This window comes from Perca flavescens, chromosome 16, assembly GCF_004354835.1.
Source record: "Perca flavescens isolate YP-PL-M2 chromosome 16, PFLA_1.0, whole genome shotgun sequence".
In the NCBI taxonomy this organism is placed as follows: domain Eukaryota; kingdom Metazoa; phylum Chordata; class Actinopteri; order Perciformes; family Percidae; genus Perca; species Perca flavescens.
The window spans coordinates 27578540-27692515 of NC_041346.1; the positions used below are offsets into that span (position 1 = coordinate 27578540).

The window sequence follows — 113976 nt, forward strand, 5'->3', positions numbered from 1 at the left end:
ATCAGGCCTCTTACGTAGGCTACGGCGAAAGCTTAAACAACCCATTTAATGAAAACTGTCTCCACTTCTATGAACATGTGTAAAGTTTAATCCTAAAGCTATGACCAAATAATTAGATTTAAAAAAAAAAAAATGTTCCAGCTTCGTCTTGATGAACATTTGTACATCCAATCAAATAAGAAGCAGCTCAATCATGTGTAAAACTGTTGTTTTGGGTACAGAGCCTAATGCTACCGTTTCCCCCTCATTTTCAGGCTTTATGCTAAGCTAAGCTAACTCATCAACCCCGAAGTGGCTTTGAATTTAACCGGCAGATATGAGGGTGGTGTTGCTCTTCTCCTCTAACGCTCTGCAAGAAACGGAGGATGTGTTTCCCAAAACGTCGAGCTCTTCCTTTTAAACACTAACGACAACAACGCCAGGTTAAAGTGTCCGCTGGGAATTTGTCAAACATTTTATGTTGTATGCACACACAACACCAGCCTCTCCAACGCGTCTACCACGTCTGTGGTGAACAGTGGCACTCCTGTATATTTAAGATCTTTGCAGGTTTTCTACACATCTGTTCCTTTCGCTCACTAAAAATCGTTCATTTTCTTCCATGTGAAATGTTTGACAGCTGAACCGCAAACGGGTCATTCTTTTACTTTATTTAAGAAGCTTTATTGAAGTGTTTTTTTTTCTCATGAATTGTAGCCAGAAAGTCAAATATAACTCCAAATAATTCTCCCTTTTTATATTATTCTGATTTGCCCTCATCGAGAAAATGACTAAAATGACCAAATTATTATTCTTTTAGCTAATTAGTTACAAGTATATTCCGTATTTTTATTTTTTAAAGAGGAGTTCCACTTTTGTGCATTAAGATACTTCTTTTTCCCGATCCAAACACATAAATCAAAGTGGCACCCAATATATCTAATTTAGAATACAGTATTGTAATAATAATCACATTACTTTTGGTCAAGTCACTTAATTACATTCATTATAAATTCATGTACCACAGAAAAAAGGGCACGTGCAGTGCAACAGTTGTGATTTTGAACATTGGACAGCTAACAAGTGAATTTGTCACCTGAAAGTGTTCAAATTAGAATAATAAATCCGTTTTAAAGCATTAAGCGTGGCGATATTCTACATTTTTGGAACAGTCGTCAAATCCCATGAAAAGACTCAAACCAACAATGCGTCTCTTTAAAGTCCGTGATTTGTAGGGCCGGGTACGGATACCGTTAACTCCATACCGGTTCCTGGTCGATTCCTGAACATTATACATTATGGGAAATATTTTCTATTTTCAAACATTGTTTTTATTTTTATATAAAATAAAACAGAATGTTAACTCAACAAAAACAGCTTCTTAGTCTGTATAGTAATCTGCAGATTTTCATTCTGGATCAGCTGAAAACTGTTACATAAAAACAAAAAATCTGCAGATTCCACTTGGTTCCGTTAATCACTTTTCATAGCATTGTAACAATTTTTTTATTTTATTGTACAGCACTTTCTCTTATATGTTACATTTGTATTATTGCTCTTAAATTACAATAGATTTTATTTTTTTTTATTAGGAGTTTGGTATTTTGGGGCTTTGACTTTGGGGAATTATGCCTACTTGTCGAGAAGACGAGACCACTCGTATATTTCTGTTAAATTTGAACAGCTGCTACAAGATGCTTAGCTTAGCATAACTACTGTAAACCGCTAGCCTGGCTCTGCCCAAATGTAACAAAAATCACCACTCACTAATTAACGTGTCATATCTCGTGTTAAATACTGAGCAAATAATGTCTTTTTCTAATTACAGGGTTCATACGCATTTTAACCAATACTTTTCGGCAAATTTCCATGACTGTGTTCCTGAAAATGTCAGTCGACATTATACAATAAGAATACAAATCTGTGTTAAAGTTTACCCTCAGAGGTTTAACTATAAAATGAATGACTATTCATAATATCGCTCCCCGAATAGAACGGTGATGTTAAGACGACGTCAAAATACATATTATTAATCACATTATTATGCTGTGTTTAAAAAAAATTCCATGACTTTTCCAAAACTTTCTGGGTCTTTTTATGTTTCCAAAACCTTTCCAGGCCTGGAATTTGCATTTTTCAAATTCCATAACTTTTCCAGTTTTTTTCAAAACGTATGAACCCTGTAATCACCTCCCCGATGTAGCTTTGAATTTAACCGACAGATGTGAGAGTGGTGTCGGTCTTCTCATCTGACGCTCTGCAAGAAAGGGAGGCTGTGGGTTTCCCAAAATGTCGAACAATCAAACTTATTTTAAAACAATGTACCGAGTATAATACATCACAATACATCTCTGTGGCGGTTTAGTTTGTACAGATTTTCCATTAAAAGTGTTCACAAATCATGAAAAATCTTAACTTTTCCAAAATATTCAGTATATTATTGAATGAATCCGTCATTGCCGGTTTTAATGTTATACAAATACGAAGAAAAGCATCATCTGTGTTTATATAAATGCTGTGTAATATATCTACATGTGCGATGAAGTAAAACCCAGTTACATTTTGACCTTTCTAACAGTAGCATTGTGTTACATGTGTGACATGTTTTCATGTGAGCCTTTTTCTTAACATTTCTGAATTATTCCTTTCTTGTTTTTACTGTAAATGTAGAACTAATGGAATAATACCAGAAGGGGCAAAAACTGACCTGTTGGCCATTTTGGGACATAATAGATCTTTGCTGTTGTAGCGTTGAATAAATCTTAATGCTGGGGAGTAGACATCGATGAATAAAGATGTCATATGCAAGAAACAAGCGTTGCAGTCTGATTTCTTTTTTTTGTGCGTGTTAAAAGACATTTTAAGGTCCCGGATACCTCAGTTGGTAGAGCAGGCACCCATATATAGAGGTTGACCCTCGACGCAGCGGGCCTGGGTTCGACTCCGACCTGCAGCCCTTTGCTGCATGTCATTCCCCCCTCTCTCCCCCCTTTCATTTGCTGTCCTGTCAATACAGGCCTAAAAACACCCACAACATTTTTTTTTCAAAAAAAAGTTTAAAATGTATTTTATTGAGTACTCTCGGTTCCGTTAGTCCTACTCAGTGAGTGAGCAAGAGAAAGATAACTTCATTCATGTTTTTGCACTAGAACGTTACCGTTACAGCACCCACATTAAAGTCAGCCCACCGCACACATTTCAAATAGCAGCCAACAGGCTGGGTTTATACCTCATCATCATCATCATCATCATCATCGCTGGGGCCGGGGCCAGAAATTGTCAACGTTTGGGGGCTCAGACCAAAACTAAACCAAACCGCTTCAGACGGATTATCAGCAGATGCATCGGGGTAATATGAACTGTATATGAAAGACCAGTTTACACAAATGTGAAGTTGGTGAATTAAACTGAATAATCAGATTTTCAGTCCGAGTTGAATATTTTACAGGTCTAACAAAGGATGAGTGATAAGCAGAAATAGTTTTCATTTTATTGAATTACTGAATGTGGAAATGAACCGGAGTAAACCCAAACATATCCGTGATGACGTGGCCCTGAGAGCTGGAAGGCCAGAGGCCAGAGGAGGAGATGTTGTTGAATCAGCGTTTTATATTCACTGAATGTGGGAGAAACACACTGAGAACACCTTTAAACAGTAAACACGCCACATTTCACTTACTCATCCTCACCCTGTCTACATCTGAAGATAACGGAGGATAATCTGCAGATGGTGCTGGAACGCAGCGTCTCTCGGTTACTAATGATTTTACAGTTCACCGCTGTAAACACGTCCATCCCAGGGACCCTGTGGTTCACATCATCAGCCACAGCCAGAGAGGAAGATACCGACTTAAAGCCACAGGTCACCGTCGCTTTATCATTTCCGACAATGGTGATTTTCTCCTTTGCTGCGCCTTTGATACTTATTTGGAGTTCACCAAGATTGCTGATCGTTAAAACTGTTTTGTTATATTATATATATTGAGTGGCCCGAGCCAGTATCCAGATCTAGGCCACAGTTTAGAGAGTCCCCAGAAGCAGTGTTTGTTTGCACACTGAGTGATACAAATCTAGGAACACATCCCAGAGTTGGTCCAAGAGGCCTGCAGATACAGTATCGGCAAATGGCCCAGACCTTTGCTCGAAATTGATCCAAATAAATGGGTCTTGATACTTCCCATTCCAACGCCCTGAAGAAATCTATCCCCAAAATAAACAGGTTTCGGTTTGTTTGTATAACCTCAAAGGACACTGGCACAGACCTTTGGCCACAGCGTGGAATGCCTTGTAACTCACCTAAAGTCCATACTTGACTACTTGCCACATGTGTTTACTGTTGACTGGGGGCCAGTGAGTGCTATTTCAGGAAAGGGCGTCCTATAAAAATAAAAGACTCTCAAATTGGTGAAATTCGGGCGCCAGTATCGACCAAAAAGTAACACTGTATCAATCGGGAATCCCTTTTTATATTGACCTTACAATATAACTTTTAGCTGTTCTTTAGTTTCTCTTGAAGCCGACTGCTAATTCGCACTTCTAACAACTTTGTCTTGGGCTTTCCTTTTATTCCCCCATGGGGGATTATTATATTTAATAATCCTATTTTTCTCCTGTTCCAACTGGACCGATTTGGGGATTATTAAGTTCCTCTGGCCACAGTTCCTGTAACTCTTTCAGCTCCTACTTCAGGGCAGGGTCTTTTTCATTTTCCCTTTTCCGCATAGTGGTGGTTAGATGGCTGTGATTATAATAACAAAAGGTCAGTTCCTATGGCCACTGAATGCAAATGGCAAAACCGGTTTTGGGGAAGAGTAGTTACTGGAACTGTTTAGAAGTGGACTGTTCCTATAACCAAGTTCCTGTAACAACTTGGTCGGAAAGAGGCTCATATAGACGGGTTGAAATTCATAACCACTCCCAGGAAGAACTAAATATTGATGAATATGTGGAGCAGGTCGACTCTGATAACCGCTGTTCTTCTTCTTCAGTTAACATCAGTGGAAGCAGAATCTCCAGAGAAGGTCTCATCAGCTAAAGTTACAGCTGTCCATGAAAGGATCAGTAAGGAGGTGACTAAGCATCTTGTGGTATATGGTATGTGGTCGAGGTTCTGCAGTACGCACAGCAGTGCGAGGGCAGAAGTTGGGCATTTATACAACCTCTGTACTAATCATGGAGTTTGAGTTCTCCGTAGTACTGCTACATTGGACTACGCCAACTCCAAGAACTTCAGCCAAAGTTTTAGAGAGTGCGTCGCCCAGACTGGACTTAACACACTCCTCGGACAACTCCACATCTACGCTCCTAAGAGTTGAGATCCAGGTTTTTGACAACGACAGTATAATGTCCATAATCATGTCACCCACTAGAGTATCGGTGGCAGAATCAGGGTTGTCAGATTGCAAAAAAAAAAAAATCTCTCCACTGTTCTATTGTCAATCTTTTAAAAAAAAGGATTCAATTAATGGGCGAACAGTATCTCCTGTTAAGTCCGGTATCTTGTCTGTCTGCTGTTCTGATGAGACAGGTGTAACTGGTGACGAACAGCGGTATTCAGAGTCGGCCTGCTCCACATATCCACCAATATTTAGTTCTTCCTGGGAGCGTCTCTGGCTTGTTTTCTGCCCTGTACTCCTGTCTTCTTCTCTGGCATCTCTTCTGTCGGTGGTGTTTCTCCAGACATGACTGTGCTGTATTATATGTTTAGCAGCTATAACTAACTACCTGCAAGCTTGAATTGTAACCTTTTTCTGTTAAATAAGCCCATTGGCCGATACTTCTTGATGCTTGCCAAACATTTGAATCTGCCTCCTTGACGTAAGATGGCAGATGGCGTGTAGAAGTTCAATTCTGTGTGCCAAATCTACAATCTGATGTCGTAGATGAAAGTCGTACACAGATCAAAGCTGCATGGATCAAAAACACCCACAGAGCAGCTCAGTTTACCAGCTGTTGCTGGGCAACGGTAAACCCCTTTGGATTCCCCATGGATGGATGTTTAATATTCCGAGATCCGGTAAGATCAGCGCTCGGCTTTCAAGTCCAGTTCCGACCAGTGACCATAAAAAAGAAGACCAAAGATGCGCGATGAGACGAGGTTGAAACTTGCAGCTACTTGCAACGAGCCGGTCTGCAACGTCCTGAAAGCTGCCAGTAACGTGACGAGACGAGAACTCGTAATTCCGTTCTAACTTCCCGACTTTTCAGGCTTTTTTTGTAGCTGAATATCGTTTGTTGTAGCCTATTATATGTCTATGGTTTGTAGCGTCTTAAAATATTAAAGCAAACTAGGTAACTTTTCCTGCCTCGGTCCCCCTACAGGTTGGAAGTGGAATTGTCCGTAACATTACATTACATTATACAGTTTGCCAGATTGGGTAGCGGATCTGTAGTTCGAATGAACTGGACAATGTAATGTGATGGACAATTCCGGACAATGCTGTTCAGTTTAGTTTACTAGTACAGAGCCCGTTGAAAATGTGCCTGTTTGGTGGCCGGTTAGCTCAGTTGGTAGACCGGGCGCACATATGCAGAGGTTTATTCGTCGACGCAGAAGGTCCAGGGTTTGAGTCCGATCTGTGATGGTTATCCTGCATGTCTTCCCCCCTCTCTCTCCTCTTTTACATCTCAGCTTTCCTATCCAATAAAGGCAAAAATGTCCAAAAATTTATAAAAAAAGAAGAAAATGTGCCTGTTTGGAACGGGCCGATTGCTTGGCCTGTGGTATTGCTGCTTGTAGAATTCTTCAAAACCAAATTATAACCCAAAACTACTTACAGAAGGACCCCAAACCACTTCACATGCAACTCCACTGTATAGCCGACTACTGACTTACAGTGTAGGCTACGTCTGCATCAGAGGAAGACATTGTACCACTATATACAAAGCCGATTTTTTTGAATAAAAGTCAGCTCATTTAATAAAGCACTGATCCATTCATTAAATCTTTGAAATATCCACTTTAATCAGGGAAACACACATGGGGAAGGTGATCAACACGGACTTAAATAATGAGCTGCAGAACCCGAGTGTTTGGACACGTTGACCAGATTTCCCTTTTAATGTATTCATGTCTAAATAGTGCAGATCCCTTTGACTTTTCGATCTAATCTAGAATATGATACTGTCTCATCATTACCACGCGGTGAACAATGTAAAACAGGGGAAGCTGCTTTGATACCCATTATAGCGTTCCTGTCATTTTACATTCATTTAGGGTGGAAGACATCTCTCAGTGTTAAGTGTGAAGGTAAGTGGTCATAAAGCAGAAGCCTCAACCAGAGGTTAGCATTTTTAACAATAAAAATGGAAAACCACAGTTCAGCTTTATCAACTTTCTGTCATTTCTAAACTTCTCAGCCGACTCCTGAACACAATCTGAGGAAGATTTAAATATTACTTTCTATGTAACTTCATGATTTTACATGGTGCCCTTTTACTTCAACATAGCTTTGACACTGCGTTTCTATTTGAGGCCTTGTATGAATGATGCATAAACGCAGCAAGTCAACATGTACAATCAGTTTTCATCTACATCACTTTCATTTGAAATATTTTCAGAGCTTTACCTTGCTGTCAGACAGCCCGAACGACGGGGAACTAATGCCGCTAGGCTCTCGGTCAAAGCCACCAGACTCCTTTGACAAAAACACTCATTTTACCTAACAGAATATAAGAGTATAAGAGTATAAGAGTTGCCGCTGCCGCGATCATATAGTTAGTTTGTCTTATTGTGTGACTTTGGGGATTCCGAACTAACCCTTTAAAAACACAAAAGTCACACAATAACATTGACTAAATAACAGATGGAGTGTGATTTGTTGGGTAACTCAAAATTAAATTAAGTAAAATTTGAGTTACTATTACTTCAAAATGTGAATAAAAGCATTTGTAAATTTTTTTATGTACACACGTTTTTAAAATTGTGATTCTATGCAACGTTTTGTACACAAAGCCCCAAAAACTCTTTAGATTTGGAGAGCTGCATAGTTTGAATTTGCTGACAGTGCTGGTGATGGACCTACGAGCTGCTCACATGAACAAGGAAAAGACTTTTCAAGTAAATTAAATGGGATACATTGCTTTCGTTTTTTGAGAAAACCGCAGTAAGTGTGCGTTTTCTTTATTCTACGCCGGTCGTAATATATGGTAAAACCCTACATTTTCATGGAATAGCAAACGCTACAACATCTGGAGTCGTGTGATTTTTAGATGGAACTTTGCGGCACGCTTTTATGCCCAGAGATTTCATCTGTGTCGTCATTTTCACCCACTCAACATATCATTCAACAACTTTCTACTTTCAATCCTACAACTTGAGATAACCCTCTCTGCAGATCACGTATAAATCGTGTGTGATTCTGTCAAACCCTTCAGGCACCAACATATTTTCTAACATTTTTAAAGTCTTAGTATATGCCATCGCTCATTGAGATACACTGTTTGTATATTATATAGTATTCTCAGGTGATTAAATAAACTTCTATCCAAGCTGGAGCCTCATTCTAGGTGACTCTCACTTTGTCTGTCTCACCTCAAGAACCAAGATATTTTCAGGCGCAGTGCGAGTCACTGGTAGGGTTTTTTTTGGTGTGCAATCGAAAACACGTCAGGATCCGGAGGAACTCGAGTGATGGACGAGGAGTGTTAAGAGTTTTGGAGTTTGTTTCCAGTCCGGCGGCTCTACAAGTGCTGCAACGCCTCCTGGGCTTGTTCTGTGTACACGTCCTCCTTCCCCGTCCACGAGCCGCCGTCAAACTGCTCACTCCGGTGCAAGTTACGCTGCTTGTCACGAGAGAAGAAACTAAACCTAAAAGACGAGAGGATGGAGAGGATGGAGAGGAGACCGAGGCGTTAATGGGATGTCCAGTGACATCAAAGTGTGCTTTAGTAACATGTATGCAGTGTGTGCAGTGCATATCGGGCATTTGTAAAGCAGTGTTAGTGGAACATATGCCTCTTGTATGTTACATTAAATACACACATTTGAATTATAAGTTTTAATTTTTTTTGTCAGTAATGTTATATTTCATATTTAAAAGGTTCCATAAGTAGGATTGTGAAGATCCAGGACTTAGCCAAAAAATGTGAACATCAACAGCTTCTCAGTTCCTCTCCCCTTTCTGCTAAAGCCCAAAACGGTCTCCTAAGCCCCTCCCCCCACAAGGGAGAATGAATGGTTGGATTTGCAATTGGTGCATCTAAACAGGGAGCGGTTGATTTTTGCAAATCACACTACAGGCTGTAGGTGGAGCCAGAGGAGCTGGGCTTGTATCCCTCAGTGGAGTGTGTGATGGTGATGAAAACGGATAATAAGCTGTGAATATTAATGTATAGCCTACCTCAGAGACAGTAACTACACCCAGAATGATAATCTGTGAGTAAATATTAGGGCTGCAACTAAGGATTCATTTCATTGTCGATTATTTTCTGGATTAATGGATGAGTTGTTTGGTCTCTAAAATGTCAGAAAATGGTGAAAAATGTGGATCAGTGTTTCCCAAAAACCCAAGATGATGTCCTCAAATGTCCACAACTCAAAGACATTCAGTTTACTGTCACAGAAGAGAGAAGAAACTAAAAAATATTCACATTTAACAAGCTGGAACCAGAGAAGTTTTACTTTTTTTTTCTCAATAAAAAATGACTCAAACCGATAAATTATTGCCAACTATTTTGAAAATTGATTAAATAGTTGACAACTAATCGTTTAATCTGTGCAGCTCTATAAGTATCCATCTGTATCTTTCATTGTAATGTTATTTGTAACGGTAAAAGTCTTTGATCCTGGACCGTTGATCCTATTTGTCAGAAAATAGTTGTTGAGCTTGGCTTTTACACAAATAAATAAATAATAAAAACATGATGAGTTAACGGTCTGTTATAAGTTGTTTTAATCACCAAGTAATGCAAAAGAGCTTATAAGCGCTTTAGTTTGGAAATTAAAACAGGATAATTGATATGAGTTTAGAGGTGCAGACATGTTATTACTGTGGTCAGTGAGGGGAAAAGACAATATGTGACGACATGTAAATTCTGACTGGCTGATTTTTATTTTCCACAATCAAACCATTGGACAATGAAAAGACAACCCCACAATCAGCCAATCAGAATACTAAAAAAGGTGGGGGAAAAGCTGGCACATGCAAGGGGAGGGAGGCTGTTAGCTGAGAGAGTGACAGACTCTGAAGTCAACCAAATATAGAGTCATACAAGCGATATGAGACGTCTGATTGGCTGTAAAGTGGGGTCATCTGGGATCAAACCAGCCGCCACCATCGGCATAATGGCTGTGAAGATCCTGTTACACAAAGGTAAAGACACACAAACACAAACAGGAAGAGATATATAGAGAAGAGAGCGGAGGGGAGACAAACAGGGGGGAGGGGGGAGACAGGGACCACATCAACCTTGGTTCCAAACCTCACGTAAAGTTCCTATTGAACCAAAAGAAATCATGCTTTAGCGCGTTCTGCTGTTTTTTTCTTTTGCTGTTTTGCATCATGGTGAGTTGGTGTAAGTTAGGGCTGTACAATTAAATCGAAAAGTTTAATTGTGATTACGATTTCAGCTACTATCACAAAAACTGAATAATTGAGAAAATCTATTATTTTGCACATTCAGTTTGCAAGTAAACTCTTATTTTGTCTTTTGTTCTGAATGAAAAAAATAATGTTCAAAAAGGAAAAAGTGCTCATATTCTGCTTTTTGGCATTTTCCCTTCTCTTTATTGTGTTATATATCTTTTTTCTGTTCACGTTGTAGGTTTACAAAGTGAAAAAGCCCAAAGTCCCCCCCAAAGGGACTTACCATCTCCAACAGAAAACACTGTTCACCAACTGCTCCAAACAGCTCTACTGTAGTCCAGCCTTTACTTCAGAGACCAACGTGGTCACTTTGTAACACACGTTATAATGCTCACCTAGCTGCTAGCATGGTACACCCTCATACTCTGCTTCTGACTGGCTAGTAGTCCTTACCTAGGTACTGTCAGGGCCCTCATACTCTGCTTCTGACTGGCTAGTAGTCCTTACCTAGGTACTGTCAGGGCCCTCATACTCTGCTTCTGACTGGCTAGTAGTCCTTACCTAGGTACTGTCAGGGCACGCCCTCATACTCTGCTTCTGACTGGCTAGTAGTCCTTACCTAGCTACTGAGCATGTGCGACTCCCAACAAAGTTGGAACAGAAGTGAGATGTCTCACTCTGTAGCTAAAACAGAGAGCTCAACACACAGGGTGAACAGAGGAGCTGCAGCAATGTGCAGTACAACACAAATATGGTGTTGTTGTGGCCGGTTAGCTCAGTTGGTAGACCGGGCGCATATATGCAGAGGTTTATTAACATAACCTCCACTCTGTGTCTCCGTAGATGATGAGAGACGAAACAGCTGTATGATAAGACAGTGCTGCTTCAAGCACTGACATGCTGCCAAGGTCATGGAGGAAGTTCCCACGTAACACATTCCCACACACGTAAGAATAAGCTCTACCGTCGAATGGTCAGGCCGACATTGTTTTCTGTCTGTGCTGAGGTAGTCTATATCCACGACGTTCAACTTCCTGGGTTGCTGCCAGAAATTCAGCCAGATGCACGTCTTTTCGGCCGATGTCTGTTACCTTCTTCTTTCTCTGTGTTGGCGTTCTAACCTCCGGTGGATTTGTGAGGACTATGGTTAACTGCTCCTCAGATCTCTGCAGGGTAAATCCAGACAGCTAGCTAGACTATCTGTCCAATCTGAGTTTTCTGTTGCACGACTAAAACAACATTTTGAACGTACACATGTTCCACCAAAACAAGTTCCTTCCTGAGGCTATTTTGCAGAGGCACCGTGGCTCCGTGCGGAGCTTAGCGCCGCCCAAAACGATTGTGATTGGTTTAAAGAAATGCCAATAAACCAGAGCACGTTTTTCTCCCATCCCACTAGCCAGACCCTCTTGTGCAGAGCTTTGGAGGAAGGTCTGGCAATGCGAGACCAGTGCTGAGGTGTTTTGGTTCATGATTTAGGTAAGCATCTGTGTTTACGGCGCCCGCAATATCTTTGTTTACATTAAGGCTTCAGCTAAACTTAACGCCTCCAGCATGAGTAGGACAGGGACTAATCCTAACCGTTATTATTCAATTGTATGACTTCATTCACATTTTATTATTTATAATTTAGCACTACATCTTAACTTGCACTAGTTCATTTTTATTAATTATTAGATTCAGATTTTGCTTTTACTTGTGTGTTTTTAGTTAATAAATGAACATTGTTAGAGGTGCCTGAGGCATAGAGATTTCTATTGCCAACAATGACTTCTGTTATTGTTGTGCACAACCTTGATAGAGCTGACAGACAAAAACAAGCATTTTTGTGTGCAAATGCTGATAGAAATACGTAAAATGATTTCAAACAGAAGAAAAGGCTCGGCACACAAAGACGGTTTTTGAAGCACAACCTTCTAAAGAGTTATTAAAAAAGGAACCGTCTGTTAATGTGATTATTTTGTCACACTTACTGATCCTATTGGTGCTTTCACACCTAACCTGTTTGGTTCATTTGAAACAAACTCAGGTTTGTTTGCCAGGTTAGTGCGGTTCATTTCGGCTGGTGTGACAGCTGTCATTGAACCCTGGTGCGGACCAAACAGCCGAACTGAGACCACTTGAAAAGGTTGGTCTCGGTGCGCTGACATGCAGACTCTTGTGCGGTTTATTTGTTGTGTAAAAGCCACCAAACCAACCGCAGAATTTTATCAACTACTAATAATAAATCCATCAGATGATCATGATTGCTGTTCAGGAAGTGGTCTTATAATTTATTAGTGTAAAGCCATGTACAGTGGTACTCATAAGTATACGAACCCATGCTAAATTTGACTAAAAAGAGCAATAAAATAAAAATAATCTTTTGGAAATTGATCTTAATGCCTTAATTAAAAAAATGAGGAAAAATCCAACCTTTAAGGACATCAGTTTTCTTTGTGAATGAATAATGTATCGTAAATAAATAAATGTTCTTCCTTAAAATACAGGGGGCATAAGTCAGTCCACCCCTATGTTAAATTCCCATAGAGGCAGGCAGAGGTTTATTTTTAGAGGCCAGTTATTTCATGGATCCAGGATACTATGCATCCTGATAAAGTTCCCTTGGTCTTTTGGAATTAAAATAGCCCCCCCCACATCATCACATACCCTTCACCATACCTAGAGATTGGCATGGGATACTTTCCATAAAATCATCTTTCAATGCAAATCAAACCAGCTATTAGGCTAACTGACATAAAACCATGCCAATCTCTAGGTATGGTGAAGGGTATGTGATGATGTGGGGGTATGGTGAAGGGTATGTGATGATGTGGGGGTATGGTGAAGGGTATGTGATGATGTGGGGGGTATGGTGAAGGGTATGTGATGATGTGGGGCTATTTATTTATGAGCACCACTGTGTGTATTTAACCTATTTATGCAAATAATGTGACAACACGTTCAGACATCAGCATTGGTATTTGCACAAAATTCAAATTCATTCAATTCAGTTTTAGCAATTTTAAAAAGAAGTCATCGTGTTTAGTCAGAATTTAAAAAGGACTCCTCTGATCTATGACATGAACCAAAGCAGCACGCTAAAACATGCAGAGTTTAACTGACATTTTAGTCAGCTGCTAGGTTTGTTTTTTCAGGCCAAACAAACGCAGGAAGCGGGGCGTATGTACAGTATGAGCTGTTTCCAGTTATAATCTCTGAAGGTATTTTTGTAAAAAGTAAAAAAAAAAAATGTAATACAGCTAAAACAACTACTCCTGTTGTTATATTTTAAATTTTGGGTTACTGTGTTTACTTTATGGGTGATGACATTTTGTAAAGCTGCTTTCACTTTATTTCTAATGAATGACTCATTATGAAGTCACCTCGTTTAATATCAACCGCAGCGAATTCTCTTAAAATATTATCACAAAGCTAATGTTATCAGCCTGTAATAATCCCAAAAGACTGGCTCTGCTAGTGAATAGACGCTACTTCTCTAATAAAGAACCACCTTGATTTGTTATTTAAATGTTTGAGCATGAAGGGATAATTTGAATGAGCTTTTACTAAACGCATGCAAAAAGTCTGTGAGAGTAGGCGTGTGATACGTGTTTTATGTCATACGAGGAAAACTTACAGGCGTTTGATTCCTGACTCTGGCTGTGCAGAAGAGCGGGAGCGAGTCCTCAGTTCAGGTGAAGGAGACGGGGAAGGAGTAACGATCTCATCTTCGGTCTCATCACTGCAAAACAAAGACGTGGCCATAAGTACGCTATTATGAGACTTTAGGTGCATCCCATAGCCCTTAAATTGTATCCCCGACTCCTCCACTCGCCTCCCTTCGCGAGGAAATCACGGGAGGAGAGAAGCAACGAGCAAATGTGTTTTAGAGGGATGAGACGTCCTTTCCTCTGAAGCGTCACATGAATACGTCAGCTGTTTGGGCGGAGTTAGCAACTCCTTCAGCTGCACGGCTTCAGGGAAGGCTGCTCTCGTGTATCCTCGGCTATGAGACGACTTCCGGCTCTGCCGAGGACCGAGGAGTCGAGGAGCTATCGAATAAGGGACGTGGGATGTACCTACTATCTCCTCAGATTGACACCTACAGTACAGGCCAAAAGTTTGGACACACCTTCTCATTCAATGTGTTTCTTTATTTATATTATGTACTTAACAAAAAAGTGTGAAATAACTGAAAACATGTCTTATATTTTAGATTCTTCAAAGTAGCCACCTCTCAATGAGCTTCATGAGGTAGTCACCTGAAATGGTTTTCACCTCACAGGTGTGCTTTGTCAGGGTTAATTAGTGGATTTTTTTCTCTTATTAAAAAAAAGCAAAGGGTGGCTACTTTGAAGAATCTAAAATATAAGACATGTTTTCAGTTATTTCACACTTTTTTGTTAAGTACATAATTCCATATGTGTTCATTCATAGTTTTGATGCCTTCAGTGAGAGTGAGTATCTAACATGTAAATAGTCATGAAAATAAAAAGGAAACGCATTGAATGAGAAGGTGTGTCCAAACTTTTGGCCTGTACTCCATGTCCCTGTGAGTATACCTTTTGTAGTAGGCCAGCTCCTCCTGCAGCAGGAAGACTTTGGCCTTGAGCTCGTTCCTCTCGTGGAGGACGTCCCTCAGCTCCTGCAGGGTGAACCGGGGGCGGTTGGGGTCCTTTGGGTCCAAGCCTCCTGTCTCCTCCTCGCACATCGCCTCCTGCCCGACGGACAAATGCATCACCAAGAGGAAACAAAACCAGAGAAAAAGGACGGAAGGAAGGAAGGAAGGAACGTAGGCGGGAAGGAACTGAGGATACCTTTGTAAAATATTGGAACACAGCAGGCATGTCCTCATCGCACATCGCCTCCTGGTGGCAAACGTTGAACTCTAAGTCAGACATCGGGCCTTGTTCCGATACATTTGTTCGCCCTTCCCTCCTCCCTTTAAGGTAACACTGTGTTTGTTTTTTAACTCGGCACCCGAGACATTCACTGTCACTCTTAAAAAATCACCTGAAAGATTTTTAACAAGACATGCGGCTGACAGAAGTCACTCATGCACTGAGCAACAAAAACCAACCAGACAACTATTCTTATTAATACGTATTATAAGTCCAACTGGAATCACATTTAGTTTTTGATCCAAAATGAAAAACTTACTCCATATCATCCACGTTGTCATGAAGATTAAATCCAGCAGTGTTATTTGCGCTTGTACTGAGTGATAATTGTTCCATAAACACCTTGGAAAATCCTACTCAAATCTTATATCAATTCGTTCTTAATATGTAATCGGTACGGTCTCACCGTCACATTGTCCGCTACGGAGCGCAGGAGATGGCCCCAACTGCACGGAATACAGGATAGCATTTAAATACCCTAGCATTAGATAACGGCAGAACACAGTGTAAATAACTAAATATCTGTCTTTTATACTGTGCATATATCATCAAATGTCAAAGTCTGGAAATACTCTCGCGTTAAGCTCTCGCGCAATTCCCCTTAATGTCCTCGTTATCGGTCCGAACTTTAATACAGTTTGTGACCGAACCTGCATGAAGAAAAGTGTGTTTACTTATTAGACTTTCGTCTTAAAATTGTATCTCGGGGTGGGGGATACCACTAGTTGATGCTGTGATTTTGGCAAGGTGTTAACAATCACAAATTGTATGTAAACATATAAATACTGCGGTGACCCCCATGCGTAATGCTGCATGATGGCCCTGCAGGAGGACTACGCCAATGGAAGAATCCAGAGAGAAAGAGATTTCAGGGACCATGAATGTGACTGGCTAATATGTCGATTTAAATTCCCTAAATCTGTGCTCTTGGATCTCTGTACGGAATTGGGTCCAGTAGAGAGGGCAACGCACTGGAACCGTGCCATATCCCGGTCCCTGCCACTCTGGGGGCAACCGGCTGTTTCCAGAGGGAAATGGCAGACAGCGAAGTGGTTTTTATAAATATTATCTATAATCTTTATCTTTATCACTAAGGCTTGTTTGGATATAATATTTAGTTCTATCTTATCATATAGGTCTGATATATCGAAGCTGTCCCTGAGTGCCGTAATGCTTGCCATTTTGGAGATATATATATATATATATATGTAGTCTATAGATCAGGTTTCCCTACACTGTGCGAGAACAGGCTTTTTCCCCGCCAATCTTCATGATTCGGCGTAATGAAAGAACAACTGCCAGAGTCATTAACATACGGATCAGCTTTCATAAGGTGCTTTGCATTGATTATTTATGGGGGTACAGAGCGGGATAAGAGGCTGATTCAAGTATGCACACTTGTGGGTAATCTGTGATTTATAAAGGGAACATTGCTTACAGATGTGTGTACGCACGGTTTTATAAATCAGATTTTTTTTTAGATTTTTAGATTTTGTTTTATAAAAGGAGACCCCAGATATGTATGATGTAGTGGGGAAAAAAAACTATTTCATTTCAGTTGGACTTTCAACTACCATTTCTATGTAGTCAGTGTTTCAGGATCATGGTGCATTAAAAGGACAACTTCAAGTGCGGTTAGAAGCCGAGCTTTCGACGTGATCTATATTTAGAAAGGTCATCGGTGCAGTCGTTCAGAAAGTCTCACCCAGTTGGCAGAAGGGCGTCAAATCCTACTGACACACTCCGTTAGTTCTTTAACAACCATGCCAAGCTGTTTCAACACTTCTCACGGGCCATCCAAATGTTAGTCTACTAGCTTTGTGTATTCTTTTTCTAGTTGTATACAGTCAGTGGTTCTTTCTACTGATACGGTTTGTTGCTCTGGGAGTGGGAGTGCAGGGGTGGAGTTAGAGAGCCGGGACAATCACACCACTCTGGTTTGCTAACTAGCACTTCTGCATTACCCAAAGCAATACTGCCTCGTCCTCAGCCTCCTCATTCCCATCCTCTGGGGGTCCCTCTGGGCTGAGGGAACCAGGCAGGGAGGGGTCAAACCCACCCAACATCAGCTCAGAGGGGTCAGGTCTGTCTGACCAGCTCTCAGCCCCCACCACCACCGTAGCAGCTTTACCACGCTGGCGGAGTAAAAGACACTTTGTTATCTGTTTATGTAGCAATTCTAGTTGTTATATGTTTTAGTCAGACTTTTATATGTGCACCTGCAATTTGGGGAAAGATAAATAGCTTTAGTGGACAATTATTGGTTAACATATTACAGATAGAAGTCATTAGCCCTCTTCTAAATGAGAACATTGGACTTCTGACTTCAAGGAACAGTTCAACAATTTTGGAAACCCGCTTACTTGCTTTCTTGTTGAAAGTTGGATTGATACCACAGACCATTAGCTTAGCTTATCTTTGCATAAAGACTGGAAACAGGGGGAAACAGTTAGCCTGGCTCTGTCCAAAGATAGAAAAGTCATCCTAAGAGCACCTCTGAAGCTCACTAATTAACTGTTATATGTAGTTTCTTGTTGTCGTGGTTTTATGGGGGGGTTAGGTGCTGGAACAAGGCAGGTCTCTTTTACCTTTGGACAGAGCCAGGCTAGCCGTTTCCCCCTGTTTCCAGTCTTTATGCTAAGTTAAGCTAACGATCTCCTGGCTGTAGCTTTATATTGAAGGGACAGACACGACAGTGGTATCAATCTTACTCTCAGCAAGTACATTCCCAACATGTCTTGAGTTTTTTTGGCAGTTTTTTAAGATAAGATACAGCAAAGAAAGATTAAGAGCAGGATGCCATTAACGTTTACAAGCAAACACAATGATAGATATATTCAAACACATTTCAATATTAAATTCTGACTACAGCCTCAGATGTAGCTCTTTTACTGGTTTCTTGTGCTGCGTTACCTCTGCAGGTGAGGGGGGCAGAGGTGGGGGTTCCTCTGGGTTCTGGGCAGGCAGGTTTCCTTGAAGTCGTTCTCTTAAGCGTGCAACTTCCTGCCGAAGGGCAGTGACTTCCTGCCCGCGCGCCTGAGCCCCGGCCTCCAGTTCCACCTTCTGTTCAATCAGAGCTTTCCCTTGAGCTTCCACAACGGAGATTTTATGGCGCAGGTCGTGGTTGATTTTCATGAGGCGAGACTGCTGCTGCTGGAGCTGCAGGAACACAGAGAGTTGTGGGTAAATTATAAAAAATACGTCCAGAGTATGAGAGCCAGCGCTTGTCGAAGTGGTGAGTTTGTCGCCTTACTGCTTCTATGTCCTCGTTTTTCAGCGTGAGCTCGCGATCCTTGGCCCGGATCTCGTCTCTCTGCTTGTCCACCACTTCTTTAAGCTTCTTCATCACCTGCCTCTCTCTCTCCGTCATACCTGGTGACCACATAGGGCAGACAGTGAGCCAACAGCACTGTACATGCAAACAAAAACAGGCAGGCAAAAGTAGATTTATATCACAAATAGTTGCTGCAACTATCGATTATTTTCATTGTCGATTAATCTGTTGATTATTTAATTGATGAGTTGTTTGGTCTATAAAATCATTAAATGGTGAAAAATGTGGATCAGTGTTCCCCAAAAGCCCAAGATGACGTCCTCAAATGTCTTGTTTTTTAAGCTTACTGTCACAGAGGAGTGAAGAAACTAGAAAATATTCACATTTAACAAGCTGGAATCATAACAAAGGACTCAAACTAATTGATCGATCATCAAAATAGATTAATTTCATAGTTGACAAACTAATCAATTAATCTTTGCAGCCCTAAAATTATTTATATGTTTTTATTGGGAGAGAAAAGTCATTAAGTTGTGCAGCGGTTACCCACACGTTCCACACGTGTGTGTGTGTGTGTGTGTGTGTCTGTGTGTGTGTGTGTGTAGCAGGTGTGCTTGAACACTGAGCCTGGTCTGTCCACAGTGTGTCAGGGTGACTGTGTCCTCTGTGTGAAACCACGAAAAGAGCCTCTGATGCAGAGACAAGACTGGCTCGCGTTCAGACACAAGAGAAGGCCTCCTTTGTGTGTGTGTGTGTGTGTGTGTGTGTGTGTGTGTGTGTGTGTGTGTGTGTGTTTGTGTGGGTGTGTATATGTATGTATGTAAGTGAGTGAGTGAATGAGTGTGTGAGAGAGAGAGAGAGAGAGCGAGAGCGAGTGACAGTTTCAGCGAGGGTCTCAGTAAAGAGCTGCAGCCAGACATTTTGACGATAATACTTTTAACTTTTACCTCAGTAAAATTAGATGTATGATATTTACATGTAACAGAGTATTACTACTACTACTTTTAATTAAATGAATGACCGGAATACTTTTGTCCCAGAAAGTGACGTCTTCAAATGTCTTGTTTTTTTTTTCAGACCAACAGTACAAAGACCCCAAAGACTTTCAGCTTATAATGTTATAAAACAGAAATAAACAGCAAATCCTCATACAGGAAACATCATGTCTATATTTTTAAATATTTGTAAGGCATCCTCCCCAAAAAAAGGTCTCCACTGTGGCCATAATGTAAAATAAATGATATTGTTCTAACAAACGTGTAAAGCAACTGAGCAACTGATTTGTGATGATGATTTTCAGGATCTAAAGTTAATGGACTCTGCTTTCAGTGTGTGTGTGTGTGTGTGTGTGTGTGTGTGTGTGTGTGTGTGTGTGTGTGTGTTCACCCTCATGCCGCTGCAGGTCCTCCTCACTCATGGGGTCTTTGTTGGACATGTTGGTGAGGAGGGATTTGTTCTCCTCCTGCAGCTGAGCGATCTGGGTCAGGAGGTCCTGAGCTTCTCCTCTCCATACGTCCTCCACCAGCTCCAGGTCCTGCACTCAGACAATCAAAACACACACGCAATATTATATATTAACCATTATTATGATAATAATAACTTGGATTTCTACAGCGCCTTTCACAAAACCCAAGGACACCTGACAGAATTACTGGGGGAATAGAGCTCAGGGAGGTTGTAGGCTGTGGTGAACAGCTGTGTGTGTGTGTGTGTGTGTGTGTGTGTGTGTGTGTGTGTGTGTGTGTGTGTGTGTGTGTGAGGAGTTGGGATGTAACATTGCTATATGGAGTTATAGATTATTGACCATATCTATTACACGTGGCCATATAAAATAACTGTTCACCCTTCTGTTGGTCATGTTCATGCTTCTGCATTTTGTGTGTGACATTCTTTGTGTCTTCACTAATCCATTTTGGGTAAAATCTATTGTTTTTGCTCTGTCTCCCCCCCCCCCCCCCCCGAGTCCCCATGGTGTGAGCTACTGCCTTGTGTACTGAGTACACTTAAGTACTAATTTTAGGTATTTCCATTTTATGCAATGTTATACTTTGTACTCCACTACATTTGTCTGACAGCTTTAGTTACTTTTCAAATGACATGATGTGTTGATGTTGATTGTTTGTCATAATTTGAAGGATGAAGTCTTCCTTTGTGTTGAGGACATTCTCCTACTTCTTAAGCTTAATAAAGTCTTTAAAAAAGCCTTGTGGATCAACTGTGAAATGAAACGCTACAAAACTGAAAGCAGGGCTGTTTTTACGACGCCATGAAAAGTTTTAAAACTTTTTAGAGATACGTGGTTCTCACAGGACAGCGACGCTACAAACATAAGATGATTTTACAGAATACGATGCATTTCTGTAGATTAAATGGATTCAAAGAAACATCAGCATTGGGTAGGTTTTACCCGTTCGTATTTAGAGAAAAGCTACATTGTGTTCTTAAATCGGATTCGGCCTCGATATTACATGCCTGTAGAGCACTGAGCAGAGCTCTAATTATACGCTATGTTTACAATTTACCAGTCGAGAGCAGGAAAAGTGATGAAGCCGAAAAGAGATGAAGCCCACACATTTCTGGTCGGATGTTGAAAACTGCTAAAGTTGAAAGAGTTCTTTTTTTACGTTAAGCTCTCTGGATAAATGTAAAGCTATAGGTTTACTCCTTTTAGCTTGTGTGTGCTGAAAACTGAGAGAAAATGGCAAAAATAAACTTTAATCTTCTTTTTGTTGTTGTTTGTTTAATTGGTTTAATTTTGTATTGTTTGATATGTCATCTGTATTTAGATATGAGGTATTTCTTTGCTTTTTTAATCTGGCCATCTGTTTACAACCCAAAAATATTCAATTTACAATGAAATGATGATATTTTTATATACATAGCCTGCTGAGCTGACTCTGGCTCATGTACAGTTGCTTTGCGGTTGATTAATGAGCATTGTCAAAATAAATAAATAAATGAAGAAAAAAATAACGCAAAAAAAGCTGCAAAATGTCACATTTCAGAAACTGGAACCAAAGAACATTTTGGCGTTTTTGCTTAATAAATGTTAATCATAGTCTGAAATAAACTCTCTCTAAATCAACTAATCGACAAATTTTCTTCATGTAGTGGAAAACGCTGCAAAACCCACCTTCAAACTGGGCAAATACTTAAAGTATTTTAAGACTTTTATTACATCTATTTCAGAGCTGAAACAATTAGTCGATTGACAGAAGATTAATCTGAAGCTAATTTGATAATTGAATAATTGTAATTTTTTTAGGCAAAATTGCCAGACATTCTTTGATTCCAGCTTCCGAACGTGAACACGTGATGCTTTTCTTTGTCAGACATGATAATACAACTGAATATATTTGGGTTTCGGACTGATTGTCTGACAAAAAACAACAAAAAAAGATACCGGAAGACGTCACCTTGGGCTGTGAGGATCTACAGTATGAATAAAGAATCTGCTGATTAAATGGTAATAAAAATAATCATTAGTTGCAGCTCTAGTATATTTATAATTTTTTCATCTATGAATCGTTATTTCTTTTTCTATATCTTATGTTTACTCTACAAAGCCTTTTTAGCTGTGTGTGCACGCTTTGGAGCATGTGACAAATGAAACCTTTAAATATTAAATCAGTAAGTACACAGGAGTACATCTATTTATATTACGTTGATAAAGCCCGGTAAAACTGCAACCCACCATTGAATAAAAATAAAACGTTCCTCTTATTTGTGAAAATAAGCATGTGGTACCTGCTCGACTTGCCTCTACTCGCCTTTTTTGGTTTGCATTACAAAAAAAAAAGTCCCTGGTACCTGCCGACAGGTGTTTTTTTTAGTACCACCTCCGTCGAGGTTCCAAGCGAGGTGAGGCGATACATAAAGGTGACGTGAAAACCTGCAGACTACTGATTGGTTGGAGAGAATCGTCACTAGTCACTGCGTCATCATGCTAGCGACAGACCGGGGTGCCCTGAACAAACTCGCCAGTTTTAAATACAGTAGTTTGTTTTTTTTCCTTTTGAAACTAAATTTGTCTTCTGGCAAACAGCCACATGCCGAGAATCAAAAACACAACACACCTTCGCCGTTCTGTGCGTGTGTCACGTTAGGTCACGGCAGTTTCCTGCGGCGTCGCTATGACAACCAGTCACGCTCGCCTCAGGCATGAGGTGGTGTCACTACCATTGACATATATATATATATACACATACATACATATACATACATACACATATATATATATATATATATATATATATATATATATATATATATATATATATATATATATAAATAATGGACCAATAGACCCCGTTGCTCTGGACGGAGACCAGTGAAGGCTATTAGAAGCACTTTTCCGGTGATCTCTTGCTTTACTGCGCAGCCTCCAACTGACAGCGGCAACGTAGATGTGACGTGAGCAACCTGTCTGAAAGTGTGAAGTCTTCTGGTAGCTGTGCCGAGAGAAATCTCAATCATTCCCAATCTTACAGAGACGGAGAGCGTAGGTATATGTAAGGAGATAACATAGGCACAGGCTAATTATTGATCACTAACATGCTAGTTAACATTAGTAATTAAACCTAAACAGATAATGTAAGTCCAAACTGCCTGTGAGCTTCTCCTGTACTATACGGTAATTCCTCTATTATGTGACAGTAAGTCACGTGGTTATGACACAATCGTTAGCCTATTTTTATAAAAGCGTCTGCTACGGAGCCATAACGTGAGGTACAAGGTAATGGAGCCTTTTATACATTGTCGTGTTTCTTTAGAAATAAACAACGGACAAATAGAGTCTTTAAACGCTTCAGATGTAAAGTTATTCTCTGTCGAGTGACGTAAAAAAAAAAATGGCGGTCAGTGGAATGCTAACAGGAGGGGATACCTTTGTAGCAACAAAATGGCGCCATCGGAAGTTCGAGTTCTGAAGCGAAGCTTACCCCCTTGGTCACTACCCGATGTGAGTAGAGTGCAGATGTGAGTGGCGCATGCTCAGATTTTAACGGTTTGCGACATAACATGTCATCATGAAATTTGTGAAATCCATAAAATAATAAACTTTTCTCTTTACAAACAATAACAGAAGATGGAAATCATTTCAAAAAACGTTGTAGCTCTCTCGGATTGTTTGATTGCTAACGTTAGCTCAAAACGCCGTTCAAGTGACAGCCTTTGTTGTGTCTGATTGCTGACTTGTAGCCAGCAGTGAACGAACTTCGTTATGTAGGTCCATTTTTATTGTATTGACATTACAGAAGTCTCTCGTTAGCATCTTGTAGGCTACTTGTCGCAAAGTGACGCATGCGCGACTCACAGCGGAGTAGTGACAACGGTACTAAATATGCAATGGAAAATGGAGGACGGGCACCGCGGCCGAGTCGAGTCTAGACGAGTAGAGTCGAGCAGGTACCATGTAATGGAAAAACGCCAAAAGAATCAGAATCGAGAATCGATAAGAACCGGAATCAGAATTGGAATCAGAATTGGAATCAGAACCGGAATCAGAATTGGAATCAGAACCGGAATCAGAATTGGAATCAGAATTGTTAAAATCCAAACGATGGCCAACCCTACACGTACAACTGATACTCCAAGTAAAGTCCCCTTACTTCCCCCAACCAAGAACACAGAGATTCTTGGTTCTTCTTTCAGAGATTAGCAGCATGTCATTCTGCTGTAGATGTGAGGTTTTCCGTGTGAAAACCATGTAAGCTGACTCTGACCTCTCAGTCACGGCAGAATCAGCTGTCACCTCCGGAAACTTCACCACTTTATCACTTTACCACACTCATGGGACACAGTTAATCAGTGAACCGGTGACTGCGTTCCCCCGTTGGCTCACTCACTGTCACGACAAACTTGCATGTCCACTTTTTTTTATAGCACTCTGAGCTGTAATCCTGATTTAAAACCACCACCATGTTCCTACAGTGTGTCTGTGATACTCGATAGGGAGTTTAAAGTGATCTCATCAGCTGCTTAAGCACCACTTTCATGTACTTAATCGAGTATTCCCATTTCCATGCTACCTTTTACTTCTAATCCACTACGTCTCAGGGGGGAAATATGGTTTAGGGATGCAAACTAACGATTATTTTCATAGTCAATTAATCTGTTGAATAATGGATGAGTTGTTTGGTCTCTAAAATGTCAGAAAATGGTGAAAAATGTGGATCAGTGTTCCCCAAAAAGCCCAAGATGACATCCTCAAATGTCTTGTTGTGTCCACAACTCAAAGATATTCAGTTTACTGTCACAGAGGAGAGAAGACACTAGATATATTATTCACATGTAACAAGCTGACATCAGAGAATTCTTTACTTTTTATTCATAAAATAATCGTTCAAAACCGATGAATCTATTATCAAAATAGTTGCCGATTAATTTAACAGTTGACAACTAATCGATTAATCTTTGCAGTTGAAATATGGTTCTTTTTACTACTCTCTACACTTGATAAAAATCAGAGCTGTATAGTAACAAAGCTGATTTAGTTTATCTGGATGTTTGACCCTGTGATGTGAAGCTGCTCTAGTTAGGTTTCTAGTACTTTATACACGTCTGATAAAAATACTTGATGTTTATAAAGTAAAAGACATTGTTAAAGGTTAAACCAGGGTTTTGGGGCTCATTGTCACATTTCAAAGGTCTAGGAGTTGTTTTCAGATCCATTAAAGGTCCAATGTGTGGGAATTTCTCCTATCTAGCGTTGAGATCATATATCGCAATCAACTCTCTCGCGCCACGCAGTTCAAAGTACGTATTACAGCTACGGTAGCCTTCACGCTTCAAAAAGCCGGTCTCTTGCTCTTTTCAATCTCCTTTTTCTTTTTCTGGGCAAAGAAGAAGAAGACTCCTGTTCCTGAAATTTGGATTTTGAATACGTGTGGTCCTCCATGTTTCCTTCTTCAAACTTGCCACCGGGGCTGAGAAGCTACGATACCAGTTAGCAGCGTTAGCAGCACCTGTGAGTTTATCATGTGACACGAGAAAACGCAAAAGGTGGAGCAGTATGTCCTGTATGTCCCTTACACACACACACACACACACACACACACACACACACAGGTGAAGCAGTACGTCCTGTATGTCCCTTACACACACACACAAACAAAGGTGGAGCAGTACGTCCTGTATGTCCCTTACACACACACACACACACACACACACACACACACACACACACAAAGGTGGAGCAGTACGTCCTGTATGTCCCTTACACACACACACAAAGGTGGAGCAGTACGTCCTGTATGTCCCTTACACACACACACACACACACACACACACACACACACACAAAGGTGGAGCAGTACGTCCTGTATGTCCCTCACACACACACACACACACACACACACACACACACACACACACACACACACACACACACACACACACACACACACACACACACACACACACACACACACACACACACACAAAGGTGGAGCAGTATGTCCTGTATGTCCCTCACCGGCTAACGCATTTCAAGATGGAGCATGAATATGGAGCGTCTACCCCAGTTCATGCAAATGCAAATGTTAAATTTCCAGCCAAAAGGAATACGTGGAATTGATGGTGGAGGTAAATATTCATGGAAAAGGACACGTTGGTGAACGGGCAACACAGATTTTGATAATGAACAACTAAACTAGCTACACACTGGGCCTTTAAAGAGACTGTTGATTCAAGTTACCGGGGAAGATATGTTGCTGACTACACATTGGACCAATATAACTGGAGTGTAATAATAAGTGTCCTGCTGAGTCAGCGACAACTTCACCATCGGCTGTCATCATGTAGCCAACAAAACAAACAGCAACTATCTGACTGGGGGAGTTACGTCAACAAGAAATGCCAAACATTTCATGGTTTTAGCTTCTCAAATGTGCCAATTTTCTGCTTTTTCTGGTCTCAAATGACGTTTAAACGTCTGGTCGGACCAAACAAGACATCTGAAGATGTCAGTTTGAGGTCCAGGTTACTTTGATGACTTTTCTCCCTATTTTCTCACGTTTTACACAACCAAAGACTAAATGGATTAATCAATGCAACAACCAGTAGTTAATAGTTAAAGATGAGCTCCCATCTCAACCGACTACAACGCTATCTAAACATGAATGCATGAGTAACAATGATCTTATGTTATACTACTGGTATTATACCATTATTTAACATTGTTAAAAAAGATAAGTAAGAGCATGTACATTTGCACACAGGCAAGAAAACCATCACTAACAAAATCCTCAGCAAACTTCCAGTAACTAATAAGGATTTTCATGTTCAAAAAGAAGTTAAAAAACGTTTCTGTTCCTAGAGCCTTTTTCTAAGTAATGTACATGATTTATAATGTCATTAGACATACTCACAAGGGGCCTTTTCCCTGCATTAGTAATTTAGCTTTTAGGATAATACTTGCATACTTTTATTTAAGTTTTCAATGGAGAACTTTTACATTTTTATATCACATTTCTCTGCATTGAAATTAGCAGGGCCGGCCCTAGACTTTTGGGGGCCCTAAGCAGGATTTGGTTTGGGGACTCTCCACATTGTAACATGTTGCCACTGCACTTGGCACTAAACCAACTTGTGTATTGTAAATATTAGTTTCAAATTTGCATTTAAAGACTAATGTAAGACTTATTAGCAGAAACACTATCTTTAAATAGACCGGCTCTGTTATGAGCTCTATTGTGGGACATACAAGCACTCTTGGGGGGCCCTCTGGTAGCCACAGGGCCCTAAGCAGCCGCTTAGTTCGCTTATGAGTCAGGTCGGCTCCGGAAATTAGCATTTTTTACTATTGATACTTTGAGTATATTTTCCTGATAATAGGCCTACTTGCATATTGTTATTTGTCTGACATTTTCCGTGGAGGACTTTAACTTGTAATGGAGTTAGAGGTGTTGAAATTAATCAAATAATCGATGCATCGATAATCGGCAGGCTCATAATCGATTATTTCTGTTTACAATTGAATGTAGGTCTAACAACATTTCTGTAACATATTCTGGTATGTTTTGCACATTCAGGAAGTGCCATGTGCTCAGTGCTGTATAGTTTTATGAATCCAAGTTATTTAGTATTAGAGCACTGCAGAATGTTGTTTTAGAAGCTTGAAAAGCTATGAATTAAATATCCTACATGGCTTTAATAGAAAAATTTATCGAATCGCTGACGTGATAATCATAATCAAATCGGGAGATCAGTGAAGAATCCCACCTCTAAATGGAGTATATTTACAGTGGTTCTTCTAGTTTTACTGAAGTAAGATTTTAATTCAGTACTTGTAGGCCTACTTGTTATTGAGAAGTACTAATACTTTTACCTCAGCAACATTGTCAATGTTTATAAAGCATTTACAGCGGTATTGGTACTTTAACTTAAGTAACACTGAGTATGTTTGGTTCTTTTAGTAGAGTAAAGAATCTAAATACTTCCACCACCTCTGGTTAAATCACAGTAACTCTGTGGCCCGGTTACATTTGGTGTGTGTGTGTGTGTGTGTGTGTGTGTGTGTGTGTGTGTGTGTGTGTGTGTTAATCTAAATGTCCAGCTATAACCAGTGTAGTGTTGAGTGATCTGGGCTGTCAGTGTGCAGTGTGTGTGAGACCATTCTGTGCTTCTTCTCCTTCTCCAGCCGGTCCAGCCGGTCCAGCCGCAGCTTGTCCAGCTCCAGCCGCAGCTCGTCGGTCTCTGGGCTGATGCTGTTGCGGCTCACCATCACCTCCAGGATCTCCAACACCCGCACCACTTTGGGCATCAGCCGGGACAGAGCCTCGCAGCCGTACTGGTCTATAATGCGCTCAAACTCCTGGCCCACCACCGCGGCGATGTCATACACGTCCATCACGGTGAGGTCAGCGACATTCTTCTCCAGGGCCGAGTCGGAGTCCTCCATGTCGGGATAATTCGGCCCTCCCCGGTTTCCTATTATGTTTCCTCCGCCACAGAAAACTTCCTCCCCCCTGGAAGAACAATTCTGCCAAGTTAGCTAAACTCTGCCGCTTCTCCTTCAGAAACTATACACAAACACGCCGCAAAACAGCATAAAACACCGTAACTATCGTGTATCCATCACTGGCGGCTGAGTCCGGGCGTTAGTTTGATATATTGGGGTTCAATATCGGCTGTGGCCCATCGCTGTCCTGCCTGAGCTGCTGCTGTCCCTGTTAGCTAGTGACCACCATTGTCAAGTCAGCCACATTGAAATATCGCATTTCCGGCTATGAGTTTCAAAATAAAACCAGTGTTGACCATAGACTATATTAATATTAACAGTCTATGGTGTTGACGATGTGTTGCAACAACTTCTGTTTTAAGATTCAAAAAGGTTTTATTTGTCACCAGCAGTGGAAAGTAACTAAGGAGCCTATATTTACTTACTTATTTAAGCAAGTCAGTTACTTAAAGAACAGCATTATTTCCATTTTATGTTGCTTTACCTCTGACAGCGCTGTGAAAATGGGTCTGTACTCCAGAACAATTCATTTATGCCTTGGAGATTAAGATTTTACATTAAAAATAATTTAATGGGCTTGTAAAAAACACGTTTTCAACTGCTTCTTGGTTTCTGACATATTCAGATTATTGATACAAAACATATGCATAGGGTAGTTATTACTGGAATGGTCTTATAAAATTAACTCCCCCGGCAGTTGAAACCAAATCTGAATTCCCAGAAATAATACATAGGAATAACCTCAGTCTCCTCAATGGAAGGTCCCCAGGTGGGTCCATCGTTGTTACCTAATCTTGTTGCATTAGTTTAGATTGTGCACTTACCATAGTGTATTCTTTCAGCATAGGAGCACTCCTTTGTTCCTGGATCTCTGGACTAATAATTAAACTGCCGTAAATGTCCAGGTTTAATTGTTTTTAGTGTCTGATCCATACAGTTTCCTTGAATGTAACATGTGTCCAGTGGTCACAGGTAATGTAATGTACAATATACTGTAAGCACTTTTGTACATTACAGTAATACTTCCCCATTTGGGAAGTTACATTTAATCCATTAGCTGTGTTTCTTAAAACATCCTAACTTCTACAATTGCTTTACATAACTGTGTTTTCTTTTACATCCTAATTTATATATCAAATTATTATTGTATTTTATGCATTTTCCACTTTTTAATTATGGTGCTTAACATTAATTGTGAATGAAAAGCATTTACATGAAAGGAGGATTAAAGGGTTAATGCACATTTGGAAAAATTAAACTTTGAGGGAGCATTAAGCCATGTTTATTTTAATGCACTGACCTAACATGTGTGTATACTACAGTGTAATAACACATGGGACTAAATCCAAACATGGAGGCCTAACAGTCTACAGATTAATGTCACCGGTCTTGGGAGACATCTCTGATCTCGGAAGATCAGTTTACTTCTACTACATGAATCAACTAGTTGTGTGCTTTTATTTAGAAGGTAATGACATCTAATTTCCGGTATCTATCTATCTGACGTTCTTGTAACTTGACGCAGCTCTACTTTGGTCCCTATGGGAGTCTACACTGGCTACTTTCATAGTGGTGAGATTGCAGTTTGCATTGCGCATGACAGAAATAACAGACAGATGAGGTCGCTGTCTCTTCATGTTGTTATTACAGCATGAAGGAGACCTTGACTGGTTAGGAAGAAGTACTCCGATCATTTTCTTAAGAAAAAGTACTAATACACACTGTGAAAAAATGTTTGTATCAGCAAATTGTACTAAAAGTATGAAAAGTAAAAGTATATGTTTTCCTACAGGAAAGGGATGAAAAACGGTCATCTGAAAAGTAACTTAAGCTGTCAGAGAAGGAAGTAAGAAATAAAGAACGAAAGGAGGTCAGAAATAAAGATGGGAGGAAGGAAATGAAGCTACTGGAACCACAATAGATTCCTTCCGCAGTCTGGATACATTATGTTGTCCCAAAGAATGCTGAAAAATGTACGGTAAAATGAAAGTTGTGTAACGTGGCTTTTTGTCTTATATTAACCCCAGAAGTGGTCATGACTTTTCCTCCTGTGTGCCTCAGTGAGCTTACAATGATGTGGACAATAGGACCGATATTTCAACCCTTATAGAGCAGAAATCAAAAGGAAACGTAACGCTATATTCTGCCTCCAATGATTTTATGATTTTTCAATAAATCAACTTGGTATACAAACAGCAATCAGTAACATTTAATATAATATAGGCTTCATGATTACAAATATCAGTTAGATAATATAAATTTGCAACTTACAACAATTTCTTTTAAGCTCAGTTTTTTTTTTTAACAGAACCAAAGATGAAGTTATATTAAAATCTGTGTTTTTAACATATAAAAGGATATTTATATTTCCAGTGATTAAATTAAGTAAAATGTCAGATTCTTTTTTCAGGCAGGCTTCAAGATTCCCCTGTTCCAGTTTCACCTCGTTTAAACTGTAATTGAAAAAGAAAAGATTTAAATGAACACACTATCTACTCATCAAATCCTCTTATGAAGGGATAGTTTAAATATTTTGAAGTGTGGTTGTATGAGCTATTTCTCCATAGTCGGTGTGTTAGATACAGTAGATGGCAGTCGGCACGACAACAGTTTGGAGAAGCAGACAGAAGTAAAACAAAGCAAGTATGTAAAGAAAGAAAATCAGTTTAAGTGTGCGCTATATTTAGAGTATTTTCAGCGCTTCACCTTGCTGTCAGACAGCCCTTTAAGACGGGGAACTGAATCCGTTATCTCTGCTCTCTTCAAAGCCTCCAGACTCCTTTTGACAAAAACAGTGATTTTACCTCGCAGAACACGGGAGTTGCTGCTCTACAGCTGCCTCCATCGGTTAGTTTATTGAGGTTATTGTTCGACTTGGTGTGTTGACTTTGGGTCAAATTGACCCGTTTCCAATTTTTGTTTTATATCAGAAACATGGGACGTAGAAATAAGCGCTGAAAAATGTGTAGAAAAAATGTGTAGAAGAAAAATGTAACAATTTAAAATGTTGGCAAAAGCAGACTGATCTCATGAATTGGCGTATGTATGTCACGCCAATTTGTATTCCATTTTTGCGTGTTATCAAGATGCATAATCGCATTTTTGCGTGTATATCAACGCAAATCGGCCGCCATTGACCTACATTGCGAGTCAATTTCCGCCGTAGTGAGTAGTATAAAGGAACGGGGGATTGAGTAAGGAGGTAGGTTGGGGTGGCGGATGGGTAAAACACAGGACTTACCCAATGTTTCTTTCCTAAACCCAACCATTTATTGTGTTCCTAAGTGTGTTTTTGTCGTTATTTTCCGTGTTTTTTGTCACTGTTTTGTTACTAAAGCCTTTCCCTGTCTTCTTTTCCTAAACCCAACCGTTTTTCTTTTTCTTTTTAACAGGCGTGTGACGTTGTTCTCGCGATAGTACGTCGCATTCTCGCGATAACACGCAACGTGGCCACGTGGTGGGTATGTTTACATCAGCTGTGTAGGCATACACGTGGATAGCTGAAAATGCGTACAATAACACGCCATTTTTCAATATGAAAGTGGCGTGTATATTTACACAAAGTCATGATGCCATGTTGGGAAAAAGCAAAAACAAACTGTGAAAAAAAAGGCGTCAAAAACGTCAAACGGGTTAGAAGAGTTAGGGACTTACCAAACTAACCGATGGAGGCAGCGGTAGAGCAGCAACTCCCGTGTTCTTCGAGGTAAAATCACTGTTTTTATCAAAGGAGTCTGGAGGCTTTGACGAGAGCACCAATAACATGGATTAACGGCTTTAGTTTCTGCCGGGTAAATTTAAACAGAGCTGTCTTATGGCAAGGTGAAGTCGGAAAACTTTCTAAAGAGACTTTCTATAGCATACACTTAAACTGATAGATTATTTTTAGGTGTCTAAAATGTGTTTAGCTGCTGCCCCCCGTCCACAGCAGGAAATTGCTTAGCTTCCGTGTCAATACTGCTTTTCCAAACTGTAGCTAACAATTCAATTCAATTATATTTATAGTATCAATTCATAACAACAGTTATCTCGAGACACTTTACAGATCTAGACCACACTCTATAATTTACAAAGCCCCAACAATTCCAGCAATTACAGTAATTCCCTCAAGAGCAAGCAGTGCGACAGTGGTGAGGAAAAACTCCCTCTTGGGTAGAAACCTGAGACCGACCCAGGCTCTTGGTAGGCGGTGTCTGACGGGCCGGTTGGGGGTGTGATGAACAGTAGCGATAATAGTCACATTAATAATGGAACAGTGACTTCACACCGACTATGGAGAAGTAGCTCATGCAACCACTCTTTAAAAACATCTGAACTATCCTTTTAAGCATATATGATGATAAATATCCAGCTCCAGCAGATGAGTTTAAGCACTTACCGCATTCTTCAGCAAGTTTCCAGATTTGGTAAAGATATTGGGTTTCCTGGAGGCTGGTTTGGTGGACTCGGTGTTGTTCTGCGGGCTGGCCCGGGGCAGAGCCGGTGATTGAGGCCGGGAGAGGCTGGAGGGGTTCGTCGAAGGTGTTGACAGCGAGTAAGACTGAGGTGTTAAGTAAGTTTGGGTTGGGTTTGGGGTGAAGGACTGAGGTGGTGAGTAAGGCTGAGTTGGGATGAAAGGCTGGGAGGGTGTGTAGGTCTGAGATGGGATGGATGTTTGGGAAGGGGTGTAGGTTTGAGACGGGATGGATGTTTGGGAAGGGGTGTAGGTTTGAGACGGGATGGATGTTTGGGAAGGGGTGTAGGTTTGAGATGGGATAGATGTTTGGGAAGGGGTGTAGGTCTGAGACGGGATGGATGTTTGGGAAGGGGTGTAGGTCTGGGATGGGATAGATGTTTGGGAAGGGGTGTAGGTCTGGGATGGGATAGATGTTTGGGAAGGGGTGTAGGTCTGGGACGGGATGGATGTTTGGGAAGGGGTGTAGGTCTGGGATGGGATGGATGTTTGGGAAGGGGTGTAGGTCTGAGATGGGATGGATGTTTGGGAAGGGGTGTAGGTTTGAGACGGGATGGATGTTTGGGAAGGGGTGTAGGTTTGAGATGGGATAGATGTTTGGGAAGGGGTGTAGGTCTGGGACGGGATGGATGTTTGGGAAGGGGTGTAGGTCTGGGATGGGATGGATGTTTGGGAAGGGGTGTAGGTCTGGGATGGGATGGATGTTTGGGAAGGGGTGTAGGTGTTTGTTTGTGTGTACGACTGAGGCACTGAGAAGGACTGTGTTGGTGTTTGAGCCGGTGCAAACGGATTGGTTGCTGCGTAGCTCTGGGTGTTCGGGTAGGGCTGAGTCTGCAAGAAGGACGGAGGCCCTGGCGCGCACTCGAGCAGAGTAGGTGGCGGCGGCGGCGGGAAGCTATCGGCTCCGTCCTCCGCGTCAGCGCCTTCGTCCCCGGAGGCGTCGAGCTTGTAGTGCCTCTTCCTCAGCTCCCCCAGACGCACTCGCTCCTGCTCCAGCTGGCTCTCCAGCTGCAGCACCTTCACCTGGGACATCCAGAGAGCACAACATCGTCAGCTACTTCAGAAAAAAATCAACAGAAAACACACAAAAACAAACTAACATAATTAATGTTCGGACTTGAAGACCTCACCTGAACTTCCATCTCCTCTGTTTTCAGTTTGATCAGAGACATGCCAGAGAAGTCCATCACACCTGTAAATACATCACTGATGAATACACAGAGATGTTGCTCGCTCTGCCACTTTGGTCCAGGCTGAAATATAAACTATTTAATAGACTCCAATGAAATCTACTACAGACATTCATGTTCCCCTCAGGATAAATCCTTCTGATTTGGGTGATCGCCTGACTTTTCCTCTAGCGCCACCATGAGGTTCACATGCGTGGTTAACATTGAAATATCTCAGACTAGAGTTACCCAAATGGGTTGAGTAATGTTTTATGAAAAAGAAGAAAAAAAAGAAATCTGTGATTCTAGCTTCTTAAATGTGACTATTTTCTAGTTTCTTCTCTCCTCCATGACTGTACATTGAATATCTTTGAGTTGAGGACAAAACATGACATTTTAGCAGGTCATTTTGGGCTTTTGGAAAACACTGATCGACATTTTTCACCATTTTATCGACCAAACAACTAATCGAGAAAAGAATCAACGATAAAAAAATAACCGCTCCCATGTTTCCATCAGGATGAACTGTAATGACATCATCGCCCACCTTGGTCGGAGATTTGCTGCTGCCCGTGTTTGGTGGAGGTGACGACCACAGCAGCCATGTCGTTTACGTGCCGTGAGGCCTGCTTCAGAGTGTTCAGCTTCTTGTTGCTGCGGTCGGCCTTCACCTGAAATTACACACGTACGGTAACTAAAAAGGTGGCGACGGCCCCCGTGCTCCGTTCCCCTGCCGGTTCCGTGTTTTCTCTCTCCAGGGCTGCAGACCTGACCGGGGAGTAATCAGCGGCACGGGACACACCTGGGCCCGGTGTTTCACATGCAATATTAGCCAGAGGAGCAGCCAGATCTCCTCGCCAAACCTCTTTACATTGTGGCTTTTGGTTCCTTTCTTTGTGTTTTTACCGCACTCATGCAGCACATTTTCATTCATTCACTCCTTACAATACTGACTTCACAGATTCCTCCCGTCTTTTTGTTTGCCTTGGTTTTATTATTTTGTATTTAAAAAAAAAGGTATAATATGTAGCATAATCCTAAAAAAAAACAATGTTTAGACTAATACGAAAGTAATCTCTCTCAATCACGTGTGACCACTAGAAGAATGTGGTGGTGTCTGTATCTGCAGGGACCCTGCCCTCTGCCTGGATTCTCTCTTTTCTTATTTATGCTGTGTGGGGGATGTTTATAGGCGTCAGCAAAAAACCTTTGGGATCTCTCTCTCTTTCTCTCTCTCTAGTTAGTTAAGCCAGGGAGGAGAAGCCAACTCTGCTCGCTGGGTTTACAAATACCAACCGACTAAAGTTAGGCTACATATTATACCTTTAATAAGTCACTTCATTCGATAGCATACCCGTGCGTCTCCTGTTTTTGTCCCGTCTAAGAGCCGGGCTGTGAGAAAGGTAACCTGTGGAGTCATTGTAAAGAAAACAGTCTCTTTTACATTCAGCATTTTTTCACTAAAACACACTGTGTATATTCTCAAAGGGTCAGTTCACACAAGTTCCAAACAAAACATTTCTTTGTTAAATTCAACTCTATGATATCTGTCTGTGATTTCTGTCTCCGCCACAAAACAATGAAGGTGAATGGAAAGTAGTTTGTGTGTTCTGTCATCTACTAGGAGGTACAGGAAGTGTCTTCGAGCAGCTCAAACACAAGTTTGTCTACGCAAATGTGTATTCATTTTTAGGACCTCTCCCTAATCTTTTTTTTCTGTGAAATATTGGACAATTTAACCTTTTTGGGCCTCGAACAGTTCTTGAAATTAAACATCTTCGAAGTTTAGAGGGCAATTGTCTCTCTGGTGGAACTGCGGACAACTCATGGACATCTGAAACATAACCAACCATTATCATAACATATGTTTGAATGTAAAACCTGAATCTCAAAAATGTAGCCTGTAACCAAAGCTCTCAAATAAAGACAGTGGACATTTCTCTCTGAGATTTAGTGGAATATTAAGTCCCATACATTGAAAATACATAAAGAGAAAAGTAAGGAAAAGTTTAAGTATTTCAGGTATAGTTACTTTCCACCACTGCCACCAAATGTGTCCATTTGTTGATCCACAGCAACATTTGTGGTGAAAAACACCACTAGAATGACCAGGTTAGCTCAGTTGGTAGACACATATATAGAGGTGTATGCTGGATGCAGAAGGTCCAGCATTCGAGTCCGACCTGTGACAATTTCCTGCATGTCTTTCCCCTTTCATGTCTATATTAAAGTGATCAGACAGCTTCAGAAACCAACAGGAGAACGTTTTGACTTGAGTTTTGTACCTTCGAGGCAGCAACTAGCTGAGCTGTGCTCGCGGCGATCTCATGTGAACACGCGATGAGCTCCTCGTAAGTTCCTTTCTCCCCCACCACCCGGTCAGCTGAGTCTCTGACAGCAAAGAGCGTGAAGTACAAGTTCATCATATAGTTTGATATTCAGGACACCTATGCAACTACTAAAATACATGTTAGGATACTTACAGCAGCTGTGTGGCGCCCCAGCCTACAGCCTTGGAGGCAGAGATGAGTCCTTCTGTCCAGCGAGAGTTTTTGGCATAAAATTCTGTAACAGACGCTGCCCCCTACAAGGTGAACAATTACAAATGTGTCACTATCAAGGTTAGAATAGTTTTGAATCTTCAATTAGTCACCTCTGCCAAGGAGGTCTGGTTTCACGCTCGGTTTGTCGGTCTGTTTGTTTGTTGGTCAGCAGGCTTACGGAAAAAACTGCTGTGCCGATTTTCCTGAAACTTGCTGAAAGGGTTTAGCACTGGCCGAGGAAGAACCCATTACATTTTGGAGCGGATCCGAACCATGAATCGCTTTCATTAACTTTGTGAGATAGACTGCATTGGGATCCCGCAGAACAACACAAATCTTGCAGGGAGCTGGCGGTTTTAAAGCGCCCATATTATGCTCATTTTCAGGTTCATAATTGTATTTTAAGGTTGTACCAGAATAGGTTTACATGGTTTAATTTTCAAAAAACACCATCTTTTTGTTGTACTGCACAGCTCTCTCTCACTGCTGCAGATCCTCTTTTTACCTGGTTTCTGTTTTAGCTACAGAGTGAGACCTCTTTTCATCTTCTTCTTCTGTACTATCTTTGATTGCACTCGCACATGCTCAGTAGCTCAGATGTAGAGCATGTCAGCTAGCTAACTCTAGAGACAGTAAAAGAAAGCCTGTTTCTCCAACTTTGGTCAGTTACAAGGCAGGATTAGCTGGGAGACTTCTAAATGAGGGCGCACATGGAAGTAGTTCTGTTGTAGCAGTGCTTTGCTATTGAGAATGATGTAGCATGCTAGCGTTAGCATGCTAACACTAACGCTACGAGCTAACGGTTGTGGTTAGCCAGCTCATTTCGGACTTTGACGTCACAGTCCGAGCCGATTTTGAACAGCTCACTAGGAGACTGAAGGCAGGACACATTCAGAAACCGGATCTCACTCAAAACAGCATGGATGGATTTTTTTCAAAGTTTGTATGTGTGTGGAAGCACCAGAGACACAAAAGAACACCCCAAATCCCAGAAAAAGTGTTTTTTTCATAATATGGGCACTTTAACATTGCTGTGTGGGAGCCATGGATGTACAGTACTGTATAACAAAGAAAGGTGGAAGCAGGCGGTTAAAAAAAAACGAACTGCAGTTCCCGGGATTAAGCCAGCGTTGACCAGAAGGATGGAGTCAACAGCCAGTCAGTCAGTCATCAGTTTCTCATTAATATGAAATACACAGAAAGGAAAAGCAGTCCAGCGAGTGACTTTCTTTAAAAACTCCACTTTGACACATTGCAGCGCTTTATACAATAAATGTTGTCTTCCTGGTTTTAGCAGCTTTTCTCTCAACTTCTCAAAGGACTGAAATTATTATTATTATTATTATTTGGGGTTTTGATTTGGAAGCCGAGTCTCCAATTCAAATATCTATTTGTCACCTGGGGGCAATTTAAAATCCTGTTTTTTTGTGGTGTGGTCAGGAACAGACAAACGCACTTCAGGCAGTGGTGGGATAAAACATTTTTCTTCACCTTTTGCTTTCCGTTTGTCATTGCGTCTAACCAACTCTCACTCACGGAGAAGTCTCATTCTGATATCTTACGACAAGGGGACTTGATCTAAATATTCAGCCATGAAATTGAAAATCTTTCAGACAACACTAAGCTATGCTTTCTGTACTCGAACAAAACAATCTCTTTCTGGCACTCCTCTCTACAACCTCTCACTGTGCTGTCTTACGCCAACAACTCACCTCTCGCGAGAGTTCAGAAAAAGACTTCTCTGTGAGCGAGACTTGGTAAGAAACAATAACAAACAGATCAAGCGAAAGGTAAAGAATAACATTTTATTCCATGACGTTGCCAGACACTCATAATAACAATCTGAGCATGCCAATGGCAAAAACAGCTCTTAGTTGACTTACATTGACAGTTTGTAATTGCCTAATAGGATTACATTGCAGCCCGTTATGCGGCTATAAAGGCCCGGGAGAAGATTTAAAAGCTCTTTTTCAATAGGAGCATTAGGTGACTCACCCTGCCTCCTTCCACTATGTCTTTCTGTAGGTCAGTAGAAGCTGTGACCAGCATGTGAACAGCCTGGAGGGATAGGACACACAGCAGAAGAAACTGATTAATCACAGAAGTTCACAGAAATGTATTTAAAAAAGTTAGACAGACAAACTTCTCACCTTCATCAGGTCTGAACAGGATCCCAGGATACTGTGATGAAACAGGATGGCAGATAAGAGAGTGATGCAAAGAAGCTTAAAAGAGGTGACTATTTTAGGATGATACAGTATTTATCTTACCTCTGGTTGACTTCCAGCTTGATGCCAGAAGTCTCTCTCTTTGCCTGATTCAGGATCTCCTGAGAAACATTTAAAAACAGATACGTTAGGGACCACCAGGTGTGTTGATGTGGTCCAGAGTTCATCAGCTTTATCTTCCGTTATGCGTCCTTACGTCCATTCGCAGCACGGCCTCTTCAATGGCCGTCGATGTAGCGCTCATCTCTTTATCCACCATGGACGCCAGCTCCCCTTTCATCACATCCTGTCCTTTTGGACGCAGATCCTAAACATAAATCAAACCGTTAAACCATCAATAATTATAATACAATAAGATAGATTATTTTGAAATGGGCCATTCTGTATTATGAGTACCTTCGGTACTTTATGTTTTAATTTTAAAACTTTTTAAAAGAAAAGGAAATTTTCTTCAAATAATTATTTCTCTTTGTTTTTAATAACCTGATAATATAGTATTGTAGACTTGTTGTCGTGAAAACGCATGTTTTTGTAATTGTTACATCCCCAACATTTACATTACACACCATGGTAAGTAAAATTTAACAGGCAGGACTTTTACTTGTAACTGAGTATTTCTACACTGTGTAATTGCTTGAATTTACTACTTCTTCTATAACTGAAAACAGGTAAAAAAATAAACATATTTATTTATATATATTTCACCTATAGCCGCCCACTTCTAATGATTTTCTTTAAAAATGTAAATATGTAAACGGAAGAGAGGAAAAAAATCTGCTAACACTCTTAACATTATACCTAGTAAAAATTAGCATGTTAGCATTTAGCTCAACGCACCGCTGTGTCTAAATACAGCCTCACAGAGCTGCTAGAATAGCAGCAGACTCTTTTACTCTGATAAAGCTTTACGAAGAAACAATTCGCACATTCGACAATTCTTCTGTGCAGGTGCGTTGGAAAATATCACAGACTTGAAAAAAGGGGAATACACTTGACGAAGGCTAAGAGGGACGAAAACATTAGTTTCTTCAATAAATGGTGATGCTGTAGCAAGAGCAGAGTGCTGGATCCTTTTTTTTCTCCTTCTACTCTGATAAAAGGTAAAATCAGTCTCACCTGTCCCAGAGCGAGGATGCGTTGGACAGTGTAGCGCACGGCGGAGGGATCTGCTCTCTGTAAACTGGCCTGAAGCTTCAGATCCTTCAAGAACTGAAGGCAGTGATTCGCACAGTCCCGACAGCTGTCAGTTAAACCTGCATGAAACAAAGGGGGATGTGGGTGTCTACTGAACACTGTGTGTAGTATACGTCCCTCTAACAGCTACAGTGTGAACGTGTGTCTCTTACGGTCGGCCTGGTCGGTGGGAGCGGAGTGAGATGTTGCTGATCCGTTGACGATCGTGTCAGCAGCGAGGTGGGAGAACTGTGTGACCGATCTCAACAAACCACTGGCATCTACAAACAACAAAGGAGCAGTGCTGGGGTTTGGGATAAACTCAAGGAGGAAGTGTAAATGTTGAGAAAATTCTTCTACTTTTTAAGCTAAATAAAGTCTTTAAAATGCCTCTTTGATCAGCTGGGAAATGCATCGTCACAAAACTGACAGGGCTCTTTTCTGATGCCATGAAAAGTTTTAAAACTTTTTAGCGATATGTGGTTCTTACAGGACAGCGACGCTACGAACATATGATGATCTTATAGACCATGATGCATTGCTGTAGTTAAACTACCCAACAGAATATAAGAGGAGTTAAAATGAGCAAAACCTTAAACATCTACAGCAGTAAAATGCAACATAAACATTAATGCAGCGGGAATATTAATCCAGAAACATCAGATAGAAGAAGAGGAAAACACTGACAGGGAACATTTCAGCAGGACCTGAATACTTGTTCCAACTCAGTAGAGGAGCATTAGATACACTCATCATACATAAACATCATACTGTACATCAAACATAAACTTGATCTCCAAACGAAAAAAAAACAGCTCACTCACCGTTCCTGTTTCCGAGGTAGACGATGTGGCTCTGCTGCATTTTGTCGATCGATCTCAGAGTGATATCAGCTCGATTCACCAAATAATCTGGAAAACAGAAAGAGAACTGGTGAGGAAAACACCTATCTTTAATCTCCCCTATTTAGCATTTTAAGCAGTATATAAACATGCTTATAACATATACGGGGTTGAGGGGATTTAAGTTAAGTGTTATCAAGGTAAGGTTATTTGTAACTTGCACTATGCAAATATTGACGAATCATTAAACTGCATGAATCGAGTTCTTCGAATGTCTGCTTTTTTGGTTTTATGTCATTGTAAAGTGAGTACTTGGTATGGTAATGGTTTTCTATCTTTCTATTCTTCCTCAATTTTCTGATATTGTGGATGTTGCCTCTTGCTACTCAGACAATGTCAACCTGAGCATTATATGTTCTATACCGATAATGAAAATAATTGTCATTTAAAAGCCCTAGTATTTAGTAAATGAGTGTAATGCTTTTTTGTCGGGGGAGACATGACAGAGGTTTTACCAGGTGAGCAGATGCAGCTGACGTGAATGGGGTCGTCCAGTTTGGCCACAGCGTCCAGGATGATGCCCTCAGCCTCCACCACAGCACACTGCAGCAGGCAGAACTGCTCGTCCTGCAGCTTCTTGGACAGCTCAGCTTCACGACAGGCCTGATATGAGACAGACACACAGACACACAATAAAAGTTGTCTGTTCCCACGAGCAGAATAAAAACAATGTCAAGTGAAATGTGTATAGCACCTTAAAAAAAGGAAACAGAAGACACAAAAACACATAAAATCAATTCACATACCTATACAGTATGTACACATCATCGTAAAAAGAGAAAACAGAAGATGGGGCAGCTTTAAAGGACAGAAATAATTATAATTTAAAAATCTAAATGAAATGAACAGGCGATAGGCAATTTCACAATGAAATAGGCGATAAAAAGAGGGAACCACATAAAAGCAGGTCTATAAAAGGGTTTTAAGAAGTGATTTAAAAGAAGTCACTGATTCTGCGAGCCTTATCTCATTCCAAAGCCGAGGTGCCCTGACAGGAAAAGGCACGATCACCTCATAAGAGCTTCACCGTGCAGCCAAAAGGTTTGCGTGCCGCACCTGTTGCTGTAACTGAGCGTGGAGGTTTCCCAGCTCCACACTGCTCCTCTGCCTCTCCTGCTCCAGGGAGCTGTGGTGGAGCTGAGCCTGCTGCCTGAGGGAGTTCAGCTCGCCCTCCTGGTCCCTCATCGAGCGCAGCAACACCTCCCTCTCCGCCTGCAGCCCTGCCACTGAACTGCTCAGCTGGGTACCACTCTGGGGATCAAAACATGCATCAATTAGTGGGGTTTTTTTTCCTCTCGAGAGGACGTGTAGGCGATGTGAGAAAAGTTACTAGATAAATTCCCACCATTTCTTTACTCTGCAGGGCGCTGTTCGCACGATTCAGCTCTGCCCGAGTCGAGTCCAGCTCCCGTCTCAGCCTGTCGATCTCCAACTTCTGCTCTGCATTGATGGCAAGCTATAGGAAGGAAAGTTATTTTTTAATAGCACCTTCCAAAAACAAGGCCAATCAAAATGCTCTACATGAGACTTAAAAAAAAGACAAGACGTCAATATGTTTTAAAGAGAAATAGGAGACAAAAATAGGCTAAAATTAAATTAGAGTGCATGAAAAGGAGAGAAACATCATTTCCAAATTGACTCCTTTGTGGGATGGACAGGGGATCTTTAGGGGGAGAATAGCACGTCAACGGACAGTATATGTCCCATATAAGACATTATCTGAAAGATGGGAATCTCCACTCTAGATATAAAACCCAAACCGCTACCGCCTCTTAAAGACCGTAATGTCGGCCGGGAGCACCGAGACTCCGGTGGGTCTCGAGGGTTAAAGAGGCAGTGGTAAACAGGAAAGTTTTAAGCCCGGATTTAAAACAACAGAGATGAAGCACTGCTGGTTTTCTATCTGCCTATTTTAGCAAGTTCTTACTACCGTTGAAGTTATTCTCATATGCTGTTTTCTATTATTCTATCGCTGTAAAAATGAGTTGATTTCCTCCACTTGTATGAAGTAAATGTTTTATTGTAAGTAAACAAAAATCAATCAAGACTTTTTTAAATGCATAAATGTGAAAATAAAACTGACGACACAGCTACCAGGCAGTGAGAAATATGAATAATTAGTCTTAATTGTATTTTAAAAAAAGGGCAGAAAAAGAACGTTTAGGCCTCAATGTTGAACAAGTGAGAGTTGGAGCAGCCCTCGAGTTGTCTTAGAGTTTGTTCCAGATATGTGAAGCATACAAACTAAATTGACTCTGGGGAAACAGACCTGAATCAGACCGTCTGAGGGTCTGGACAGTTTAAAAGACTACCAAGTAGTTTTGCGCACTGTTGACTGCATGTGTTAGATGATTTAAGACATTCACGAGAGCCCTCAGAGTGCCTCTGTGTGTATATATTTCCTGCATGTGTCTTTATCATAAGTCTGTACCTTCTGCTGTAGCTGAGCCCTGAGAGCCTCCAGCTCTCGCTGGAGCCGCTCTCTCTCCAGGTCCAGGGAGCCCTGCTGCTGCAGCGCCTGTTGCCTCAGCGAGGAGAGCTCCGCGTCTTTCTCTCTGGCGGAGCGCAGCAGCACATCACGCTCCGCCTGCAGGGCCGTCAGGCTGCTGCTCACCTGAGATCCCTCCTGAAGAAAACAGAAATATGCACGTGAATAAATTAAGCCTCCAAATGAGAGGATTAATTAAATAAATAAAGCTTTATTTTTTTGTTTTCATCCTCTGAGCCAGAAATCTCCACTTCAGTACACCTGACCAGTACACACTTCCCACTTAGATTTCCATCTACAGTATTATTCTAAAGCTTTTTTACACAGGGCTTAGTTCAGATATCATTCACAGCCTGATTTATACTACATTTAAAAATTTTTTTTATTATTATATATTTTTAATAGCGGTTGACAACATTTTCTGGTTTAGAAAGTGATTTATAAAAAAAAAAAAAAAAAAAAAAAAAAAAGATATCCAAAATCCCCTCTGTAAAAACCTTTGACTCTTAATATGTCAACAAAATGAAATGAAAACATTTTGAACCTGGCTTCATCTAATGTTCTCATTTCTGTTCTGGAAATGTTTGCTAATGAACAAATATTTTATAAGATAATGCCACATTAACATTTAAACATACAATTACAGAAAACATGAAATACAAAAATTGTTTATTTAAAAAGGTATAAACTGGGGAAGTTTCATGGGGGTATCTACTGATTACATTTTCTTTTTTTTTATTCACCTGCAGTATCTATGTCAGGTTGCAAAGACCCAGGTTCCATTCAACCCAAGATTATTTGTTCTGGGAGATGGGTAATGGATAAGCACATAAGAAGCTGGGTCCAGTCTAGTTTAATGATAGCCAGACAGATTATTTTAAGGAGGATGAAAGAATGTGCTGGGGAGAGACCTGTATGATGGACTTATGGTGTTGTCATTTATACATATGTTTATTTAGTTTATAGTCTATTTTATTACTATTTTGTTGAATGGTCTTGAATATTGTAGTTAATGTGTCATCTTTTCTTGATTTTTGTCTGGGTGGGTGGCCACTACGAGGGGAGGTGGGAGGTTCATGTTGCAAGTTGTATGTTTTTTATGTAAAAAATACAGCTACCGGTACTGCAAAGAGGTGTTTTTCTTGATGTAATTTGTGATTTCCCCCACTTAAACTAAGCCATGGAAGATGGAACAGTAGCTTTAATGATTGGTACAATAATACAAGTTTGTGTGCACGTTTTAAGTCAGTCTCACCTTGTCTTTATTGTCCAAAGTGCTGCGAAGGAGAGCCAGCTCTGCTCTTTGCTCCAGGAGCTCAGTGTTCAGCCGCTGAACCTCCTGCTGCTGCTGACTCGTCTGATCGGGAGATGAGACACCTAATTAATTCTCAGGACACCAAAGTTCTTCTGGTTCAAAGAGACAATCATGTCAGGTGGTGTTGTGTCTGCAGTGGTTAAGAGTCAGAAGTTCTCACCGGGTTTCTTTTCTCCTGTCGTAGATTTTCCAGCTCATTTTCCAGCTGCTGTTTGTATTTCAGCAAATCGTCCTGACCGTGTTGTGTACCCGACAGCAACTTCACTGTTTCTGCGTTCTGAACAAGCACACAGACAAAAGCTCAGACTAACTAAATAAAAATCACTTTAAATAATAGAACGGTTCGGCATTTTGAGAAATAGGCTTATTCGCTTTCTTGATTAGAGTTTGATGAGAACTTTGATACCACTCTCATTATGTACAGTAGATATGAAGCTGCAGAGGGTTAGCTTAGCTTAGCATAAAGACTGGAAACAGGGGGAAAGAGTTAGCCTGGCTCTGTCCAAAGGTAACAGCACTTCCAAAGCTCACTCATTGACACGTTATATCTCGCTTGTTAAATCTGTAAAAAAAAAAAAAAAAGTTTCACAGGTGGTTATCATCTGTCAAATACTTTGGACATAGCCAGGCTAGCTGTTTAAACATACGTCCAGTCTTTGTGCTAAGCTAAGCTAATCGTTTGCAGCTTCATATTTAACGCACAAAGAGTGATCTTGATCCTGTCATCTAACTCTCGGCAAAAAAGTGAAAAAAAGTCTCTTGTTAGCTTCATCTATGGATGTACTGCACATGTTCTTCTCCAGCATAAACAGGATTACTTAGAAATATTTGAAGTGACTAGTTGGATTCAATAATTTTGATGGATTACACATGTAGAAGTTAGGTTGGCTGAGAAACTGACGGCCTCATAATAGGCAAAAATTAATAGAGGAGTATCTTCTACTCAGATTTTACTAAAAAATAAAATTAAAGCATCATAACATAACAAATAAATATCTATTCAGTGAACTTTACGGCCTCATTACCCATCAGGAAGAATGTGTGAAAGACACAACAATGACATTTTACCTTCTTCATTAAGTCAGCGTGACTGGTGATGAGCTCTGCGTGTCTCTCTTTGAGTTGAGCGAAACGAAGCTCTGCTGCCTGAGCCCTGTCTGTGTCGAGATACGGGAAGAAGAAGACACACAGTAAGAATCAGGACGCACAGAAAGAATCCTCTACACTCATACTTCAACTGGACACAAATCTGCGTACTCACGGTCTGCCTCCTTGAATCCGATCTGAGCCCCAACATTGGCAACGTTAGTGCTCCGTAAAGCTTCCACTTCCATCCGCAGGTGCTCCTTTTCCATCATGGCCATCTGTTTTTGGGTGCGCTGCTCCTCGACCTCGGCCTCCAGACGATTCACCTGAGCCTTAAGCTCAGTTAAACACCTCTGAGCCTGAGGAGAGGTATGTTTCACCTTCATTTAATAGTTCGGGTGTTTTCAAAAGTCTGTAACTGTGGGCCTACCTTCAGACAAAGCTTGGAAAGAGGCGCCCCTTTTAAATTACTTGCTTGGTTTCACTCAATTCCTGGATGGATCATTATGTGATTTGATCCCAGAGACACTCAAAGAGCCAAGACAGCCTAAACTTTCTGTTTGACAAAACTTCAGACTACAAAAGGTCTGTCCTAAGGCATTTCTTAGTTTCTGACTCTGGGAAAGTGGAAAAAATTGTAAAATTCCCCCAAACTACTGTATCTATTTAATCAAATCACACACATTAAGGCTATTCTTCGTGATCTTCTTTTGATATCTATTGTTTTTTATATAATATTTGTTCACCTAACCTAACCCCTCTCCTTAAAACAGCCATAATACTTCTACTCCACTATATCTCTGAGGTAAATATTGTTCTTTTTACTCCACTTAATTTGTCTGACAGCTTTAGCTACTTCACATTTTAGTTTTTTTACCAGATGACAGGTTGTCCTCCCCTTCCTGTCCAGTGAAAACCATGTATCACCAGATGTTGATGTTGAATGTTTGTGATAAACTGAAGGATGATGTTACGCGTGTTGAGAAAATTCTCCTCCTCCTTAAATCTTTAGTGCTTAACGTTGCCATTAATGAACGTCCGTTACATTCAAGGCGTTGCCAAATGAGATGCTACAAAGCTAATTAAGACTTTCAGCTCCACACAACTCTCTCTGTAGTTCCCAGTATGACTACGTTCAGAAGATTGTGGCGTCCGGCGAATTTCCTATGCAGAAACTCGAGTAAAGATAATGACCTCTTCTGAAGAGTCTGATGTTTTTTTTAGTCCAGTGTCCTCCTTGGCTACTAGCAACTGCGTGGAGGAAGGGTGTGGGTGGAGCATGATTAAAGTAAGGCTTGTATCATGTGGACAAGCCGACAGTGTTGTTGTCATCACTTAAAAATCCTCCTGGGGGCGACAGAAACTACGCACTATAGCTTTAAGCTAAATAAAGTCTTTAAACAACCTCTTCTTCAAGCTGGAAAATGCATCGTCACAAAGCTGAAAACAGGGCTGTTTATCTGAAACCATGACAATTTCGTGGTTCTCACAGGACAGCGACGCTACAAACATGATTATCTCATAGAATATGATGCGTTGCTGTAGACTAAACTACCCAACAGTATATAAAGGAGTTAAAATGAGCACAACCTTAAACATCTACAGCAGTAAAATGCAACATAAACATTAATGCAGTGGGAATATTAATCCAGAAAAGCTCTGACAGGGTACATTTCTTCCACCATTGAGTATATGTCTGATGTGACCAACCTCTGACACCCAACTTACCTCGGTCTTGATGAGCTGTAGTTCTGGTTTGAGCGCCTGCAGCTCTCTCTTCAGACTCTCATTCTCGGTTTCTCTCTGCTCAGCTGAAGCATCAGGTCCTCCCATTTGGCTGAGCATATAGTACTGCCATGAAAAAACGTAAACGTTAGTCGTGATACCAGAAAAAGACAAAGAAAAAAATTAACATTATTTATCTTTTAAACCAGTTGCATGTACCTGTGGGGCTTCCCTCAACTCTGGTTGTACCTCCACTTCCTCTTCGTTATGCCGCTCCTCGTTAGGCATCACTACCACCGGCTTTTTATATTCTGCCAAGGCAGAGGCACGGAGGAAGTTCGGGGGTTCCTGTGGGGTTGAAATAAACAAAATACACGTGCATGATGGACAATGGTGCAATGTAACTAAGCACATTTACTCAAGAACTGTACTTCAGTTCAAATCTGATATACTTTCATGCTTTATAATTCTACTCCACTATTCCTCCACCACTGACGATGGAAAACCACACAAGTCAAATGTACTGTACATGTGGAAAAATGTATCTTACTTACATCGGGGAGATCTGGGATCTGGATGATAGTTTTAAAGAACTCGGTTTCTCTAGCTCTGTCGAAGAACTGTGTGAGGCTGCAGAAGTAAAAAAACGCCCGTCACTAACAGAACCCAGAGATATAAAAGTGTAGCTATAGAAGTGTTTTTGCTACATAATCCTGATAACTTTACCTGTTAAATAGATCGCGGAACCGCTCTCGATGACCAAGAAGAACATCTGGAGCAATCCCTATAAACCAGAGGATATAATTAATACGATTCAAGCATTACTGAACTGAACTGTGAATGTTGCTAAAAAAACACAAAAAAAAAATAAAAACCACAACAGGGGCCCATTATCTCATAATTCGTCCATGGATTCAAGCCTTAATCTAACGCCGTATTGAAACCTATAAAAGTAATAAGTGACAGGTACCATAATATTTTCTTCTTCCGGTTTCTTTTTTTTTTCCATTCATGCATGTTATGAATGAATGAATGAATGAATGAATGAATGAATGAATGAATGAATAAAGCCTATCTCTAAGTGACTCACGGCTGTGGAGTTTGAACATCGACAGGACAGAGAAGTGGTAGAGGAGGCTGCAGTCCAGGATGAGAGGAATCAGCGGAGTCAGTCTGCACTGTCCAGCTGGAGTTGTAGATTTGGCGCCATTGGCATCCAGCTGACGCAGAACTTTGAACAAGAAAAACACAAAATCAAAGGAGACATTAAAAGATGAATGTCTGGCGTCATTCTATATTTTGCTCATTGTCAACCAATCCCATGAAATCCCACAAGTGTGTATCAAAGCCTGACATATATATCTTCTTCCTCCGTGTCATAGAGCTCTTCAAATTTAACGATTTTGTGCCTGCTCATCTCCTCCGGCCTCCTCTCCTGCCTGTGACCCGGAAATCGATCTCAGCGGGCCATCTTGAAGTATGTCTCAATTACTAAATTGCATCTCAAGGATGAAGTCTTTTAGGCACCCATGATGCAGAAAAGAGTTGTGAGGCAAACCATGGCAGCTGTGTCACACGTCATATTTAATTGACGTTGTTTTAAAAAGTGCGGAAGCAAGGATGTCTCATTTGCCTCATCGTTGGTCTTCCTCACCTCCTCCGTCGCATCTCAGGTGGTAAGGAATGAGACGCGAGGAGGCAAGAAAAGGAAGCAAGGATGTACAAATGGACAAAAAAATTAAATAATAATAAAAAAAAGAGGTGGGTGACATGTTTCTTCATTACCATGAGCACACACTCTGAAGGTTTTTTAGACTCAATCCCACACATCGTCCTAGGAACCAATGTGCAGCTAATTCAGAAAACATTGAGAGGCAGACTTAAATATTATTGGTTTTGGTCTTTTCAAGGGATTATGTGACAATAACAAAAATATAGAATATCACCTTAACTAATACTTTCAAGTATTGTTATCTTATAACAAAAAGGAAACCTGAACATGTAGAGAGTTACCTCCCTGTGGACTCACCTGTCTCCTCCATCTTCAGCCCAGCATCCCAGTAATCCATCAATTCCTGGGTTATATCTAACCTACAACACATTAAAACCACGTTTAGGAAGCATATATTTAATGAGTACACTGAGCAAATAGTAGTGGGTGGAAAACTTACACTTTGGTCACATCGTTTCCTGATTCCCTATCGAAAGTCTCATCACTGGCCTCCAGGTTGGCTGGAATCACCTTGTGCTGTGAATTTTTTTATATAATCAACCAATTTATCATTCTTAGTTTGGCACATATCATTATATAAACCATAAAACAAAATATGTATGCGTTACCTTTGCATGAAATTCCATTTTGAGGCAGAGGAACTTGGCAGACAAGGCAACAATGTGTCCGTAGCGATCATGCAAGTTTCCCTGGAAAAAAAATTAAGATATTTCCCATTTGTTGTACAGGTATCTTTACTTAAAAATAAATAATCTGAGTTCTTCTTCCTCTGCTACTCACCCAGAGAATGCCCATATCTTTGACGTTGCGGCAGTATCTGTGAGAATCTCTAACAGCCTGTAGGTCAAACACAGAGGAGGGAGATCACCAAAGGGAAGAGTGTAAAAATACGAGACAAAGAAAAAGACAAAGATACACAAGAAAGTTTTCCTGAAATGTATGGGTTTAAACTCACATTTCTGTGCCCATCCCTGAGCACTTTGTGCAGCAGATAGCAGAACTTCCAGCTGATCATGGAGTTGCTGGACAGAGGAAGGTTGAGGGTGTAGGACCAGAAGGTGGACGCTCCACCCTCCTTATGTGTTCCCATGATGATATCTGCACAACTGTCAAGGAAACTCCAAAATAATATAATATGCAACGATCTAATTTCAACGTGCATTTTAGCAAGTTCATTAGGGTGCGATTAATAAAGGAACAGTGTGATTTGTGCTACAGAGGCTGAACCCTTTTAACTTAATCTCTAGTTCCAACTTTAAATTCACACGAAAATATCTTGAAAACATTCCAGTGGATTGCCATGAAATTTCCTACATACATTCATGATCCCCAGAGGATGACTCATGCTGACTTCTAGCACCACCAGCAGGTCAAATCTTCACTCATTCAGTGTTCTGCACTGCCAGCATGGCTGTAGACTTTAAAGTAATTTGTCAGTAAATAATCCAAGTTGTCTTTTCTTAGATTGCTGTTAAATGTTTTTTTAAAAGGATACTGCGCACATATTTCTCTTTGAGTGGTGTTTCACCGGAGATGAGGGTTTTGCTGATGTTGTGAAGCTGAAAGAAAAGAGACTAAATTAAAACAGTTCAACTTTCCTACAAGTTCACATCGGACTGCTGCTTGAGGAAATAGACAAGAAACACAAAGTTGGATTTACCCCAGCCAGGAGGGCAAAGCCTTCTTAAAGTTACATTTAAATGAAGTATGAAAAAGTTTATACTATTTTTTGCTGAAATGTTAAACCCGAAATATGTTATTTTTGTCGGTTTTAGCATCACATTTCATTTTCTGGTAGAGCACCTTCTAAAAATAAGTCACCAAAAGTTCCATCACTGAGCCGACTTTAACAATCTATAAACGTAGGCTCGATGAAAAAAATAAAAAGTGACTAACCTGTTGTTTATTAAACTGCTCTTTCTCCGCGGCCAAAGCTTTTTCCGTCTTATTGTCGCTTTTGGTCTTCGTCTTGCTCATGTTGTTGCTGTCCTCCGCGCAAACTAAAAGTCCATGTATGAAACCACAGAGGCCAGCTCCTCACCTGTGCTCGTGCCTCTCTAACAGGTGCGCCAGAGTCGCCGCGTGTATGCCCCCAAAAGATTCCTCCTTTAATTCGCTTCTTCAGATTAAAAACCGCAGTTTCTGTTGTGCGTAAAAACTCTCCAACTGCGTAATTCACAGATATTTAGAAAACACCACTGACATGTAGTTTATATATAAATATTTTTTTTAATCAAAAGTGGATGACAAAGTTACAAATTGTAAAACACTATTAACAGCGTCGACATTTCCTCTTGAGTCACCGTCAAATCTGCAGGCTGTGAAACTGGAAAGACTAAACAGGTACACACCACTCAACAGCCCTGTAGGACAGGTTTCACATCTCTCCCACTTCACACAATGCAGCCTTTAAAAATCTGAAACAGGGCATTAAAATAACACACATGTATGTATGTATGTATGTAAGAATCCCCCCCACCCCCAAAAAAAAAAGAAATGATGCAGAGTAATGCTTTGGCACCAAATTAAAAACCAGATTCAGGGTATACAGAGTGACAAATTCATGTTATGAATGGAATTTTATCACTTCATCATCTCCCTGGGAGGCAGTTCAACCTTGTACCTGTGTGCATCCAGGTTCAAGTTCTGTAGGAACACTGATTTTGAAAATAGACTCCACTTAAAAGTTTAGCACACATGGAGCCACTTTGGTAAATCCAGAAGTTTCCACTAAAAATAAAAATATGTGCTTCAGTGAATGTCAAACCGTCCACATGGCTGGCTGGTGTCGAGGGCAGGCTTTGGGTGGAGTATCACCGGCCTGTTGGAGAAAAAAAAAAAATAAAGCTGTTATGTCTTAACACACCCAAACGAGTGTCACACCCCATGAATACAAAAGGAGAGGAGAGGTTGAGAGGTGCAGCATCATGAAACTCCTGTACCTCGTATGTCGGGGTGGTTGGGTGGAGAAGGTGCTGCTGGTGGGATGTCTGGCACTTATTGGAGTAAATGGGGTCAGTGGCCCCACAGCTCATAGGAGGGACACTGTTACGGTGTACAGAGCTGTGGGGTCTCGAGCTGCGGATGAGCAGTCTGGACTCATCCAACAGCTGCTGCAGGGAACAGCTGGACAGAGGATCATCACCCTGGTCAGAGAGGGGGGGATGGCTTTAAGACAATTTGGGAAACACACTTATTTGTTTGTTTTTTGGTTTGAAATGAGAAGTTTGATATCACTTAGCAACTGGTTAGCTTAGCATAAAGAGGGAGAAACAGCTAGCCTTGCTCTGTCGGTAAAAAAACAAAAACTTCATGTTCCAGCATTTTAAAAACCTCAGTAATTAACGCTGTCACATCTTGGTTGTTTAATAAATACAAAACCCAGAAAAAAAAAAAGGAGCTGGTAGTTGGGTTTTGTTACCTTTGGACAGGCTAGCAGTTCCCCTGTTTCTAGTCTTTATGCTAAGCTAAGCTAACTGGCTGCTGGCTTTAGCGTAAAAAATGTACAGACTTTAGTATCAATCGTCTTATCTAACTCGGCAAGAAACTGAATAAGCATATTTCTTTGTTTTAAAATGTACACCATTACAACTTTTCCTGTCGATATAAATTGTGTGATGATATTTTTTCGTGACAAGCACTTGTCTCTAAGTGTATTCATTTCCTGTAGTGAAATATGAGGCATCGTTTCCGTCCTACATCAATCGAGTGTGCAGAGAAGACTCCCAGGTCACAGTTGGCCGGGGCTTGCTGATTGGCTGCGGGTGGAGAGGCAGCGTCATGTGATGGTCTTGAGTTCTTCACTCTGAGCGATGAAGGTGACCGGCTGTCCAGACAGACACATCTGAACTCCTCCTGACTGAGAAACAAACAAAATCATTCACACTAATCCTCCCTATTCAATATCAAATTGAATAGATTATGAACTAAGAGTGCGTGTGCTACATTACAGCTTGATACGGGTCTTCATCAATGTAATATCTTACCTCTTTCTTACGATGCACCTCTAGCTGCATGGCTGCACTGGATTAAGGCTTTAAAAAAGAGCTGGCTCCTGCCTCTTCTAATATTTCTGTGTACAATATTTTGTATGGCTGAAACTAACGATACATTTCATTACCAGTTAATCTGCCGATTCTTTACTTGATTAATCATTTGATCTAGTAGAAAATAAAAAAAATGTAACATCTATATGTTGGGATATATGTTTCCATCTATTGTTTAACTTTAATTAATGCAGGTTAACTGTGATCACTGTTTAAAAAATCATTTGTCATTATTTTCTAGATCAAACGATTAATCAAGAAAATAAATAAGAGAGAGAAAATAAGAGTCTAATCCATGAATTCCAGTCCTGTCAGCCACAAAAACACCTGAACATGATTGTAAAGGAAAGGTTACTGCCTTTAACTTTGAAGTATTAAGATAAATATCATAAAGTTGAATCAGATTAGAAAGTGCTGGTTTCAGAGAAAAGCGTTTCTCGGTTTCTCTTCCTTCTGTCCCCGCCATGGTCATCGACTCAAACACTGCAGCTTCTCTAGAGCTACGAAACATGAACTAATCAACTTTTACCTGCCAGGTAACCCCTGACCGGTCTTCTCTTGCAGGGTTTCACGTGCACTTTCCAGGTTCAACTGCAGGAGCTGCAGGTCATTCCGCTGATTCTCACACACCTGTAAAACCACACACAGAAAAACACCACGTCTTATCATTTATGTATTTATTTACATTTCAGACCATCAGATACAACCTATCCAACGCCTAAAGTCACAGTGAAACGGCAGTTATATTTTGTAATGTGACCTGTAAAGCACCTGCCCTCCACCTGCTCTGGGGATCAATAAAAAGTATCTAAGTGAAGAAAAAAAGCTAATTGTGATTTAATAACAACACGTGACAGCACACAATTTCTCGCCTGTATTGTGTGGACAAGTAATAGACATGACTTTGACCCAGAGCCAGAGCAAAGAGACTGCAGCAGCACTGAGGTATGCTGTCAAACCTGAAAGGCGCTTCTGACGTCGACAACAGTGTGAGCAACAGGAACGAGGAAAGATGTATTCCCTAAGATGTGATCTAACAACAAAAGTATTTTTCTAGCTATCCTGTGAAGCTGAGGGAAATGGATATGACTTTTTTTAAATCCCTCTGTGAGGTATTATTCAAATCAGACACTGTTGTACCTGTCGTAGGCAGCGGAGCTCTGACATGGTGCGTTCCTGTTTGGAGCGAGCCAGATCCAGCAGCTCATCTCTCCAGCAGTCTCCCTCCCCTGGGGACAAACATCAAATGCTGCAATTACCTCAGCAGGAACGTTTGTTTTTCAGGCTGGGAGATGTATTATTAGTCTGCCTGACAGTCTAATAATCAATTTAATCGTGTGACTCTTACTTTAATAATAAAAAAATGCCAGAAATTCTGTTTTCAGCTTCTCAAAACGTAAGGAGTGCTGATTTTTACCGTTTTCTCTACTAAATAATGAATCAGAAAAGTAACTGATTCATTGATAGTGAAATTAATTCTTAGCTAAAGAGTATGATTTAAATGATGAGCAGCTTTTATGTGGATACATTTTATGTCATGTTTGCCGTCACCAAAACCTGGTGTGTTGATTTTTGCAGTGGGTCTGTAACTTTACTTCACCAGCAAAGGGCCCCACTGAGCCCAGATAGCAGCACGACGTAGGATATTAAACATAGAGGTTACAAAACACGTATAATGAATTTAATAATATATGTAGAGAATAATCAAGGATCACAAAACACATACAGTCTAAAAGGATAAAGTTGGTAAAATAACTAAAATTCTTAAGAAATAAATACATAAAATGAATAAATCAAATCCAAACACTGAAAATGACAATATGTCCTAATAATATTTGAGTTAAATAAATAGTTTAGAAACCCTGATAGAAAGAGGATGGACTTGGTGCGCTGCAGATGAATGTACCTGACAACGCCAGATCTCTACGGAGCAGCTGGAGCTCCTGTTTGAGACGGATGATCTCCTCTCTCTGAGTGCTGCTCTGTGTTACCTGCTGCTGCAGCTCCTCTAAAACCACAGCGTGACACAGGAGAGAGAAAGACATGCATGGCTGAAATGATCGGAAGCTTAAGAATTAGTCAATCAACAGAAAATTAAAAAATGGCATACTGAGGTCTTAACTGCATGCTTACACTGAGGGGGGGAAAAAAAAATTCAGCAAATTCAGCAGGGTGACTAAAGAGAGTTTTAAGATGGTTGATTCTTTGTAAGCAAAACACACTGTTACTCAAATGGGGATACCGGTGCACCTTTACTGTCAGTGTCTCCACAAAAGCATTGTTTGCACACACTAAAAATGAAGGGTACAGTTGTGTGAAGAATGAAAAAAGAGCAGGGACGACCCTACAGCTCAGGGGGTTTTCTTGTCATCTCCTTACTGTCTATATAATCCAAAGACTGGACAAGCACTTTGTTTGGAGCACACTGATGTCTGCATGTTTAGGTTAACCTATTCCATGCTGACACTGAGGGGGGAAAAAATCAGCAGGACGACTATAGAGAGTTTTAAGATGGTTGATTCTTTTTAAGCCAAACACACTATGTCCTGTATGTAAGGAACTTCAGTTTTACTTATGTACCTTTAAGGTGTGTGATCTCATGCCTGGCCTCTCTGTAGCGACGTTTATTTTCCTCCGAGTCTCTCAGGAGTTTGCTTTCTCGCGAGCGACTCTCTGTCAGCGATGTCTCCAGGTCTTGTAGGCGCCCTGTGAGGTTGACTAAATGACCAGAGGCCTCCATCACGTCTTTGTCCTGATGATGGGGGAGGAACATTGATCACCAACTAGCAGAATATCAGTAAACCCATAAAAGATACAAAACTATCATGCTATTATGGAAGTTACAGAGGAATAAAAGTCTAGTGTACCTTGAGTTTGAGCATGGAGCTCAGTTCTTCCTCCCTGACCTGCAGAGAGCCGACTTGAGTGGACAGAGCCATGACCGTGGAGTTGAGACTTTGGTTCTTCTCCTAAGAGACACAACTAGGGTTGGTTACCAAAACCTATGCAACCAGTAGGAATCGGACCGGATAGGAACACAAATTTGGTTCCTCATTTCGGTTCTACTTAATTTGTCGACTGAAATATTTTCCCTCTGTCGCTCCAAAATGGACGTAAAAATATCACACTTTCTCTGTAGTCTACCGTTAGCTAGCTACCGTAAATGTAGAGCTACTTTTAAAATGCCATATTTTCCCCTCTGGGCTCACCAAAACGGATGTAAAAGCATGTTAACCATTCGCTGCATGTGATTGCTAGTAAACATATTACATCTTTGATATCATTTTTCAGTTTTTCAAGAATCGGTTTAGGAATCTGAATCATTTTAAAAGGCATCGTAAAAATCCAAACGATACCCAACCCTAGACACAACAGCCACTTCAACATAAAAACAGACATACTAAGTCCTGCTTTCCAAGGCTGTTTTCTACTGAGTATGAGAAGAATTAATTAATTAAGCAATACACTTATAGCAAACATTATACATAATAATTAATTCTTATCCTCCTGCATACAAAAGATACATATTACAAGCCTTTGCTTCCAGCATAATTGCAATTCGTATTGTCAACAAATCCCATGAAAAGACAATATACTGTAACACCAGCAAATTTCGTGTGGCTTTTGTTTTTCTTTTCAATTTTGATTAATCATTATCAAATTATTATCATCTGTGTAAAAATCTTATAAAAATCTTATAAAAGATATTGTTTTAAAAAACAAGTGTTCTGTGTGTATCAAAGTCTGATATATTATAAAAAAAAAATATAGAATATAATTAACCTTATCCTTTAACTATCACCAAGAAAACACCAACTATAACCACAGTGAGCTGTCCTGGTGCTATTCTTCTGCCTTATTTCCACAACATGTAAGCAATATTGTTATATAAAAAATACAAATGTGTATGACTGTGTACCTCAAAGTCTTGACATTGTTGGCTGATGTTGTGCTGTTTCTGTTCGAGCTCACAGAGCTGCTGTTGGGCTACGCTGAGCTCCTTCTGGACCTCCTCCTCCCTGGTTTCCACCACCCACACACGTTTAGTCAGGACTCTGATCACCTCGTTACGCTTCTGCAACTCATCTGCACAAAAATAATTAAATAATCAGTCATAGACTGGAGCTAAAACAATCACAGAAGAATAACTGTAATGGACATTGATCAAACGACAAACACAAGCAAATCAACATCTATTAACGATTCATCATTCAGCATATTTAGCTATTTTTATGGTAAAACGTGGAAGCAAGAAATAGTGACGGACTGGATCTGTATCAAATCAGGGAACATCTCTGTGTCCTCACCATCCAAACGGGCACACCTCTGCTCCAAGGTAAGCACCCTGTGGCGATCTTGTTCCCAGGCGTGAAGCTGCTTATGATGGGAGGCAGCCATAGTGTTGAGCTCCCTGTCCCTGTCCTTCAGCTCAGCCATCAGCAGCTGGAGCTCCTTCCTCTGCTTCTGGATGGTGGAGCCACTCGGATCGTTCACAGGACACTTTTGGAAAGCACAAAGAAAAGACACATAAAGCTTTCCCCATAACATGGCCTATAATAGTTCCTGAAAGTTGTTTTGTGAATGCACTGCTCTGTTTTGTTTTAACGCTGACAGGTCTCAGATATGGTGGAGCCTGCGCATGAACTCATCACAAATGAACTCAATGTGTGTGGGAAATAATGCACAAGCTACATTATAAACAATAAAACCGGAGCTCCTGGGCAGAGGCCAAATTTGATCTCACCTTGGTGTCCTGTGAGCTGGGGGGGCACAGGTCGTCTGCTGGGAGGGGAGGTGTACTTCTGGCCCACCGTTGGGCTGTGCTGTCCATCTTGAAGCTGCTTATGACAGAGGGTTGGCTAGCATCCAGTGAAGCAATACCAGTATTCTGAAAAGTGGCATATATAGACACAATACAATACATTACAATCAGACAATATGAATGCATTCATCGTATGTGTGGATTTTACATAAATGTCACTGACCTTTTTAACTGGAGTGCTGTGCCAGAGCTCAGCTGAAGTATCTGAAACAAAGTCAAAGTGGATGTTTGATGGTTGAAACCTTCCCTTATACATTTCAAACAAATTAATGTAATTGGGTTGTTGTTGGTAAAGACAATGATGATGTGAATGTTTACCATTTGACCAGGGGAAACTTGCTAAGGCTCTTCCATTTGAAGGGGACAGTCCTTTTCCTTTGTCCATCACATCCTAACAGTTACACACAATTCCTTCGTGTTTTATCTCCAGCAACCACCTGTGTTATGTTACCTTCATTGCTATTGTATGTAGCTTGTTGTTGTGGACATCTATTGGGGGGCATGCCAGTCAGCTAACGTTAGCTAAAGTTAACGTTAGTTCGACTAACTGTTAGTAATGTTAACTGCTAAAGTTAACGTTAACTCAGCAGAATAGGCTAAACACCTTATGTAATTTAGCAAAACGCTCTAAAAGTAATTCAAATGTCGTTAGCTGACAATAAAAGTTTCTCTAAAACACTGACACAGCTAGCTAGCTAGCATTAGTTTATAGGAGAGTTTAGCTCATTGACATATGGTTTAGCTAACTTTTGAATGTAGAGTGAACGTATGAACGTAAGGGAGAGTGAAGTGGGAAAACAAGGAATGGACGATTACGTCACGCCAACGTACATCCGGCAGTTTCCCCAAAAAATATTTTTACTTAAATTTAAAAGTAAAATTATGAAACTAAAGGTATGATGAGGGTCCCTAAAAATAGAAACATGACACAATTAATTAGACTAATTAATTTCTTATCTCAAGTCTCTCAACTCAACCTTAAAATACTCAGACCAAGGAAACTTTATAAGGTTCCTTCACTCCGACAAGGAAGGATACAATATGCTGTTAAAAATGCTGTCAGTTACAGATTATTTTTTTCTCCATGGATTATCATATCGTTTATGATTCTTTGATTTTGGACATTTGGTAAAACCCTAACTGGTTAGTGTTGTGCTTTCGTCCTCCGACCACCAGGAAGCGATGTTTCACATAACCGGTGCGTATCTGCCGCTTCAACAACTAAAACAAGAAGCGCTACTAGGCGTGCTCAAAGTACGCCAACTAAACCTTATTCAATAAGAATGATTTTCTAAAAGTCAAACTAACGTTAATAATGCGAGCGGATTTACTTAAAACACATCAGTTTTAAGAATATATTTCGCAGGGTATGTAATTCGACATTTGTTCTATCTTTATTCAGTTTATTCAGTAGCGTTCAGTTAGCGGTGCGTTAGCTTATTTAGCTAGCATGCTAAGCTAAAGCCCCAGTAAACTGAGGTGCTAACGGTGACAGCTGGGTGAGGTAAGCCCACATTTTTTTTTCCTAGGATGCCGAAGTCATGTCCCGAACTATTCCCCCTCTGATTGGCTAGTACTCGTTGCCTGCTCTGGTTGGGTTGGTTACATTGAGGCAGGAGGAGTGGGGTTGGTTACGGTAAGGGTAAGAATGTCAAGGTAAGCCAATCAGAAGCAGAGTAGGGCGGGCCATTCCTTCGCCATCCTGGGAAAGAAATACTCGTAAACGGTACATGTTACCTGATGAATGAATACACTGAAACTAAATTCAGGGGTATTTTTTACAGCAAGGTACAGTTGTCTACGTGGTATAACAATATACAATGTCCACGACAACCGGGATATTCATATGTAGACATTACAACAAGTGTTGTAGCTAAGCTAAGTGTATATAATAAAACAGCCGCATGTGTTAGCCAGCTAAAGCTAGTTCTTCTGCTGACTTCTCCGATGCTATCAAGCTAACTATCAAATGCTATGCTACTGTTGTGCATTAAATTAGCACACCGTGAGACCGACCTGTGATCTCTTTCAGTTCACATGTGTCATGATGTTAGCTAGCTAGCTGCTATTCATGTAACTGATCTGTGTTGTTTGGGCAGGCTAGCATGATGAAATATTGGCAGGAGCCTTGTTCACTCATGCCTACAGTAGAGTCTGATAATAAGAAGTCCGAAGACATTTTATTATTACATCACAACTTCTATTCTGAAGTTATTTGTGGTATCTTTTACAACAAACTATATGGACCCTGTGTAATTAATATTTTTGTCCATTTGTGTCTTTTATCCAGATAATTTGTGATGGCTACTACTGAGATGGAATCTGGTTCTTTGGAAAGCAGACCAGAACATAGGACAGTGGGCTCTAACTCAAATTACCCACTGAAAGTACTTTACTGTGGAGGTACAGTATATTTTACTTGGTTTGGCATCTTCCCGTACTATTCTACACTGTACTATATCACTCTATATTATCTTAATAATGTTAAACTGTCTTACTACATTATAATAGTAATACTTTATATCTCACGATTAAAAAGCGAGTTTACATAGTGCTTTCTGCTGCTAATTCCATAAAAAGACTACAGCTGCTTTTTGAAAGCGTCAACAAAGACCACAGATCGTATGTCAAAAGGAAGGGCGTTCCACAGTGTTGGAGCCACCACTTCAAAAACACGGTCCTCTTTTGTTTTTTGTCGAGTGCGAGGGACAACCAGTAATCTCTGGTCAGAAGACCTAAGTGACCTACTGGTGAGGTTAGGATGGAGCAGCTCAGAGACGTTCACAGGTGCCTGACCAGGCAAGGCTCTATAAGTCAGAACAAGAACCTTAAAATTAATCCTAAACTACATCTGAACTAAATAACGACATGGAAAAGACTATCTTTGTATACTCCTGTGTGAATTAAGTACTTGACAATGGAAAAGTCCTGAGTATTTTCTCACTAAATTAAGAACTTGAGTGCAAAATTAACATGTGCAAGGATCAAGATCGTAAAGTTTTATGTTTTGGCTGCTGGTTATTCAACATTGCAATCGACAATAAAAACTGTGTATAATATATATATATATATATATATATATATATATATAAACAAACAAACAAACAAACAACATTTTCATATTTTTTGGACAATATATATTGCCCAGCCATAAATCACATTATATATTATTGTGATGTATGCTGTTTACCTATATACAAGACTTTCTGACTTGCTGCTATTAACCACACCATTGATACTTTACTTTGTCTTTAATTGCTCCTGTATACTTTATTTTTTATTCTTATAAACTTAACTTTAAACTCTTATAACTTATTCTAGTTGTATATACCACTTATTATAATATATTTTTTTGGTTCTTTATTTGTACTTCTTTCTGTCTTTGTACGGCTGCAACACCTACATTTCCTCTCTGGGGATCAATTACGGCTTATATTATCTTAACAAGATGTATGTTGGTGCCTTTTCAAAATGTGACGATGTAAATTTTTTTGTTTCTTTGCAGTGTGCTCTCTGCCTACTGAGGTAAGTTTGATTAACAATTGATCATCAACAATCATTAACAATGATTATCAAAAAAGAAGGACCCAGTTAACTAAAGCACTCTTGTTTGAGATATCAGAATCAGCTTTATTGGGCAGCCAAGTATGTGTTCACACTATGAATTTTAGTCTGGTTTAATGTTGCTCTCAATGTACTTATACACAGAACAATTTACAGGAAGATAGAAATAGACATAGATCTAAAAACAAGGGCAACAAAGCTGTCTGATGTACGTGCCTATTGTGTCTAGTAAAACTGTAGAGTATATTTAAGCTGTTTTTTAAGGTATAATTGAATCTTCACTGTTGTGTCTACAGTACTGTGAGTACATGCCTGAGCCAGCCAAATGTAGGGTTTGGCTTGAGAAGAACTTCCCAGATGTATTTGCCAGGATGACTGTAGGTGAGTGCCATCAAACATGTACTCTAATTATTTGTGACCCAAGATTATAGCTAGGCAATATAGATTTATAAAGTATAGTTATAGTGTGGAGTTTGTGGATGTTGTAATATTGTGGTGGGGCATATGTTTGTGTAACTTCAATTTACACAAATATCTGATGGAATTGAAATGGACTATGCAAGCTTCTGTTTGTTAAGTCATCATATCCACTAATGTTTTCTCTGTTACAATTGTTTTTAGTGTACATTTTCCAAAAGTCACATTGTCACTTTTTATTGATGTACCCATAATTGGGTATTTCCCTTTACCCCTTAAGTGACCAACATGTTGAAAAATAATCTTATTCCACATTTTCTGTCCATATCATGCATTTATACTCTATATCATCTTGGTCCAGTTCTTCATTGAAGCTATATGACTCTTACACAGAATAACATTTTAAATGCAACACTTCTATGTTTGATTCCATCGAATAGATATTTGCATGCTAGAAACATTTTCCTAAAATTCAACCAGACATACAGTACAGGCCAAACGTTTGCACACACCGTCTCATTCAATGCGTTTCCTTTACTTTGACTATTTGCATTGTAGATTCTCACTGAAGGCATCAAAACAATGAACACATGTGGAATTATGTACTTAACAAAAAAGTGTGAAATAACTGAAAACATGTCTTATATTGTAGTTTCTTCAAAGTAGCCACCCTTTGCTCTGATTACTGCTTTGCACACTCTTGGCATTCTCTTGATGAGCTTCAAGAGGAAGTAACCCGAAATGGTTTTCCAACAGTCTTGAAGGAGTTTCCAGAGATGCTTAGCACTTGTTGGCCCTTTTGCCTTCACTCCGCGGTCCAGCTCACCCCAAACCATCTCGATTGGGTTCAGGTGGTCCGGTGACTGTGGAGGCCAGGTCATCTGGCGCAGCACTCCATCACTCTCCTTCTTGGTCAAATAGCCCTTACACAGCCTGGAGGTGTGTTTGGGGTAATTGTCCTGTTGAAAAATAAATGATGGTCCAACTAAACGCAAACCGGATGGGATGGCATGTCGCTGCAGGATGCTGTGGTAGCCATACTGGTTCAGTACGCCTTCAATTTTGAATAAATCCCCAACAGTGTCACCAGCAAAGCACCATCACACCTCCTCCTCCATGCTTCACGGTGGGAACCAGGCATGTAGAATCCATCCGTTCACCTTTTCTGCGTCGCACAAAGACACGGCGGTTGGAACCAAAGATCTCAAATTTGGACTCATCAGACCAAAGCACAGATTTCCACTGGTCTAATGTCCATTCCTTGTGTTTCTTGGCCCAAACAAATCTCTTCTGCTTGTTGCTTCTCCTTAGCAGTGGTTTCCTAGCAGCTACTTGACCATGAAGGCCTGATTCGTGCAGTCTCCTCTTAACAGTTCTAGAGATGGGTCTGCTGCTAGAACTCTGTGTGGCATTCATCTGGTCTCTAATCTGAGCTGCTGTTAACTTGCGATTTCTTAGGCTGGTGACTCAGATGAACTTATCCTCAGCAGCAGAGGTGACTCTTGGTCTTCCTTTCCTGGGGAGGTCCTCATGTGAGACCGTTTCGTTGTAGCACTTGATGGTTTTTGCGACTGCACTTGGGGACACGTTCAAAGTTTTCGCAATTTTCCGGACTGACTGACCTTCATTTGTTAAAGTAATGATGTCTGGACCTACGGACAACCTTAAGACGCAATAACTTTTCGGTCACCTTCTTATAAATCTCTATCTCTGTACTTTCTGCCGTCAACAAAAGACATTATATTCATGGTTTTCACCACACTAATAAAGAAATTGGTTTCCTCCTCGCTCCAAAAGTGTGATGCTCTGCTGCGTCTCGCCATGTTTACCTCTACTTCTTGTTTACTTCTGGTATACTGTGTGCAGGTTTTCTGCATTGACATATATATATATATATATATATATATATATATATATATATATATATATTTATTATTATTATTATTATTATTATTATTATTATTATTATTATAATAACAACTATGTTTTCTGGTGCATACAAGAAGTTCCTCTACTCAAAAGACCAAGATTCCTTGCGAATAGAACATGCGCAGAACACAAATCAATGTTCCTTTTGATGGGGATATGCCGATACGCGTTTACATGACCAAAATGTCGGGTTAGAAAAGGGGTAACCCAGGTAGCATATTCGGGTTTTTAAAAACTGGAATATGAGCATATTAGGGTTTTTGCCGGTGTTTACATGGCCGTGCGCGACCGGGTTATTGCTAATATTCCGGTTTTGAACGGGTTATGGCTGCATGTAAACATAGTCAATGAGAGAACACCAAGGGTTTGCAGAGCTATCAAAAAAGCAAAGGGTGGCTACTTTGAAGAATCTAAAATATAAGACATGTTTTCAGTTATTTCACACTTTTTTGTTAAGTACATAATTCCATATGTGTTCATTCATAGTTTTGAATCCTTCAGTGAGAATCTACAATGTAAATAGTCCTGAAAATAAAGAAAATGCATTGAATGAGAAGGTGTGTCCAAACTTTTGGCCTGTACTGTATTTGGTGTGATTGGGGAAACTGTGGATTTGAACAATGTTTGGCTGCACAGCTTGAGTTTGTAATGACGGACCTACATGCAGGCTAAAAATATTCTAATATTTGATTGTGCTTGTGTGAAGAAAGAACGTTTATATATTGCTTGAACTTTGTATCATTTGCATATCTACAGTGATTTAGTTGGACTGTACCAGCTTCATCAAAGAGTGCTATATTTTCATGTTCAGCACAAATCACAGTGTAAAATAGCCACGTATATATAAATATATATAAAGGAGACTCACTGGGAAGTCTTAAATCTGTGAAAGGAGAAAACATGTATATTAAACACAAATTTGGAAATGTGTATTTTGAGAGCAGAGTCTTTGAAGTTTACTTGTGAAAGTTTCACTACAGTGTATCCAGAGTGAGAAATGACTTCATAATTCAGGTCCAGAGGTCTGTAATGACGTCAAAGTTGAAAAAAAACCCTGTTATGGACACGTTGGTTAGCAGCTAGACTACTCTGTTACTAAACAGATCCAGCTTTGCGTTTATAACAGTCATCCAAAAGGTAAGAAGCTCCGTTGCAGGATTGGTTTTAATGTTTTCCTGTTGTCCTTCTGAACTACTGGCCCGGCAGCAGATGCACCCAGCCAGGAGCTCGGCACTGGAGAAGCTCCCCCTGCAGGCGAGGAGGAGAAAAAGAAACAGAGGAGAGGTATGTTGTCACTACCCCGATGTCAGTCAAGTGCAGATGTGAGTTGCGCATGCGTCACTTTGCGACAATGGCGATTTGCTGTTAGCCACAGAATAATGAGATGGGTACATTACATAGCAGTTACTTATTATTAAGCGTAAGGCATCACGTTTTCACGGCATGATCTCTGATGTCAGTTCTAGATTAGAAGCTGAAGTAGCTGACAAGAACCTGCTAAAAAGAGACTTCTATAATGTCAATACAATTTTAAAAAATGGACCTACATAACACAGTTCGTTCACTGATGGCTACAAGTCAGCAATCGAACACAACAAAGGCTGCCACTTGAATGGCGTTTTAAGCTAACATTAGCAATCAAACAATCATAGATAGCTAAAAACCTTTGCCAGATCCCTTGGTGTTATGCCGTAAACGGTTTTAAATCTGAGCATGCACAACTCAAATCTGCACACGACTCACATCTGGTAGTGACCGACTTTCTTTTTTTTTCTTTTTTTCAGAATCAACTTTATTAGGCCTATAATAGGGTATTATACTGTTAGTTCTACATTTATTTCTATGTGTCAAAGCAAATGAGTTTTAAATGGTTAACCTGCCTAGTTTAAATTTTATTCCCTAAAATGTAAGTCCTGGTAGATTTGGTGACCTCTGCATGCATTGTTTTCTGTTTTGTGCGTGTGAAGGCAGTTTAAATATTATAGTTTTCCAAAACCGTTTGATTTAATTAAAATCCTTAGAATTATAACTTTACCGCTGTCTGTATTTTAAGATGTAGCTGTGTTGGTTAATTGTGTTTGGTGCAACTCTTTTTCATGATTATAGCAACATCCCAAATTTAGATGGATTAACGCTATAATAGATTTGAAAGACTTTAATCTGGTTTATTTTGTTATTTTGTTTTTTTTAAGGTGGAAAAGGCCTGATCAAACAGAAAAAGAAGACTCTGCCTCAGAAAGTCACGATAGCAAAAATCCCCCGAGCCAAGAAAAAATATGTCACAAGGGTGTGTGGCATGGCAACATTTGGTAAGAGTCTTTTAGTGTTTTCTTATTTTTAACATTGCTCCATTCTCTTTCTCCTAAGGCTTTATTCTTAACATAACTTCTGTAATGACTCTTGCAGACATTGAACTTAAAGAGGCTCAGCGATTCTTCGCCCAGAAATTCTCTTGTGGTGCCTCGGTTACAGCAGAGGATGAAATCATCATTCAGGGAGATTTTACAGATGACATAATCGACGTCATTCAAGAGAAGTGGCCTGAGGTGAGCTGTCTGAAATGTGTAGATAAATATGTGTCTTCAAGGGTTTCTCTTTGTTTGTTTATGTACCCGTTTCTCTTTTGCCCTCAACTTACTGGGTTTTAATTTGGACTTTTGCACAGAGTTTGAACCTCTCTGTACCTGCACAGTGTTGTTAAAAATATGAGCTAGTTGGCAGTAGGAGAGAAGGGATTTGTCCGGATAACTGAGAAGAAACCATCTCAATGCAACCGATGTATCCTGGTGTGTGTGTGTGTGTGTGTGTGTGTGTGTGTGTGTGTGTGTGTGTGTGTGTGTGTGTGTGTGTGTGTGTGTGTGTGTGTGTGTGTGTGTGTGTGTGTGTGTGTGTGTGTGTGTGTGTGTGTGTGTGTGTGTGTGTATTTTATGTTTTTTGTATCCTATTTTGTTGTTTTGATAAACTGTTGCTGATGGTTCTAAAAAAGCAACTGGGGAAGAGCCCTTCACTAATAAGGGTCCCAAACACTAAGTGATGAGTCTGGGATTCAATATATTCTTCTTATTGTCAACAAATTCCAAAAAAAGACCAAAAAACATTATTCACACCCAGTCTGTGGCTCTCAGCCCCAAAACCTATTGGATCCTACTGAAGATGTAAAACTTTAAAAATGGGTCACAAATGTATAGTTTCATTTTTAGAAGTGGCCTAGTAATTTCCTCAACAGCTGGTCACTGCATTTTAGCAAACGTTACTCAAACAGGAGGATATAGTGCTTTTGTTGTGGACAAAACACGTGTGTGTGTGTGTGTGTGTGTGTGTGTGTGTGTGTGTGTGTGTGTGTGTGTGTGTGTGTGTGTGTGTGTGTGTGTGTGTGTGTGTGTGTGTGTGTGTGTGTGTGTGTGTGTGTGTGTGTGTGTGCGTGCGTGTTCATGGTAATGAGGAAATAGTTTTTTATAGTTTCTGGACAACAATGGAGCTCTATGGCACAGAGAAGGAACTAGATACAGTTACAGTATTGTTAAAACTTGTTCAATGATAAACGACCATAATTAATTTGTTTGCCATTCAAAAAATGTGACCGAAATCACAAACCAGACACAATGATTATATTCCGTCTCTGTGTCTGTCGGTTGTAGGTGGACGATGACAGCATTGATGATCTGGGTGAAGTCAAGAAGTGAAGACCAAATATGCACTTTTACTGAAATGGATGTGACCTGTAACAACAACAACAACAACCTGGCCAAATGTACACATTAAGTCATTTTATACCTATTTTATTTACTGTTCATAAAAAGCTGCGGACTCGGCCACTCACTTGGCTTTTTTTTTTTTTTTTTTAATAGCTGCTTTCTCTCGTTTGCCAAAGGTGTGGTATGACGTGAATCCCTCCCAAAATGTTCTTCACTCTAGCAAAAACTGTAGGCTAATAAATTTCAGTCTCCTTCGCCTCTACACTCTTCTTTCCAAGTTTTTCCTTTTTCTTCTTTCAATGTGTGTGTCTATTTTTCCAAAAAACATTAAAAAGGATTGTAAGGTTGAAGTCACCTGCTTTATCTGAGTCACTTAAATGGCCGCAGGTTACTTGTTTTTCAGCCATCCCATTCCATCCCCTTGAGTAAACATGCTCCCCTGCATAATAGTTTTATAATGAAGCCAGGCTCCCCAGACTGATAACATTTACAGTTGTTTCCGTGCTCCTCTGGGTCAATACCACTTCCACACAGATAACACACAGTGTCATCGGGGATTTTGCATGTTTTGCCCAAGAATCGTTTGCATAAGTGGAAACACGATTCCCTTGTAAAGACGCCACCTGCTACAGCATATCTGTGTTGACACTGTATAGAGCAGCAGGTTGGTTGTTGTGCTCCACTGACCATTCAAAACATGAATATCACTTCCTCAGACTGCTGCGCCTTCGAGGCTCCCATGCTCGACCAAGTTTTGCCGCCAATACTGATCTTGGAGTTCATGTTCGGACTGATGGGAAACATCGTCGCCCTGTGGATGTTTGCCTTTCACATGGACACGTGGAAGCCCAACTCCGTGTACCTCGCTCACCTGGCTGTCGCCGACTCCATCGTGATGTTCTGCCTACCTTTCAGGGCCGACTACTACAGGCGCGGGAAGAACTGGCTGCACGGTGACGTCCCGTGTCGTATCCTGCTTTTTCTGCTGGCGGCCAACCGCGCCGCAGGGATCTTTTTCCTCACCGCCGTGGCTGTTGACCGCTACTTAAAGATTGTCCACCCGCTGAACCGGATCAACCGAATGGGTATCCGCTACGCTCTCTGGGTCTCCCTTGGTCTCTGGGTTCTGATTTTTCTTGCCACTGGATATCTTCTTGCCAGCGAGCACTTCTATTACAGTAACAACAACACACAGTGTGAGAGTTTCAACATCTGCATGGGCGTAAGTCCTCTCTTCACTTGGCACAATACTTTCTACATGACCCAGTTTTTCCTGCCCTCTGCAATTGTCGCTTTCTGCACCTTCAGAATCACGTGGCAGCTGAGAAACCGGACCGTGGACAAACAGGGGAAAATCAAACGGGCCGTTCAGTTTGTCTTGGCTGTGGCTTTGATTTTTATTATCTGCTTCTTACCCAGCACTATGTCACGCGTAGCTGTCTTGATCCTCAAGGTATGGTATAACGAATGCATATACTTCCAAGAGGCCAACTTTGCATTCTACACTACAGTGTGTTTCACCTACTTCAACAGCGTCCTCAACCCTCTTGTCTATTATTTCTCGAGCCCTGCCTTCACTGGCACTTTCGACAAGCTCCTGAATAAGCTGCTGCGAAGGAGCGGCAACAAAGCTCAGACGAATTCACCTGAGAGTGACATTTCCACCATTGATGGGAGAAAGGATTGAAGCCAGGTGCTATTGTGTTCCCTTTCTAACATTGCAGGGATACTCAAATGAATGCATAGTGCATGTTAGAGGCCTGGCTACTGATAGAATTACTATTATCCTAGTTTATAACAAAAAGTAAAATGTAGGATAGACATTTTGCTGTGATTTTGAATATCAAAAGTACCCACCTAAAAGGAGTTTAGTGCTGTGTATTTGTATTACAGAAACCCCTGTGAGGGTAATCATAAACAATTGACTGGAGATAAAAACATCTTAAATTGCAAGGTGACCATGTCAAATATGCACTGCAAATGCTTGTTGAATATGTGATGTTTTGTGTGTGTATATGCGGTAACGCTGTAGTTGAAGGTATCTACATAAGAGTGACATGACACTGTCATGACACAGTAACCCTAACTTGTCATGACAAAAACCGAATGACACTTCCTAAAAGAAGCGTTATGTCATAAAAGTTTGACTTGTTTCTAATGTTTATGACACGTTCATGACAGGGTCATGTCACTCTTATGTAGCTACCTTCAAGTGTTACCGGATATCCACTTTTTCTTGGTATGGTAGTTAATATAATACTTTCAACTGTCAATCCCATCCACTGTGAACAGCAAACACTGAGTTTCTGCCACCCAGTAAAACAATATTTACAGTAAAAATTAGTTAAACAGCCCGAGGAAAGATTAGAATACTTAAGTGCTGTCGTCAAACTGTCAATTAACAGCAAACCATACGCTTACTGAAAAGTGTTATGTCATACCTGAGTCCATGTGGATTACGAGCATACAGGGAATTTCAACAATGTGAAAAAACAAATTCATTTAAATTAATCCTTTTTATTTCTGTGGTAAGAACAGTGCATTTTTAATATTTTCTGTCTTGTCATTCTATGTGCATATATTTCCGCACATTTCCAGTCTTGTATCCTGTCAAAGTTTGTTTGCAATAAAAACATATAGCATTATAATAACCTACATAAATCATATGTAACTGTGCAATTTTCCTTTTGTGGTTGTGTCTTTTCCGAGTCGATAAATCGTATTTTAAAATATGGCACTCGGATGATCGAGTTTACCGATTGGTCCATGAAGGCAGCATTAGTTGCCAAGGTGACGTCAGGCTGGGGCTGGGCTGGAAAAACATGTAACGGTGTAAAGATACGCAGCACCCACCCACGGCATCCTTTACTGAGACTCAATTCATCAACAGAGACCAAGTAAGCTTCCACGGCAACTTTTTACACACCTGTCTGCTTTTATTTAGCTTTAATATCACCTTTGTAGGGCGTTAGTTTTTACCTCAACCCCAGTAAATGTTTTATGCTAATCTGAAGCTAGCGTATAGCTTTGGCAGTTGGAGCGCATTCCAAGAGGGGCCAAAGCTATGACATCAAGGAATAAGTTTAAGCTGTCCTATAACATGTTTGATTAAAGTATCCTGCCGTTTTGAAAATGAAATAATTTAACTTAGCTAGGATATTTAGAAAAAAAAGTGTTGACGCCTAAGTTACTCCTAGCTCCAGAGATGCAGCAAGTAGAATGAGCCCATCCCAGACACAAACAACATAGGCCATGTAACCATGCATCAGCAGCGATTTATACATGTTATGGTTGATATATCTGACTGCATAAGACTTAAAGACAAAGAAGTGGTAGACTGAGATGCTCCCACAGATGGGACGGGATTTGACAGCTCTCGGTGTGCTTTTTATTTTGGTCTGGCAGCACCGGCTGGGCGGAGGGAGGAGTGTTGAGGTAATGTTTCAGCAGACAAGACCTCTCATGTTACCTGCTCTTTGCATGGGAGTGAAACATACCCCTGCTTCTGTGCTACCGTTAACTGTTCGGTGCAAAAAAATATGCAGTTAGACAAATTCATATCTCATGTTTTTATTTGATGGTGATTTTCAAAAATACCTGAAACACCGTCAGTGGTGGAAGAAGTATTCAGATCGTTAACTAAAACCACACTGAACATACTCCACTACAAGTAGAAGTACTCCATTCAAAACCTTAAAGGTCTGTATTCCCTGTTGGTGTTTTACTAATATATGATCTTTCTCGATTAATATTACTGCTGCATTAATGTTACATCTAATTTTTAACGCCTATATATGCTGTTGGGTAGTTGAATCTACAGAAATCATATGTTTGTAGATGTAAGCCCGTCGTGTAAGCACTAGATTTTAACGAGGAATAAAAAATAGCATAACTGGTTCCAGTGTTTTCCCTCAGCTTGTGGAAGACATAGGTGCACATATTTGATATGGGTGGTTTAGGGATCCTCCCTTAAGAAAATGCCACTTTTTTCAATAAAAAAAATGTGTTCCCATATGTGTGTCTAAAATGTTGAAATAAACTAGATAAGATAATTAAAGACAAAACTTGCTAAAGAAGTCCACTGGGGACCAACTACATACATTATAGACCTTTTTCACGGCAGACATGTTGACATGTAACAGTAGGAAAGCACAGGTGTATTCAAAACCATTACTGATGGCTGCATTCCACTTAGGAAGAGACCCTGGTATTAAACCATTACTGATGGCTGCATTCCACTTAGGAAGAGACCCTGGTATTAAACCATTACTGATGGCTGCATTCCACTTAGGAAGAGACCCTGGTATTAAACCATTACTGATGGCTGCATTCCACTTAGGAGAGGTCCTGGTATTAAACCATTACTGATGGCTGCATTCCACTTAGGAGAGACCCTGGTATTAAACCATTAATGATGGCTGCATTCCACTTAGGAGAGACCCTGGTATTAAACTATTAATGATGGCTGCATTCCACTTAGGAGAGACCCTGGTATTGTTCATGCTGACTCACTGAAATATCTTACTGGGACACTTGATGGAATTGAGCCATCGTTATCCATCCATCCATCCATCCATCTTCGTCCGCTTATCCGGTGTCGGGTCGCGGGGGGAGCAGTTCCAGCAGGGGACCCCAAACTTCCCTTTCCCGAGCAACATTAACCAGCTCCGACTGGGGATCCCGAGGCGCCCCAGGCCAGGTTGGAGATATAATCCCTCCACCTAGTCCTGGGTCTTCCCCGAGGCCTCCTCCCAGCTGGACGTGCCTGGAACACCTCCCTAGGGAGGCGCCCAGGGGGCATCCTTACCAGATGCCCGAACCACCTCAACTGGCTCCTTTCGACGCAAAGGAGCAGCGGCTCTACTCCGAGCTCCTCACGGATGACTGAGCTTCTCACCCTATCTCTAAGGGAGACGCCAGCCACCCTCCTGAGGAAACCCATTTCAGCCGCTTGTACCCTGGATCTCGTTCTTTTCGGTCATGACCCAGCCTTCATGACCATAGGTGAGGGTAGGAACGAAAACTGACCGGTAGATCGAGAGCTTTGCCTTCTGGCTAAGCTCTCTTTTCGTCCTAACGGTGCGATAGATTGAATGCAATACCGCACCCGCTGCGCCCGATTCTCCGACCAATCTCCCGCTCCATTGTCCCCTCACTCGCGAACACAACCCCAAGGTACTTGAACTCCTTCACTTGGGGTAAGGACTCATTCCCTACCTGGAGAAGGCATTCCATCGGTTTCCTGCTGAGAACCATGGCCTCAGATTTAGAGGTGCTGATCCTCATCCCAACCGCTTCACACTCGGTTGCGAACCGATCCAGTGAGTGCTGAAGGTCGCAGGCCGATGATGCCATCAGGACCACATCATCTGCAAAGAGCAGCGATGAGATCCCCAGCCCACCAAACTGCAACCCCTCCCCACCCCGACTACGCCTCGATATCCTGTCCATAAATACTACAAACAGGATTGGTGACAAAGCGCAGCCCTGGCGGAGGCCAACCCTCACCTGAAACGAGTCCGACTTACTACCGAGAACCCGGACACAGCTCTCGCTTTGGTTGTACAGAGATTGGATGGCCCTGAGAAGAGACCCCTCACCCCATACTCCCGCAGAACCTCCCACAGTATCTCCCGGGGGACCCGGTCATACGCCTTCTCCAAATCCACAAAACACATGTAGACCCGGTTGGGCATACTCCCAGGCTCCCTCCAGGATCCTTGCGAGTGAAGAGCTGGTCCGTTGTTCCACGACCAGGACGGAATCCGCATTGTTCCTCCTCAACCCGAGGTTCGACTATCGGCCGAACCCTCCTTTCCAGCACCTTGGAGTAGACTTTACCAGGGAGGCTGAGAAGTGTGATACCCCTATAATTGGCACACACCCTCTGGTCCCCCTTTTTAAAAAGGGGAACCACCACCCCAGTCTGCCACTCCTTTGGCACCGTCCCAGACTTCCACGCAATGTTGAAAAGGCGTGTCAACCAGGACAGCCCCTCCACACCCAGAGCCTTGAGCATTTCTGGACGGATCTCATCAATCCCGGGGCTTTGCCACTGTGTAGTTGTTTGACTACATCAGTGACTTCCGCCTGGGAAATCGACGACAATCCCCCATTATCCTCCAGCTCTGCCTCTAACATAGAGGGCGTATTAGTCGGATTCAGGAGTTCCTCAAAGTGCTCCTTCCACCGTCCTATTACCTCCTCAGTTGAGGTCAACAGTGTCCCATCCTTACTGTACACAGCTTGGATGGTTCCCCGCTTCCCCTCCTGAGGTGGCGAACAGTTTTCCAGAAGCACTTTGGTGCCGACCGAAAGTCCTTCTCCATGTCTTCTCCAAACTTCTCCCACACCCGCTGCTTTGCCTCTTTCACGGCAGAGGCTGCAGCCCTTCGGGCCCTTCGGTACCCTGCAACTGCCTCCGAGTCCTCCGGGATAACATATCCCGGAAAGACTCCTTCTTCAGTCGGACGGCTTCCCTGACCACCGGTGTCCACCACGGTGTTCGTGGGTTACCGCCCCTTGAGGCACCTAAGACCCTAAGACCACAGCTCCTCGCCGCAGCTTCAGCAATGGAAACTTTGAACATTGTCCACTCGGGTTCAATGCCCCCAGCCTCCACAGGGATGCACGAAAAGCTCCGCCGGGAGGTGTGAGTTGAAAGTCTGTTGGACAGGGGCCTCCTCCAGACGTTCCCAATTTACCCGCACTACACGTTTGGGCTTACCAGGTCTGTCCAGAGTCTTCCCCACCCTCTGACCCAACTCATCACCAGATGGTGATCGGTTGACAGCTCTGCCCCTCTCTTCACCCGAGTGTCCAAAACATACGGCCTCAGATCAGATGAAACGATTATGAAATCGATCATTGACCTTGGCCTAGGGTGCTCTGGTACCAGGTACACTTATGAGCATCCCTATGTTCGAACATGGTGTTCAAGTATAGACAATCCATGACTAGCACAGAAGTCCAACAACAAACACCCACTCTGGTTTAGATCAGGGAGGCCGTTCCTCCCAATCACGCCTCTCAGGTGTCTCCATCATTGCCCACGTGTGCGTTGAAGTCCCCCAGCAGAACAATGGAGTCCCCCACTGGAGCCCCATGCAGGACTCCAGTCAAGGTCTCAAGAAGGCTGAATACTCCGAACTCCTGTTTGGTGCATATGCACAAACAACAGTCAGAGTTTTCCCCACAACCCGCAGGCGTGGGGAGGCGACCCTCTCGTCCACCGGGTAAACTCCAACACAGCGGGCGCCAGCCGGGGCTTGTGAGTATCCCCACACCCGCCCGGCGCCTCACACCCTGGGCAACTCCGGAGAAGAAAAGAGTCCACCCCTATCCAGGAGTATGGTTCCAGAACCAAGACTGTGCGTGAGGTAAGCCCCACCAGATCTAACCGGTAGCGCTCCACCTCCCGCACCAGTTCCGGCTCCTTCCCCACAGAGAGGTGACGTTCCACGTCCCCAGAGCCAGCGTCTGCCGCCCGGGTCTGGTCCGTCGAGGCCCCCTGACCTTCACTGCCACCCATGTGGCATCGCACCCGACCCCAACGGTTCCTCCCACAGGTGGTGGGCCCATGGGATGGAGAGGGAGTTGCCACGTAGCTTGTTCGGGCTGTGCCCGGCCGGGCTCCGTGGCAAACCCGCCACCAGGCGCTCGCCGGCGCCCCGCCGTCTGGGCCTGGCTCCAGACGGGGCCCCGGGCTTCCTCCGGGCAGGGTCACTCCATCTCTGCTTAGCTTTTGCATTCGGGTTTTTGAACCATTCTTTGTCTGGCCCCTCACCTGAGACCACTTTGCCTTGGGAGACCCTACCAGGAGCACAAAGCTCCAGACAACACAGCCCTCAGGTTCACAGAGACACACAAACCTCTCCACCACGATAAGGTGATGGTTCACGGAGAGGAGCCATCGTTAAGGTTATCAATTTCAGCTGTGCTTTTCCTACTATGACAAGTCAAAAATGTCTGCTGTGAAAAAGGTCCAATGGGAGCTGCACCTAAACCTTATAATGGTAGGGAAATCCCTGTGGTTCTGCTGCTTTGATTTGATCTTTTTTCTTTGACTGAAAACTGTCCATTTAGAATATGACAGCGTCATTGGATGCTAAATCTCTTTAAGTGTAGAGCGTGCTAGGTTGAAACAGTCTTTACTGTGTGAAACAAAATATCTGTATTGACCTAGTTGTTCTCAGTGAATCACTGGCTTTATGAATAAAATGCGTGGTCAGTATGCTGCCCAACACCAAAGATTCTTTATAACGTTCGAAGCCGTCTCTGCCAAAACACCTACGGTCAAAGACCTGCAGAGAAAGGAATGCTGAGTGTCTGAGGTGGAAAATCAGCATCACTGTTATGACATTTAGAGTCAAGACGTTACAGAGTGAAACGGGACACAAGACACACGGTCAGAAGGACATCACATTTATTACATGGGTGATAATAAACAGCTTTGTGATCAACAGTGGGTTGGGTATAACATATAAAAATATCTGTTTTTAAAATGAAAAGAGCTGTACTGTAGTTTAAATGAGGTACAAAATATTGATCTCTATCAATAGCTTTTTGGCTTTTCCACTTTCCTTTATTGTGTTATATATCTTTTTTTGTGCATGTTATAGGTTTACAAAGTGAAAAAGCCCAAAGTCCCCCCCCCAAAGGGACTTACCATCTCCACCAGAAAACACTGTTCACCAACTGCTCCAAACAGCTCTATTGTAGTCCAGCCTTTACTTCAGAGACCAACGTGGTCACTTTGTAACACACGTTATAATGCTCACCTAGCTGCTAGCATGGTACACCCTCATACTCTGCTTCTGACTGGCTAGTAGTCCTTACCTAGGTAATGTCAGGACACGCCCTCGTACTCTGCTTCTGACTGGCTAGTAGTCCTTACCTAGGTACTGTCAGGGCACGCCCTCATACTCTGCTTCTGACTGGCTAGTAGTCCTTACTACAAAGATAGAACAGAAGTGCGATGTCCTACTCTGTAGCTAAAACAGAGAGCTCAACACACAGGGTGAACAGAGGAGCTGCAGCAATGTGCAGTACAACAAAAATATGGTGTTTTCTGAAAATTAAACCATGTAAATCTATTCTAATATAACCTCTAAATACAATTATGAACCTGAAAATGAGCATAATATGAGCACTTTAAATATCTTTGGGTTTTTGGACAGTAGGTTGGACAAAACAAGGAAACTGTCATTGCAGTCGACAATTTTCACTATTCTCTGAAATTGATTAGCCCAAACAATAATTCATTAGTTAATTAATTGATTAATTAATGAAAAAGAACCAGCAGGTTAATGGATAATTAAAATAATTGCAGCCCTGATGAAGATCAACTTGCAGACACTTGATAAGTGAACCATCACAGCCACCTTTCTATCTTCCATGTAGGTTTTATATATTTGAGTCACTGTTTGTCAGTACATGATCGCAGATTCCTTCTTACAACTACCAAGCACGAATAAGGTATGTATGACAATTATTGGGTAAATATCAACTGTGTAATGTGTGCAAGTGGTTGGCAGCAATACATTACTTACAGTTAATAGAATAAAAGATGGAAGTACTCTTGTTTATTTTTATACCAGCTCCTATTGCTGATATTTGTGTACTTTTCTACCATAATGTTGTTGTTTTATATTTCAACTTTATCAAGGGACTTTTTCTAATTTGTTTTCCAGTTCCCTTCCATCACATTGGGACTTTTTGGGGTGGTGGGGAAGGCCTAGTCCCCCACCGCGGTCAGGCCAACCCTACCCATGGACAAACAGGGAGCCATGAGTACGCCAGGCAAGGCCAGCGGGCTCAAACCCCCCAGCAAAATAGTCCGTCCATCTGTGGTGCCGTCAAAGACCTCTCCGACCTCTGGTAAGAACCAAGAAATTATTTAAATACTTATTTACTATATACCGGTAATATACTCGGGCTGTACACTTGATCAAATTTTAATCGTGAGTACGATTTTGGCTCCTAACCATCAAAAAACGGAGTAATAGAGAAAAAAGAAGATTATTTTGCACATTACGTTTTGCAAGTTCTGAATAAAAAAAAACAAACGGAAAAGTGTTCAGGGAAATTTTACAGTTCAAGGTATTTTCGCTAACTGCGTGTCAATCCCTGCTCATGCACACACATTCATTCTCCCTTGTGGGGGGAGGGGCTTAGAGACCGTTTTGGGCTTTAGCAGAAAGGGGGGAGGGACTAAGAAGTTGTCGATGTTCAAATATTTTGGCTCCTGGATCTTCACAATCCTACCTACAGCACCTTTAACTGTTTCATCGTTTTTTAAATTCAGTAAATGCAACATCTTTCCAAACCTCAGTGAGTAATCGCGTTAAATAATCGGGATTTCAGTATTGACCTAAATAACCGTGATTATTCATTTTTGCCATAATTGAGAAGCCCTATAATATATTGGAGAAAGTATTAGTGGAGGATGTGATGATTATTTTAGTATGTACATGCAACAGAACAGGACAACACAATTTGTGTTTAAAAATGACCCTATAAGCAAAGGCAATATCACGCAGCTTTGAAAACTAAAGGTGTGTTGTGTTGTTTGCTCTGAGTAACCAATGGCCGCTCTAAACCACAGCAGGGTGCCAATCTGATTACAAAGTCCATCCTTTAATCAGCAAGCAACTGTTGAAGTGTACTTTATGGACCTTATCCTCCGACCTCTATGTGAACAGGAGGGCAAACAAAAACATGGATTTCTGGGTTTGAGGGATTCAAAGATTTTTTATTTTATTTTTTATACAGATTAAAAATGATCATTCTTAAACCTACATTGTGTAATTTTTTGAGTTGATTCTTAGCAAAAAAACCTTTGTCCTCATAACAATAAAATCTCATAACAAAATATTCTCGTAAGCGTAGAATCTAACATTCAGAATCATTCAGAATACATACGAGCGAGTGGCTCGAATGAAGGCCACCATGTAGCGCCTCCATCTTTAAAATACATTAGCCAGAGAGGGACATACCTCCGCATTTCGCCCTCTTACACCTATTGGCACCGTGACGAATGCCAGGGGGAGATTTTACTCGCCAGGGTAGTGAAAAAGAGAATTAAAACGACAACGCGACAGACAAAGCAACAAGACCAAAGTTGATATTGGAGTGGCTAGAACAGCTGCGCGTAAACGATGGAGATAGTAAGAGATCATTTTGGGTTTGGCCACCGTAGGAGTTAGAACACGCTCGGAATGGGAGGGGCTAGAAAGTAATATTCAGTTGGTTGTCATATACAATTTCACCGCTAGATGAGAGAAATTCTTACACAATGTAGCTTTAAGCTGTTTGTATTATCATAGTTCACCAATATTTATGTAGCAAAAGTTTGAACTGGATATCTATTCTCAGTACTTTTAACAGCCAAAATGTACTTATAAGCACCAAGTATCAAAAACTGTCAAGCACTGGAAGTTTGCATCGCTTGGTCACATTTTTGATTTTGTTCCGTATTCTTTGATCTATCCAGGAGATATTAAATCATACAAGTCAGTAAATTGTGTGACGTTTTAGCTGATACTTAAATGTAAAGACAGAAGTAGCGGTGTGTATTGTGAACAGTATGTCATGCCAGAGTTAATGTGCCATGACAACAACCGTGTTAACAAACTTACTTTCCAGGTAAACCTCAGCTGAAACACACTTTTTCGAAAACTGTATTTAAACTGACTTGTTTGGTTGATGTCAGAAGTGATAGTGAAAAGCAGTGACTAGAGGTTAATAAAGCATAATCGGGATTGCAGGTGCTCCAAAGCCAGTTCCTCCTGAGAAGTCCCCCGGCAGTGTGACCTCCCCTACTCAAGATGGAAGTACGGACTTCCAGGTCGGAGAGAAGGTCTGGGTCAACGGCAACAAGCCCGGCTACGTGCAGTTTATCGGGGGCACGCAGTTTGCTCCCGGGCAGTGGGCGGGGATTGTGCTGGATGAGCCTATCGGGAAGAACGATGGGTCTGTGGCAGGGGTCCGATACTTCCAGTGTGAGGATGGGAAGGGGATATTCACGCGGCCTTCAAAGCTATCCAAGACTGCACTGCCAGAGAAGGAGGCAAATGGGGGGCAGGCCAGTCCAGCCCCAGCAGCCTCAGCAACAAGCGAGTCTGCACCCACTGGCACTAACTCAACTGGTAAAATCCAGCACCATGTATCAGTGAAAATACAGAAAACATTGATACATACGTTTGTTTTTCAGTGAAATAAAGACGTTTTTTTGTCCAGCTCAGGGCACCGGCATAAAGACAAGTGCTGCACTAAACCGAATGCTCACATCCAGCGAGTCAGTGTCTAATGTCTCAGACACCGAATCCATGAAGAAGAGGAGGGAGCTGAGGCTGGGAGACCGTGTGCTGGTAAGAAACACTATTAACATCAACGTCAATTTCTCTCAACAATGGGTCTCATGCAAGAACAGTTTTTGTATTCTGATCCTAACACAATCCTAGAACAAGTGTTCATCTGCTATGAAATCTGAATAGAATTTGCTCTGGTAATATATTTTAATGCACCAACTGATATATTGTTGCGTAAAAGTGTAATGTTTAATTCCAAACTGCACTCCAGGTAATTGAATTATTAAAAGGTAGCATGTGCTTACTACAAACTGTGTTAACTATGTGTTACTGGAGTTCAACAATTCTTTATTTTAATGGCACATTTTGTGATTGAAGACGAAGTGTGTTTTTTTTGTGTGTGTAGGTTGGTGGTAACAAGGCAGGAGTAGTGCGGTTTCTGGGAGAGGCGGACTTTGCGAAGGGACAGTGGTGTGGCGTGGAACTAGATGAACCTCTTGGCAAGAATGATGGAGCTGTAGCAGGGACCAGGTAAAGACCACTGGCAACAGACACATATATATATATATATATATATATATATATATATATATATATATATATATATATATATATATATATATATACACACACACACACACACACACACACAGTATATATACAATACCAGTCAAAAGTTTGGGGTCACTTAGAAATTTCAATTCCACTCCATTACAGACAGAATACCAGCTGATATCAGTTGCATTGTTTTTTTAACCAGGGCAGCAGTTCTCAGATTACATTATGAATTTACATAATTGCAAAAGGGTTCTCGACTGTTGTAGAAAGAAGTGGCTGATCTTTAATGCAATATCTACATTGCCCATTATCAGCAACCATTCATCCAATGGTCCAAAGGCCCATTCTGTTTACTAATCTGATATCATTTTAAAAGGCTAACTGAAAAAACAATGGAGAACCCTTTTGCAATTATGTAAATTCATAATGTAATCTGAAAACTGCTGCCCTGATTAAAAAAAACAATGCAACTGATCTCAGCTGGTATTCTGTCTGTAAGAGAGAAATGGAAATTTCTAAGTGACCCCAAACTGTGTGTGTGTGTATATATATGTGTATGTGTATATATATATATATATATATATATATATATATATATATATAATATACAATCATGCAGTAACAGGTAAAGAAAAGAGAGTTCAGTTGGTGCCTGACTGTTTTCTCTCAGATACTTTCAGTGCATGCCCAGGTATGGTCTGTTTGCTCCGGCCCACAAGGTGACACGGATCGGCTTCCCGTGCACCACACCGACCAAAGCGAAGAGCTCACGGAGGAGGTCCACCCTCAAGAGGAGCCCGAGTGCTTCCTCCATCAGCTCGCTCAGCTCCGCCACCTCCTCCATCAGCGGCAAACCCAGCCGAGCGGGACTGGTAAGACTTGTTGAAGTTCTGTATGCATAGGTGGAAAACTCATCTTCATGTTTTTTGTGTCATGAATTAAATTTGATATCGATGTGATAAGGAGACATTTTGAATAAATGTATTTGTCAAATCAAAAAATGTGCAGATTAAACTGTAAAACTTTCAAAGGCAACTACAGCATGATTTGAATATGCATTAACTGTTTTTAGCCATGCAAATCTCTACACCTATTGCCATTAGGTCAACGTTATCATTTATCCTGTATAATATCTCAACATCTACTTAATGAATTTGCACAAAAGTTTGAACAGATATTCACTGTTCTCAACCAGCGTATCCTATTGACTTTGGTGATCATCTGAGTTTTCCTCTCGCATAACCATGAGGTTCACAAATGTGATTTTGAGAGAAATATCTCAACAAATGTTGGCTGGATTGCTGTAAAATGAATTAGATAAATAGTTATAACGTGGGTGATCCTCTGACTTGTTGTCTAATGCCATTATCAGGTCAAAACCTAAACTTGTCCAATGTTTTATGACTAAATACCTGCAAAAATAATGACATTCCCATCAGCCAGCTGAACCACAATCTTTAACAATTGTCTATATTGTGTTTGTGGTGTCAATGTATCTCAGCAAATGTACTTGTTTTTGTCTAGGAAACAGTATCAGACAACATACAACCTTTTAAATATTAATCTATCTGTCCCTGTATCTTTCCAGCTGACAGAGACATCTGCTCGGTACGCTCGTAAGATCTCTGGCACCACAGCGCTGCAGGAGGCTCTGAAGGAGAAGCAGCAGCACATTGAACAGCTGCTAGCCGAGCGAGACCTGGAGAGATGTGAGGTGGCGAAGGTTACGAGCCATGCAGGAGAGATGCAGCAGGAGATGGTTGTGCTGAGGAAAGGACGGGATCAGGTCAGATACATGCACACGTCTGTTGTCCGCAGTCAAACAAGATCACAGGCAAATAATAAGCATAAAGACAATTTAGCACAAAAAGGGAGACTTAAAATAGATTCCAAAACAAAAAATGTAAAGCTAATGTTAAAAGTGGTTTAAATGTTGGTGATTGGAGCTTAATGTGCTGTTAATGCCAGAATCAACTCTTAATGTTTGGTGTACCTTCACCAAGTCAACTCACGCTAAGTGTTCTTCATTCTGTGTGTTTACAGTATGCAGTGGAGATGGAGGCAAAGCTGGATCAGCTGCGTTCGCTGGTGGAGGCAGCAGATCGAGACAAAGTGGAGCTGCTCAACCAGCTGGAGGAGGAGAAGAGGTGAGTCAGACTCTGCCTGCAGCCTGCACATGAATCTGTTTCTGCATAAAGTCCGAGCAGTGGTTAACAGGTGTGACATTGTTTGTATGTGTCACTGTATAATATGTACAGTTGGAGGACACTTTCATTATTGTTCCTGTTTGACAGAAAAGTGGAAGATCTCCAGTTTAGTGTGGAAGAGGCCTGCATCACCAGAGGAGACCTGGAGGTAACTTGTGGTTATGTAATCTGTAGGGATGTCACGAGACCAAAATTCTAGTAGCCTGTACCGATACCAAAGTCGATTACCACGTTATGTAAAAAAAAAAAAGAAGAAACTAATAATAATACTTAAACATTAATTCTTTTATTTAAACATTTGGTGGGGCAGTGTCATGTCACTCTTCTTTCGGTGTCAGTGTTTTTTTTTTTTTTTTTTTTTCTGTTTTGGTGTGGAGTGGAGGGGGCAAGGAGAGCGTGATTCACATGTAATCTGGAGAAAACCTCAGTCTTCTGGACCCCACAGCTCGCTGGCACTGCTCTGAAGCCTGGCGTCACCACACATGCCAGTGTATGGTGATTTTCTTCCATGAGTTCACCAGGTGAAGTCGTGAAAACCGCCGCCGTAGATGTAGGCTACGGTAAAGCCATGAGCTGAAGCGGTGCACGGAGATGAGGGGCTATTCGCTGTTTTTCCGTGCTAGTCGGCGTTCTTCTTCAGCATTTGGCAGCAGTCTAGAACATTTGTAACGTTAGGCGTATATACTGTACTGCCCCCTGTCAGGTCCGGGAGGATTGCATCCCCCGGTACCTACGGCACTGTAGAAAAATGAGTACCATCACGTTTTTTAGAATTTTGGTACCGAAGTACCCGTTCTCGTGACATTCCTAGTAATCTGGTTCTCAATTAAACATATTCTCTCACTCACTTCAACTATAAAATAAAAGTCTCACAATTTCAGGCTCAATTATTAGTGAAATTCATGCGTGAAATATTGACAAACTAGATGGATAGTTGATTAACTTATTTGAAATAACCATTTCCCCTTAGTTCTAGATAATGTCAACCTTTAGCCCTCCTGTATACAATGAACACCTGAGTTTGATCTCTTTTGTTTTTACTTGCTCTGGTCATATGACTTTTAAATGCTACCATTTCTTTGCATTTCCTGATGATGATTAAATAAATCATTCTGTCTTAGGTTTTTCCTTTTCCTGAGCTTTTTCAAGATCATTCATTCGTTTTTTTTGTTCAGACACGTTTTTCTTCCTGCTCCTTTTCATTTATTCATTCATGCTTAATTCATTCATGACCATCCTCTCGTAATCTTTTCATCCACATGCCTGTTCTTGAAAGCTGTTTTTGTCTCACCTCGCCTTCAGTCTTCTTTCTTGCTTTCATCTTCCTCTCTTGTCTGCATCTTCCGCACTCTTCAGAGGGAATTAGTGCCTAAATTAGTGTCCTTCAAGAATTCAATCAAACAAGTGTCAGTAGAAGAGAAATAAAAATGAGGAATCTAAATAATTAACACCTGATATTCCTCAGAGCAGAATGTCAATCTTTTCCTTTGTTCACAACCAACTGATGTAACTGAAATGCTGGAAACTTTCAGTGCTTTCTTACTTACTGGCCTTTCTCTTTGAAGTCTTGTCTTCCTTCTGTGTGTGGCACACAAAGCTGGCATGTCAGTGTTGCATTGGTGTTTGTTCTCTTTCTCTTCCTGCTCTCTCTTACTAACAGATGCAGTCCAGACTGGAGCATGCCCACATAAAGGAGCTTGAGCAGAGCCTGCTCTTTGAAAAGACCAAAGCTGAAAAACTCCAGAGGGATTTAGAGGACACTAGGGTAATGCTGGCAGTCCCAGTCCCACAGCAGGACTGAGTGACGTGCTTTTCCCCCCACTGGGTTTATTAATGATGGCGCAAAATATATTGCAGGAACCACAGCGTGCAAACATGCAATGTCAGATTTATCACAAGTTGCTTCTCTCATTGCCCTGACTTGGGGACATTAACATCTCATCGGCCTTGAGCTTTTCTAATAACTAGTTCTATCATACTAAAAATGATGCATGTGTGCACGCAAGCACAAAAAAAAAAAAGTTAGTCTGGAAATGCCTCTGCTTTTGACGATGTCGGTCATCATTTTTCTTCAACAAAACCCATGAAAAAAACAAAACCAACCGTGTGTTAGTTTGTCTTTTATTACTTTTCCTATCCGTTGCACTCAAAACCAGAATACATTGTTTCTTTTCTAAAGATGTAGAACTTTAAAACAGCTCACAAACATATATTTTCTTTAAAAAAAAAAAAAAAAGGCTCAGTATCTAAAACAGCTGGCCACTGTAGTTTTCAACAAACAGAAGGAAATAGTGCATGTGTTGGGGACTATTTTCAGCGGTGGATTAAGCCACATTTTGTGCTCTAGTGAGTATTTGTGGCAGCAGTACGGTGTGTGTGGGATTGAGTCAAAGTGTTCTACAGTGTATGTGTTCAAAATGATGAAGGAACATGTCACCCAGTGCAACAGTTTGGCTTTCAACAGTTTTTGGACTGCTTTTCATATGGAGCTTTATGGCACAGAGGAAGAAGATCTATACAAAGTAATACTTGTTAGTAAATACATTCACTGTTGCTTTTTGTCTTTTCATGGGATTAATAGACCGTAAGAAAAATGTAGAACACTACTATTCTTGGTCTTTTAACCAGAAGGTCCCAGCTTTGACCCGTCTTTCTCCTGGAGTAAGACTGGCTTGCACCAGATTCTCCGTTGGTGGTTGAAACTTTGCTCCGGTCCTCCTGTGGAGTGGATTTTTCATTCCGATGAATCAATTGTATCCACTCAGAATAAGTGTGGTTTATTTTATGGATGCTATGAGATTTACAGGCCAAAATTCTTGACCTTGAAATTTATAAATGTAAATAACTAACAAAATAATTAGGACAATAATTAGAAAGAGATACATGAGGCATTCAAATTAGTAAATGTTGAGCTGGAACAATTAGTCGACTAATTGATTTTCATAATAAAATACTCATGTAAGTCACTAAGTCTTTTACTTTACTGATACATTTATCATGTTAAAGTGCCGAACATTGGCGGATTCCATCTTTAATAATTTGAGGATTTGCTGCTTTTCTCTTTGTTATACAATTGTAAATGAAATATCTTTTGGTTTTGGAATCGTTGGTAGGACAAAACGAGCAACGGTGGGCTGTTGGAACTTTGACAGGCATTTTTTGGATGTTTTATAGACAAAACAATCAATCACAAAAATAATAATTAGCTGCAGTTCTACAATATTCACATACAATTTTCTTACAAGCTATCTTGACAGTAAATAAAACTATAAAAATCAGAAAATCAGGTTACAGCTTATATTTGTTTATTTTACTACACCACCCAGGTCCACTGTTTCTGCTACTACTCCCCTCTGTCAGCTGTCTCTTTTTTTGTCTTCATGTCTCCTTTTCTACATTCTCTGCTTCAGGTGGCCACAGTGTCTGAGCGCTCCAGGATCATGGAGCTGGAGAGGGAGGTGGCCGACCTGCAGCTCAGGCTCCGGGCGTCCCAGCAGAAGGAGGACGCTGCGTCTCTGTCCCAGCAACAGATCAGCAGCCTCAAGGCCCAGGCACTGTCTCAGGAGAAAAAGGTTTGTGGAAAGAGAGTCAGCGTCGGAGCCTGGGCAGCAGCTGTATAATACTCTCCGCTTGTAAAATGGATTATTCATCATTGTCATATAATTTATGGCATAATGTAAAAAAGAAAGAATGTACACAGTTTCTATTTACAACCCTTCTTTTAGCACCTAATGTAAATAGGCCTGTGTTCCTTCCTATGTTTGGTTTGTTAAAGCTGCTGTGATGATGCATCATTTATGGCTCAGATGTATTTCTATACCATGTGTCTCCAACAGATCAGTGAGCTGAGTGTTGACATAGAGAGCAAACAGAAAGCGCTTCAGTCTGTGCAGCAAGATAAGAGCTCTCTGGAGCAGCAGCTAACCAGCCTGGTAAGAAAGAGGAAACTTGGTACATAATAATCACAAATAAACCGAGAAAAGAGATAACGTGACTATTAAAATGAGGACGACGTAGACGTAGAATCTCCAACATTTCTGGCTTCCAATATCTGTTATAAAGTGATGGATTTGGGCCTTTTAAATATACATCTTTGTTATTTAGACATGCACTTTGTTACATAAATGTGATTGCAGTTTTACACTCATTGCACTCATTTGGTTCATACATGGTATCGTGCTAAAGATTGAGGCTAACACTGCACGTAAAAACTAGTTCTCTGCACATCTTGCAACAATTCCGCTTCTCAGAAAAAAAGGACTGATCACGCTGATTGATTTGCAGCATTTAATGGAGCAAACAGGCCGATGTTTCAACACAACTGTGTCTTCATCACAATCAAAAGAAAAGGCAAAAAGACATCATCTCACCACTTGTTGATTCATTTAGAAGACATGGATCCATGTAGAAGACATGGACATAAGCATACAATGATATAATGTAGGAAATGTTATTCAGTTGAAGAGTAGAGTTAGTTACTATTCACATTTGAAAAGCTGGGACCACTGGATTTGTTTGGCATTTTTGCTTTAAAATTACATTACATTATTTATCCATTATCAAAATAGTTGATTTATTTATTGTGTTCAATGAATTCACTAGTTATTTTAGCTCTAACAGTGTCACGGACATGTTATTAGGTCTGCCTTAGTAATAATGGCGTCGTAACCTGTATAGAAAAGTGGCTTTGGGAGTTTATTCTAACAGATTTCCATGATGAAGTGGACGTCTGTCAGGGTCCATTCTGTAACTGTAGTTTTACCTTATTTGTCTTACTTTTTCCCTGTGAGGTGTTTTGCTCGTGGGCCTCGTTAAAATGGCCTCATTAAGAGAGGCATTTTATCCACAAACCTCGCATGTTTTCGGGGCCCAGTCATTATTAGCTCAAGGTACAAGAATGTGACTATGTGAGCGATTAGCTCGTAGTTACGCTGATGTTTCTCCTTTTCAGAGACAAAAGCTTGAGACAGCTGAGGAGGAGAACGGGAGGACAGCAAAGACCATGCAAGGTAATCGTATCAGATGTATCTCAACTGAGTTTATGCTCATTAGAAAGTGTGTAATCAGTTTTTTTCTGAGTGAAGATGATTATGGTATGGTTATAGTTGGTGTTGTCTTTCTGATTTCTGTCAGAATTGGAGCAGAGTGTGGAGCAGTCAAAGAAAGAAATCCAAACCCTGAAAGAGGAGATTCAGTGCAGAGAGAAAGAGCTGACACAGGTAGGTTTACACATGTAGTCAGTGGTTGATAATAACGGAGTACATTTACTCAAGTGCTGTACTTAAATTCAAATTAGAGGTACTTGTACTTTACTCAAGTATTTTTCCAATACTATTCTTCTAATCCACTACATCTCTAAGGTAAATGTTGTACTTTTTACTCCACTACATTTGTCAGAGAGCTTTAGTTACTTTTCCGATGATTTCCTTCCCTTCCTGTCCAGTGAAAACCACGTATCTCCAGATGTTTTGATGTTGAATGTTTGTGATAAACTGAAGGATGAAGTCTGCCTTTACGTGTTGAGAAAATTCTCCCTACTTCTTAAGCTAAAAAAAGTCTTTAAAAAGCCTCTGGGATCAGCTGGGAAATGCATCGTCACAAAGCTGAAAACAGGGCTGTTTTTCTGACACCACAACTTGGTTCTCAGAGGACAGCAAGGCTACAAACATATGATTTTATAGAATATGATGCATTGCTGTAGAGTAAACTACCCAACAGTATATAAAGGAGTTAAAATGAGCACAGCCTTAACCATCTACAGCAGTAAAATGCAACATAAACATTAATGCAGCGGGAATATCAATCCAGAAACATCAGATAGAAGAAGAAAACACTGACAGGAAACATTTTACTGCAACAATGAGTACTTTTACTTTGCACACTTCAAGTAATGTGTACTTAGATAAAGAATCTGAGTACTTACACCCACTGCACGTGTGCAGTTAAGTGGCCTTTACTTTAATAATCCTTCCTTAAGTAACCTTCCAGTGTGCTATTATTCAGACTTAGTGAAGCTCTCCCTCTCTAGAGCTGACTATGGCCTCAGGCTATTTTTCTATGTTGTTAAAACATTACTAACACACACATGCACACATTACTCTCATTCCCATTTGGGTTTGATAAGTTGACGCACCAGTCTTCTTCTTTTTTTTTCTTTCTTTTCTTTCATTCAAGCTGTACAGTTTTGCAAAGGTCTATCAGCTGTGGCTGCTTATCATCATGATTTGAAAAAGATGGATGTATGGAAATGACGGAAGAAGTATTCAGATGTTTTACCTAAGTAAAAGTAAAAAGCACAATGTAGAGATACTCCATTAACATTAAAAGTCCTGCATTCAAAATCTTACTTCAGTAAAAGCACAGAAGTATTAGCATCTATATATATACTTAAAGTACAAATCAAACATGTGAGCCTATACAGTATATCAGCAGTAACATAAATAAAGTGGTAAAACAGAGTCCTCTCTTTCAACTGCTTTAATATTTCTAAAAAGATTCTCAGTAGACATTACACTTCGCAGTTATAAGCGAGTGTTTTGTTATCTTTCCCTGAAGTCCAAGCTTTTTGCTCTCGCTTCATGGGAAACGTTACAAATGGATGTGAAATTGAAACAGCTGAACGAGCTTGAGGCCCACTCAGTAAAGAGTCTTTCCTTTTTTAGCCAACATTTTTTAATGACCTCTTATCTTTCCGGTCTATTTATGGAACGCTGTTTTTTAAGTGCTCACGTCCGTTTAGACTTTGAGCCTGAACTTGAGAGTGATTTTGATCTTTCTGCCTTTTGTATGTTTGTTGTGCAAAAGAGAATCTAAATTATATCTAATTTTAGGCTTTTCTAATTGATATTTAAAGTGAACAATGGATTTAATGACAATGTGTAAGAGAACTATCACCTGGCTCTGCAGTTCCCCTGAGCTCAACAGAGTATTTTAACATCTTTCAGCTCATTGTTTTTGTTTTTACGCCCTGTAACTTTACTGTTTACTCTTTACTGATTTGCTTTCAATGCTTTTATCAGCATTGTTTCCAGCAGCCGCTGTTTTTCAGAGAAAAAGCTGTAAAAAGCCACTGTTCACTAATCACGACCTGCTGAGCAGCAAACAGACTCAGTAAGAGAATAGCTGGTGAACTTAGTGGAGCTTTTAGCAGCTAAAGAGACGGATATTTCCCTCAGGAGTTGGTGGAGGGCAAAAAAAGCTGAAAGAGAGAGAATATTGGACATTCATCAGGTGGAGACAAAGACAAAGACTCCTAATGAATCCTCATCGGGATGCTCCCTAACCCTAACCCTCTGCCGGATGTGGAAATAAGCAACGGTTTGCCAACAACTTTGACATATCAACTTTTAGGTAGATATGTCAGTGTTGTATTTACAGCCTGTTTCCACTGTCCCATTGTGGCCAAAAATATGTTAATACAGCTTTAATTAAATGTTACACAAACACATTTTTTTTATAATTTATATAGACTTTGCTGCTATTCAAAAGAGGATAAGACACGTTACACAACATACTAAAATAATTACTTTTTTGTCATCGTATTTAATGATCTGAACAGGACATGTTCTGTTTCCCCGTGATCTCAAAATAACGAGTTCATGATCACGAAAAAGTATTTCTTTTTGGACAGTATGTAATGTCGAGATCAGGCAATAATAAAACCATTTTCTCTTGATCACAAAACAAATATTCTCATGAAAACAAGTTGGTTTTTTCATACATATTTCCATACCCTGTGTAGCTAAATATTATTAATGTTTTTTCAGGCTACTGAAAAGTCAGAGAGGACGGCCCTGTCTTTTGAGCAGCTGACCAATGACAATAAGACACTGGAGACACAGGTGAGCAGATACAGCAGTGACTGTACTGTCACTGAAGGCCCCAAGTTGTCATTTTATTAGAAGTTGTATTTTTGGTATGCTCTTTGGACAGTCTTAACACTCTCACATATCTTATATGCAGTGATAACGGTGGCAGATTTAGCACACAAAATAAAAAAAAATCTTTGAAACAAAATGAAAATAGAAGCAAACAAAAGCATTTTTTCATGTCTAGCCTTGACAAGCAGATTTTATCAGCTGTAGCTAAAGCTGCTGTCTCCGTCCACAGCAGGACATTGCTTACCGTAGCTTCCGCGTCGGTACTCCTGCCTGCTTCTCCAAACTGTTGTCGTGCCGACCGCCATCTACTGTAGCTAACACACTGACTATGGACAAGTAGCTCATACAACCTTCAAAAAATCCGAACTGTCCCTTTAAGTGTCCACAGCCCCGTGAAAGGATTCACACGTACGCATGCATACGTTTAGCATTTGATGCCCGCAGGGTTTTTATTACGTATTCAGGATGGCCACACTGACCGCATGTGACTGTCCAAGTCCCAGTCATCGCGTTTAATCAGCCATGCATGAAATACTGTGGGCCATCTCATTCTCGCTCTGTTTTATTCTCTTCTCCGTGTCTTCCCTCTCAGCCTCCATCTGTAACTTGATATTTGTATCATTTCATACTCAATCCGTTCCACCTGCAGCCGTTCACTCAGTCCGTGGCTCTCTGGTGCCCTCTTGTTCTCCTACATTCCCTCTGACTCCAGCTGTTTGTGAGCTCCAGATGTTCGGAGTCATGACAGCGAGGAAAATCGAGACGGGAGATTAGAGACGGAACGTAAACATGCTTTCTGTTTGGCATAAATCTTTTTCATGATGCAACATATTTCAGCACTGCAACATAACTCTACCTGCTGTTATTGGGGATTGAAGTATTTAAGGCACTGATTTTAAGGTGCAAGAGGTTTGTATGATCCCCAGAGGAAACATCTGAACTATAAAAGAGCAATTACACTCAAGTTACAAGGAAAGCAGTACACATACATACAGTATCCAAGACCTGTATTGTACTTGTAAACTATATCAGTTAGGAAACGTAGTGTTTGTCTGTATAATATAGAAATATAATATAGTACAGGCTGAGTCCTGCAGCGGCTCGGGTTCGAATCCGACCTGCTGCCCTTTGCTGCGTGTCATCCCCCATCTCTCTCCCCCTTTCCGGTCTATCCACTGTCATTAAAGGGAAAAGCCCAAAAAAATAATCTTGAAAAAAAAAGAAATATAATATAGTACATAATGTAATAAAACAGTACAACAGTTTACACACTTAATTAATAAATAACTTAGTGAATATAAAATACATATTTATTATGATTATGATTATATACACCAGTTACAGATGCTTCATAGGAGGAGTTTTAGTTTTTGACAAATACAATAATAAACACGTAAAAATGTCCTTATTTGTGCTCACAGCTACGTAATATTGTGTAATACATAATTTATTATATTACCTATAAATGATAAATTTGGAGGGGGGGGGGGTTTAAAATAACTTGTTACCTCATTAAATATTTATTTATATATTTAATTTTAGTCATTTTGCAGTCCATAGTGTTAACTGTGTTTTATAGTATAGTGAAATAAAATATGCACCTAAAATAAATACCTCCATACCACCGCTTGTATACAGTACTAGTGTAGTGACCCTTTCTCCATGACATTGTTCTTTTCTACTCTTGTCTGTGAATTTAAATTCAAATCGATCATTATAGGCAATAAACAAAAGTGGCATTGCTGACTAAAATGTTTACACTCACCTAAACAGGGCGTAAGGTAACATACAATATTTAAAGGTTTGACCGAACAACAGACAAAATACTTACCTACATCAAAAATGAAAAAATGTTTTTGCAGCTACAATGAAGAGAACAGGAGTTTTGTCTCTGTGGAGTCAAAGAAACACACGTTGTAATTTATTCAGCAGGACACTCTAACATCTGCTTCTGTTCGCTCAGCCATGTTGCTGTAAGTTGTGATGTAATGCTGCGTGTGTGTCTGTGTGTGCGCGCGTGTGTGTGTGCGCGCGTGTGTGTCTGTGTGTGTGCGCACATGTGTGTCTGCTTCTGTTCTCTCAGCCATGTTGCTGTAAGTTGTGATGTAATGCTGCATGTGTGTGTGTGTGTGTGTGTGTGTGTGTGTGTGTGTGTGTGTGTGTGTGTGTGTGTGTGTGTGTGTGTGTGTGTGTGTGTGTGTGTGAGAGGCCTGGCTGGACGGTTTGGCCTCTTGTCTGTCACATCTGTTGGATCCAGAGCTGAAACTTTGACAATCAATTAAATAGTTTGAGTGTTTTTATTAATATCATTTTTAATTTGTGTAATTTTTAAGCCTTTTATTAGAGATCACCAGTAGGGAGACGACAAGGAAATGAGGTAGAGAGATGCAACAAAATGCGAGAAAAATTGCAGTTTTCAGCTTTTCAGTTGTGGTTATTTGCTGTTTTTCATCATCTTTTATGAAAATAAACTAAATATTTGGGGATTCTTGTGTAGAGAAGGAGATAGGGACAAAATACAAACATGCTTTTTATTTTGTCATGCTTAATATCGTCCTTCCACAAACCTTTTTGGTTTGAACGGTGTCTCAGTTGTGGTAATTTGCTGGTTTTCTGATTTATTCTGATTTAGTTTTCAGATAGATAGAATATCTTTGGGTTTTGGTCAGCCAAAAGGAGCTTAAATATGTCGAAAATGATCACCATTCTCCTATCAAACTAGAGACACGGAGACACCCCTGTTTGTGTCACTTTTTGAGAAAAAATTGCCAACAATTTGCTGGTTTCAGCTTTTAGGTTGTTGTTATTTACTAGTTATTGTAATATTATAATAAACTGAGTATTTCTGGAGTCTAGCGGGAGATGGAGACAGAACATTAACATGCTTTTTCTTTGTAGTTGCAGCCCTAGTTAGACCGTCTGTGTACAGACACATCACTTAAACAGTATGAGAGACTACAACATTTTGGCTTGTAGTTTTTATCCGACCTGGTAGTGTAAGGAGTCAGCTAGCGCCTGCAGGTCAGGTCAGCTACTTTGCTGTGATTCATGTTAAACACTGAATGAAAGGTGAATCGTTTAGAGGAGTGTGTACATATGGTGTTGGAGATGGGGGGGAAACGAGAGTGTGAGCAGCAGAATGCTGGTGGGGGGTGGGGGGGCTTATTCTGGTTGGGCTTACATAATGGAAGTGCTCAGCTTCTTTAACACAACAGTGTGAGAGAGAGAGAGAGAGAGAGAGAGAGAGAGAGAGAGAGAGACTGCTGAGGCGACACGCTCTCCATTTCCCTCTCGCAGCCGTGCATAGCGGGGGATGAGAGCTGATGGTTTATTGATGCCCAGCTTGTTTTAGTCTCCATGTGATGCTGTAGAGAGAGAGGGTGACATAGCAACAACACTGCTGTTGTTTAGTAGGTGAACATAGTTTGAAATCCAGCAGTGGTGAGCTGTTTAGGTATGGATATAGCTGCTCTGCATCAGGGTTACTCCAGTAACATCTACTCACCTCACTACCAGGTAGGACTGTCGGCTTTTGTTTTGCTTTTTAGCCCGGGATTCAAACCTGATCAGTGCAGCAGATCCAGGGGCATTTTACTGCCACTGTATGCAGGTAGAAATGGTGCTAATTTGTCTCTAAATAGGCTTCTTTTTCTTTGGGATCAAATTTTATTTATTTTTCTTCTCAAAAAGAGCAAGGACAAAACACTCATACACATGTATATCATGTTGTGATGTAGCCTGTGCTTGTGACCAGAGAAGATAACCTGTCTACATTCTGCATTTGTGTATATTTCTGCATGTTTATATGTGAGCACGCTGTGCAGACCAGATCTCGCTTTGGAGGTGTAGGTTAATATTATTGAAGTGTTTTTAAAAGTCAAAAACTCCCATGCAAAGGCATCCAAAACACAGTTGATGACACACTTGATGAAGTGTTAATGTGCAAACAGAAATATGCTGCAGGCGGTTTCAGTGTGACTCGTTAAAGATGAGTTTTTTATTTATTTATTTTATTTTATCTGAAGCCAGCTGCAGAAAAGGCATTGATTTAAAAGTCACTTGTTAATTAGTCATTGACTATTGCTATTTTAAGGCTGCGGGGCCCGCAGCCCTGCAGGTGCCGATTTCATGATGTATGAGATGTGTTTAGAATCACACATATCTGACTTTAATAAGTAACTAATAGTTTCCAATGGGTTAAAGTTGGAGTAAGTGATGTCTTTGAGGCTTTTATTTTTAGTTTCGCATGAATTGAACCCATTCTGCTCTCTGCTGACTCAAATATCAAGGTGTTGTGTATTTTAAGAATTAACCGCAGTTTCACTTTTGATGACCCAGAATGTCTCTTTTGGGACCGCAGCGTTGCCTCTGATGTGAAAGATTTTAAATGGGACATGGGAATATAATGTTGATTATACTGTATGTTTATGGTGTATAGTAGTGCTGAAACGATTGGTTGATTAATCGATTAGGGGTCAACATAGATTTAATTAGGTCAAGACAGTAAAGAGATTACATGAAATTAGCGAGATTATTAGTGAGATGCAGCAAAGGTCTCGGGCGGGACTTGAACCGGGGTCATTCTGGTTCATTGCCAGAATCTTAACCCCTAAACTTTGGGATTGCCCCAGTTGGGAACTATTTTGATATCTGATAAATTGTTAAGATACATTTTCAAGCAGAAGTGCCAAAGATTTGCTGGTTCCAGCTTTTGTAACATGAAGATTCCCTGCCTCTCTTTATCGTATCTATATATTTGTCTTATTTTTAAGTTTTCTTCAGCATCAAAGTAATCCAGTGATAGTTGTCTGTACATCAATAGATACACTTCCAACAGAAACTGCTAATAGCTAATTCAGCATACTTTTAATCCAATCCAATCCAATCCAATTTTATTTATATAGCGCATTTCACAGATAAACAAATCAACAAAGCGCTTCACAAGGTACATACAAACAAATATGGGGTAAAGAAAATACAGCATGACATGAGGAGAGACGAGGAGAAAAAGGCAACTCCCAGACTATGCCCCCACTAGGAGTACAGTTTGGGAACAGGAAAAAAAACACCTCAGCAACATAATATAAGCACATAACCATTACAAGGGCAAACAAGACACGCAATGTGGAGGGGGGGTGTTGGGGGCATGGGGATGGGGGTGTTGGGGTTGAGGTAGTCCAGCACAGGCAAGCAGACATCTGGTCCTGCAGCCAAACAAAGGCGCTGGTCCCATGGTGCCAGTTTGCCAAAATCTAAACAAATATAGGCTAAAAGAGTACAAGTATTTTGTAGCTGACATTACAACAGCATATTTGATGATCTCTTACTCTCCTGATGGCTTTATTCTTCTCTGTCGTCACATTGGATCCTCTTTAAAATACAAGGACGTCATTTCAGATGGGATTCAAATTACTGGAGGAACAGCCAGTTCGGAGTCATTAATTGCAGCTGTAATTATCACAGAGTGAAAATGTATCCACATTCGTGCTCAGGATGGGATTAAAATCACTGACTAGTGCAAGTAATGGTAAAATCACCCCACATCCCCTTGAGAAATAAATCCAGTCCGAATCAGGCTGAAGTGTACAGTAACAACATTAATGCTTTGAATATGTTAAGATGAGCAAAAGAGAAAAAGCTCTTACTCCCCTTATGTTCTTTGTCGTTGTAACTTTGTGTGTATATATTCTTTCTGACTCTCTTTCCTGTATCTGTTCCTCTGTAGCTCGAGGCTTTAAAACAGCAGAACTCCAAATACCAGGAGGAGCTCAGTCTGTCGAAAGAGCGGAGCAGCTCAGAAAACCAGCTAATCGGAGTCCTCTGCAAGGAAATGTGAGTACTCATGATAACTAATGTGTTTTTTCCTGGCGCGTGTCGCCTCTAAAGGTGACCCCAGCCAGCCAGTTCATTAGACTGGTGTGGTTAATCTGCCCTGTGGGTCTCAACTAATGATTAAAAATCCAGCCTGCATTTTCAAACTCTAATGAAATAAAGGACTCTGCAAATGTGGCTGGATTTAATTGCTTTTAAACATTTAAATAAACATTTGAAAAACTCAACGCTAAAATGTCAAATGTGTTATTAACGTGGCTCCGTCTGTAGCTCTCCAGAAGGAATGCTTCTACTTGTAAATATGCTTTAAATTGTTGTGTAAAGCCCATAATTAGCCAGAGGGTGCTATTATGTGATTATGGATGATGGTTGAAGCACAATGCCCAACACTCATAATCACAATAAAAATAAAAAAAAGTCTTGCATATAATTGCTTCGATATAAAACATTTCAAACCAAGAGTCCTCAAAATGTTGTTCATCCTTAAAGGACAGGGTTAAGATCCTTAACTACAAATGCTGTATTCTTTTACATGTTACACTTATACATTTTCATGTATGTTATAGTATAGTATAGTATATGTATGTTTCAGATGTACTTTTCCGGTAGCGTTTGGTTTCCATTCATTTCCGTATGGATTGAAAATCAAATTAATCGACAAATTTCTGTAAAAGTGGCAGTATTATTATCATTGTGTGGAAACCAGTGTTGGGCAAGTTTTTTTTGTAAAGATTTTTTTTATTGAAAGATGCTCAATTACCAGTACAATTGCAATATGTAAGATACATAAACATTTCCTTTCATGCATGGAAAAATAGATTTAAAAGAGAGAAAAATGAAATATACACCTTTTGAACAGATACACATATCTGTAGAAGAGAAGGTTAGTTATGAACACAATAACGATTGGAGTTAGGCAAGTTTCTTGGAAACTGTAATCAAGTACTTGTTCCACATTACTCATGAAACAACTAGTTACATATCACTTCACTAATAATCAGCATCAAAAGCAATTAGTTAGATTACATGTCATTTAGCTGACGCTTTTATCCAAAGCGACTTACAATTGCTATGTGTCAGAGGTCGCATGCCACTAGGGCAACTAGGGGTTAAGTGTCTCGCTCAGGAACACATTGGTGGATGTATCGCAGTGGGAATCAAACCTGGGTCTCCCACACCAAAGGCATGTGTCATATCCACTGTGCCATCACCACCCTTACATTACGTTTTACTTTACTTTCTTATGGAAAGGAATGAAAACCAATGTATCCACTGAGTGGATGAAAAAATGCATTCAGAAGTACAGTACTCATTAAGTACTAAATGGAAACATCAAACATGAAACACCACGGGTATGGCCCTTTAAGACCTCTGTGGATCGATGAGAGCAAAATATGATAAAGCAAGATTCCGATACTTTCATATCTCCCACTGTGTTGGCATAGCAACAAATTCATAAATATTTTTTAATTACCAGCCGAGCTTTAACTGATCGCTCATCTGAAACAGAAGTTTTTGATGCGGGGTAAACAGATTCCATCTTTTAACAGCAATGTTTTTACTTTACTTTGTTCTGTTTGTGGTAAATCTCCAGCCTGATGTCAAGGTCTATTTATAGTGTGTGTGTGTGTGTGTGTGTGTGTGTGTGTGTGTGTGTGTGTGTGTGTGTGTGCGTGTGCGTGAGTGTGCGCGCGTGCAGAAGTATGTGGTGTGTTTTTGATCTTTCATCATTCTGCCACACCTCCCCTGAGTCATCAGAGCTGTGACGTCAGATGGATCCAATTGGCTGAATTATAGTCATCAATATGTAGCATCCTGAAGGAGGGGTAGCAGACGGACATGTCAACAAAATATCTTTAGTTACAGTGAAACAAAAGCAGCTTCATCCTCCTTAAGGAACGTCTGTTTTTCTATGAATGCCGAATTAAAAACACAAATGTCTATTAATCATGTTAAACACCTCTGTGGCTTTATTGCAGTTTCCTTCCCTCCACCCCCATCCTGTCTCATCTCAACAGTGTTCCTCCATCCTTCCTCAGACTGATGTTATATAATCGCTCCCTCTCTCCTCCTAGGACCGCCTGGCTCCTACATGGCGGCTGATTTCACTATGACATCAGTGTGTGTGTGTGTGTGTGTGTGTGTGTGTGTGTGTGTGTGTGTGTGTGTGTGTGTGTGTGTGTGTGTGTGTGTGTGTGTTTTGTGTGTGTGTGTGTGTGTTTGTGTGTGTGTGTGTGTGGGTGTGTGTGTGTGTGTGGGGAATCCTCAACATCTTTGTCTGTTTGTTTTTGGTGCTACTGTGGGTCAAATCCTCAACACTTTGTCTGTTGTCGTCGTTGTAGCTGCTGTGTGCATATAGGCTTTATTTTCCGGAGAAAAACTGTCCTCATTTACAAGTTATGCTTTTTAAACAAGGGTCCACAGCCATGCTTGAGCTAAGTGCTAACGTCAGCATACTAATATGCTCACAATAACAATGTGCTGTTCTTTAGCAGGTATTATTTTCACCATTTTAGTTTAACGTGTTAGCATGCTAACATTTGCTAATTAGCAGTAAACACAATGTACTTCTGAGGCTGATTGGATTAGGATTAGTTTTGCAGGTATTTCGTCAGAATAAAGTATTAGTCAAATTAATATTTTGACCCTATGAAAAGTGGAGGGATCAAAAAAGGTTATTACCTATTTCATTCATCCTGGGGTGAACATGAATTTAATAATCAAATTTTATGGAAATCCAGTTGTGGAGGTAAATTATGTAAAAGAAAACACAAATGTTAACCTCATGTTGGCGTTAAAAGAAAAGGTCCCAGGATCACCAAAGTCAGTTGGATTCATCCTCAGGAAGATACATGGCTTTACTAAATTTAATGATTAATCCAAACATTGCCATTTAATTCTGGACTAAAGTGGTCAAACCAATCAGAAGAAATGAATGCAGCTTTAGGATTTCTTGTTTTCATCTATGTGTTTTGGTGTGTTGCAGTTTGAGTTCTCTTTGGTGAGACATGAAGCGTAGAACTACAGTAATATTCAATTATAGATGAGACTTGAAACAGTTTTCAAAGTAAAATTGGAGAAGCTGATGCTTCACATTGTGCTACATTTGTTTCTTTTACATCCTAAAAGAGAATAAAGTGACAGAGACAGCATTGATGTTTCAAAGTATATGTGATGGACCATTTTTTTTTAATATAGTGCAGTTTCCGTTAACTCCTCCCTGTTGTGTTGTGAGTGGATGCTGTAGAGGCATGGCCGATGTGATTATACAGCAGGCAGCTAAACATTTCACCCAGCTGGTGCTCAGATGAAACTATTAGTCACACGTAGCTTCTTCCTTTGACACAAATCCTAAGAATGACCCACATGGAGCTAATTTCAATTTCTCCAGAAAACCATTTGGTTCCAGCATCTAAAAATATCCAGATTCATAAATTCCCAGACAACACAGTCTGCGCAGCTGCCTCTGGTCTGAATTTGATCTCATGCTCAGATTACACTGTCAGCTTTATGATATCCTGATGGTATTTTTTTCACGACTTGTGGATGTACTGTATCACTACTGTATCTTTGTAGCACTACAGTGTATTAACCACTGTGGGCTTTACAGCTTTCAAATCCTTTAAGATGTTTAAAATAGGACAATGTAGAAGTCTACATAAGCATCAGATATACACACAACAGATGGCTTTTTGAGTCTGTGGATTATATCAGTGTACGTGTGGTCCCACTGATTCTGCCTCCTTTTTAGTAATTGACTTGAATACATCTTACATTTTTAAACCAGAGCTTTTTTTAATAGGCTTGGTTTGCTTTAAAGCTTCTATAATCAATATTTTATATTAACAGTGTGTATGTGTGGGGCAGCCTCTAGCTCACCTGGTAGGGCGCACACCCCATGTAGGATCAGTCCTTGCCAGCAGTCCGGGTTCAAATCTGACTCAAGGCCCTTTGCTGCATGTCATCCCCCCTCTCGCTCCCCCATTTCCTGTCTCTCTTCAGCTATGTGTAATGTAAAAAGAGGTCAACTGTAGTGATGATGCGGTCCTTTTTAATTGCATAAAAAGTGAAACAAGGGCTGCAACTAACAATTATTTTCATTATGTGAAAACATATCCATCCTAGTTTTATTGACTCCAAGGTGACATCTTCAAATGTCTTGTTTTTACCCGACGAACAGTCAAAAATATATTTGACAGATTTATGACATAAAACAGACAAAAAACGGAACTCCTTTGTGTTAGAGTTGCTTAAAATAATTACAAAATGACTTACGTGATGCCGGTTATTTTCCCCGAAGATCAAAAATCAATTAATGGACTAACCCTTGCAGCTCTGAGTGAAACCATAAATCTTTTGTAACATTTTCTCTTTTCAGTCACACATAACACAGAAAAATGCAAGTTCATCTAACGTGTAACAGACTTGACAGCTCAGAACCAAATCTGAAATGAGCAATTCTCATAGATTTTTTTGCACCTAAAATCAAAGCAGGTGAAACATTCAGTTCTTTTGTGGGTGCATGTCAGTATGTGTGTGTATGTTTGTGTGCATGTTTAACAGATGTGAACACATCTGGCTGCACACCAGATTTGAGCATACAGTAGCGATGGTGACACAGATATACAGTATCACAGACTCTACAGGCTTCAGTGCAGCTCTTTAAGTGTGTCGCCTCTCCTTTTCTTTCTCGTCTCTCTCAGTGAGGAGCTGAAGCTGGCCTCCCAGAAGTCTCAGCATCTCGACGAGGTACAGTACTGACCTTTCCAAAAATCTGTATTATTATATACATGATTTCCTTCATCCCGTTATAGATTTGTTAAGTCAGAAACTGTGATTTGATGTATAGGTTTCGGCATAGCGAGGATTTACCTCCTGCTGTGACTAAACTCTTAAAGCTCAGACGGGTTTAGCTTCTATTTAAATGCCTCTATATTTGTGTGTTTGCCTCTCAGCACAAAGACGACCGTAACATGCCAGACATGAAGACCAGGTAAGAAACTAGGAAACATGTTCCTAGCATGCTATTTCTGTCTATTTCTGTCATGTGACTTCTTTTTTTTTATACAATCGCGGACTCTGGCTTTGATATGTTATCTGACAGCCACTTGTGTAGTTGTACACACTTTAAATACTTGAAAGTGTGAAAATTGATGCTTTTAAATGTGTGATTTAATTGATAATCATAAATCCATATTTATGGACGTTTAAGTTAATCATTAACTAACTGATTACACACTGGCTCGTAATAGGTCACACCCTTTTTAATTCCCTATTCAGCATTTATAAACTGCACATACACAGCTAATTAATGGATTATAACACACTAGTATGTAGTTGTGTGCAGATTTAAGGACATGTTTTGTTTATAAATGCATTTCTCAATAATGCCACTGATAAATCATCCCGACTGGTATACAACCAGTTATTAACAGGCTGCAACTAACGATTGTTTTCATTATTATTTTTCATTGATCGATCTTCTGATTATGTTCTTGATTATTTGATTACATGTTTGTAGATGTAGATAATATGTTGTTTTCACTGCATGAAGAAGTATTAAAATAATTTACCTATGTAAAAGTAGAAAAAAAGTTTATTTGATTTGCTGCATATCCTGTTGGGTAGTTTAATCTATAATAATGCATCATCTTTTATAAACTGTATGTTTTTGTAAGTAAAATATTAATCTGAAAATTGACTATAAAACTAAATAAATGTAGTAGAGTAAAAAGTAAAATATTTGCCTCTGAAAGTGGAGTGATATATTGAAATACCCATGTGATATACAAGTACCGAACAATAACAGGGTTTATTCCTGACAGACTTTTTCATATCTGATAGTACAGTTAGATGTTTAAAACCTATTACATCTATTCATTGTTTTTGGTCTAAGTCTGGAAACAAAAGAAAGTTTTGTGTCGTCTCACGCGTGCGTCTCAGCTCAGTAATCAGGGGATTAAAAAACACCTCAGCTCAACCTTCAGAGCAGCGACTTACGTTGAGAGTGAACGTTGGATAAAGTGAGGATGATAGACGGCTGAGGCAGGTTGTGTCTGATGTAAGATCTGAGAGACAAAGTGAAGGAAAAGGGCTGTGGAAGGCAGCCGACAATCTCTGTGGTGTCGGCCGGAGGATAATGAAGAGGTGATGCACGATAATTAGAGCAGAAGTAATAGATAAGTAATAGGAGGGAGTCTTCTCAGGTGAACATGGGAAAGACAGGAGATGTGATTCGGTGAAACGACCTGCTTCACATCTAGTTTAATTTATCCATAAAACAGAGATGTTGTCGGCTGGGTGTCACTGATCTGTTGCTATTGATTTTTGGAGGCAGGTGGTTGAAATCCACAGCTGTAAAGTCCACTGAGCTCCAGCGAAGGTGATTCTTGGTTGTGAATTTATATTGAATTCCTGGTTTTTCATATCACCAGATAGACTAGACAGATTAGTCTGGGGAGTCTGCTCCCTGGATTTTTTCCTGCACAAGAGGCGTGATCAACGGGCATAGTTGAAATGACTCTGTACGTGATTGGACAGTCCTTAACCAATCAGACCAACGATCCTGGAGACGTACTTTGCAGAGCGGCATCAACGGGTTGCTGCGCTTCCGTGGCCATCATGTTGAATGTAAACAAAAAGCCTCTTGCCGTCGCTTGCGCTATCGTCATTGTGTTAAACCCGCCAATAGCGCGGCAGGTGGATAAGCCAGTTTGTGATTGGTCCCCGCAGATTTGTAACGGAAGCAAGATAGAAAAATGTACAGGTTTCCAGCCTGAGCTGCAGGGTGAAATCAAATCGCTGGCAGATTGGGATGGGTTTACCCACTCTAGGTTTTTCACTGTTTTATTAATGTTAATGTAAAATCCATCTATCTATTCTAATCTTTTATGCATTAAAATAGCTTGGTTTGATTTCACAAGTAAAAGGGGAACAATTAAGTCCTAACGGCTTTTTATTTATGCATATATATTGGAGCTTTTGACCACTAGTAGCTCTATGAAGCCATGTTTTGATGGTGGCAATGCCCGAACAAAACATAGTAATGCACCAACAAAGGCATTGAAGAAGAATGCAAGCTAGCAAACATGAGGAAGGAAATTGATTCAACTCATTAGACCTCAAGGATACACACAATGTTTTTAGGCAAGAAACACTAAATGTAAACACAAGAAATTCAATGTAAACTGACAATAAAGTAGAGTAAAACTCTACAGTGTACCTTCAACCAAGCAAATAACACATTATAATCACATTTGGTCCTTACAAAGAAACTTGAAAATATGCCTAAATTACTGAAAAAACAAAAGTAATTAAATCCATAGTTTGACATTTTGGAAAAGTCTCTTATTCACTTTAGTGAGAGTTCAATCAGGAGAGACTTTATTAAGAGAGAACAATACAATTTAGCATGATTACAAATCATTTGAAAAGAGTCGTTGGCGTTTAGACTCCATCGTGACGTGGTATATTTAGGATTTAGGGGGGTAGCGATGCCGGGATTAGTTGAGGATATTTCCCCCCTGGGGTCTAGACATTGCTGGTGGTGGTGGTGGGGAAGAGAGTTGCTGAAGACCTGGAGGACGATGTGAATGTGGAGCAGAATTGGTGTGAAGAAGACTGGAGGACCGCATCTGTTTGTACTGAAATGACAACTGACCGTAGCAGAGAGGAGAACAGATTTCAAAGTTTGACAGCAAGAAGATGATTGGCTAAGATCGATCTAAGATCTGGTTGGACGTTGCCGGGTTAGCTCAGTTGGTAGAGCAGGTGCACATATATAGAGGTTTACTCCGCGACGCGGCTGCCACGGGTTTGACTCCGACCTGTGGCCCTTTGCTGCAGGTCATTCCCCTTCTCTCTCCCCCTTTTGTGTCTTCATCTGCCCCAAAAAATAATCTTTAAAAAAGAAAAAAAGATCTGGTTGGACTACTAAAGTGAACACCCACAGAGTAGAAGGTGGAGAGTGATGCGGAGAGAAATGAGAATGGATGAGTGAGTAAAGGGAGTTTTCCTGATTGAACTTTTGCTAAGCTGTAGATGAGAAGTTTGACACCACACTCCTATCCGTCCACTGACTATGAAATTACAGCCGGGAGACAGGTAGCGTAGCTTAGCATAAAGACTGGAAACAGGGGGAAACAGCTAGCCTGGCTCTGTCCAATGGTAGCTTAACATTTGGGTTTACTTCTCAGCTGGTTTTTGAATAAAGATAACCTCAGTCAACCTATTGCTACTCTCTAAACCTCTCCATTTTTCCACAGAGAAACCATTTCTAATCAGGAAACGGAACAGAAATCCACTGGAGCCTTAATCTCCGACAAAGACCAGGAACTGGAAACTCTGAGGAATGAGGTACTCGCGCATGACTTTTAAATCTTTTCTTTTAAACGTCATTCTGTTGTTTTCTGAGCCGTGTGAGGGATTCATCCGTTTGTTATCGTTCACTGCAGATCGCCGTGCTGCGAGGAGAAAACGCCACGGCCAAGACGCTGCAGTCGGCCGTGGAGACGCTGGAGAGAGACAAAGCGCAGCTGCAGAGCCGCGTTCACAGTCTAGAGCAAAGGCTCATGGGAACGCAGGCCTCCGAGGGAGAAGACAGGGAAGCTCTATCCTCAGGTGAGGAGACGGCGATGAGAGCGCTGGCGCTGTTGTGGCGAGGAGAAGTTTCCTTTCGTCAACCTGTTTTCTGATTTCTCGTGCAGGCGATGCAGCTCTGGAGCAGCTGAGGGAAGAGAAGGAGTTCGCTGAGGGGCAGGTGAGACTGACAGGACTCTATCAAATCACGTTCACGGTTCTTATCTGCCGCCACATGAAGGTGATCTGTGTCTCGATTCGTCCACGTCAGATCAACTTCCTGAACAGCGTGATCGTTGACCTGCAGCGGAAGAACGAGGAGCTGAAGATCAAACTGAAGAAGCTCGCTCTGGCTGAGTTTAACGGCAACGACGGGACGGATGGGTAAGAAATATAGAAAATAATAGAAATACACAGTGCTTGGTGCTTTTCTGTGTTTCATATTATTGTAAATTTGATACAAAGAGATGCATAAACACACGAGATTAACGCGCTCAAGACTTTGCAATGATTTATTCCTCCACACGTAAAATATAACCAGTCCTTCCAGAAAAAGATTTTTTTGTGATTGTTGCAGGAAAAATCCTTGATTATACGGCACGTTTTCGAAAAAAAAAAGCGATGGAATATGCGATATATTTATGCAATTTTATGCGATAAAATTGCGGGAAGTTGCAAAATTGCAGTTTGATGAAAAAGAGAAAAAAAAGTGATTCCCCCCCCCCCAACAACCTGCTTTTCGATGATATTCACGTCGCGTAATTACGTCACTTCATAACGTTCCCCAACAGGGGAAAATGGATGCTCTTGTGTGAAGTAAACGCAACATTTTTCAACTTTCTGCTGGAAATATTATGTGACTTTTTTTGCAAAGAAAATGCGGGGATTATGAAATCGCGCAAGCCTCGCATATTTTGCAATTTATGCGGCAAAAGTGCGGCGTATTTGAAAAATGCAGCCCCCATAAAATATGCGGACTGATTATGATTATGCGTTGAATTTTTTTCAGGAAGGACTGTACAACTACCACTGCAGTTACCAATTGTAAAGTTACCTTGTGAGTCGAAATAAGTGCGCTAGTGCGGCGGTCAACAGAAAGCGTTCGCTCCCAGGCTCACCCCCCTCTCTGTCAAAGCCCAAAAAAACCAACAGGTGAACAGGTGACGCAAACAAATATGTTATCACTTCCTCTCAAACCACGATGAAAACACCCACCACCTACAATATAAGTGCACAATATAATAATCAATAAATAATATAAATGATGAGACCGTAAACAACATACAATATGTGGCTCCTACACGCCAGATTACTGGAAAATGAAAATAATCAAGTTGTGAGCAGCCCAATTCGATTTATTTGTTTTTTCTTTAAAGAAATAATTGTGAAAAATGCTCATTCGCTTTAATGCTGAGAGTTAGATGAGAAGATTAAACGTCGATACCACTGTTATGTCGGTCTGTTAAATGTGAAGCTCCGTCGAGAGACGTTAGCTTAGTTAAGCATAAAGGAAGGAAACATGGGGAAACAGCTAGCGTGGCTTTTTCCCAACCTGTAAAGCTCAATGATTAACATATTATATGTTGTTTGTTTAATCTGTATAAAAAATTAGGTCTTAAAAAGACACTTTGACACTTTTGATTGAATAAATGTACTGCTTTTTGAGCGGTTGTTGGTATTTGCTTCTGATTTTCAAGGTCCCATCACATAGTGCTCTTTGGATGCTTTTATATAGGCCTCAGTGGTCCCCTAATACTGTATCTGAAGTCTCTTTTATATAGACCTCAGTGGTCCCCTAATACTGTATCTGAAGTCTCTTTTATATAGACCTTAGTGGTCCCCTAATACTGTATCTGAAGTCTCTTTTATATAGACCTCAGTGGTCCCCTAATACTGTATCTGAAGTCTCTTTTATATAGACCTTAGTGGTCCCCTAATACTGTATCTGAAGTCTCTTTTATATAGACCTTAGTGGTCCCCTAATACTGTATCTGAAGTCTCTTTTATATAGACCTTAGTGGTCCCCTAATACTGTATCTGAAGTCTCTTTTATATAGACCTTAGTGGTCCCCTAATACTGTATCTGAAGTCTCTTTTATATAGACCTTAGTGGTCCCCTAATACTGTATCTGAAGTCTCTTTTATATAGACCTCAGTGGTCCCCTAATACTGTATCTGTAGTCTCTTTTATATAGACCTTAGTGGTCCCCTAATACTGTATCTGAAGTCTCTTTTATATAGACCTCAGTGGTCCCCTAATACTGTATCTGAAGTCTCTTTTATATAGACCTTAGTGGTCCCCTAATACTATATCTGAAGTCTCTTTTATATAGACTTTAGTGGTCCCCTAATACTGTATCTGAAGTCTCTTTTATATAGGCCTTACTGGTCCCCCTGTATCTGGTCTCTTTTATATAGACTTTAGTGGTCCCCTGATACTGTATCTGAAGTTCTTTTATATAGACCTTACTGGTCCCCTAATACTGTATCTGAAGTCTCTTTTATATAGACCTTAGTGGTCCCCTAATACTGTATCTGAAGTCTCTTTTATATAGACCTTAGTGGTCCCCTAATATTGTATCTGAAGTCTCTTTCCCGAAATTCAGGGTTGGTGCAGTATTACAGCCACTAGAGCCAGTCCCACAATGAGCTTTCCTTAGGATGTACCATTTCTGTGGCTGTATCTATTGAGGAGGAGAGAGGGGGGGCAAGGTGGAGGGTGGGGTACATTGTCATGCCATGGGACCTTAAAAAGCAGCTCACGAATATAGTTTCTTTTTTTAAGAAAGACTGATCACTTTAGTTTTTATCAAACAAACAGTAGGAAAAAGTGCATTTTATTGTGGTTGTAGTGAGTATTTGTGGCAGCAGGACACTGTGTGTGAGATTTAATAATCCTATAGAGAATGAACTACAGCGTGTGTGTGTGTGTGTTTATTGTGATGAAGTAACATGTCAGCCAGAGCAACAGTGTGGCTCATTGATTGTTCAACAACAATGGAGCTCTATGGCTCCGAGGAAGAAGATCTATCAGGCACAATTTGTCTTGTCTCTGTCACAAAGGTTTGTTGAAGGTGTGCCAAAGCGGGAAAAGAAGGCGACGCTGCGTCTCTTCTGCGATATCTGCGACAGCTTTGACCTCCACGATACCGAGGACTGTCCCACTCAGGCCCAGAGCCCCGACTCCGTACCTCACACCACCTACCACGGCAACCCGGGCGACGAGAGGCCCTACTGCGACATCTGCGAGGCCTTCGGACACGCCACCGAGTCCTGCAACGACGATCAGACCTTCTAGTAGCTCAAAAAAAACTCCTTACCTGCATTTTGATTCCTTCCCTTTTTCTCCTAAATACAACTCACCTTTTACTCTCCCACATCCAGCCCGACTGAACTCCCTTCAGGTTTTTCCATATTGTATTTTTTTACTGTATTTATGCATATCACTGGTAGCCACTGTCCTGATCTAAATCCTTTACTCTTTGCGGCTCTTCTCTCTAAAGTTAAACTATAATGCTGAATGCTCGTCCAAATATGCTGCTTTGGTGCAATATCGATGTTTATAACAAAAAGGAATCCGTCCTCTGCACTCGTCGTTTCTATCGTGTTTCGCATTCGTCTGTTTCTAAAATAAGCAAAAGTGTTGTTTTTTCGGCTTTATTTCTTTGTTTTTTTGGCAGGAAATGATGCAACTTAATGAAGCACAGTTCAAACTGAAGGGAAATGAAGCACCTCTCGACACATTCCTCCCGTATGTACGGCTGCACACCAATCAGAGAGTGATACTGCCATGTCAAACGTTTATAAATGTTTTAATGTTTAGTGATATTTAGTAAGGAGACTTTATTCTAGCTTATCAACATGTGACAGAGTATATTAGGGCCACTTTCGGGGAAAAAAATATGGTCATAGATTTGAAGACACAATAGTGACTGCAGCGACTGTTCGTTTAAAACGATTGCGGGTGTTGATAGACAAATGGTTCGTCCAATCACATGCCAGGTATTTTTTTTAAAGTGCCTGCCCTTTCCCAAACAGTTTCCAACGACAGCTTCTCAGATGGTTCTGTGTTAAAGTCCTCATATTATGCTTTTTGGGCTTGTTCCCTAGGGCTGTGCTCGATTGAGGAAAATCTTAGTCGACTAGCACTCATTCAATTGTACCGACTAATCGATTAGTTGATTTAATCGACAGATCTGTAAATCTGAGTTTCTCCCCAAAGAGTCATGCAAAAGCACCACTTTAATTCTTGTGTTTACCAGAGATGTGCTCGTATGTTTCTTGGAAATAAGTCATTCAGCATGAAAAAAGCATCAAACATGACTAATGGACTAAAGAAATCTAAGTTGACTAAGACCAAAACGACCGATTAGTCGACTAATCGACTAAGAGGGAGCAGCCCTATTGTTCCCTTTCCTTTATTGCGTTATATATGAACAGATGGAACAGAAGTGAGATGTCTCACTCTGTAGCTAAAACAGAGAGCTCAACACACAGGGTGAAAAGAGGAGCTGCAGCAGTGTGCAGTATGACAAAAATATGGTGTTTTTTGGAAATGAAACCATGTAAACCTATTCTGGTATAATACAACTAAATACAATTATGAACCTGAAAATGTGAGCACTTTAACAAACCATCTGGAGCTCTGCCATTACTGTTCTGTACGAAGTGGCTTAACAACATTTTAGTGTTTGACAAAATCATTTTCTACACAAGGTCCATTTAATAGTGCGGGAGCTTTTGTCGTAATCACAATATCTTCATCAGCAGCAGTTCCCAGGACTTTTAGATGTTAAAGTTTAAACATTTATGTGCACTTTAAGGACTTCTTGTCTATGTTGGCATAAAATTTGAGATTTAAAAGTTCATCTGCGTTTGCGTGACAGCGTGGCGACTCGATCAAAAGCTCCAGAGCAGCTACTAAATGGACCTCCTGATGAGATTTATTTAGTTTTCTCTCAACATGTGTGTGTAATTTCTGTTCCGTTGATCATTCTAGCGGTAAATATACTCGAATAATGCCACTGAAAGTTACAGAGGATCGTTTTTGGTTGATGATGAAGTTGTTGCATTTTGTTATTTATTGTCGGTCTTCGCTAACCCGTGATTTTCCTACAGGAACATAAGCTAGCACTGATTGAAGGTGTATAGTCTGTACTGGGACTACTGTAGTGTACTGTAGGTGGGCTTTGAAATGCATCTGCCTCATGTTACCGGATGAAAACGTTACCAGATGGAGCTATAGAAGCCTCTACTAACTTAGTTTTGCACTGTCCACTTTACAGATTCAGCAGAAACAAACAGCGCTTTAAACTAAAGGGATTTTATCATGAAGGTCAGTGCAGATTATTCAGTGTGCTGTCCCATTTCATACTGCCCTCTTTAAAGCAAATGTTTGACATTTTGGCGAAATATGTTTATTCGCTTTCTGGCAGAGAGTTAGATGAGAAGGTCGATATCACTCATGTCTGTTTGCTAAATATGAAGCTAGTTTAGTTAAACTCCGGTGGGACAATGAGGACTAACTGCTCCTCAGATCTCTGCAGGGTAAATCCAGACAGCTAGCTAGACTATCTGTCCAATCTGAGTTTTCTGTTGCACGACTAAAACTACTTTTGAACGTACACACGTTCCACCAAAACAAGTTCCTTCCCGAGGCTATTTAGCAGAGGCACCGTTGCTCTGCCCGGAGCTTAGCCCCGCCCAAGACAATTGTGATTGGTTTAAAGAAATGCCAATAAACCAGAGCACGTTTTTCTCCCACCCCAGAATGCTGTGTGGACTAACCAGACCTTCCTCCGCAGCACTGTGGAGGAAGGTCTGGCAAAGCGAGACTAAGGCAGATTAGCTTAGTTTAGCACAAAGTCTGTTAAAGGGGAAACAGCCGGTTGTCGTTTCTAAAATTCAGTTTTAATAAAAACAAGATATGAGTGAGATTTAGAGTTGCCGATTGGCTGATTGATGCCCCGTTTCCACGGCGTGGTACGGCTCTGCTCGACTCGACTCACGTTTTTGGTGCCAGTACTCTTCTGATGTCACTTGAGTCAGCGGCAGTCGGGGGCTAAGAATTAAAAGTTTGAAAATGAAAATAAAATCTAGAGGTGTGAGATAAAAAAAGAAGTGAGCTTACCAGAGTGCGATGCTAAATCTGCTGATTACAAACATCTTTCCGATCGACAAATGCGCTGTCCATGTCTTCTATAACAGACGCGATGGAGGAATCTACACATCTCAGTTCTCCAGCGGCAGCCGTCTTTGTTGTAAACAAATTCAACCCAAGCGCTCTGGTGACTGTGGTTGATTACGTTACTGGTGATCATCTGTCCACCGCCCTGACGATTTGATTGGTCCAAACAGCTCAGGTTGGAGCATAGTTGCTCCACAACGGACCAAGTCTAAATTCGGCTGGCTTCCAAGCTAGGGAAAGTCACGTCGTCTTACACGTCTCCTCAAAAGAAGAAATCCAACACACGGAAAAAGATCTCTTCTAACTCTGTCAGAAAGCAAACAGCATATTTGCCAAATTATCAAACTATTTCTTTAAATTAACTATGTAAAGCAACATGTATTTGACTTATCTTGTTCTTAAGCACAATTTTGGATCATATTGAATCTTCCAGTGTAACAGTGTATTATATAATACATGATGTGACTAACGATTGACACAAGTCTTTGTAAATACTAATCAGAGGCTTCCTTCTGATAAATGTGTGCACAGTGCCATGAGACAAAAGATAGCTTTTACGTGTACTACATTTTATTTTTCTGCCCTGTTGATAAGATTGACATTGTATAGGGAGAGGAAAAAAGCCCATTTGTATACTTTAAAACATTGTGTACTTTATAAGTGATGAGTCTAATTATAAGTGTAATGTTTTATATATGTAACTATTTCAGACACCATGTAGAAGTGGTTTTCAAAAGTATTTTACAGCTGTTGACGTGGTGTAAAATGTCACTGTTTTCTATGTACTGTATACTCAACAGTCCAATAGAAATACCAAGAAAACAAGCTTGTGCTCATGTGTGCTTTTTTTCCCACTCGAGCAGCAGCAGAAAAAGCTTTTGAGGAAACTTCTGATTTAGTGTGGCCGGGTTGGTTCAGCGGGTGGAGCTGGTGCACATCTCTCTCTCTCTCTCTCTCTCTCTCTCTCTCTCTCTCTCTCTCTCTCTCTCTCTCTCTCTCTCTCTCTCTCTCTCTCTCTCTCTCTCTCTCTCTCTCTCTCTCTCTCTCTCTCTCTCTCTCTCTCTCTCTCTCTCTCTCTCTCTCTCTCTCTCTCTCTCTCTCTCTCTCTCTCTCTCTCTCTCTCTCTCTCTCTCTCTCTCTCTCTCTCTCAAATTCAGACTACTGATGACAGTCCCCCTTAAATCCAAACACTGAACACAACAACTTTTGTGAATTTTATTAAGAAATTCAAACCATTGGACATGATAAAAACCAAGCACTACTGATGGAATAAATAAGTCAAACCAAAAATCTGTACAAGATCTAAAGTAAAATGAAATGGTCCCTAGAAAAGAAATAAAATAAACATACAGGATTTTATATCTCACTTTTTTTCTTTTCTTTGTTTTTTTAAAACACAGTTATGAGCAAACTATAAGCAATCAGCTCAATCAGGTGAAAGCTACAACATAAGTGAGATCTTCTGTTTTTAAACTGAGTGTACATAATGCTGTTTATAACGGTTAATGTCAATACAATAGCATTTTAAGTTCCAGCGCTGCTGGACTGGGAATGAGGTATATGCTAATCCATCCTCTAAACTGAGACAAATTTCTTTTTTATTATTATTATTTCTTTTCTCTCCATCCATGTGAATGCTGATTTGTTGAAATCTGATCAAGTAATTCTGCGTCATAAAGTACTTCCACTGATAGCCCCTGTTATGTCATGAAGTCATTGGTTTGCAGAGTTTCTATTGATTCCAATCCATGTTCACAAGTAAATATTAATGAAACTAAATCTTACATGTGTGAGGTTGAACATTAGAGGTCTGAATCCGCACTATATAGAGTTCAAGTAAATTGCACGGATGTGCACAAAAACCGAGAGCTTGATGCCACACGTGAATAGATTTAGCCAAAAGACAGCACCTTGAAGGAGGATTAGAACCAATGCTTCAGCTAAAAGACTGGACCCCTCTGCCAAAGATAAGTAGTGACACAGAGATGAGAAGTGATTAAATACAAGTCATGATGGCGGACCAGACGGGAAAACCAGTTCCCTGTAACTGGTCCGTTCCTACTTTAGAGGGAGGGGGGGAAAAAAATAATATGCCCCCTGAAGTCGACACAGACCAGCGGCCGGGAACTCTGAATTATGAGGTTTGCAAATGTTAAAATGTTCAGAAGATAAAACTAAAAGTTATTCTGGGTAGTGTTCAAATTCCAGTAGACAACTGTTTGTTAAAAGGGAGAGTTCCACATTTTTAGGGGAAAAAAACCCAAAACTTGATACAGTTTTCATGTCCGTACAGAAAATCTGAAGCTACAGCCAGGTGTGGTTAGCTTAGCTTAGCATCAAGCCGGGAAAACAGCAGGAAACGGCTAACCCGGTTCTCACTAATTAGCACGTTATATATCTTATTTAATGTTGCTCCGGTCCAAGAAAAAAATCCAGCACATAACCATGTAAAAAGACGAAATATTTCTCTTTTTTTTAATTAAGCAACGTGTTAATAAGTGAGCTAAATCCCCC

At 40.6% G+C, this 113976-nt stretch overlaps 6 protein-coding genes across 21 annotated transcripts; 3 read left to right on the forward strand and 3 right to left on the reverse strand.

Moving 5' to 3' along the window:
• Positions 1-6918: 6918 nt before the first annotated feature.
• rilpl1 (Rab interacting lysosomal protein-like 1) lies at positions 6919-28851 on the reverse strand. Of its 6 annotated transcripts, XM_028601954.1 has the most exons (10): positions 28276-28851; positions 20049-20196; positions 18642-18760; positions 18302-18547; positions 17353-17523; positions 15305-15355; positions 15050-15204; positions 14125-14229; positions 10192-10279; positions 8701-8788 (listed from the first exon to the last, which is right to left on the reverse strand). In XM_028601954.1, the coding sequence occupies exons 1-10, from the start codon at positions 28561-28563 to the stop codon at positions 8783-8785; spliced, it is 1377 nt and encodes a 458-aa protein (XP_028457755.1). In that variant the 5' UTR covers positions 28564-28851; the 3' UTR covers positions 8701-8782. The 6 variants fall into 6 exon arrangements, with proteins under 6 accessions (XP_028457754.1, XP_028457758.1, XP_028457757.1 ...); XM_028601953.1 differs by lacking the exon at positions 10192-10279 and having other exon boundaries at positions 6919-8788; XM_028601955.1 differs by lacking the exon at positions 8701-8788 and having other exon boundaries at positions 10186-10279.
• Positions 28852-31031: 2180 nt separating this feature from the next.
• On the reverse strand, positions 31032-51614 carry hip1r (huntingtin interacting protein 1 related). 3 transcript variants are annotated; one of them, XM_028601306.1, is made up of 35 exons: positions 51334-51614; positions 50933-50996; positions 50393-50535; positions 50218-50274; positions 50046-50126; positions 49877-49953; positions 49735-49796; positions 48796-48936; positions 48432-48489; positions 48260-48335; positions 47925-48053; positions 47709-47831; positions 46156-46339; positions 45963-46051; positions 45055-45171; positions 44835-44936; positions 43523-43717; positions 42437-42547; positions 42148-42342; positions 41547-41694; positions 41014-41100; positions 40363-40470; positions 40133-40269; positions 39213-39323; positions 39059-39117; positions 38939-38969; positions 38784-38846; positions 36729-36829; positions 36531-36636; positions 35600-35653; positions 34793-34916; positions 34207-34268; positions 33492-34099; positions 33002-33275; positions 31032-31076 (listed from the first exon to the last, which is right to left on the reverse strand). In XM_028601306.1, the coding sequence occupies exons 1-35, from the start codon at positions 51412-51414 to the stop codon at positions 31041-31043; spliced, it is 4194 nt and encodes a 1397-aa protein (XP_028457107.1). In that variant the 5' UTR covers positions 51415-51614; the 3' UTR covers positions 31032-31040. The 3 variants fall into 3 exon arrangements, with proteins under 3 accessions (XP_028457107.1, XP_028457104.1, XP_028457106.1); XM_028601303.1 differs by having other exon boundaries at positions 33002-34099; positions 51334-51613; XM_028601305.1 differs by lacking the exon at positions 35600-35653 and having other exon boundaries at positions 33002-34099; positions 51334-51612.
• Positions 51615-51904: 290 nt separating this feature from the next.
• On the reverse strand, positions 51905-59089 carry ccdc62 (coiled-coil domain containing 62). The gene is made up of 13 exons (XM_028601307.1): positions 58624-59089; positions 58469-58509; positions 58228-58371; positions 57791-57983; positions 57403-57569; positions 56351-56452; positions 56064-56235; positions 55390-55491; positions 54624-54712; positions 54013-54113; positions 53137-53296; positions 52380-52583; positions 51905-52258 (listed from the first exon to the last, which is right to left on the reverse strand). Exons 1-13 carry the CDS (start codon positions 58688-58690, stop codon positions 52199-52201), a joined length of 1602 nt encoding a protein of 533 aa, XP_028457108.1. The 5' UTR covers positions 58691-59089; the 3' UTR covers positions 51905-52198.
• Positions 59090-59339: 250 nt separating this feature from the next.
• Positions 59340-68172, forward strand: denr (density-regulated protein). 6 transcript variants are annotated; one of them, XM_028601245.1, is made up of 8 exons: positions 59340-59503; positions 60596-60708; positions 61811-61830; positions 62166-62250; positions 65413-65499; positions 66408-66524; positions 66622-66761; positions 67854-68172. In XM_028601245.1, the coding sequence occupies exons 2-8, from the start codon at positions 60606-60608 to the stop codon at positions 67896-67898; spliced, it is 597 nt and encodes a 198-aa protein (XP_028457046.1). In that variant the 5' UTR covers positions 59340-59503; positions 60596-60605; the 3' UTR covers positions 67899-68172. The 6 variants fall into 6 exon arrangements, with proteins under 6 accessions (XP_028457046.1, XP_028457043.1, XP_028457048.1 ...); XM_028601242.1 differs by lacking the exon at positions 59340-59503 and adding an exon at positions 59513-59672; XM_028601247.1 differs by lacking the exon at positions 59340-59503 and adding an exon at positions 59513-59672 and having other exon boundaries at positions 65422-65499.
• Positions 68173-68277: 105 nt separating this feature from the next.
• On the forward strand, positions 68278-69975 carry hcar1-2 (hydroxycarboxylic acid receptor 1-2). The gene has a single exon (XM_028601241.1). The coding sequence runs from the start codon at positions 68608-68610 to the stop codon at positions 69595-69597; it is 990 nt and encodes a 329-aa protein (XP_028457042.1). The 5' UTR covers positions 68278-68607; the 3' UTR covers positions 69598-69975.
• Positions 69976-70706: 731 nt separating this feature from the next.
• Positions 70707-109345, forward strand: clip1b (CAP-GLY domain containing linker protein 1b). Of its 4 annotated transcripts, XM_028602497.1 has the most exons (25): positions 70707-70807; positions 71316-71345; positions 77313-77387; positions 77603-77789; positions 79679-80059; positions 80151-80281; positions 80628-80752; positions 81450-81651; positions 82368-82565; positions 82823-82926; positions 83074-83134; positions 84647-84751; positions 86397-86558; positions 86823-86918; positions 87938-87995; positions 88120-88205; positions 90753-90827; positions 96592-96698; positions 101402-101447; positions 101654-101691; positions 104963-105053; positions 105152-105317; positions 105404-105456; positions 105547-105659; positions 108339-109345. In XM_028602497.1, exons 4-25 carry the CDS (start codon positions 77681-77683, stop codon positions 108571-108573), a joined length of 2742 nt encoding a protein of 913 aa, XP_028458298.1. In that variant the 5' UTR covers positions 70707-70807; positions 71316-71345; positions 77313-77387; positions 77603-77680; the 3' UTR covers positions 108574-109345. The 4 variants fall into 4 exon arrangements, with proteins under 4 accessions (XP_028458298.1, XP_028458295.1, XP_028458299.1 ...); XM_028602494.1 differs by lacking the exon at positions 71316-71345; XM_028602498.1 differs by lacking the exons at positions 71316-71345; positions 84647-84751.
• Positions 109346-113976: the final 4631 nt, after the last annotated feature.

Bases quoted from the DNA above. Each gene is read 5' to 3' on its own strand.
- rilpl1 (XM_028601953.1), bottom strand. From the start codon at position 28,563: ATGGAGGACTCCGACTCGGCCCTGGAGAAGAATGTCGCTGACCTCACC. The intron at 18,761-20,048 runs GTGAACACACAC...TGTGGTCACCAG, and splicing joins GGACCTGCAGCGGCATGAGG to GTATGACGGAGAGAGAGAGG. The intron at 14,230-15,049 runs GTATACTCACAG...TTTGTTTTGCAG, and splicing joins GAGCTGGCCTACTACAAAAG to TGATGAGACCGAAGATGAGA.
- clip1b (XM_028602497.1), top strand. From the start codon at position 77,681: ATGGACAAACAGGGAGCCATGAGTACGCCAGGCAAGGCCAGCGGGCTC. The intron at 80,060-80,150 runs GTAAAATCCAGC...TTTTTTGTCCAG, and splicing joins CACTGGCACTAACTCAACTG to CTCAGGGCACCGGCATAAAG. The intron at 86,559-86,822 runs GTTTGTGGAAAG...TGTCTCCAACAG, and splicing joins CACTGTCTCAGGAGAAAAAG to ATCAGTGAGCTGAGTGTTGA.
- denr (XM_028601245.1), top strand. From the start codon at position 60,606: ATGGCTACTACTGAGATGGAATCTGGTTCTTTGGAAAGCAGACCAGAA. The intron at 61,831-62,165 runs GTAAGTTTGATT...TTGTGTCTACAG, and splicing joins TGTGCTCTCTGCCTACTGAG to TACTGTGAGTACATGCCTGA. The intron at 66,762-67,853 runs GTGAGCTGTCTG...TGTCGGTTGTAG, and splicing joins TTCAAGAGAAGTGGCCTGAG to GTGGACGATGACAGCATTGA.
- hip1r (XM_028601303.1), bottom strand. From the start codon at position 51,414: ATGAGCAAGACGAAGACCAAAAGCGACAATAAGACGGAAAAAGCTTTG. The intron at 39,118-39,212 runs GTAAGGACGCAT...AATGTTTCTCAG, and splicing joins AGGCCGTGCTGCGAATGGAC to GAGATCCTGAATCAGGCAAA. The intron at 34,269-34,792 runs GTGGGCGATGAT...ATGTATTTACAG, and splicing joins GCAGCAAATCTCCGACCAAG to GTGTGATGGACTTCTCTGGC.
- hcar1-2 (XM_028601241.1), top strand. From the start codon at position 68,608: ATGAATATCACTTCCTCAGACTGCTGCGCCTTCGAGGCTCCCATGCTC.
- ccdc62 (XM_028601307.1), bottom strand. From the start codon at position 58,690: ATGGACAAAGGAAAAGGACTGTCCCCTTCAAATGGAAGAGCCTTAGCA. The intron at 54,114-54,623 runs GTACAACAGTGT...GTGGTTTTACAG, and splicing joins AGCTCCGCTGCCTACGACAG to GTGTGTGAGAATCAGCGGAA. The intron at 52,584-53,136 runs GTAGGACGGAAA...CTCTCTGACCAG, and splicing joins TCTCTGCACACTCGATTGAT to GGTGATGATCCTCTGTCCAG.